This window comes from Telopea speciosissima, chromosome 7 (assembly GCF_018873765.1).
Source record: "Telopea speciosissima isolate NSW1024214 ecotype Mountain lineage chromosome 7, Tspe_v1, whole genome shotgun sequence".
Lineage (NCBI taxonomy): Eukaryota > Viridiplantae > Streptophyta > Magnoliopsida > Proteales > Proteaceae > Telopea > Telopea speciosissima.
The window spans coordinates 28,134,635-28,259,562 of NC_057922.1; the positions used below are offsets into that span (position 1 = coordinate 28,134,635).

The 124,928-nt window shown below is 39.7% G+C and overlaps 4 protein-coding genes across 4 annotated transcripts; 1 reads left to right on the top strand and 3 right to left on the bottom strand.

The window, feature by feature from the left end:
• Positions 1-7,086: 7,086 nt before the first annotated feature.
• Positions 7,087-8,067, bottom strand: LOC122668414. The gene has a single exon (XM_043864981.1). It carries the CDS (start codon positions 8,065-8,067, stop codon positions 7,087-7,089), a length of 981 nt encoding a protein of 326 aa, XP_043720916.1.
• Positions 8,068-22,537: 14,470 nt separating this feature from the next.
• Positions 22,538-37,762, bottom strand: LOC122669392 (histone H3-lysine(4) N-trimethyltransferase ATX1-like). The gene is made up of 9 exons (XM_043866150.1): positions 37,164-37,762; positions 36,960-37,011; positions 36,718-36,792; positions 36,273-36,492; positions 31,670-31,796; positions 31,381-31,488; positions 23,262-23,461; positions 22,941-23,030; positions 22,538-22,786 (listed from the first exon to the last, which is right to left on the bottom strand). The coding sequence occupies exons 1-9, from the start codon at positions 37,760-37,762 to the stop codon at positions 22,635-22,637; spliced, it is 1,623 nt and encodes a 540-aa protein (XP_043722085.1). The 3' UTR covers positions 22,538-22,634.
• Positions 37,763-52,724: 14,962 nt separating this feature from the next.
• LOC122667122 (biotin carboxyl carrier protein of acetyl-CoA carboxylase 1, chloroplastic-like) lies at positions 52,725-65,935 on the top strand. The gene is made up of 6 exons (XM_043863322.1): positions 52,725-52,741; positions 64,196-64,396; positions 64,965-65,018; positions 65,127-65,293; positions 65,391-65,694; positions 65,787-65,935. The coding sequence occupies exons 2-6, from the start codon at positions 64,229-64,231 to the stop codon at positions 65,889-65,891; spliced, it is 798 nt and encodes a 265-aa protein (XP_043719257.1). The 5' UTR covers positions 52,725-52,741; positions 64,196-64,228; the 3' UTR covers positions 65,892-65,935.
• Positions 65,936-69,168: 3,233 nt separating this feature from the next.
• On the bottom strand, positions 69,169-91,088 carry LOC122667121 (cullin-1-like). Its single transcript, XM_043863321.1, has 20 exons — positions 90,908-91,088; positions 90,190-90,359; positions 89,988-90,087; positions 85,955-86,140; positions 85,782-85,829; positions 85,492-85,695; positions 84,489-84,566; positions 84,269-84,358; positions 83,723-83,803; positions 83,553-83,615; positions 71,491-71,526; positions 71,325-71,411; positions 71,097-71,246; positions 70,945-71,000; positions 70,725-70,845; positions 70,469-70,630; positions 70,222-70,365; positions 69,911-70,129; positions 69,641-69,808; positions 69,169-69,523 (listed from the first exon to the last, which is right to left on the bottom strand). The coding sequence occupies exons 2-20, from the start codon at positions 90,327-90,329 to the stop codon at positions 69,422-69,424; spliced, it is 2,235 nt and encodes a 744-aa protein (XP_043719256.1). The 5' UTR covers positions 90,330-90,359; positions 90,908-91,088; the 3' UTR covers positions 69,169-69,421.
• Positions 91,089-124,928: the final 33,840 nt, after the last annotated feature.

Here is a 124,928-nt window from a genome sequence, read left to right on the forward strand (position 1 = left end):
CTAGTCCTCTGCCTTCTGGGAATAGATGAGAGATCATTCCAATAAGGAGCAAGAGCAGGGATGGGGGTGGGAGTCCAGCCATCAGAATCAAGGATGTCTGCCACCAAGGAGAGTCTATGGAGACCTGAGGCGTAAATGGTTCTCGGGGTGACCAAGTGAAGGAGGATACCCCTAGGGTGCCAATTTGTTAAGAATAGGAGTTTTGTTTAAGAGGTATTCTTGTACATAACTCCATCTAGTTTTATGTGTTTTCTGTTATTTGTACAAGGCCAGGGGCCCCTCTGTAATTTATCATTCTTTTCAATATAAGCATGTTTGTCTGTTGTTGAGACATAACAGATTAACACAAATCGATTCTCCTCTCTTCTTCTCCTTTTTCCTTCTTCTCTAAAACTGAACATGGTATCAGAGCTTAATGTTCCCGGAGTTTGAAGGTGTTGGAAGAGAGTTTAGTAGGCTAAGAGTTGGGTTCTCCTCTTGGCTGCTGCTGGAGTTCGAACTCAAACCTAAGCTTCTTCTCAGACCTGGTTCTCCCTTGTTTCTAACCCAAATGGAGAGCAACCAGGGGCTTTAGTTTCGTTTGGAGGTCTCATTTCTTCCCATTGTGTCTTCTCAAGTCATCTGGAAGTATCCAAGGGACGGAGTGAATCTCGGCACAGGCTATTCGCCTGTTTTTCCCTGACGAGTTGATTGGCCTTTTCTCTCAATAGAGCTTTGTTTGGGAGGTTTTTAGGCCACCTGCTAAGGTTTTTTCATAAGGAAGATTGTTTCTTTGTACTCCGCTGCTGTTTGATGCTTGTGTGAAGTTCTACAAGTCATTTCAAGTGTTTTTGGACTGTTTTTTCCCTTGTTTTTTTCTGCTGCTTCTTGGGGGCCTACTATTCTTGCTTGAGGTGCTGTTGGTTACTTTTCCCAAGTGTTTTTTCTGTTCGCATTGAAGCCACAATGGGTGAAAAGTCTGTTGAAGCATCTGAACTCCCCACTGTTGCGGCAGCCTTGCCTATTACCTCTTCATATGACAATCCAAATGTTCTTCCCATTGTCAAGCTTGACAATACTAATTACTTGGACTGGTCACGGTCAATGAAGCTCATTCTTCGGAGTAGGGGGAAGTTGGGATATATATCTGGGAGCTTTAAAGCCCCTTCCTCTGCTGATCCAGGTTACTCCAAATGGGAAACTGAGAACTCCCTTGTGATGACTTGGCTCATTTTTTCAATGAAGCCGGAAATTGGAAGAAGGTTTATGAGCAAGGAGACAGCCAAAGATATTTGGGATAGTGTGGCTCGTATTTATGATAGAGTGGGGGACTCTACAAAGGTTTATCAACTTCTCCAACAAATTGTTAGCCTGCGCCAGGGTGACAAAAGTATCTCTGAGTACTACAGCCTTGTTGTGGGACTTTGGGAGGAGTATGATCACTACAGAGATCTCTAGCTGTGTCCTGTTGATGAGCCTAAAGTGCATCAGTTGTTTGAGAAGGAGAGGGTCCTATTCCTTATTGGAGGTCTTAACTCTGAGTTTGAACCCATAAGGGTACAGATACTTGGCCGACCAAGTCTTCCCTCCCTGGAGGAGGTGTGTGGTTGTTTACAGAGTGAGGAGACCCGCATAAGTGCTATGGAGACACTTCCCACTATTGAGCGTTCTGCTCTTGTTTCATCCACGCCACAGGATCGTCCTCCCTTCACCAAGGGGGCTGGTAAAGGCCGTTTTTCCTGTGACTATTGTGGCAAGTCTGGGCATAAGAAGGAGTTTTGTTGGGATCTTCATGGGAAACCACCCTCTGCTGCATCTGGAGGACAGAGAAGGGCCGAAGAAGAATGGGCCTAAAGCCCATGTTGGGGTTCATGAGTCTGAGTCATCATCCCTCTCTAAAGAAGACATAGCAGCTTTTCGTCGGATTGTAGCACACTTGGATGGATCCCCCTTTGCTGCTCCCACTACATCCACTGCTCTACAGGCCTCTACCTCTTTTGCCCCCACTCCCTGGGTCATTGACTCGGGGGCCACCGATCACATGACTGGTAGGTCTCAGCTCTTTAATTCCTACACTGTTTGTTCGGGAAAAGATAAGGTGAAAATTGTTGATGGTTCTCTTTCTTCCATCTCGGGGAAGGGAGATGTCCAAGTTACTCCACTTATCCCTTTGCAGTCTGTCTTTCATGTTCCTAGCTTTGCTACTAATCTTCTTTCTGTTAGCCAATTGACTAAGTCCTTGAATTGCTTTGTCACCTTTTTTCCTACTCATTGTCTGTTTCAGGATTTGGTGACGAAGAGGGTGATTGGCAGTGGACGTGAGCCTGATGGATTATATGTTCTGGACACTTGTGCTTCCCCTGTGACAACAGCTCAATCTTATGTGTGTGGGCAACATGGCGGACGTACACAGGCGGATATTTTGCTTTGGCATCAGCGTTTGGGACATCCTTCTTTTTCTATTATGCGAAAAATGTTGCCACATTTATTTACATCTTTTCCTGTCAATCATGTTTTTCATTGTGAACCTTGTCTTTTTGCAAAAAGTTGTAAGACAGTCTATCCATCTTCTAGGAATAGATCTGTTTCCCCTTTTCACCTTGTTCATACTGATGTTTGGGGTCCTTCCCCTGTTACTTCTTTACGTGGCTTCCGCTACTTAGTCTCCTTTATTGATGACTTCTCTCGCGTTACTTGGGTTTATCTCTTGAAACAAAAGAGTGATGTTTATGCTGTTTTTCAAAACTTTTATGAGTTGGTGTATACTCAGTTCCAAACTCGTATTCAGATTGTTCGTTCTGATAAAGGTAGAGAGTATATGTATGGGGGTTTGAAGACCTTTTTTTCTGACCATGGCATTATCCATCAGGTGCCTTGTGTTGATACCCCTCAACAAAATGGGGTTACTGAAAGAAAAAACCGCCATCTGCTGGAAGTAGCCCGGTCCCTTTGGTTTACAATGCATGTTCCAAAAACTTTTCGGTCAGATGCCTTACTCACTGCGGTCTTTCTTATCAATCATATGCCCTCCAGTGTCTTGAACTTCAAAGTACCTCTTGAGGTCTTACCCTCACTTTCTTCTTCTTTCTCTCTTCCCCCAAGGGTCTTTGGTTGCATATGCTATGTCCATATTAGCAAATCTGCCCGCACTAAATTGGATCCTAAGTCCTTGAAGTGCCTCTTTCTTGGGTATTCCTCCACCTCCAAGGGATACACCTGTTACCACCCTCCTACCCGTCGGTGGCTTATCTCCAAAGATGTTTCTTTCTTTGAAACCATTCCTTTTTTTCAGCCACCTCTTCAGGGGGAGTGTCGTGGTGGTGAGGTTAAAGAGGCTCCTGAGTTTGTATCCTTTCCATCCTCCTCTTTCATTCCTATTTCCCCATTTCAGCTTGACAAGGGAAAGAAAAGTCCAGAGGATATTGTTGTTGAGGGGGAGTCTCCAAGTGCACAGGTGAACAGAGAATAAGGGGAACTACTTGTTTATACAAAGGACAAGAGAAATCCTCCTTCATGACATCCTATAAAGAAGACCTGCCAAAATCCTTCTTCGTCTCCTCATCCTGAGCCTCCATCCATTGAGACAGGTATACCTTCCTCTACTCCTTCATCCTCAGACTTAGATCTTCCTATTGCTCACCTCAAAGGAACTCGAGCATGTACTAATCCCATTGCCAAGTTTGTCTCCTATGTTTCTATCTCTCCTACAGGTGTTGCCTTTACAATGGCTATCTCCTCCATCTCTATACCTAAGAATGTAGTAGAGGCTATGGCTGATCCGAAATGGAGAGAGGCAATGAATACCGAGATGGTGGCCCTTGAGAAGAACCACACTTGGGATCTTGTTGAACTCCCAAAGGGGAGAGTTCCTGTTGGATGCAAATGGGTATTCACAGTTAAGTTCAAGTCTGATGGTACTGTAGAGAGATATAAGGCAAGGCTGGTTGCTAAAGGCTATACCCAAGTATATGGCATTGATTATCAGGAAACCTTTGCTCCAGTGGCCAAGCATAACTCCATTCGGGTACTCCTCTCAATGGCTGCAAATCTTGATTGGCCATTATACCAGCTTGATGTAAAGAATGCTTTCTTACATGGTGACTTAGAAGAAGAAGTCTACATGCATTCCCCACCTAGGTTCAAGCATCCTAGTGGCAATGGAAAAGTGTGTCGTCTTAGGAAGGCTCTTTATAGACTTAAACAATCTCCTAAGGCTTGGTTTGAGAGGTTTAGACAAGCTATCCTACAGAATGGATATACCCAAAGTCAAGCCGATCACACCTTGTTTATACAAAGGAAGGGCAGCAATATTACAGCCCTAATTGTATATGTTGATGACATTGTAGTCACGGGAAACAGCGAGGCTGAAATCTCAAAGCTTAAACTTTACTTGGCTCAGCAGAGTTGAGATCAAGGATCTTGGTCCATTGAAGTATTTTCTGGGGATTGAAGTTTCAAGATCCAAGCAAGGGATCAATGTTTGTCAGAGAAAGTTTGTCCTTGATCTACTTACAGAGACAGGGTACTTAGGGTGTAAGCCAGTCTCTTCCCCAATTGAATAGAACCACAAACTAGGAGAAGATTGTGGTGAACCTCTTGTAGATGCTAAAAAATATCAGAGATTAGTAGGCAAGCTAATCTATCTTTCCCTTACCCGACCTGACATAGCCTATGCTGTCGTTGTGGTAAGTCAGTTTATGCATGCACAAAAAATGGGTCATCTTGATGCAGTTTATAGAATCCTCAGATATTTAAAATCATGTCCTGGAAAAGGCCTTCTCTTCTCTAGGAATGGTCACTTGACGATTGAAGCATACACTGATGCTGATTGGGCTGGATCTATTTCTGATCGACGATCCACTTCAGGGTACTGTACTTTTGTTGGTGGAAATCTAGTTACTTGGCGAAGTAAGAAGTAACCTGTGGTGGCTAGGTCAAGCGCTGAGGCAGAATTTAGAGCCATGGCTCACGGAGTGTGTGAAATCTTGTGGCTAAAGAGACTTATTCAAGAATTGGGATTTGAGACTATTGAACCTATGAGTTTATATTGTGACAACAAGGCAACCATAAGTATTGCCCACAACCCAGTGCAGCATGACAGGACTAAGCATAAGCATGTTGAGGTTGATAGACATTTTATTAAGGAAAACATCGAGTCAAAGACCATCTGCACCCCGTTTGTGAAGACAAATGAACAAGTGGCTGATATCTTCACCAAAGGACTTAGCACTCATCACTTTGACTGTTTATTGGACAAGCTGGGTATGTATGACATATACCACCTGGCTTGAGGGGGAGTGTTAAGAATAGGAGTTTAGTTTAAGGGGTATTCTTGTACATAACCCCATTTAGTTTTATGTGTTTTCTGTTATTTGTATAAGGCCAGTGGACCCTCTGTAATTTATCATTCTTTTCAATATAAGCATGTTTGTCTCTTCTTGAGACATAACAGATTAACACAAATCGATTCTCCTCTCTTCTTCTCCTTTTTCCTTCTTCTCTAAAACTGAACATTATCCAGCCAAAGGAATGTAGAGCTTCCATCTCCAATCCGAGAGCGGATGGCCTGGTGAACCAGATGGCGGCAGGAGAGAATTTTGCACCAGACCCACGAGGCTTCAGAAGAAAGAGAGGCAGTCCAAATGGAGTTCTGGCGCAGAGGCCCGGAGTAGATCCAATCTACCCAAATACTATTCTTCTTTGAGGCAACCTTCCAAAGAAGCTTAATGATGCCTGCTGTATTAACTTCTTTGATTCTTCTAATGCCTAAACCTCCTTTCTTTGGAAGGCACACTGCAGCCCAGCTGAGAGGATGAAGGAACCGAGAGGAATCTGTACCCTTCCAGAGAAATGAAGCCATGAGAGCTTTTAAGGACTTGATAATGGAGTGGGGAAGGGCGAAAAAACCCGACCAGTAGATGTGGGAAGCCTCCAAAACTGATCTAATAAGAACCAATCTTCCAGCATAGGAGAGAAGCTTGCCTTTCCAAAGTTGAAGCCTTTTCCGGATCAAATCTAACATGGGGCTGCAGTGATGGGTAGTGAGCCTAGCCAGAATGAGAGGGAGCCCTAAGTACTTGACCGGCAGCCTACCTTCAGAGAAGCCAGCAAGACCAAGGAAGGCAGCTTTTTCAGAGTCGGGAACCCCAGCAAAAAAGATCAGAGACTTAGTGGGGTTGATACGGAGACCTGAGAGCTCTTTAAAGTGCTGCAAGCATAAGAGGATAGACTCCAGGGAGGAGATGGAAGCCTTAGAGAAAATCATCAAGTCATCAGCAAAGGCCAGATGAGTAAGCCTGAGAGCTTTAAACTTGGGCATAGGGGCAATAAGTTGCTGATCAGTACTAATCTGAATCTCTCTGGAGAGAATTTCCAAGGCTAAGGTGAACAAGTAGGGGGAGAGAGGGCAGCCTTGTTTGATCCCCACAGAAGCTCCAAAGTAGCCGGCTGGGCTGCCATTCACCAAAACTGAGAATTTTGGAGAGGAGATACAGGCAGTAATCCAGTTGGTGAAGATCGCAGGAAAACCCATCTTAGACATGACCTGAGAAATGAAGTCCCACCTTAGAGAATCGAAAGCCTTGTGGATGTCAATCTTCAGGAGGAGAGCTGGAGAGTAATTTTTCCTATCAAACCCTCGAACAATGTCATGACAAAGTAGAATGTTGTCAGAGATGTTCCTGCCAGGAATGAAGGCTATTTGGTTGTCACTCACCAGAAGGTCAACAACATTTTTGAGCCTACGAGCAAGGATCTTGGCAATAAACTTGTAGAGCAGGTTACAGAGAGCAATAGGCCTGAAGTCGGACATGGCAGTAGCACCTTCTTTTTTAGGGATGAGACATAAAAAGGTGTGATTGGCCCCTTTGTTTTGAGATGGATTGTAGAAGAAGCTTTTAATGGCGTAATGAGGTCATGCTTGATTATGTCCCAGGCAGCTGTGAAGAATCCCATACTAAAGCCATCTGGCCTCGGGGCTCCATTGGCTTTGAGGGAGTGAATAGCTTCGACAATTTCCTCTTCGTTAGAAATGGAGCTCAAAGAAGCATAGCAGGCCGGGTCTATGAACTTGTTGATCAGGTGGTTAGGGATGGGCTCTGCGTCCTCTTAAGATCCGGAGAAGATGGATTTGAAGTGCTGAACAGCCAGGTCTTTAATATCTTTGACAGTGTTGACAGTAGAGCCATCCGGAAGAGTTAGCTGCACAATGGAATTAGCATTGACTTTAGCTTTCACCGACCAGTGGAAATAGGCTGTATTAGAGTCCCCCAAATCAAGCCACTTGATTCTAGATTTTTTTTTTAGGAAGCTTTCTTCTCTAGCCAGCAAAGAGGACAGATGCCTGGAGACCTCTTTCTCTTCCTCAGCAAGAAGATCATTTAGAGAATCAGATTGCAGCTGAACCTGAATTGAAGCAAGATTTTCTTTACACTCAGAGACTTGAATAGAAATGTTGCCAAAGGTGGTGTTGTTCCAAACTTTGAGGGCAGCCTTGACATTCTTAAGCTTTTTGGAGAAGGCTAAAAGAGGAGAGGAGAAAGAAAAAACAGGCTTATTCCAAGCCTCTTGGACAAGAGGCAAAAAGGTTTCATGAGAGGACCACATATCAAAGTACTTGAAAGGTTTGGGGCTAAAGGAGGTGAAGGGCTGAATCTCAAGAGAGATGGGGGAATGATCTGAGATGTCCAGATTGTCAAATATAGCATGAGAGGTGGGGAATGAGGTTAGCCATTCTTCATTGACAAGAACTCTATCCAGCTTGCAAGCAATACGGTTAGAACCTGCCCTTTTATTGCTCCAAGTAAGAGGGAAACCAGACCACCTGAGATCATTGACACCTATATCTTCCAGGCATTCATTAAAATAATTGAAAGCTTCCAAGTCAGGCTGCTCGCCTCCCTGTTTCTCATAGCTGTACCTAATGCTGTTGAAGTCACCACCAAGCCCCCATGGATGGGATCCAACTTGCGGGGCCAAGGACCTGAGGTCAGACCAAAGAGAATTCCTCTGAAGGGGACAGTTCAGAGCATAGACCACAGTGAGGTGGAAAGAAAAATGCCCCAAGCTGTCCGAGAAACTAGAGTGCATAAACTGAGAGGAGGAGGAAGAGAGGGCTATAGAAATTTTTTTCGGGTCCCAAAGGATCCAAATGCGGCCATTGGAGTAATGGGGGTAGTTGGAAAGGAGAGACCAGCCCGGGGCAATGGAAGAACTAATTTTTTGAGAGTTGGGCTCTTTGATATGGGTTTCCAACTAGCAACAAAAACTAGCATGGGAATAGCGAATGCGAGAGCGCACAGCAGAATGCTTCGAGGGAGAGTTAAGCCCTCGGGTGTTCCAAATAAAGCCACGGATCATTTGGGTAGGGGGAGAAGGGGCAACAAAGACTCAAGGAATCAAGTCAGTGCAGTTTGGGATCGAGTTTCACTGTGGTGACGGCGCCTGTAGGAGCTACCAGCGTGAGGAGCAGGGAAAGGGGGAGGAATAATGCTGGGAGCCAGAGAGCAGGATGAAACAGACTTGCTGGGTGTAGATGACGGGTCCATCTGGGTTTCTGTCGGGTGTGGAAGACCCGATCCAAGACCACAACCATTTAAAGTAGCTAATGGGCCAGGGCCAGGCCCAGACAAACGGGGACCAGTAGTAGGCAGGTTTAAAAGGGGCCCTTCAATCACGCCCAAAGGAAGAGGGGGAGAAGGGGGGGACCCACTAGGGGTAAGGGAGTGGGGGCCCCATCGGATGACTCAGCACCAGCAGGACTCCTTAAAAGCAACGATGGAGAGGAGGGAGACGAAAGGGGGGCAGAGCGTTGGAAACCAAAGGTAAAGCTGCTACCTCACCCAGGCTTCTCTGATCCTTCGACGACAGAGTATTGGGAGCAACACCGGAGCTGGGAATGGAAAGATCTGCCGAGGGAGAAGCTGTCATGCAAGATCTACTTCGAGGGAGAACATCAAACTGGAGAGTTGTAGGGCAGGGGATCAAAGTCTTCATCAGTCGACAGGAGACTGAACCGGTTTTGACCATCGGTCCAAGCAGGGAGCTTCGATAGTGACAGGTCCTTAGGGGGAACCTGCGATTTCTTCCACTCTCTCTGATTCCGGTGCCAGGGTCTAGTACGAGACCTCCAACGAGACGTAGGTCTGCCGGCAAGAGGACAGGGAAGAGCAGTCTCCAACACATCGCGAGAAGGAGGCAAGGCATCACCCACCACAGCCACAATAGAAGCCTGACCATCAACACCATTCTCGCCGGGAGACAGAGCCTCAAACGAGGTAATCTGAGTCTTCGAAGAGCATAGGTGGGAGTCGTGGCCAAAGACTGTGCAAACCAGGCAATGCGGTGGTTTCCAATCGTAGTGCACCTCCTGCTTAAACGAATAGTCCTCGCCTTCATTGACGGTGATGAAGGAAGGAAGAGTATCCTCTGCAGAAACCTCGACTCAAATCCTTGTGAAGGCCAGACGATCCTTGAGCATGGTGCGGACATCAGAGAACAACGGCTTTCCCAGGACAGAACCGATGGAGCTGAGGCCAACCGAGCACCAGTAATGTAGAGGCAAGCCAGGAAAAGTAATCCACAGGGGGATCGAGGAAAGGTCCACGCGTCGGAGCTAGAGCTTGGTGTGTCATTGCCGGAGAAAGATCGGTTTCTTACCCACCATCCAGGGGCCACCCTCAAGGGCACGGGTCTTATCCAGAGAGGAGGAGAACTTAAAGATGAAGAATCCATTGTCCATCAATAAGGTATCCAAAGAGCCCGGAGGATGCCATTGTTTGGAGAGTGATAACTTGACGATGTGGAAAGGAGGTCTGGGCCCCAGGAAGTTGCCAACAAGGCAGTCCTCCCACAATTTTGCTTCAAGTTCCAGGAGGTCAGCAAAACAAATAACAATTTTGGAGGAGCCGACAGTGGTAGGGGGGACGAAGTGCAGTGGCAAACCATCGGCGCGAGGGGAGAGACCTGCAGCAAGCCGAGAGCTCCAGGATGCAGGCCGAGAGTCAGCAGGGGGGAGAAGAAGGGAGGGGGGAAGGAAAGGGAGCTGGAGGGGAAGGAAGAGGAGCAGTGGGTGAGGGAGACGACATTTCCCAGCCACCAGGAGACAGAACAGGGAAGATCAGGCCTACCGGTGAAACCGGCAGGGAAGGGAGGTCAGGGGAGACGACATTCTCTGTGATGATAAATGATTCTGACATCAATCTTGCTTCTATATCTGGAGGTAGTCAGCATGTCTTTCCAATACAAGATGAATTAAATCAGTTACTTAATCGCATTCAGCAAATTGAGACATTTGTATGATTGTATCTACATCTATTGCTACTATTGCTCACTCAAGCTCTAGAGCCTTTCTTGCCTCTCCCTCCACACCATGGGTCATTGACTCTGGTGCAACCTCTCATATGATTGGTAAGTCCCATGTATTTTTCTCCCTTCAGAAGATTAATCACCCTTCTAGAGTCATACTTGCTGATGGCTCCCCTACTTGAGTGTCTGCTTCTGGTTGTGTCTCTATACCTTCTCTTTCTACATTAAACTCTGTTTTTCTTGTTTAGAATTTACCATTATATCTTCTATCCGTTAGTCAACTGACTAAATTATTAAATTGTTTAGTCACCTTCAATCGTTGTGTTTTTAAGGATCTCCAAACAAAGAATACGATTGGTGGAGGGCATGAAAAGGATGGACTTAATTATTTTGATGATATCACTCCTATAGTTGCTTCAGTTACTTCCTATGTGTCCTCTCCTCTTCAATGGCATTATCAATTGGGACATCTCTCCCTTTCCAAACTCTGGCATATGGTTCCCAGTTGCAAAGTATCTCTTGACTTGAGTGTGAAGCATGTGAATTTGGAAAGCATCATCATACTTCATTACCATCTTGTGATGCCTCTTGAAGTTCCTCTTTAATTTCATTAATTCATTCTAATGTGTAGGGTTTGTGTCGTGTAAAGAGACAGTTTGATTTTTCAAGTTTATTATTTTTGTAGATGATCATTCTCGAATGGCACAGTTATATTTGTTAAAAGAGAGTTCTAGATTTTTATCTGTTTTCAAGCAATTATCGTGAAATAAAGACGCAGTTTGGTGTGTCCATTAAAGTTTTTTGCTCTGATAATGCTTTATAATTGTTGAATAATGTAAACCAGAATACCGTGGGGGGTATTCTGGTCTTTTGGGGAGTTTATTTTATGTTTTAAGTCTGTTTTATTACTGCCTAGCTAAGTCGGCTCTGGCAGGGGTATTTTAGTCCTGTAATCTTATTGCTAAACATTATAAATAAAGGTGCCTGGGTGATCACATTCTATCATTCAAGCTTTCCCAATTCTGGTTCTGATATTCTAGTTCTGAACATGGTATCAGAGCTAGGGTTTTAAGCCCTTCTCGATTTCCAAAACCCTTCCCCCCTTCCATCGATTCCCCTCTTCTATCCCCTTCATCGATTTCTTCTCTCTCTCTTCTTCCTCTTTCTTTGGTCCCCTCAACCCTTCAAGGGCAGCACCCATGAGGTGATCCCACTATGGTTCGAGTGCTGCCCTCCATCCCACCTCAATTTTAAAACCTAATTTCAGATCGATAGCTGCTGCAATTTTCCATCTCTGTGATTCAGGACTGCTTCAACTCTTGTGAAAATTGATCTCATAACAGTTGGGAGATCGATTGTGTTTTTTTGGAGCATCACTGCAGGCCTACAGACAGCATCTATCCTATCTGAATTTTCATTGATTGAAGACCTCAAAGCTGCAGTCTATTTCCCCTTGTTATCGATCTCAACTGTCAGGGTTTTTGAAAAACCCTGACACCTTATCGATTTGGTTCTTCTAGGCTGCCGTTTGGGAAGATTTTTTGAGGGATTATTCCCTGATTACATTGCTGCAATCGACCCTGTTTCTACACCAAATTACTGCTGTTTTTTGAAGATCTGTATTCTGTCCAATTCAAGATCGATTTCTGCAGAATTTTGGAAAAATCAGTTTTTTCTCAAGGATCGAAATCTGCCTTGCTGACTTATGGGTGACTCAGAGGTTACCTCGGCTGCTTCTAGAGGAGATCAGACCAGGAATGATTTCCTGCCCTATGCTGCTGCCATCAAACTCGATGGTACCAATTATCTGATTTGGGCCAGATCATTATCGCTGACTGTGGCTGGCAGGGGACTCACTGGCCACCTTATTGGTACCACCAAACAACCCACTGAAGAAGGGGCTGCCCGCACTAAATGGGCTGCCAATGATGCAATGGTGATGCCTTTTGTTCTGAATTCCATGACCACTGACCTCTCTAGTCAATACCTTCTCCTTGACACTGCTATTCAGTTATGGACTGTTGTCAAGGGTACTTATGGTTGTTCAGGGAATAGTGCTCAGGTTTATGAGATCAGGAAGACTCTTCAAAACACTACTCAGAAGGAGATGACAGTCACTAAGTACTATGCTGCCCTCAAGTGCTTATGGCAGCAACTGGATCACTATGCTCGATTCCAGCCCACTACTACTGCAGATATTACTGCCTACCATACCTATGTAGATCAGTTTCGGGTATATGACTTTCTGGCTAGACTTAATGATGATTATGACCCTATTCGGGTACAGGTTCTTGGTCGGGTTCCTTTCCCTTCTTTGGAGGAAACCTTTTCATATGTACACAGTGAAGAGACAAGGAGGGCTGCTATGATGATTACTCCTAAGGTTGACAGGTCAGCTTTACAGACTACTGGTTCCATCACGACTGACACTTTTGCTGATAATGTTGCTGCTACTGCTACTACTAAAGAGCCTGTGAAGTGTGATCATTGCCACAAACCATATCACACTAAGGCTCAGTGTTGGAAACTTCATGGGAAGCCTGCTGATTTTGAGAGCAAACGTGGTCGTGCCAAATCTAAAAACAAGGCCAATCACACTGAAAGTGTAGCTCCAGCTCCTACTACTGACATCGGTTTCTCCCAGGACGAACTTCAAGCTCTCCGCCGTCTGTTGCACACATATGCTGCCCCCGCTACATCTGCTGCCAATTTAGGTTCCTTCTTTTCCCGTATAGGTATTTCCTTTACTGGTCATTGTGCATCAGTATTTTCCACTCCTTGGATTATAGACTCTGGAGCTACTGATCACATGACGGGTTCCTCCAGTCTTTTTAACACATACTTTCCTGCTTCTGGTAAGGACAAAGTGAAAATTGCTTATGGGTCCCTCTCTTCCCTCTCTGGGAAAGGATCCATTGGCTATTCCCCTTCTCTAACATTATCTTCTATGTTACATATACCCAAGTTCACCACCAATCTTCTCTCCATTAGCAGTATCACCAAAGCTTTAAACTGTAAAGTGATTTTCTTTCCTACTCATTATGTTTTCAGGAACTGGACTCGGGTAAGACGATTGGATAGGGTAAAGTGCATGGCGGATTGTACCTACTTGATGGAGATCCTGCATCTACACAGGCTATACCTTCTAGACTTTGTTCCCCAGCATCTTTCTCTTCTGAATTACACATATGGCACTCTAGACTAGGACATCCACCTTTAGGTACCTTATCTACTTTATTTCCAGCATTAGGTAAATCTTGTAATAAAGAAGACTTTTTTTGTGAGCCTTGTGTCTTGGCCAAACAGACACGTTCAAATTATCCCATTTCTAATAAAGGATCATCTTCTTTATTTCATGTTGTTCATTCTGATGTGTGGGGTCCTAGTAGAAAAGTTTCACTTTCGGGTCATCGGTGGTATGTCACCTTTATTGATTGCCATTCTAGGTTTACTTGGGTCTATCTTATGCACAATAAAAGTGAGGTTTTCTCATGTTTTCAGCACTTTCACCAGCTGGTTAAAACTCAATTTCAGTCCACTATTCAAATTTTAAGGAGTGATAATGGGCGAGAGTATATGGAAGGTCAGTTCCAAAAATACCTGGCTGCCCATGGGATCCTCCATCAAACCAGCTGTGTTGATACTCTAGCCCAAAATGGTGTGGCTAAGAGGAAGAATCGCCACCTCTTAGAGGTAACTCGTGCCCTTTTGTTTGCCCGGAATGTCCCTTCTATTTATTGGGGGGATGCTGTCCTCACTGCCGCTTATTTAATTAATAGGCTGCCCAGTAGGGTCCTTAGCTCTCGACCCCCTGTTGAGCTATTACTTGGCTCTTCCTCCTTTGTTGTTCCACCCAAAGTGTTTGGCTGCATTTGCTATGCCAGGGATACCAGGTCCCCGGGCAAACTTGATCCCCGTAGTCTTCGGTGCATTTTCTGAGGGTACTCAGCTACCCAGAAGGGGTATAAATGCTATCACCCTCCATCCCGCCGGACTTTTGTCAGCATGGATGTCGTGTTTCATGAGCATGTCTCCTACTATATGTCCCCACCTCTTCAGGGGGAGAGTGTTAGTGAAGATGTGTTGACTGCAGACTCTCCACCTCCTCTCCAGCCTGTTTATCTTGAGTCTGTTCAGCCTACTCCTCCCCCCAAGTCAGGGGGAGAGGTTCCTGTACAGGGGGAGCAGCCCACTCCTGTACAGGGGGAGCAGCACACTCTAGCCCAGACTCCTATCCAGCCCACTCCAGCCCAGACTCCTGTCCAAAGGACCATTAGTGAATTTCAGAGGAAGATTGATGCTAGCAATATAAAGACCTATGGAAGGAAACATAAGCAGGTTCAATCAACCGTTGCTCCCGTACCCATCCAATTGCCAAACCTAGATCCAGAACCTGCCTCTCCACCCGGTAATATTTCTTCTCCTGAGTTGCCTATTGCCCTTCGCAAAGGTGTCAGGACTTGTACTCAGCAACCTATATCTCATGTTGTTTCTTATGACTCCCTTTCCCCATCCTTTCGTGCTTTTATTTCTTCCCTTTCTTCTGTTCGTGTTCCTAATAATTGGCAAGAAGCTCTATCAGATGGAAAGTGGAAGGCAACCATGATGGAAGAAATGGAGGCTTTGAAGAAAAATAACACATGGGAGCTTGTGGTTCTTCCACCTGGGAAGAAAACCGTTGGATGTAAGTGGGTATTTGTGGTGAAACAGAAGGTGGATGGCACCGTGGATAGATATAAGGCACGACTCGTGGCCAAGGGTTTTACTCAGACATACGGCATTGATTATCAGGAGACCTTTGCACCTGTTGCAAAGTTGAATACAGTTCGGGTATTGTTGTCATGTGCAGTCAACCTTGGTTGGGATTTGCAATAGCTAGAAGTTAAAAATGCCTTCCTAAATGGGGCACTGGAGGAAGAGGTATAAATGGACATTCCACCTGCTTTTTCTTGTGACAGAAATAAAGGAAAAGTGTGCAGGCTGAAGCGTGCATTATATGGGCTGAAACAGTCACCCCAGGCTTGGTTTGGTCGATTCCACAAAGCATTATTTCTGTGGGCTATAAGCAGAGTAATGCTGATCACACACTCTTTATCAAGAGGGTTGGTGAAAAACTCACTATTCTTATAGTCTACCTTGATGACATAGTGGTTACTGGCAATGATGGTGATGAGATAAGACAGTTGAAGACCTTCCTTGGCCAGGACTTTGAGATTAAAGATCTAGGTAAATTAGATACTTTCTTGGGATTGAAGTGGCCAGATCTTCAAAAGGCATATTTCTCTCCCAAAGAAAGTATGTCCTAGACTTGTTGGCTGAAACAGGTTTGCTAGGCTGCCACCCTTCGGATACTCCTATGGATCCTACTGTTCGGCTCAAGGAAAATGATGGTGAGCCTTTTGATAAAGGCCAGTACCAAAGACTTGTAGGGAAGTTGATCTACCTTTCTGTTAACAAAATAGGTTTGCGGAATAATGCTTGAATGATCAATGAGATCAGTCAAGCTCTCTATTTATAATAATAATAAAATAGATTACAAGGGGAAACACTGTTCACGTGAACAGTGTCACAGCCCTAATTACATTTCTACCCTTGCTCATAAATACATAAATAAAAAATAAATAAAACACCCAAAAGACCAGAATACCCCCATGGTATTCTGGTGTACATAATTTAACACACCCCCTCAAGTTGGTGCAAATATATCAATCATACCCAACTTGACTAGAATGGGATGGAACAATTTCCCAGATAATCCCTTAGTGAAGATATCAGCAACCTGATCAGCAAACTTCACAAAGGGAACACAAATCAACCCTTCTTCCAGCTTTTCCTTGATGAAATGTCTGTCCACTTCAACATGTTTAGTGCCATCATGCTGTACCGGTTTGTGTGCAATGCTGATTGCAGCTTTGTTATCACAGTACAACATCATGGGAAGATGAATAGGAACACCAAGATCTTGTAGCAAGCCTTTCAACCAAAGTAACTCACAAATGCCTTGTGTCATAGCCCGAAACTCGGCTTCAGCACTAGAACAAGCCACCACATTCTGCTTCTTGCTACACCAAGTGACCAAATTGCCACCTACAAAAGAACTGTACGCAAAGATAGACTTCCGATCTGCAGAACCAGCCCAGTCAGCATCGGTATACACCTCTACCCGTAGGTTACCATTAGGAGACAGAAGAATGCCTTTTCCAGGAGCTGACTTCAAGTAGTGGAGAATCCGAAGAACAGCCTCCATGTGAGAAGAATAGGGATCATGCATGAACTGACTCACAGTACTCACAGCAACAACAATATCTGGACGAGTGTGTGAGAGATAAATCAGCTTTTCCACTAGGCGTTGGTACCGGCCTTTATCAACAGGTTCACCCTCCTTTTCTTTGAGACGAACAGTAGCCTCCATAGGAGTATTTGAAGGGTGACATCCTAACAGACCAGTTTCAGCCAACAAGTCTAGGACATACTTCCTTTGGGAGAGAAGGATGCCTTTAGAAGATCTTGCAACCTCAATCCCAAGAAAGTACCGTAGCGGCCCTAGATCTTTAATCTCGAATTCTTACCTAAGAAACCTCTTCAACCGACTGATCTCATCCCCATCATTGCCTGTAACCACAATGTCATCCACATACACTATAAGAATAGTGAGCTTCTCACCAGCCCTCTTTATAAAGAGAGTATGATCAGCATTATTTTGCTTGTAGCCAACAGATGTCATTGCCTTGTGGAACCGACCAAACCATGCTCGAGGTTACTGCTTCAGCCCATACAATGCTCGCTTCAATTTGCACACCTTGCCTTCATTATTGTCAGAAGAAAAACTTGGTGGAATATCCATGTATACCTCCTCACAAAGTTCCCTATGTAGGAAGGCATTCCTCACATCCAACTGTTGGGGATCCCATCCAAGATTAACTGCACACGATAGTAAAACCCGAACTGTATTCAATTTTGCAACAGGGGCAAAAGTCTCCTGATAGTCAATCCCATATGTTTGGGTGAAGCCCTTTGCAACCAAATGTGCCTTATACCGATCCACAGACCCATCAATCTTTTGTTTGACCACAAACACCCACTTACATCCCACTCGTTTTTTTCCTGGAGGGAGGGTTACAAGATCCCAAGTGTTGTTTTTTTCTAAAGCTCTCATTTCTTCCAACATAGTTGCCTTCCACTTTCCATCTGCATATGCTTCCTGCCAATTTTTAGGAATAGGAACAGAAGAAAGAGAGGACACAAATGCACGAAAAGATGGAGAAAGAGAACTATAAGAAACAAAGCGAGAAATGGGATGCAGGGTGCAAGTCCTAGTACCTTTTCGATGAACAATAGGTAGATCGGAAGGAGAGGTCTCACCACAAGGAGGAGGAGGATCTGACTCCTGGGTTGGCAATTGGATAGGTATTGGTGCCACAGTGGATTGATGCTGCCCTCTGTTGGAGTGTCTCTTGTAGGTGATGATATTAGAGTTGTCAATTTTCTTCTGAAATTCACTGATGGTTCTCTGGACTGGAGTCAACTCCCCCTGACAATGATCATTACTACCATTATTTCCTACATGCTCCCCCTGTAAAGGAGTCCCTACAGATGAAGGGACAGCAGCCAAAGGAGGCTGGGCAGCAGCCAAAGAAGGCTGGACAGCAGCGGTAGGAGGTTGGGCAGCAGCCAAAGGAGGAATTTCAAGGGGAGGAAACACAAGCACATCTTCACTGGAACCAGAATTCTCCCCCTGAAGATGTGTAGACTGATAATAGGCAAGACTTTCATGAAAGACCACATCCATACTGACCAAAGTATGACGAGAAGGAGGGTGATAACACTTATAACCTTTCTGGGTTGGAGAATAACCCAAAAAAATACACCTTAACCCACGAGGATCAAATTTTCCATGAGGTTTAGTGTCTCTGGCATAACACACACAACCGAAAACTTTGGGAGGAACCACAAAGGTGGAATTCCCATGTAAAATATCGGCCGGACTGCGAGAGTCAAGAACACGGGAAGGCAACCGATTAATAAGATAGGTTGTAGTAAGAATAGCATCCCCCCAATATTGGGAGGGAACATGGCGCGAAAACATCAACGCCCTGGCCACTTCCAACAAGTGTCGGTTCTTCCTTTCAGCCACACCATTTTGGGCTGGGGTATCAACACTACTTGTCTGATGAACAATCCCATTATCAGCAAGGTATTTCTGAAATTGAGTCTCTGTATCCTCAATCCCATTATCACTTCTCAAGACTTTGAGAGTAGCATTGAACTGAGTTTTGACCATGTTATGGAAATGCTGAAAACAATAAAAAACTTGACTTTTGGTGTGTAAAAGATAAACCCATGTGTGTCTAGAATGACAATCAATAAAAGAGACAAACCAACGGTGACCAGAAACCAGAAACCGAAGTCTTACGACTGGGGCCCCAAACATCAGAACGTACTAAGAGAAAAAGTGAAGAACTCCTTTTATTAGAAATAGAATAAGTTGAACGTGTCTGTTTGGCCAAAACACAAGTCTCACAAAAGAAATCGATCTTATCACAATGTTTGACCAAAGTAGGAAATAAAGATGTTAAGATGCTTAAGGGGGGGTGACCTAATCTAGAGTGCCACTGATAAATTTCAGAAGATACTAAGGAATTCTGATGTAGTGGTAGTAATGGAGGGGGAGTGAGACGTCCATCGTCAAGCAGCAATCGAACCAAATAAATTATCTCATAAAGGGGAAAAACAGAGGTAGGAATAGGGCAGCAACTAGATCATATGATCACCTCTCTAGTGCTGCCCTTAGGAAGGGAGGAGAAGCAAAGGGGAAAAAAGGAGAGAAAAGAAATCGAGAGAAGGGGAGGAAAGAAAAAACGAAAGGAAGGGGGTGGGTTTTGAAAACTTAGATCAGAGAAATTTTGACTCTGATGCCATGTTAACAAAACAGGTTTGTGGAATAATGCTTGAATGATCAATGAGATCAGTCAAGCTCTCTATTTATAATAATAATAAAAGAGATTACAAGGGGAAATACTATTCACGACACTGTTTACGATACTGTTCACGTGAACAGTATCACAGCCCTAATTACATTTCTACCCTTGCTCATAAATACATAAATAAAAAATAAATAAAACACCCAAAAGACCAGAATACCCCCATGGTATTCTGGTGTACATAATTTAACACTTTCACACACTCGTCTAGACATTGCTGTTGCTGTGAGTGCAGTGAGTCAATTTATGCATGATCCCTACACTTCTCATATGGAGGCTGTTCTTCGTATTCTACACTATTTGAAGTCGGCTCCTGGAAAGGCATCCTTTTGTCTTCACATGATCACCTACGGATAGAAGCATACACCGATGTTGATTGGGTTGGTTCTGCAGATCGGAAGTCTATTTCTGGGTATTGCTCCTTTGTAGGTGGAAATCTTGTCACCTGGCGTAGCAAGAAACAAAATGTAGTTGCTCGTTCTAGTGCCGAAGCTGAATTTCGAGCTATGGCACAAGGAATTTGTGAGTTACTTTGGTTTAAAGGGCTGCTACAAGATCTGGGTATTCCTATTCGCCTTCCTATGATGTTGTATTGTGATACTAAGGCTGCAATCAGCATAGCACACAACCCGGTACAGCATGACCATACCAAGCATGTTGAGGTGGATAGGCATTTTATCAAGGAGATTTGTATTCCCTTTGTGACTTCTTCGGATTAGCTTGCTGATATCTTCACCAAGGGATTGCCTAGAAAGTTATTTCATCCTAATCTAGTCAAGTTGGGCATGATCAACATCTTTGCTCCAACTTGAGGGGGAGTGTTGAATAATGTAAACCAGAATACCGTGGGGGGTATTCTGGTCTTTTGGGGAGTATATTTTATGTTTTAAGTCTGTTTTATTACTGCCTAGCTAAGTCGGCTATGGCAGGGGTATTTTAGTCCTGTAATCTTATTGTTAAACATTATAAATAAAGGTGCCTGGGTGATCACATTCGATCATTCAAGCTTTCCCAATTCTGGTTCTGATATTCTAGTTCTGAACAATAATAATACTCAATGTGAGATATCTACTTCCTGTTCTGATTATGGCATGATACATCAACCTAGTTGTACTTATCCTCCCCAGTATAATGGTGTTGCTGAGCGGAAAAACTGGCATTTGCTTGAAGTCAGTCGCTTGTCGCTCATTAATGTTTCATATGCATGTTTCAACTTTTACTGGAGTGATGTTGTTCTAACTGCTTGCTATTTGATAAATCGCATGCCATCTACTATTTTCAACAACCAATCTCCATTCTCCATGGTCTTTTCTCAATCTTCTATGTTTGGTCTACCATCATGGGTGTTTGGTTGTAAACATTTTGTTCACAACCTTCGACCTGGTCTTGAAATATTTGTTGGACATATTGGCAGTGTATGGAGATGTTGTCATTGTTGGCAACACTGTCCTGGTGTTTGAGGACATTTAGGCATCCAGGATCCTTGGTCGCCTTGGGCGCCTAGGCGGACGCCTTGTTGGTGTCGCCTTGATTTTGGACCCTCTCCAATGCCTTGGTCGGCTTCCCACCTTGATAACTAAGGTCCCACATGCCAGCTATGTTGATGATGTGATATGGATGATGTGGCAAGGTTTAAAGTATCGGTATCGGGTATTGTATCGAAAGGGTGATTTCAAGAGATGTATCGTATCGGAGAGACGCAAGATACGCTAAATACATATGGAAATGGTCAAGAAACATATGGTAGTGCTTAGGATGTATGCAAAATACAGTTTTGAAGCATAAAACACAATAAATGAGTAATATGTAAAATATATAATGTATGAAAAGGAAAACAAAGTACGACGAGACAAGTGCAGTTAATTGATTAGATATAAAGGATGCAGTTTCTTACATGTACTAATACCAAAATTTTTTGGGTATTGTATCAGTACCTTAAAAAATAAGATTCGTATCGGTTAGTATCGGTAGATACGGAAGGATACTTTAAACCTTGGATGAGGCATGTGAAGCTGAGAAGAGTCTTTCCCAGGTCTGGGCCTCCCTCCCCCCCAACCCCTCATTATCTGACAAGGTCTCTTGGCTTCCCTCCCCAAATGGCCTCTTTAGCTCCCGATCTGCTTGGGACTTTGTTAGACTTCATAACCCCACCGCCCCTTGTCATAACCTTGTATGGTTTTAGGTCATATACCCCATCATAGCTTCACTATCTGGAGAGCCCTCAACCATTGCCTCCCGATCAATCCTTTCTCCTCTACCGCCAGCTGCCTGTTTCCCCCTCCTGTATCCTTTGTTGGAATGGTCTTGAGGGCATCAACCACCTATTCTTATCTTGCCTCTTTGCCTCTTCTATTTGGAAATAAATAAATAAATAAAACTTTGGAAACCTGTTGGCCCCATAGTAGAAGACCCTTACCCTCCTCTAAGGAGTGGCTTTGGATGGATATGTACTTCTCTCGCAGCACTATTTGTGATATTGCAGGTAAGCTTGTGTTTGGTGTTGTAATCTCTCACATCTGGATGGAGCGGAATCTTCGTAGATGGACCACCAACTCTCGTTCTCTTGATATGATTTGGAAAGCTATCTTCTTTGATGTTAACTCCAGGCTTCACATGCTACCTCATGGTTCTCTTGTTGATTCCCAAGGAACAGGCGTATTGTGGTCTCCTGGGGTTTACCTGTCTCGCTTTTTCAGCCTCCTGGCCCTTCTTCCTAGGGCCCGAGTTTTGTATAGTTCCCTCCCCCCCTTCTCTTCGCCTGTGTATTCCTCCCTCCCCATTTTTCCCTTCCCCGTTTTGGGGTTTCAATAATGAATTATTTATTCACCCAAAAAAAAAAGTTTTGGTGGGCCCATAGAGAGGGTTCTCTCTCTCTCTCAGTGCATCTGTGTATTTAGGGTTTAATGGAGAGCGTTAATTATTTTATATCTGCTTGGATTTAGCTTTAATGAAGAGCTTTAATTATTATGTATCTGCTAGCTTGTTTACTAGTTCAATTCTGCAGAAAGCTTACATCACCTAATTTTAGGGAATCTGGAAGTTCTCAGCTTGCAAATGTGACATTGAAGGATTCGCAGGGAGCATACAGCATTTCAGGACCCATACAGGTTTCTGTTTCTTTTTAGTTACACAAACATTTTTATTTCAGTGGTTACCATACAGCATTTCAGGACCCAGAAACACTCAAAAAACACAGAAACACAAAAAACTGTGCGGGACCCAGAATCAGTTTTTTTAAACAGAAATGTTGCCATACAGAGCCTAAGAAACCACAAAACTACCCTTCAGAAAAATTGGTAAGTTAAGCAACAAAACCACAGTTCCTTAAAAATCATGAAAGAAACGCAATAATATGTCAGAGCCTCAGCATCAAGTGCCAAACTCTGAAAGAAAGAAAAAGGAAACACATATGAAACAACTAACCTGTTCTCCAGTATCTGCTGTAACTCTAAACAGAGGTTGAAACTTTGTTTCAGGGTCTCTTAGCACTTCCATCTTGTAGAAGGTACTTACAAGTGGATCTGATTTTAGGAGAAAAAACAATGTGATACAATTCAAACCTCCTCACATAATTAAAAAAATGAAGATGAAACCAAGAATGAAATAACACATGGGAAATGCTAGCCAGTAAATACAAATGGAAACTTAAACAAAGGTCTTAGAAAAATGCTTCACCTGACATGGAAGTAAACTTCCTCTCAGCTATATAGCCTTCAGGCCAGATGTACTGCTCATTTTGAAAATCAGAGTCCCTGACAATCTTTCCTGCAAGATAATTATGTGCAGACAAAAACACAATGAGCTAGCTCATTTTGAAAATCAGAGTCTCTCTCAATTACTTTCAAGAAGCATAACACAGTTAACTACTTATTCATCAACAATGGCATGATAGTCAGTGTACAGCACTTGAGACAGAAAGTTTGCAGCAGAATGGTCTACTGCACAAATTAAAATCTTAATCAATAGATAGTGGACAACTGAAATATTGAGAATCACCTAAACTTATTACACGGAGATCTCCAAATTCAAGTGGGTCACTTTGTATGCCTTCCAGTGTTCCATGTGACCCTTCATCTATTACATCAACATTAGAATCTCTATTTCCCTCCTCAGGACTGGCATTTCGACAATCATCAGTGTTGATGTTATTTTGCAGCCTCAACATTCCTTTTGGGAGCTTTTCTTCACTTAGGTACCTGGTAAAAAAAAATAGTTTTACGATGCTGCATCACATCCGTTAATAAGAAGGCCTAGCGTTCACTTGTACATTACCATGAGCTCTCACTTTTCAATAGTCAATTATTCATTAAAAGAAATTAGACAAGAAGCTTTGGAAATCCAAATTTTAACAGATAGAAGAAAACGCAAGAAAAACAAAGTAATTCTCGAAATCTGGTGTACTAAGAAAACACCTCCAACTATAAAGAAGCACCTAACAGTGCTGCTATAAGAGGTGTTATTCATTCACAAATTGCAAGTTAGAAGTGTTTTATGTACCTAGATTTTATGTATATAACTTACATTAGAAACTAGTACCATTTTTCCACACAGAGCATATGAGTAATTTCTTCTCTCCGGTTTTTTTTTTTTTTTTTTTTTGTGGGGTTTGTGGGGAGGGGGAGACAGTTGGAACTTAAAGGTAGGTCGAATCTGGTAAGAGAAGAGGTTTACAGCAAGAAGAAGAGGGAGAGAAGAGGAAAGAAGAGAAGAAGAGAAGAGAATGGGAGAATCGATTATGTGTGTTGAGTGATTCTCAACACACATATTAGCTTCATTAATTAACTCTTCCAAATTACACAAGCCTCCCTAGGGAGGTAAAGGGAAATAAGACAAGAAAGTAAAAATACAACTTAGTCATGTCATATAACTAGACAATGACAGAACTACCACTATACAAGATATTCTAACAACTCTAACACTCTCCCTCAAGCAGGAGAATAAATGTCATACATTCCCAGCTTGCACAATAGAGTACTAAATAGACTAGGAGGGAGACCCTTGGTGAAGATATCTGCTACTTGATCACCTGTCTTCACAAAGGGAGTACAAATGCACCCAGAATCCAGCTTCTCTTTGATGAAGTGACGATCAACCTCAATATGCTTGGTTCGATCATGTTGAACCGGATTATGGGCAATGCTTATGGCAGCTTTGTTGTCACAATAAAGTCTCATTGGCCCTTCAGTTTCAAAGCTCAAGTCTTGAAGAAGCCTTTTCAGCCATATAAGCTCACATACTCCATGGGCCATGGCCCTAAACTCGGCCTCAGCACTGGATCGAGCAACAACTGGTTGTTTCTTGCTCCTCCAGGTAACTAGATTACCACCCACAATGGTACAGTACCCAGAAGTAGATCTCCTATCAGAGACTGAACCAACCCAATCAGCATCTGTGTAGCCTTCAATCTGCAAATGGTCATGCCTAGCAAATACAAGACCTTTTCCTGGACAGGATTTCAAGTATCTAATGATGCGATACACTGCATCCAGATGTCCACTCCTGGGAGCATGCATGAACTAACTCACCACTCCAACTGCATAAGAGATGTCTGGTCGAGTCAAGGAGAGATAGATTAGTTTCCCAACTAAGCTTTGGTACTTGCTTGCATCTATAAGAGAAGAACCACATTTATCACCAAGTTTATGATTCGGATCAATGGGGGAAGTGGCTTGTTTGCACCCCATCATCCCTGTCTCTTTCAGAAGATCCAAGACAAATTTCCTTTGGCAAATGTTGATCCCTTTCCTTGATCTAGATACCTCAATACCCAAGAAGTATTTCAAGAGTCCAAGGTCTTTGATCTCAAACTGTTTAGCCAGATAAGACTTCAATCTATTTATCTCAACAACATCATTCCCAGTCACCACAATGTCATCAACATAGACAATGAGAGCTGTAACTGTACCATTACCTCTCCTGATAAACAAGGTGTGGTCAGCTTGACTCTGATAATACCCATTCTTCAGAATGGCTTGTCGAAATCTCTCAAACCAGGCCTTAGGAGACTGCTTTAGGCCATAGAGAGCTTTCTTCAATAAACACACTTTCCCTTCAGTTGAGGGACACTTAAAACCAGGTGGAGGCTGCATGTACACTACTTCTGCTAAATCTCTATGAAGAAATGCATTCTTCACATCTAATTGGTACATTGGCCAATCTTTATTGGCTGCTACTGAAAGAAGAACCCTGATGGAGTTATGCTTGGCTACAGGGGCAAAAGTCTCCTGGTAGTCAATGCCATACACCTGACTGTACCCTTTTGCAACCAGCCGAGCTTTGTACCTTGCTACTGTACCATCGGATCTATACTTGATTGTATAAACCCATCTGCATCCCACTGGAGTTCTCCCCCTGGGAAGATCAACAAGTGTCCAAGTATTGTTCTTCTCTAGAGCCACCATTTCCTCAATCATTGCTTGCATCCATTTTGGATTGGATAAGGCCTCTGTGACATTTTTGGGAATGGAAGAAGACTCAAGAGCAGTGGAAAAAGCAATACCTGTAGGAGAAATGGAGTCATAGGAAACAAACTTGGCTATGGGGTTGGTACATGCTCTCTTCCCCTTTCTCATAGCAATGGGAAGATCTAATTCAGAAGGAGAGGAATTACCTGAGTGAGGAGGATGAGACTGAGGATGTGGATCCAAAGAGGGATTTTGGCAGGGTTACTTATACCATAGTTGCTTCCCTTTTCCATTCAATAAGGATTCACCTCTTGTGAATACACCACCTTCTTTGAATCTTATACCCTTGTATTCTGTTTCCCTGCTAGCATCACCACCACTACTAGCATCAATATCAACAACAACATCATCAACAACATCCACTTCTTTGTACTTTCCAATATCAAATAGGAATGGGGAAGTGGAGGTAGGCAAGGGAGATAGGAAGGGAATGACATTAGCATTCTGTTCACTGCTAGTACTCTCCCCCTGAACAAAATGGTGAGGGGAAGAAGAAAAAAAAGGAATAGACTCAAAGAAGGTGACATCTTTGGAGAGAAGTCGCCTTCGGGAAGGAGGATGGTAGCACTTATACCCTTTGGTGGAGTCAGAGTAGCCCAAGAAGATGCACTTGAGAGCTTTGGGATCAAGCTTGGTACGGGCTGATTTGTTGACATGTACATAACAAACACAACCAAAGACTCGTAGAGACAAGGGAAAAACTGAGGATTGAGGAGAAAGAAGAGCCAGGGGGATTTGGAGCCAAGGAGTGGAGTTGGCATCCGGTTAATAAGAAAGGCAGTGGTAAGAAGTGCATCAGACCAGAAGGTCTTAGGCACATGCATACCAAAGAGAAGACCCCTGGTGATTTCCAACAAATGGCGGTTTTTGCGCTCAGCCACCCCATTTTGCTGTGGGGTGTCAACACAAGCCAGTTGATGGATGATGCCATTATCAAAAAAGAACTGTTGGAGCCCCCCATAAATGTACTCACCCCCCTTATCAGATCTAACAATTTTGATGTGAGTACCAAACTGAGTGCTAATAAATTGATAAAAATCCTTAAAAGCATCACAAACATCACTCTTTTGTTTCAACAAAACAGTCCAAGTACACCGAGAATAGTCATCCACAAATGAAACAAAATAACGAAATCCAGATAAAGAAGTAGTAGGAGAAGGCCCCCAAACATCAGTATGAACAAGGGAAAAAGGTGCAGTAGATCTATTACCACGATAAGGATAAGATGTGCGACAATGTTTAGCGAAAATACAAGATTCACACTGAAAAACATAAGATGCAGGGAAAGAAGTAAACAAGTGGGGTAACTGTCTCCTCATAACAACAAAAGAGGGATGACCCAAACGTTGATGCCAAAGCATAACAGACTCCAAAGTACTATAGTCATTCCGACCACAAACATAAGTCCGCAGAGATTGAAGGTAACGTGGCTCAAGAAGATAGAGTCCTCCTTTCCGGCCCACGCCAATAACCCTCTTTGTCTCCAAATCCTGAAAGACACAATAACAAGGAAAGAAAGTAACACAATAATGTAAGGATTTGGTTAGGCGACTCATTGATAATAGGTTAGTAGCAAAGTCGGGAACATGAAGGACAGACTCAAGGGAAATAGAAGGAGTAACTCGCACATTACCCTTACCAGAGACAGAAGAAAGAGAACCATCAGCAACCCTTACCTTGTCCCGGCCAGAGCAAATGGAGTAGGAATCATAGTACTGTGACATACCAGTCATGTAATCAGAGGCTCCAGAGTCAATAATCCAGGTGGGTGCAGTAGGAGGAGCAAACGAGACCTGCAGAGCTGAGGCATAAGTAGTAGACCCTCCAGAGGTAGAACCAGTAGCTGACCCTCCAAGGTGAGACATCAACCGACGGAGGGCTGCAATATCATCTTGTGAGAGGGAATTACGAGCCGGTTGGGGTCTAGGTGGCTCAGACTCAGATGTCACAGAGTGAGCCCTAACTCCCCCTCGTTTGCCTCCACGGGCACTAGATGAACCACCACGCATACCAGGGGGCTGTCCATGAAGATCCCAACACCGGTCCTTGGTGTGTCCAAGCTTGCCATAATGATCGCATTTGTATCTCTCACGGTGATCGCCACGAGGTGGCCCTTGGCCTTTCCCCCTACTTTTCCAATCCCTGTGGGAACTAGAAACAAGAGCAGACCTCTCTGTTGATGGTGCAATATCCATAGTGGTCCTCCTGGTTTCCTCACTTTGCAAATAGCTGCACACGCCATCCAGAGATGGAAAGGGAGATCTCCCTAAGATTTGCAGGCGAAGAGGCTCATATTCAGGGTTAAGACCACCAAGCAAAATAAGGATCCTTTCCTTTTCTTGGCTCCTGTAGACCTTTGCCTAATCATCAGAATTGGACAACTGGAGATTGTTATAATGATCATATTCCTCCCACAAGCTAATAACAGAGTTATAGTACTCAGATATATTCCTATCACCCTGTTTCATATGAATGATCTTTTGGAGGATTTGATACACTTTCGTTGAATCTCCAACTCTATCAAAAACTCTAGATACAATGTCCCAAATATCTTTCACAGTCTCCTTACTCATAAACCTCTGACCTATCTCGGGTTTCATGGAGAATATCAGCCAAGTCATAACAATGGAGTTCTTAGTCTCCCACTTGAGATAGCCTGTATCGGTTGTAGCAGGAGCTGTGATAGACCCAGTAATGTACCCCAACTTTCCCCTACTGCGTAGAGACAACTTCACAGAACGGGACCAATCCAAATAGTTGGTATTGTCCAACTTCACAACCGAGATCTAGGTGTTGGGGTTATCAAAGGAAGCCATGGTTGGGAAACCACTACTTGGGCTGCCGGCTGTAATTGGTCCACTGACCTCAAAATCTTGTCCAGACACAATGGACTTAATGGGCAAACACTTCAACAATCAATATAAGTTGTTTGCGCAAGTGGGGAGTATACTCAACCCAAACAGGGAGGCAAACCAATACACAAATGGTACTCAATCAACCAAACCACTAGGCTGAGACCAAGCCTAAAATACAGCAAGCATATAGAGAGCAAAAAATTGCATAACTCAAACCAAATACTTCTAGCAGCCAAGAACCTTTAGTCCATAACACCCAATAAGTGTATCAAGATGCAATGCATTCCATTCTCAATCACATTCAGTCATCCAATACAGCAAGCTTCAAAGAAGGCAAAAAAACAGAGCAGCCGATACCTGTATAGCAGCAAGGAAAAATCAGTAGCAGTCCTCTTATCCTCCACCTTCAAGAGCAGGCCCTTAGGGCTTCAAGAAGGCACTCCCATATGACGTAAATGGGACAAGTTCCAAGGCCAGCCAAACTGCCAAAGGCAGAATCAAATCTGAGACAGTCCAAGGCTGGCGGAAAAAACAGGGTTTGCTTCCAAGATTTCAAAACATCTGGAAGCTAAGTAGCATTCCTTTCAAAAAACAAGAGATTAGGGGTCTGAAACAACACCCCTAGGCGATGCAAATCCAATAGGTCTCATGCCAAGAGATGGAGAAGAGAAGGAGAACCAAGAAAAATCTTCACAGGCTGGCAGTAACTTGGCAGTCATCTTCCATAGCTTCAAATCACCCTCAGCAGCTCCTAAACTCTCTCCATATGGACTTAACTTGGAGAATACCACTCCCAAGACTGTAAGAAGTATAGTATCTCACATATACAGCCTCTAATGGAACCCCCTTTACATTTATAGGGTTTCAAAGAGAGGAGAAGATAACCACTGAGCTCAGCCGACTCTCAAACCAGAGATGTTGGCTCTGATACCAAGTTGGAACTTAAAGGTAGGTCGAATCTGGTAAGAGAAGAGGTTTACAGCAAGAAGAAGAGGGAGAGAAGAGGAAAGAAAAAGAAGAAGAGAAGAGAATGGGAGAATCGATTATGTGTGTTGAGTGATTCTTAACACACATATTAGCTTCATTAATTAACTCTTCCAAATTACACAAGCCTCCCTAGGGAGGTAAAGGGAAATAAGACAAGAAAGTAAAAATACAACTTAGTCATGTCTTATAACTAGACAATGACAGAACTACCCCTATACAAGATATTCTAACAACTCTAACAGAGACATGAACAAACCAAACCTATTTCCCATTCAAAGTGAATTTGCTCTATCCATTGCTTAACAGTATAAAATCACAATCAAAGAGGTATAAGAAGAATCATAATACAGTACAAGGCTAAAGCATGGAATTCACTACAACATCTCAAGAATGATTGAATGAAACATATTCCATTACTTTTATGTTTACTGAGCAAATGATAATAAAATGATCTCATAAACTCAAGACCCAGTCTCAAATCAACTCAACGAAGCCTTATACCAACTACTTGGGATCACTACATGAATCCTGCTTGTAGAATGTTTAGTACCCTTTTTTTTTTTTTATATAGGTTGTTTATGGTACAAAATTTCATCCCAAGTTTCCAAAAATGAGAATGGCAGAAATAATAATCCAATCAAATACTTGGAAGTTGGAACATTAACAAGAAATTTTAGCTCTTGAATCCTGCAATTGTTGTACTACTCATAATTTAGACAGAATTCAACAATCACAGAAACCACTGTTTCTGTTAAAATTTAAACTCAAAAACAAAGGACAATCAGAAAGCAAGAATACTGTAGCACAAGGCATACATACAGTAATCGGAGTAAAAAAAATTAAATTTATAGCCTTGACATTTTGAATCTTAACAACAAGACATTGCCATTCTAGGCATGAGGGATCTTTACAGCCTTGATTTTTGATAGGGATAATGATAACATAGATGATCTCAGATGGAATATTTGATGTTTTTGCTTGGAGGTCTTGGGGTCCTTTCAAACATAGAGGGAGACGCTAAGGCGTCCCTCTCTAATGCTTCCGAAATGAAATACAGAAGTAAGCAAAGAAGAAGAATTATCACAAATGAATTCTTCTCATAGCTGAAGCTATGTAACTCAATATGAATGCTGTACGGAATTTTGCTCCATATCTTGCTAAAATCTGGGATGCGATACTTGTAAGGTCCACTTTCCATCTGGAACATTTATCATTTTGAGAGGCTAAATCAATTATACCTCCAAAGCCTCCTGGAAGGACCCAAAGGAAGATTGATGAAAAACTACCGTCAATAAGAGTGCAATTTGATATCTGAGCCAAGCCAGAAATTTTTTGAGGGGAGAGGGATCTACAAATGATCAAAAGGAGAAGTTGATTTTAGTTCCAATTGGGGCAAAAAAATACTAGATTAAGCAGATACCAAAATTTCCCTCCAAAGTCTCAAACGATAAGTGTTGGGTAACCAAGAGGTGGAAAGAGATCTAATAGATGCCATTTGAAAGATGGACCAGAATTTAGAAGGAAATCCTCAGAGACTCACAAATATTGTCAACTGCTGACAGAGCATAGGGTTCAGATGGTACCATCACTCCTATTGATGCAAAAGTGATCTCTGATCATTCTAAAAAAATGTAATGAAGACGCTCCAAACATAGAGAAATCTTTTCACTCTATAGCATTGAAATATTTGGGCTATGCTGTATGGTTAAAACAGAAAATTAAGGACTTTTTTCACAAATGCAACAACCTACAGTTAAACACAATGCCATAAGCTACTGAAATAAAATAGATTCTCGTAGACAGCCTTACAATTTTGCCTCTTCTAAGCTTCGACGGAAGCGTGTCTGCTTGCACTTCAGATGGAAAGAAGAAGAAAGAAGGCCTCTAATAAATGGGATGACCTGCTTCCTACTAATCCTGGCAATCACTAATAGTAAGGTCGATTTAGAACAATTTTAGTAAAAGCAAATCATTTTCTTGTGAAGGACTTCAGCAATGTTAGTGTATAGGAAACAGAATTTTTACACCACAAAGATGTAAAATTGCAAGCTCAGAGTCGAGTTATACAATCTCTTCAGACATCAAAGTACTTACAAACCTGGCAAAATCGTGAGTTCCAAAAAACTGAACTGTAATTGATCTCTCCACTGAAGTTGGCTTTAAACCTTCACGAGCACTAATATGTGCTTCTTCATTCAAAACTATTGCTGGCCACATAGAATGACCTGCACAAAAATGGCAAGCATTGATGTGCTTCTATGAATAAAAATAATGGTGGACATGTGCTTTGTGTAAGTAACAAATAGTAGCAGAAAGTAGGGGGTCTTTTTTTGTGATAAATAACAAATTTTAATGATGGTGTTGTTATTGTATTCTAGGCTGGTAGTTTCTTTTATTTTATTTTCTGTTCTTTTTTTTAAAATTTGTTTTTTTTTTTTTTATGGGGGTGGAATTGGTGTTATTTGAGTATTTTCTCACCATTGTTCCAATTTGATTTTGTTACTTTGAAAATTGTCAGATACTTAGTAATGAATCGAGCTAAATCAATACTTCTAGGTACTACTTTATTCTCACACATGGAACACTCTTAGGACAGACTGAGAGAGTTGGCTTAAGTGGCAACTCAATTCAACTGAGTAAAACTCATCCCAAATATTTGGAGTTGGCTAAGCCAGAAAAAATATATCAAGGAAAACTGAAATGTTCCACGTATCCACTAGTTTTTGCTTGAACAAGGTTCACAGCTTAAGGCAAGAAAAAGACAACAAACCTTACTGAACAAAATGAAGACATGTAAGAAAACCTTCGAAGTCAATTGCACAAATACCTACTTCAAGACTCTCAAAATCATGAATTGGAGGGTATATGGGAAATTAAATATATGAATGGGCTGTTTGATTATCCAAGATCAAATAGAGTTTATAGACACCTGCAAGTTAACTGATTTCAATTAGCTAACCCTGAATCTGAAAAGAATAGGATAACAGTATATACTCAATGTACACTCTCTCACTGCCACAGGCCCGCAGCCCAATTATGCCTCATATATGAAAGCACTCATGGGAAGAAACAGGCACTGAATGATGCTGAAGTATGTGCATGTAAAGAGACAAAAATACATCACACACCACAAACCATAGAAGATACTAGTTGTCCACCAAATATAATAGCAGCTATGTATTACCTCAAGCCCCAGAGTGTTAAGGAATTAATCAGTTATCACCATCAGATTCACCCTAGACACAAAACACATTTAGATTGGAAAAAATGAACCTCACAATACAGTGATACACTAATCCCCGGAGTCGAGCATAGATCAACCACTTCTCTCTTCTCAAATCTGGTATTGGTGACCTACCAAGTACCAATCTCTTCCAACACTAGTATGTTCACAACAATATAAAAATCCCTTCACTCTTTTAAATTAGTTCTTCATTGTTCAAGAATTCAGTTTAAGAACTCTAATTAGAAAACAATAATAAAGCAATTTTTATTACAAGTAGTTTATGACAGGTCCAGCCATCCTCGCCTTGCTGTTATCATGTGTTTGTAATCCTTAATTCCAAAATCATTCACAATCCCAAACATAACATGAACGGATAACTATTTCCCATGGTTCTTGAGGCTGCTGATCGAAGACAGCTGAAAAGCGGCGAATTATCCACTGCATATAGATTATCATATCGAGGATAGTTCTTGACCGCAATCAGAAGAGCTCAACTGAGGGAGGTCGAGATCCTCCAATTGATACTCTAGACAAAAGAGCCATGTAGGACGTGTTACAACCACTTATCTCAAAGCTCGAGCTGTTAAGGGCAACAACAATGAATATCAACAGACCCCCACACGTGTAGGTCTGTACACACACAGCCTGCATGTGACAGGCATTTAAGAGGAAACATTATCACGTGGCACCGAGGAAAGAAAATATCATAGAACCCCGTTGCACTTCCCAGGGCTCGAACATTCACCTCCCTGCTCTGATACCATGTTACAACCAACAACAACAATAGCCTTATCCCAACTAAATGGAGTCAGTTACATGGATCCTAGCCCTCCAATCTGCTCTATTCGAGATCATACTTGATACAAGACCTAAGCTATGCATTTCTATCCTCACCACTTCTCCTAGGGTTATTTTAGGCCTGCCCCTAGTGATGCAGGTTTATCACCAAACTGGGCTTCTTTCCTTAGAAATAAGTCTAGGATTGGGTTATAGACCTATTGGACCTTTGATCCCATGAGTTTTCTATGTAATAGGCCACTTTAAAGTAGGGATACATAGGTTGCATATGAGATTAGCTCTATACTTAGATTAGTTTCATGTTTTAGTGTTTTAAATTGAACCAGTCCAAAACTAGATGGAACCAGCAGTTCAATTTAAGTGACTTGAGTCACCTTTCTTTTATTTTATGTAATTTTCTTGGTGCACACTACATTCTCGCGAATTTAGAAAGGGAGATGGACTAGTAGAGTCGGCTACAAATATTCACACTCCTAGGCTGAATAGGTGTAAGGCCCTTAGGCCCCTATTTAAGTAATGAAAACCAAGGAGCTCTTCACTCTCCACTCTTGAAAAGTAATTCTGCTTTGCAAGCTGCTTCAACTTGTCTTCTTCGAAGATTGTCTTGTGTTTGATCAAGGCTGGTCAGTTTGGTGTTTGATCCAATCGACACCTTGCGGAGTTGCGGTGTGAAGCCCGGGTGGTTCTCTTCAAGTTCTACTTTCTAGTTTCAGTCAAAGATTCAATTTTTATTCAAGTTCCTTCATCAACAAGCTGCTGCCGATTACATTCTGCCATTACAAGTCTGAAACATTCCCCATCCCCTAATTCTATTTCTAATCCTCTACAGCCCCAAACCCTAGTTTTCTATTTTTAATTTCCCATAACCTAAGATCTCCACAGATCTAACCAGCCTGCCAAAAACTGTCATATTTGGATCGTTTACTCCCCTGCCATATTGGGAAACTCAATCCAAAGATTAGCCCCATCCCCCTACTCAAACCCTAGAAAACCCCACTTCTATTAAAACCCCATAAATCCTAATTTCTGCCCAGCAAAAACCAACCGTCAGAACAGTCTACAAATCTGACCAAGTATCCCTCATATCCTCCTAAGAAAACCATTCAAGTTTGGTTAACACCTGTCCAGCAAACCCTAGATTGGTTAACACCTGTCCAGCAAACCCTAGAAATCCATATTTTCCTCTTTTCCAAAACCCAAAACCCTAACCCTAACTTGCTGCCTATTCAAGTTTACACGCTTTCATTCATTAAAACATCTCAGGACCTTCACCGATAGACTCCCCTACACCTGCCTAGCATAACCAACACCTCAAACCCTAACCCTAATTTTGACCTAAAACCATCAGTTCATATCAAATCCTGGTTTACTAGCTCCTAGTTGGTCTCCTACCAATCTAGGACTACATTACCTACCTCTTTTAGTACATTCAATCTAAATCAAGTCACTCCTTCGAACTAGAGCATCTCAAGACCTCCGTAGAACATGGCCATGCCACCTCAAAAAACTTGCTCGCAACTTATCTTGAATCGGAGCTACTCCTAAATCAACTATAATATGGTCATTCCTTATTTTATTATTCCTAGTTTTTCCACACATCCATCTCAACATCCTCATCTCCGCTACATTTAGCTTATCTATATGATGCTTCTTAACTGCCCAACATTCCACACCGTACATCATAACCGGACGTATGACTGTCCTATAATATTTTCCTTTAAGCTTTAAAGGAATCCATCGATCACACCACTTCGGATGCACCTCTCCACTTCATCCATTCTACTTTAATTTTCTGTAAAACATCATCCTCTATATGACCTTTAATTATGATTGGTCTTAGATACCTAAAATAATTACTTTGTGGAAACTCCCTTTTATCAATTTTTACCCCCTCATGTTCCATCCTGGAGTTAATAGAGTTACACACCATACTCCGTCTGCGTTCTACCTATCTTAATACCTTTTGACTCCAAGGTTGATACCATATTACAACCGCTTATCCTAAAATTTCAAGTTGGGAAGTAAGAGCAACACCAATGTTTATCAAGAGGGAGACAATGTAAGGATGACTCATTTTTCCATTTTATCCTCTCTGTTTTTGTTTTTTTTTTTTTTTTGGGAGGGGGGGGGGGGGGGATAAGTTTTGTTCTGTATTTGTTACCTTTCTCTTACATACATTGATCTGCATAAAATATTGTATTACTAATTGCGAAAAAGGATACCATTCTATCTAAATTTAGTAGAAATTAGATGTATTATAAGAACAAGGAAAGATCCTATAAGGTATTCTCATCCCTCACAATCAAATGAACTCATTTGTCAGAAAGAAAATAAAATGAGCCCATACAATTTCGAGGACACTGCATTTTCAAACTAACAGTAGGCAGCAACAACTATGTGATAGAAAGAACAGCAGCAGAGAGGAATTCTCATATGCAGTTATGACAAACAACTTTTACCCATCCTAAAATGAAAATGGGAAACAACAACTGTGTGTGATAGGAACCACAGAGCACAGAGGAAATCTTATATGCGGTTTTAACTTTTAAGAGATACTTTATTCAGGAATCTATGACAATCAACTTTTAACTGCCCTGAAATGAAAATTGGGAGCATAATGTACACTTCAAATATAAGTAATTTATCCAACAAAAAAAACACCAAACAGCTGACAAACCTATAAGTTTTGCCCATATGACATCTCCAGGTTCAAGCTCTTGACAGTCATCAAAACTAGCAGCCAGCACAGCCAGCTCACCATAATCCAGGCCTTCAATATCCACATTCTTAATGCTACATCTCAATTTCAATTGCTGCATTTCCTCCTGAGAGAGATAAAATCTAACCTTCTCTTCAGAGAGAATCAACCTTTCGGCATCACCATCTGCATATTCAACCTGCACTTTTGTTCAGCACGCATCACAAACTGGCTTGCATAGATGTATGCAAAGACACATTTTTCACAATATACACAACAGCATAGTTTGACAACATAACCTAGCAATTCTGTGGTTGCTACAAGATTCAGACAACCAAATTGAAATTTTTTGCACATTAGTGTCAAAATATGCGAAACAACTGATATGAAGAATAAATTTAGATGATGATGGTGAGAACCGTACTTGATGCAGGTTGGTCTCTGAATTATACCCAACAATACAACCAGAATACCATGCATCATCCAATGGCCAGTAGACCTGCATTCAACCAGCTCATAAGTTAGAAGTTAGGTTCATATATTATCAAATCCAATTAAAAACAACATTAGACTCTTAACAGTTGTATTCTGTCTACATGGTTGCACTAAAAGCATGGAGCTGAAAATAAACAACGCACAGCACCCAAGGCCAAGACAACCACTTGCCTTGCATTGTAAGCCAACGAATGTATTTGGTTTAAAATCTTTTATACTCAACCTGCAACCAGAACATGTAAGTATTACTTCCACAATATCGGTATTTGTTAATGGTTAAGAGTCACCTGTGGAGTGGAAGACTCCATTTTCATGTGAAGAAGAAATTCAAGCTCACAGCATTTACCTTAAATAATATAAAGAGAATAAACTTACTCAATCCATTTCTTTTTGCTACACGAACCAGAAGAGACCTTCTGCCTATCAGTTTTTTGTCCACCCATTGACAATTTCAGTCTGCTTGTACCATCTGGATCGCTCTTATCACAAGACCCAGGCCCATCAAGACCGTGAAAAAGAGTCGACTCTACTCCCAATTTGATCAGCTCGTACTTGTCCGCTTTCTTATTCTTCTTAACTATTCTCTTGGTCTCAACTGAACCCAACCCAACCTTCAATTCATCAGCTCGATTCTTACCCGAATTATCATCCCCATTAGGGCTCTTCGATTCTGATTCAACCCGCTTCTCCATGCAATGCCGATGCCTCTTAGCCCTCCTGGTGTAGACATTTACGATAAGGGACGACTGCGACTGTGACCCTTTTTCGTCCGAATCATTTGGAGGGTCACCGTTAGGTTCGTCGATGAGCTCTCGAGCTCGAGCTTTCACTTTCTCAGACATGACGTTTGAGGATCCACTAGCGCCGTCACAAGGAGAAGTAGCACAGTAGACGTGATGTAGGGGTAAGTACCTTATAGGACTTCCGTATTCGGTTTCTTCTGCTTCATGCATGAACTTCGGCGACGTCGCCATGGATGAGGAGAAACTTGTGAATCTATAATTTGTTTTGTACTGATTTTAGATTAAATTTTTCTTGTTCCTCTCTTAGGGTTTCGAAGAAAAGGGCTTTTGGAGGTACGTTCCACAACCCCCCCCCCCCACCTTCCCAAAATTAGCCGTTTCCCGCCTTTTCTGGGTTCTTTATCTCTTCTTTATTATTCTGAGAGTACATTTATTAGATTCTTTAACCCCTCTTCTAAAAGTGAGGGAATGCAAAAACGGGAAAGAAGGGGTTTCAAAAGGTGCCCTTAAAACAAGGAGAGGTTTCACACATTACTCACCTCAACAGGGATCCAAAGCTATCATGCATGTCTTTTGTACAGATGGTGTCTGGATGTGCTTCTGTTTCTGTTTTCCTTTTCAATGCCAGAACATACTATTGAGGTTGGCTGGTATGGTTGGGCTTCTACCTCACTGAACGGAAGGAATTAGTGGATGTTTTTGCATTATTTTTTTTATTTTTTTTTTAATGTTGGATGTGATGCATTTTTTTACTAAAATTGTGGTGGGGTTATGGCTACTTTTCTTTTATTTTATATTTCTTTATTTATATTTATTTTTCCTGATTGAGAGAGTTTTCCATTTTAAGGATATAGAGGTTCCTTTGCATGAACTGTTTCATTGAAAATGTAGGTCTGAACTCCCATAACTGACATTGACATTTGAGAGGCAATGCATACTTGATTTGAAAACTATGGTGAGTACAGAAAAAAAAATCGAAAGATGATTATGGATCCAATTAAGTAAATTACATAAAAGCGGAAGTAGATGATCTATGAGCTGATCCGCGTGAAGCAAATTACATTAAAGCGGAACTATCTTTAAACATTTGTTGTCGTTCTCTAATGACTAAGAGCCTTTATCCGAAGTCAGTTGAGTTGAGCTGGTTAGTCCGTGACATAGATTTCCTTTTACATTACCTTTTCTCTTCTTGAAATTGTTTTCTGTTCAATTTGCATTTCAGCTTGTCTGAACAATTAATTAATCTTCAACTAAAGATATCAGTTTTTTTTAGGGAAAGTGAACATGTAATGCTTGATGGTGTTTCAACTTTCAAATGATAGTGAAACTCAATTATTCAAAGACTTTGGCATATTGGGTTAGATTTTTTGTTTTTGTGAGATGAAAAATCTGGGATAGATAGTAATTTAATTGTCTATAACAAGCCAGCTTGCAGCTTATGGCATTGGATATTGTTGATTTTTGTTAGTCTCTATTGAATCTTGTCATAAACATCATCTCATCTGGTGGATTTCTTCTCGCTACAAGGCGGTGGCTGGGGTTGGTTCTCAAAGAGTCAGCCAATGGTTAGTCTACATTGAGAGAATCTATATGGTATGTGAAGGTTCCTATTGCAAATGTTATCTTGTGAACTATTAATTATTGATCGACATGTGAAAATAAAAGGAACTTTGCCTAAAAGAATATCTATGTTTGTTGGATTGCTAAGTTCTAGGAAACGATATATAATACATGGTAAAGCTGTATCAGTAAATGAAGTAAATCATGCATTGGAGCCATCGATCTTCAACAAGATAATTCAAATCTTATGGTATTCATCTGGACATGCAATGAACATACTTAGCTTTCCAGATCATATTGCTTAGACCTTACAAGATGACTAATGTACTGCTCATTTGATTAATTGAAAAACATATCTAGTTTTCTGTTTTTGAATGCACTTTGGGTGGGGGGGAGCGATTAATAATCAAAAGCCAAGCATCAAACCATAGTTTCCAAGGCTTCCAGACGCCGTCTTGGGTCCAAGGTTGTTTAATGCAAGAAAGGAGACCGCCTTGGAGGCCTAGGTGTCACCTTGGACGCCTAAGCGTGCTCTTGTGACAGCACGCCTTATATTATACCATTTTTTGACACTTCACGAGTTTATGTGGATTTATATTATACCCTATGCTTTGTTTTTCATATGTTGATTTTCTTATATTAGGTCATTACTAGCATAACTATATCATATTACATTGATATGGCTTCAATATTGCATATAAATATAATTGTATAAAGGGAGTGTCTGAATGACAACTCTATAGGTGTCTTTAGAATTTGACACCTTCATTCAATTGCCCCTTGTCTAATTTCCAAAAGTATTTAATGTAATATTTTTTTTTTCAATGAGGGTAAATCTGTCATTTCACATAAGAACTGAATTAAATGTTGCATTAAATGACTTTCAGCTTTTTGAAAAACTTCTTTTTTACCCGTGCATTAAATGCTACATTAAATAACTTTTGGGAAAAACAAGGGGGCAAAAAAGTAAGGTTGCAAAATTATATGGGTGTCAATAAGAAAATTCCTTATATAAAATTACCATTACTATATTATATATACTGGATGCCTAGGACACCTAGGAGAGCGCTTATCGCCTAGGCATCTAGGCGCCCCTCCAATGCCTTGGGTCACCTAGTTGCGTTGACAGCTATGCATCAAACAAAGTAGATGTGATTCTGCAATCTTTAAATGCCATATATTTGGGATTATAGATGTCAAGTAAGCAAAAAAGTAAGGTTGCAAAATTATTGACACCTTAAGGGTGTCAATAAGGAAATCCCTTATATAAAATTAGCATTACTATATTATATATACTGGATGCCTAGGACACCTAGGAGAGCACTTATCACCTAGGCATCTAAGTGCCCCTCCAATGCCTTGGGTCCCCTAGTTGTCTTGACAGCTATGCATCAAACAAAGCAGATGTGATTCTGCAATCTTTACATGCCATATATTTGGGATTATAGATGTCAAGTAAGCTGTCTACATTACCTATCAAGACACCTTGGTTTATAGATGTCAAGTAAGAAAAGTACTAATAAAGGATGAGGACATTAAGGAGAGATGGAAAGATTATTTCTACAGCCGACTAATGAAGACATTTCAAGTAACTGTCTCGGAAGGCTGCATTAACCATCAAGACACCACAAAAGTGGTAGATATATTATATATACGAAAAATTATGGTGCCTAATAAAAGAAGCTCTAAGGAGTATGAAAGTAGGCAAGACACCAAAAATCTAGATGGGGTCTCAATATTAGTGTGGAAGAGCTTAAGAATCTATGGTTTATCTTGGCTAATCAAGCTGTTTAATAAGGTTATGAGTACAAGGAAAATCTCAGATGAATGGAGGAGAAGAATTGTGGACCGATATATAAAATAAGGGTGATATTCAATACTACAATGAGTATAGAGGCATAAAACTAATGAGCATAGTACTAAATCTCGTCTCGTAAGGCCATTTCGGCTAGACCAGAATTTCCGAGATACCGAAATTTCGCCGAAACATTGCATTTCTTCTATAAATTTTGCTTGGCCATTTTGGGGTGCAATATACCAAAATGAGCAAAATACCGAAACGAATGACCGAAATTTTGATGAAACGGTGCATTTTTTAGACCAAAATTTTCGAAATGTTTGAAATTTCTGAAATGAGATGACCGATCCGAAATATTGCATTTTTTTTCATTTCAACCTACCATCTCGTCTTGGACCCCACCGAAATATCCAAAATTTCGGCGAGATTTTGAACTATGCTAATGAGTCATATTATGAAATTATGGGAGAGAGTTATTGAAACTCACCTGAGAGTCTGAGACAAGAAACTACTATTACAGAGAACCAATTTGGTTTAATGCCAGGACAATCCATGATAGAAGCTATTTACATACTTAGGAGCATCATGGAAAGATTTAGAGATTGCAAGAAGGATCTCCATGTAGTCTTTATTGACCTAGAAAAAGCTTATGACAGAATCCCTAAAGAGTAAATCTGGCAAATACTAGAGAATAGAGTGTTTCAAGTAAATATGTGGACATAGTTAAAGATGTGTATAATGGTTTACTGACTAGTGTAAGAACTGTGGGGTTCACGGTAGTGAATTCCTATTTAAAATGGGGTTACATAAAGGATCAGCTTTAAGCCCTTATTTTTTTCGCTCATCATAGATGATATAACCAAAGACATTCAAGATCAGATTCCTTGATATATGCTTTTTGCTGATGATATTGTTTTGGTACATGAGAGAAAAGCATAGATTAGCGCCAAGGGCCCAAGTTGGAGCTATGGAGATCAACCTTGTAATAAAAAAAAATTACGATAAGTAAACGAAAATAGAGTATATAGTGTGTAATATTAGTTATACTTGGACAGATAATGAGGTGGTGAAAATTGAGGAGAGGGAAATTCCGTAAAGTGATTATTTTAGGTATCTGGGCTCAATCATAAATAAAAAAAGGTGATATAGAGGATGATGTTTAACAGAAAATTAAAATAGGATGGATGAAGTGGAGAGGTGCATCCGGAGAGTTGTGTGATCGATTTATTCCTTTAAAACTTGAAAGAAAAGTTTATAAGACACTAATAGGACCGGCTATGATGTATGGTACGGAATTGTGGGCAGTTAAGAAGCATCATATAGATAAACTCAATGTAGTTGAGATGAGGATATTGAGATGGATGTGTGGCAAAACAACGAAGGATATAGTAAGTAATGATTGGATTAGAGCTGATTTGTGAGTAGCTTCAATACATGATAAGCTACAAGAAAGTTGTTTGAGGTGGCATGGCCAAGTTCAACGGAGGCCTTTAGTATGCTCCAATACGGAGGAGTTATTTGATTCAGATTGAAGGGCTAAAAGAGTCAGGGGCAGACCTAAATTGACTCTGGGAGAAGTGGCAAGGATAGACATGCAGAGCTTAGGACTTATATCAAGTATGATCTCGAAGAGAGCTTATTGGAGGGTAAGGATGATGTAGATCGAAGCATGAAGAAGAGAAGGATCAAAATCAAATTCAAAACAATGTTACCGTTCATGTGAACACTACCCGAGTTACTGTTCACGTGACCAGTGTCACAGCCACATTGGGAATCCTTCTAGAAGACCCAAGTTGAAGACCAGATCTGCCCCTTATTTTGTCTTATTAAGAAACCAAGTCAGCAACTAGCAAGGGAGATCAGCTACAGCTTCTAGAAGACTGATTTACTTCTATTTTTATTTCCTATGTTGATTGTTCAACAAGCAAGCAAGTTGGCTTTTAGTAAGCCTTTGTTTTTGTAAGTCCTTGTTGGATAAGTAGTTTCCTATTTTGCGTAGTTTCCCTTTTAAGTACCTTCTAATTTTATGTTCTGTCCATTTTGGTTGTAAGTTTCTGTTTTCTTAACTTTCTAAATTTCAAACTTCTATTGTTGAGAAGTCTGGCCAATCTATACAAAGGGGCCATCAGTTGTAATGTTGAACAGTTAAAGAATCAATGAAAATTGCAGTTGCTTGCTTGAAAGACCCAAGGCTGAGATAGCCTACCCCCTCCTATCCCTATCCTCTATCTAATTTTTCCCTTCTTCGTCCCCTACAATCCTTTGTTATTATTTTTATTGTTCTGCAACAATCTCGTTTCTGAGAAAATCCATCATTACTGCCGGCTCACCTGCTCTGCGAGTTATTGCTGCTGCAACTTTGTGAGACTATATCTCAGCAACCTCTGGGTGACTTGGACCCAAGATTGGAGGAATATCTCAACACCATAAGGACTTCGTTCGATCCCATTTTGGTCCACTTCTGATGTCTGGGTTTGGTAATTTTCACTAAGCTTCTATTTCAGTCCTTAGTTTCTAATTTTGTCACTGTGATATCTCTGAATCTAGTTGCCACCTTGACCTGAGAATTTCAGGGCTTATTCAACTCTTTGAAACCTCAACTTGATGTGTGATTGAGCCCTTCAGGTGGCTACTGATTGGGGTTCTGATTACCTTCATTTTCTATGTTTAAATCCTTGTTGCACCCTGCGATAGAGGGCAGTAAGCTACTGATTGTACTACTTTTGGGCTGGGGTTATTTTATCCTATTTTGGGACATTGTTGGAAGTTCAAAAGACTTCTTAACCTACTGTTTATAAGCTACAGTTTGGTTTTCTATTAATGATTGTAATTCTGAAACCAGTACCATTGTTTGATGTCACTGTGATCCTGCTTGGAGCTAGGTAGTGATACTTAGTCTTACATTAAAGGATCCATGTAGCCGACCCCATTTGGTTGGAATAGGGCTGAGTTGTTGTTCTTGTTTTTGTTGTTTCGATATATGATAAGTTGCGAGAAAGTCGTTTGATGTGGCATGGACATGTGCAACAGAGGACATTGAATGCTCCAATACTGAGGGTGATCTGATTCAGTATGAAGGAGCTAAAAGAGCCAAGGGTAGGCCTAAAATGATTCTAGGAGAAATGGTAAAGGAAGACATGCATAGCTTAGGACTAGTAACATTATGACTTTGAATAGGGCTGATTGGAGAAAAAAGATCAATGTAGCCGACTCTATTTAACTAGGATAAGGCTGAGTTGAGTTGAGTTGTAAATGTCAAGTAAGCTTTCTATAGCTACTTCAGGTATATAAGTTAGAATGTGGAAATTTATGTACCATTTTCCTTAAAAATTAGGTTTTGAGCCACCAGGAAAAAACAATGTAAATGCAAGACTAGTATTTCCCTTTCCAAAAAGTTTGTTTTCACTTCCTTACAGTGTTTCATCTAGATTGGATTATTCCCAATGATGCAGTGGGGTTTATATAGTTATGTCATATAGCCCCATTTTAGGTTGAAGGTGGAGGTTTATATGGAGAGCTAGCCTCTTACTCGGATCCAAAAAGGGTATGAAATCTATAATACTGAATTGATATCTTCTGTCTGGGTTTGGAATATGCTGTCCGAAAAGGGTTCAGTAACATCATGGTTGAAGGAGAACTGGCAACAATTATTGCTTGGTTGATTCCCAATAGAGAGCCCTTGGAGAACTTCTCATATCATTATGCATGAATTTCTCATTCCAATGGAAACCAAGGACCATAAATGACATGTTTGATTTGATAGCAATGCAAAGAGTCTAACAAATTAAGCTGGGTTTCCAGTCATTCTCTTCCTTGCTTGACCAGTTCCTACGGTTTTATTTTCCCATTTTTTTCTAGGGGATGGCTATGACCTCATTTTGTGGAGAGCTCTGTGACTTTCTATTCAAATTTGTGGAGATGCGTTTTCCACTTGTTATTGCTACCAACTCACAAGTCTTAATTAGGTATAATAGTTCAATCTGCATTTTTTGTTCTGATGACATTACCTTGTGTGATGCACGTGGTGTTACCTGGAAAACAAGAGTAATCATCAGAGAGAGAGAGAGAGAGAGAGAAAGAGTTTAAGGGGGTGGAGGAGGGACGTAGGTAAGAAGATAGGAAGAAAAAGGTTGTGGGTGGGGGAGAAAGAAATAGGAAGCCTTAGTAAGGGTTGATGTGAGAGAGGAGGTGAGGAAAGAAGATAAGCTTTCTACGAGGTTAAGAATCTTTGTTTTTTTGAATAGAAGGACAATGTAAATCCATTTGTTTTCAAGGGAAAAAAGAGAAAAGCTAGACCTTTTGAACTGCAAACAATGAGAAGGCACAATTTCAAATGTTTTATATATTTGAGGATTAGGGGAACTTAATCCCTTTCAAATAGTAGATAAGGTTATGTGATGGAATATGATGGAGGAAGAGTCACTTATTTCCCACTACCATTAATTGTTCTTGCATCCCTTTCCAAGCAAAAACTGGACTTATATACCAAGGGTATGATTGGAGAAGTGTTGTGATGCTCAACGTGAGGATGGAAGAAGTCATAGGCAGTTTTTTTTTTTTTTTTTTTTTGGGTAGTGAAAAAAAATGCATCAACTCATCTCAATTCAACTCAACTAAGTCTTTTCCAAATTAAATGGGGTTGTCTACATGAATCCTTTTTCACAATTTCACTCTATTTAAAAGCCATTCATGTCTCTTGTTCACCACTTCCTCCCAAGTAATATTTTTCTTCTACTTATTTTTTTTAACTCCTCAGATCCGCATCATATGAGTCCTCCTTACTAGTGCACTCAAAGGCCTCCATTGCAAATACCCCTATTATTGTACCACATCAAACTTCCCTCCAACTTATCTTCTACTAGAGACACCTTAATCATCTCAATGTTTTTCATTTATTATCTTTCCCTTCCTTTTTTTTACCCCACTCATCCATCTCAGCTCCACTTTTTTTTACTTGGTCTCTTCTCCTCGTCACCCAACATTGTTGGCCTTATAGCCATCCCATGGAATTTTCCTTTGAGAATTAGTGGGATATGCCTATAGTATAACACTCCATAGGCACCTCTATTATTCATCCAACCCCCTAATTCTATGAGTTACATCTTCTATTCCTCTTTTGTGGAAAAAGAAAGGGGGAAGGGGGGGGAGGGACTTGTAGTCACCATGCATGGTGATAAATGTATTGCAACTCTAATGATTAATGAATCATGACCACTCATTCTACCACGTGGAAGAATGATGCGGCGAATCTGACCATTGGATATCTAGATAATGGTCTAGATTGACCATGGCTCACATTTCAGTCTCAAAATCCATCAATTACCCTTCTATGTAATGTCATACCCTCCTATGTAATTCCCCCTTCCTAGTCCCGTGCACCCTCTTCATACTCTGTATTTTTTAATAGGTTGTTTTGCCATGCAGCTAACTCTGATTGGGTTGAAACTTGACATGTGAGCAGGGGACCTTGGGTGCACCTGAGCTGTCATGTGGCAGAACAAGTGGACTTGGTTACAATTTATTTGACACCAAAGTGGTGACAACAAGATTAACCCCCCCCCCTTAGAAAATTCAAATTTTAACTGATAAAATAAGGTACACCAACCTTTCGGATCACCAAGCTAAGAGAAGATTTATCAAACATGTAAAACAAACTAATTAACTGACATTAATACTTCATCAGATCATGGACCATTTATTTAACTTCAAAATTCAAATTAAATAAAATTAAGAAAATTACAAAAAGTGTTTGGTTCTTCAGGAATGTATCCTGTCATTCGATTGTGCTCTCAACCATTTTATCCAATTTAGTATAATTCCCAGACTTCTAGTACATTATTGACATATGTAATATCTAACAAAATTTCAATCTTCCCAATAGTTTGCTTTTTTGCTTTCCTTGTTTGAGGAGGATTGCAATTGATTTGGATTCCTTATCATCTTTGCCTCCAATCCTTCATGAGCCACCTACATCATAAACATTCAAGTCATTATAAATAATACATAGATAACCCCAAGAATCTTGGGTTTGGAAGTAAATGCAGGTCAGACTATTAGTTACTTGCCCTTTTGGTGCTTCATCAATTTATAAGGGAGAAATGTTAACAAATATGTTAGAGCACCTGAATGGAACATTCTCATACTTTGAGATTGAATTGGAAAATATTTAAACATACATATTTGCAGCAAAAACCCTCTGAACATAAGCAGTTCTTTTATTGTTGTAAAGAAGAATATGTTAAAAATTTAAGGGATGGAAGGCTAGAATACTGTCACAAGCACAGACAGTGGTCCTTATCAAGTCTTGACTCAGCTCCCTTTATGACAAGATAATGTAATGTAGTTCTAGATTGGTAGGAGACTAACTAGAAGCCAATAACCAGGATCTGCTATGAACTGGATAATTTGGCCAGGTCAAAAAAGGTGACAGATGTAGGGGAGTCTATCAGTGAAGGTTACGTTAAGTTTTAATGGTTGGAAGTGTGCTGGAATGAATTAGCAGCAGGTTAGGTTTAGGGTTTTAGGTTTTTGATAAGTGGAAGATGATGGAATCTAGGGTTTAAGTGGTCAGATGAGGGAACCACTTGGATCGAGTTTTCCTTAATTTGATCAAAGTTTGGTATGATTTGGCTGGCTGGTTTGGTCTGGGCAGAATTTGGGTCTTGGAAAAATTGAAAACAAAAGGGGGAATCTTAGAGTTTGGGTGTATGGATAATTAGAAGAAGATTGGTAGGGGTTGAGAATGATTCAAACTTACTTTAGTTGCAGAATTTCCTTGGCAGCAGTTTGCTTGATTTTAAAACTTGAACTAAAACTTGAATGAGATCTTCAAAGAACCACCTCAGCTTCATACCGCAAGGTGTTGATTGGATCAAACACCAATCCCATCAGCCTTGGTCAAACACATGACAAAAATCTTCAATGAAGAAGAAGAGCAGCAAACAGCTTTTCATCAATCAAAATTCAATACTTGCCCCCCTTACAACCTTATATAAAAGACTCAAAAATAGACTCCTACACTAAAAAGGAAAGACCTAACCCAATCCTTAACCTAGTAAGTAACTTAAACTGACTAGGAAACTGAAATAGACTCAAAACAGAGTCCTAGTTCAGCCCCACTAAACACTTAAAAGAAAACTACTAAAATCACTTAAATTGAACCATTGGTTGAACCGGTTCAATTTATGAACAAAAACATCAAAATAAAACAATGGAACTAAAACAACTAATCCTGTATGCAACCCTATTACCTATACTTTAGGTCCATAAAAATGACCCATTTACATAGAAAACCCATGGGATCAAAGGCCCCACATGTATAGAACCCAATCCTGGACTTATTCCTAACAAAACAAGCCTATTTCGTTGATGAATCTGCATCATAACTAGAAACCTCAGCAAATTATGAAGGGATTTCCCATAGGGATATTTCAATAGTGGAAAACACTTATATATGAGAGCATGGACAGTTTGTCAAAGACCAAAATGTTGGACTGAATTCTAGCAATATGGAGCTAGTGAATAAGGCCTTGATATCATAAATATTGCCTTTTTGTTGAAATATTAAAATATTCTGGTCTGTTGTCCATGAATCATTGGCCATCTAGGTTCAAGTACCCAAACTCTACATAATTAGAACATAGACATTTGGACCATCCATCAAATCATGTAACTTGCTCACAGCTAGTTTTATTTGATGTAATGCTATGCTATTAAAAGGTGCTTTCTGGTTCATTTGGAATGACAATAACAAAAACATGTGGGATGAACTATGGTGCCAACAATTTAAGCAAACTTCTCTGATAATAGAACTGAGGAATTAAGTCAAGTCTCTGATCTCAGAAACAAACACACAAGTACTTGAAAAAAAATCACTAATCCTGCTGTGGTCACCAATCACCACTCCACCCTCAGGACCAAGCTGAGTTCCTCTAGAGACTTGTTGACGAATTGACATAAACCAAAGGTGTAGATGATAATATCTCCATAAAATCAATGCAGGGTTGCCTAATTTAGGAAAATTCATGGCTTGTTCTTCAGTGGAAAAATGCTTTGAAATATCAGGCATGGAATCTCAACATAATGCTTGTTACTCCTCAAATCCTGGTGATGTCCATTAATACCATTTCAATAATATCTGAATTGGCCAAGACAATTATAAACATATAGGGCTTCTATCACAAGAGAAAAGTGAAAATAAAATTCTTGTAGCATTTACTCTTCTAGGGTTCATTCTAAAGAGCTGCATCATTTGGTTCTAGAATGTCATTTTGACTATAGGATCATTATAGATCTTTTGAGAAGTGGATCAAGTCCTAGTTTTCCCCCTTCTTTCATTGCTAATACTAAGGAGAGGTCCAAGTCTGTTTTGGATATTGTTGTTGTTTCTCAGGCACATATAGGAAGACATAGAGGGTTTTTAATAAGGTTGTAATATGTACAATCACAACAATTCGACTTGGACTTTGACAGGAAATGACAGAAATAGAGGGTTTTTCAAGGAACCTTTTGATGCAATAAATTCCTCTTCTAAAAATGTTTCAAAATTATCTTGACGGTGCTATTTGGACTCTATTGTATGTTCAATGATAGTTCCATATAGTATAGGTTATTTCCTAGTTTCAAAATGATCATTATTCCAGTAGCACAGTATTAGTTGGGGAGGCTATTGCTTTCAAAGGACTGCATATCAAACAAGATGCTCATCAAGTTTACAAGTATTTTCCAACTTCAATGCTCATGTACCATGGTGGACAATAATTTTATATCTGATTTTAGATAATTATCTGGTACAGATCTACAGTTTATTGTGCTTAAACATTTGAAATGCAAATATTTCTGCACAGGAAATTGGAAAAGTATGTTTCAACAGAAAGGTTTCAGCTGTGAGGTTTGAGAAACCATCCTACTTACATGGTTCCAGTTCATTGACGCAAGGATTCTGATGTAACTACTGTTTAACTATCCTTTCTTCTATCTAATGATTCTTTATTAACCAAAAAAAAAGCATGACATAATCATAGTAAGCCAAAAGCGTGATGGGATTTAGCAAACTTTTGTGCTTTCTACTCTCCCTTGATTTAAAACTAAATAACCATAGTTATTTCTTTGAAGTTGCTGACTGGGTTGTTTCTTCTTCTCCTGGTTTCTTTGTTGGTCTAAACTCTATGAATAAATCCAATAGTGATATTGAACATTTTCTCAGTGAGATCATGTAAAGTTCTCAAATAATAGACAATAGATTCATCTTGCATTATATTGAACATGGTTTTTGGTTTCCAGTCTAAAACCGCACTTATCTTTGGGAAAGTCTATATTGAATGAAGCTTGTTCCCTAAAACTCTACCTTATATAGCTTTTTTATTTGATTAGGTATTTAAATTAAAAAAGTGATCTCATTCTAACTTAATTGTCATAGTATGATGATTATCTTGTTTGCTTATGTGTGTCAACTTATATCTCAAATCAACACTGGTATTTTTCAGATGCGATGCTACAGATGAAAATCTTTGGCAAATAGGACAATAAAGCAAGAGATCTGTCTATGGTTAATATTGGAGCTTCATTGCTGCCCAATTCTATGCGTCCTTTGCCCTTTCTGGAATTTGATTAGGGGGAGTGATCTGGGCAGGCCTCAACCTTTACCCTTTAGCTGGCAGTTCAACCTCATTGAAATCAAACTAAAGTTATTCTAGGTGACAACACTACCCTCATTCATAGCCATGGGCTTGGCCTTTTTAACCACTTATGAACTTATTTAGCTTTCAATTGAGGAACTATTTTTTATCTCTGTTTCTCCTATCATTCCTTATGACTCTATCGCTAGTACGTCTCATTATTAATTGAAGCCCATTTAGAAATCAACTGTTTTATCATGCAGGGAAACTTAGATTAAGGTTGATGGTCATCAATCTCGGTATAAGCTCAACCCTGGGACAAGTTTTTGGTAGCTTCTCCTTGAGATAGACCAAGAACAATCAATCAACCCTGATGGTTTTCGGATGGATGAAGTGAGACATGAATATTCTTCTTACCACCATCATTTACTTACTGTCCTCCTTTATCATTACAATTGGAAAGAATAGAGAAACAGTTTAATCTATTCACATTTGCCATAGGCTATTAACTTCATCATGGAGCTGGATAAAGGTGTGAAACTGAATACTCAGACCTACAAGACATATCTTAAATGACAGCCTCACATATAATGACAAGTAGCTGAGGTAATAGGTTAAGTTGGGGCAGGATGCTAAAGGCTGTTCATGTCATTATAAGAGAACAGTGTGACTTAAATGGTATGAAAGTGTCATCTAGGAGGCCAATGTTGGGGGACAAGTGGACAACCCCCTGATCAGTCCCTGATTTTCCCAGTGCTGCTTTGTTTAATCTTAGTGTCATGCTGCATTTGGTTGTGACTAAAATGGGTGAGAAGAGAAACTAAAAAATTAGGTGGAAACATGCTTGTGATAGTTTATTGAGAAGAATGAAATAAAAAAGAAGCTGCGAGAGAAATTTAGCCTGAAAGTTTCTCTATTGCCTTAATTCTATTCTCCCTAATTATATGAAAAAATGTGAAAATTTTCAAATTATCTTATTGTAGAGAAAACCTACTAGAACAATCTTTCTTTGTATTTGCTCCAATACCAGAAAGACTATGATGATTAGAAGGAAACTGTGGTTGGATTGTACAACTCAAAGAGAGGTTGGATTGAACAACTAAGAAAATATTAGGGAAGATTACACTACACTCCCCTGATTTATACCATATATTTACCATATATTTAAGACCCACCCCTGTGTTATTTGCAATTACAACCGTACCTGTTTGTCTGACAGTGTTAGATATGAAATGCAAATGAATCTTTTACCCCCCCCCCCCAAACTAAACCTCAACCACTTGACCTATATTTGAAATATAACGGGTAAAAAACTTCCATTTTGAAACCTTCTTCCCTTTTCTCTACTGCCTCCTGCCTACGACTTACATCAAGACTTGAGTAAATGCAATTTTCTGGCGACCTGAGAACCTGCAACTCTGCTTTGAAGCTTCCCATTTTAGCTTTTAAAAAAGGACCAAGTTTCCCTCCACCCACGGTGAATGGGATCCCATTCGCCGAGGGACAGGAGCGGGTGGCAATGGGTATCGAGAGGGTACTTTGGAACATACTAAAACCCTAGGAGAGGTTTGTGAACCCCCCTCTATGGGTGGAGAAAACTTTGCCCTTTAAAAAATATGGAAAATTATCTATTACTTGTTGACCGTTCAGCTTAGAGCTTGGCATCTGTACAGTAAGTGCTTGCATCTCTTCAATTGTTAATGCCTGTAAAATGTAGGCCAGTTTTTGGTATGCATTCTTGTATGCATGCTTGAATGCATTCTTGTTGGTGGAAAAATATCCAACACTCACAAGATGACGCGGGTTGTGGTGGATGCAGGGCATGCCAGAACCTTTGACGCAGGTTCAAACGGATTAGGATTGCGGCCTATTTGACTGCCAACCAAGGAATGTAGGGTTCCCTCGTGCCTGAGTTACCTCCAAGGACCTTTGGGTTAGACTGTATAGGCAACGGTCTCAATGGGATCTACCAAAAGTTTATAAAACTGACCAGGGAAAGAGATTGACTCTTGTGCGAAATGAAATGACTAAATTAATACTGAGAAAAGTACACTAACCAATTACAATCGAAACCAAACCTGTAGGGATGAACGCTCTTCCTGATTCTCCCTCCCAATGATTGGCCCGTTGGGATTGTAAGTACACCCTCTCAAGAAGAAGTACACTAAAGCAAGGAACTAGTAAACAAATAAAAGAACAATAAAGATAATGCCAAGAGCTGGATTGTGTGTGTGTGTCCTCTTTTCTGTGACAACCCCTGCCCCTTTTATAGCAATCCCTATCTGGATGGTGGCAGCTGCATCTCTTGGCTTCAAACCCTATTTCCTATCTCCACGTGGCCCCTTCCTGTGGCTGATTCCGTTATGCTCTCCTGGGCCCACCGTTGTGGTGGTAGTGACCCCCTTCTCTCCCTCCTTAGAAGCAGGAGACGCCTCCTTTGTGGGGAGTGACCTTCTCAACCAATCTTTGACGGGGTCCACCCTTCTCCCTTCAAAACTGCTGACGTGGCTTATCACCCAACAACCTCCTTGATGGCGCATGACCCCACTGATGATGTGGGACCCATCCAAAAGCGGCCCTAACAATTCCAAGTCGATTTCACATTCTCGGATGATAAATATAGTTGTTTTTATCTCGTGATAATGCGAAATCGACCTAGAATGCATTCCAAGAATGAATACCAAACACAGCCTAACTGTTGGTTTTGTAACATTGTTTAGTGCTAGTTTTTCTGTAGATGTCTATGTGGCAATGCATTGCCGACCAAATTGATTGATTTTTAGTGTGGTGTTAGTAATAAATACCTAGATACACTTCCTATCTTCTGTAATTTTGTAAACGATCTTTATTTGTCGAGAGTGTCTGATTGGCTTTATCTTATGGTGATTTCAAGCTTTCTAATCATATTTCTTTGTAGATTGTTTTTACGTTGGCTCAATGCTTGACAGGAATCCTTTTTATATTGGTTTAATTTATGTTGCTTATCTATTGCACAAAGCAGTGTGGGTCCAGCCGTCCAGCTAGACATATGTGGTGAATTCCACTGTTGGAATTTTTATTTGTCTTTAAAATGAAAGATTCAAAATACTTAGAGGATTATGTTGTTTCCTAATAAGCACCAATAGACACCTAAATGATCAATAAGTGTGACTATTGGATGACTTATTTGAATGGTCAACAAATAAGTATTTTGGGAAAAGACATGATGTTAGGGCATATCTCTTGGAGATTCCCTTAGTGGTGTCACTATTTCTGGTTTTCCAGCGACATTAAAATCATTTTTTTCCTAAACCTTCTAATGAGCCTATCCTTGCTCTGCCTTATAACTGAAGTCTTTGTGCATAAGACCAAGGTTTGGTGGTTGCTTTAACTTGGAGGTAAAATGCAAGGAATCTCGGTTGCACTTCCACAGGGGGCGTTTCAAACCTTAAGGAAAGTGTCTTCACTTATGAGTCAGTGATTGGTATGACTATCAACAATAGCGAATTCGTGACATCTCAGTCTTATTTTCTCAAACCGGGTACTTGTTTACAACAATCCACAATAGTGTTGTAAGTACCCTAAAAGATATATTGAGAGTTTTAAATTATTTTTGGTACAATGCCTGATAGGTTGAACCTAATCAACACTATATTCTAACTAGAAGTGAATGCCATATTCTCCCCCAGGGGGAATGAAAATCTTGAAAAGTGATGATGATGATGATCTTATCCTTGAGAATTTCCTTTGTGCAGCTTCCAAGGGTGGGCCAAAAGCTTGAATCACGGATTCGCAGGTCGTTTACGGCTTTGCTGGTCGTCAGAGTGAGAAGCAGGTCGTAGATTGCGGGTACTAATATAGTTTCAGTGATATGGAATTAGGGATGTAAATGGATAACCAAAATCCGAATCCGAATCCGAATCCACATCCGTATCCGTTTAGCAACATTCGTATTCATTTAGAGATATTCGGAAAATAATTTGAATACTCCGATTAAAATCCATCCGAAAATAATCCGAATACTCAATAATAAAAATTTAAATAAATAAAGATTTTGAGGGTTTTTGAAGATTCAACAGGTTCTAGAATATGATGAACAGAGAATCATGATCTAAGAGATATGGATTGAGAGTAAATTGTATCCGCTAGGAGGAGGAAGGTCCGAGTTACACATGGCAAAAATATAAACGGATAGTTGAAAATCCGAATCCGATTTGCATCCGAATCCATTTAGAGGTATCCGTATTCGGCCATGGAATATCCGGCTCCGATCACATCCGATTCGTATCCGATCCAAATCCGATCCGTTTACATCCCTATATGGAATCAACTAAGGCAAGCTTGGCTGGCTGGCTAACCCTATTTATTTGGTTGGGATAGCTCGTTAGTTGTTCGCCTGGGGAAAAGACGTGGGTTTAGATAGGGTTTTGTCTCAAGGGTAGAAATGTAAGTTCAATACGAAAAAGCGCATTATCGTCAATTTAATTTTTGCCCCACAGGATGGCATCAGTTAACAGAAAATGACTAACGGACTGGGTCAAGTTGCAAACTTGTAATTAAAGGTAAGCGTGTAATTACTGATAACACAAGGGTGGATCTTAAATATATGGTATAAATCAGAGGGGGTTAGTGTAATTTTCCCATTGTCTTCCTAAAGCCACCGTATATGGAAATCCATCCAGGGAGACTTCAAATGCACGCGGGAGGGTATTTTGGATCTAACGCTAAAACCCCATAGGGTTTGTGAACCACTGGACGGTGTGGTGACTAGTGAAGGGAAATTTTCTCTAATAACTTAAGGCAGGGGATTGCTCCTATGCTATGTGTCTCTTACAACAGTGTGGGGGTCAATGACAACACATACAAGGCCACCTATCAAGGGTGGGATTTTTCATTTCACCGGGGGTGGGGTGATCATTTTGCCCTTCTTGGATGCAGGCACAACTCAGCCTGGGAGCCTTCTTTTGCCTATAATTTTATATCAACAAAGACTCTATGGTCCAATGGATATGGTGATGGTCTATGTTTTACCATTCACCATGCACAAATTTTGTAGGTGATTTTTTTTATTTTATATATTGTAGTTGGAAAACCAGGTTTCGAATCAAGTAAAAAAACATGAAACCTGGTCAAAAGTCATGAAGTCTTACTCAATTTAAGAAATGATCAAAACAAATCCGAGTCAGTCCGTTTTTATTGATTTAGTGTTGTTGCCCGAGTCATGTGAAACTCATTGAGTTGGTTTTTTCTTTATTTGGCCATATATTATACATAGACCATAAGTTTGGTTTACAGCTAAACAAAAACCTGATTTCTTTGCCTCTTTTTTTCTTTTCAGGTATGAGGCAATTAAAACCTTAGTCCCTCCTTACTTAAGAAAGAGAAGAAGGAAGATATTAAAAATAAGGGAAAGAGATTGCTACCTAGGCCTCTAGAACCTACACGTGTGCACTGGCCAATGGGAGCATGCACGCAAACATCGTCGGGTGGGATTTTTGCCTTTCCATGGGAGCAACGCAGTATTTCCGTGCACGTCTATGTCTAGGCACAAGAGCCACACGACCAAGTAGCGTTCTTTTACCCTAAAAATAAATAAGAAAAAAAAAACATGATTTTCCCTGACTTGGTTTGACTCGCTCAACTCATCAGGTTTTGAAAAGGGCGAGTAAGTCCAAAAGCCTGATTTTCCCACTATGTTGTATACACACGAACACACCCATTAACATGTATTTATCAAAGCAGACTTATGAATAACTTGTGTAATATTCTTTATTATTAACAGAAATCAAAGTGTGGGCTAATAGAGGCATTGTATAAACGTCAACTGAAGCTAATTTTTTTGATAAAGGCAATCGTCGTGAGGTGGGAACTAGAGAGAACTTGGTTATGGAGATTAAAAGTCTTGTTCACCTTACCATGGTGAAGAGTTTGTATTTGTATTTAGGGAAATTTATGAAACACCCCTTGAAAATGGGTCGAAACTCGAATCACCCCTTGAAATTTGAAAATACTCAGATCACCGCCTGGAATAGAGCCCAATACTCAGATTCAACCCCACCGTTAGTCAACTAATGAAGTCAGCTAGTTAAAATTTTTGAAAACCCTAAACTACTCTTAGAAGAGTATAATTTCTATTTTACCCTTAGATCTAAAAACCCAATATGTACTTTTTTTTTTCTTAAGTAAAATAAGGAATTGGAGAGGGAGAGGGAATATCCCCTCTCCTTCTTCCCCAAATGACCTGCAACTTAATCTCTGCAACTTATAGGGTTTCAAAATTGCAGGTAGAAACCTATAAATCGCGGTTAACCGGAGTGGCCACTTGCTCTACAACTCTCGACGAAGGGATAAACTCATATGGCGACCAGTATGCCGGCGAAGGTTATCGGAAAAAAACCCTTGCGATTTAGCAGAATGGCCATCTACTCTCCATCTCCATCTCTCTCAGAGACCACAGCGGCGGTGGCGGTGGTTCAAGTCTTATTAATCGCAACACCTATGCTGCCTCTATTTGGTTTACAAATCCATCAACAAATAAAACCCTAAAATCAAAACATGGGTAAAAAAACAAAATCAGTTAAATAATGATGAATTGCTAATCCGCTTATACGTGGCCCTTCACTTGCTTTTGGAGCTCCAAAACAGAATTAGTAAAACAAAATCAAACGATTTTTAACAATCCAAGCACATCCAGATCAAAGCTTTGACATAATAACCTGCGCACAAGCTTGGTGAAAGAAACCTTTGGTTTACAATCCATCTGAAAAATTGGGGGAAGAAACATTTGGTTTACAAATCCATCTAAAAATTGGGGAAATAAAAATCCGGTTTACAAATCCATCTGAAAAATTTGGGAAAGAAACTTTCCGTTTACAAATCCATCTGAAAAATTAGGGAAAGAAACATCCGGTTTACAAATCCATCTAAAGATTTCAGAAATGAGAATCGAAGAATGGTCGTGACTTAGCCTGAGAAACCCACCTCTAGGAGTTACAAGAGAGAGATGGAGAGGATAGAACATAACCACTGAAGATGTAGGTTGGTTGGAGATGGAGAAGGAGAAGATATGGCTCCGGTGCCGGTGCCGGAGAAGGTGAAACGCTTTAGTCCTTCATCCCACTTGATTTTGGGGTTAAAATTGTCTTTTCAATGTACAAGGGTAAAATAGTCTTTTTACATCAATAACTAACAACAGACTAACACCGTTAGTGTAGAGGGGGTGATTTGAGTATTTTCAAATTTCAGGAGGTGATCCGAGTTTCGACCCATTTTCAGGGGGTGTTTCGTAAATTTCCCTTGTATTTATAATAGAGCAAAAATATCAACTCATCAGGGAGATCATAATGCATTTGATAGAAATGTAGAGAACATGGGTATTAAATGGGTAGGTCATTAGCTTTGATGTACAAGTGAGAGGTTGTTGGATATATGTGTTCATCAAAACCAATTTAAAGTGTTTAAGTTAATTAAATTAAGGGACAATTTTTAAGATCTATTAGATAATTAAGAACAGAAATTACAAGATTTACATCCACTACTTTCCATTTTGAAAAGATTTACTCAATCCCCAAAGTTGGTTAATACTCATGCCACGTAAGAATAAAATAAAAATAAACTTTCAAAATTGCCCCAAAATTTTGTTTTAAACTTTTATACCATTATGGGGAGAATAGGAGGGAAGGGGCGCACAATTTTCTCTACTTGTTTTATTATTATTATTATTATTATTATTATTGTTTCTTTCACTTTTGTTTTTTGTTTTTTTGTTTTTTTGTTTTTTTAAGTTTTTGGCCGAATTTTCTTTCAACAACTGTGAATGAGATCCCATTCACCGTAGGGCTGGAGAGGGCGGGAATAGGTATTGGGAAGGTATTTTGGAACATACTAAAACCCTAGGAGGGGTTAGTGAACCATTCTCTTTTTTTATTTAATTTTTTTTTAATATGTTTCTATTGTTTTCTATTCCAACAATTAAGATGTACTTCCCTTTGGATTCAATGCTATAGCTTTATTTTTATTTTTTTGGGAGATAATAACCATTTTTATTTCTACTCCTACAATTAAGGTGCAATTTCATCAAATTTTGCAGTTTTTTAAAACAGTTAAATGATGTTGGGGCAATTTTGAAAGTTTTTTTTTATTGTATTCTAACGTGGCATGAGTACTAAGTACTAACCCACTTTGGGGATTAAGTAAATCTCTTTAAAATAGAAAATAGTGGATGTAAAACAAATTTGAAACCTACTTATTTTGTAATTATCTAGTGGATCGAAGTAATTTTCCCTTAAATTAAATTGCATTATCACGATATATTGTCCCAAGGTTATATACCTTAAAATGTTCGCAACTAGGGACAAAATTCGGTATTCTCTTCATATGGTTGTCATGTTTTATATTTTCGGAATTTGATTCAAGAATATAAACATAAATATTCATATTGTTTGTGTATCGAACTATATCATCTTAGAATCTTGCATGGAATACCATATGAAGTAACAAGATCCCATGTGATAGTTGTTGGTCCCTATACTTGAGAGGTCTTTACCGTTGCAGTTGCACCTTGAGCTTTTTGGTGTATCAAAGGTTATGCCAACACTATTATATATCGTGTACGGGATTCACAATATTTATATATGAATGGAAGATATATTTAACAAGGAATCCATTTCCCTTATATGGTGAATGTCCTAAGAGAATTATAGGATTGCAATTAGACCGAATTTTGAGCTCGGTAGCAGTTTTTTAAAGAGTTTAGAAATGCATTTAAATTATAATTATTTATTTAATAATTATATTTGAAAAAGATTTTCTAAAAGTTTTATATCCAATCATTGTGGTCTAGATTCTCTGACTTATCCATTTCAACGATTTAGGGGTTTTGACACTGTACAGATTCTATACCCATAAGCCCGGTATGTGATATTGTTAAGTGGAGGAACATTAATGCAATTATATTTATCACATTAATGGGGTTTGGTTATTACCGATTTAAGACTTTACTTGTTGGTAAATAATTTTGCAACTACTTAAAAGTGAAACTTTTAGGTAATTACTTGTATTTACATATATTGAGTCTGACTCATAAAAAGTAACCCCAAGTGGTTTACCCAATAAGATCTTGACACTTAGCCTGTGATCCCTTTAGCAGATTATAAGGCTCCCTGTTTTGGTAGGGGGTAGGGTATGCTCGTAGTAGCCTCCCTCTCTCCTCCTCCTACACTTTGTCTTCTTTGTGATATTCTGGTTTTGAACCCTAGCGTGTGAGGATTGATTCCATTACTCGAGTTCTTTGTCAAATGTTAAACCTGCTTGTTTGAAAAAGGACACCTGTTCAAGTGCCATATTCCTTTGGAGGTACTATACTTATGATACAAAGTGGTAACCCCAAAACCCTAGTTTTTTATTGTTGTTTGAATACCCTAATGCATGCGAGGAACGGATTATGGTGGTAATTTTGGTATACATGGAGCATGAGCAGGAGAAGAGTTGCAAACATAGCTAGCAGGTGAATGAGAATTCGATACATGTCTAAACTTCACCCTTTATATGTTTCCTTGTATATTCTTAGATGCAAGGTTTAAAATTTTGGAATATATTGAACATAAGATCAGCCCCCATTGATTTTGATTCGAATTGGATCGTCTAGATCGACAAAAACAAAGATTTTCAAATTTTTTCACCTGATGGTTGGGTAGTTCTAGCCTAGACAGACCATAAACAACTTGGCCTAGAAGGGCTTGCCAGCATTAGAACAATATTTACCAAGGCATTTGGACCACTTGGACTAGATGTCTTTTTTTTTTCTGGGAAAATTACATATATCTCCCCTGCACTTTGCCCTAATTACACGTTCTTCCCCTTGATTTCCCTACCTTACATACGATTCCCCTATAATTTTTAAATAATTACTAATTCCTCCCCTGCCGTTAGCATCCGTATGTTAAGTGCTGACATGGCATAGTTAGATTTTTCATAATCCCTAAACTAACCTTAGATCCTTGTGAGATGACCTTTTTACCCTCCTTCATCTTCCTCCTCCTTCTCTGCATTGCCATGGTCAACAGTCAAGCCCCGACGGCAACGCTAACTACCACACCACCAACTACTCCGGTCACGCCAGTTTCATCACCACCCGCTGCTGCAACCATGGCGAGCACGCCTAAAACCCCAGCCCTAGTAGCAACACCAAGAATGACACCACCGACGGTAGTTTCAGCTCCGCCAGTGCAAGCTCCCAAGGCTGCTCCACCAACACCGACGGTTCTAGCTTCAGTTGGAGGGATTCATTGTTGAATTAAAAAAAGGGAAAAACATAATTACAATTCGGTGATAGAAAACCACACATTTTGCCAATTTGAAAAATTTTCAATTCCAAGTTCCAACCTCGCTGTTGGATGAGTCACGTTAGATTACAGCCCAGTCATCACAGTGTGATTATAATTGGTTGGGTTTGCTTTGAGAAGAACAAGAAACAACAGAAGCAGCTCGAGAAACCCAAAATTCATACAAAAATGGATTTGAAGACGAATATGGTCTATTCGTTGCTGCTACTGCTGTAAGATATTGGGTTTTGTTTGATCAGAAAAACAAAAATCAGATTGGGTTTAAGTAAATCTTGGGAAATCCAATTTTGAGCTTCACCCGAGAGCCCTACCAAGAACTTTTAAGAGATTCAAGGGTCCAAAACAGAGGCTAGCATGGCTTCGGAGACGTCATCTTGTGTGGAATCGTTTCATCTCAAGATTAAGAAGCTTCATCCCATTGGCATCTTCCAATGATGTAATGGAAGAGATGAAAGTTGCAGAAACAACAGAGTTCAACAGATTTTATTATCACATATTCAAGTTAGAAAGATGAAAGCTTTTATGGTTTCGGAGATCAGTTTTCTCATAGAGTTTAATGGCAATAGAGTACCCATTTTTGTTCAAGAGCAGGGCATTGGAAGGGGAGAACAACCCATCTCCCACTTCATTCAGAGGTTTTGCTCATCAGGAAACCAATCCAAACCCTAACCCTCCTCCCAATCCAGCTCTTGTGTCAGTGGTGAAGAAGAAGATGAATCTCCTAGGAACTCCAGGTGAACTATAGCTAGCTATGCCCTTTGGCTTCTTTTTCTCTTTTTTTGGGGGTGGGGAGTTACGTTATGCAGCTTTCTACTGATGGGTCACTTTTAATTATTGGGGTCATTTGATGCGTCAAAAACATATCCAAACGCCGAGGTGATATCTCTATCTCCTAAAACGCTCATGGCCACAAACCGATTTTTCTGCGAAATCTGCGATAAAGGGTTTCAGAGAGATCAGAACCTCCAGCTTCATCGGCGAGGGCACAACCTGCCATGAAAGCTCCAGCAAAGGAGGAGCAAGGAGGTTCAGAAGAGGGTATAACAGAGCAGAAACGATAGGAGCTATCCTCTTTCTTTTTCTTTTTTCTGTATAGGTTTTGGGGTTGGGGGTTTTGGTGTTTAGGGTTCTCTGTGGTTTTCGATCTTCCACCTGCTTGGTATATACTACTCAGGTGAACAATCAATCTTCCACTCGATCTATTATCAAATCCAAGTTTGATTCTTCTATTTCACCCCTTAACACTTTTTTTGAATTGTAATTTACTAACATTTAATTGAAACATAATCTACAGATAGAAGGGTCAACATTTAGTGCGTAAATTTAAAGTTTTAGGGAATAAGAGTCCGAGGAGGAGGAGGCGGCGGCGACAGTGGTGGCGGTGGAGGAGGAGGCAGTGGCAGTAGTGATGGCGGTGGTGGTGGCGGCGGTGGAGGAGGAAAGAAATGGGTGTTTTAAGGTTGAAGATGATGAAAAGGGTATCATTGTAATTCTACTTGTGGTGTTTTAGAACAAGGGTAATATTGTCTTTTCAAACCACTAACTAACAATACCCTAACACCGTCAGCCATAAGGGGTCAAAATGTAAGGTAAAAAAATCAAAGGGAGGAACGTGTAATTAGGGCAAAATACAGTGGAGATATATGTAATTTTTTCTTTTTTTTTTGATCAAAGTGTAATCACACAAACCACACACCAATCCCAAAAGGTAAACCGACTTTTAGGACCGTAGATGTCCTTTAATCTTAACACAAAGTCATTTGTTGAATCATTGTTGCCATGACACAGTCAGACTCAGATCATTAATTCATGATGGACCTGATTTGTCCAACCTTCCATATATGGTTCTAAAACTTTCTAATTCCAAATAAATCAATATGATCTTATATGAATATTCTTAAAACCCTTCAAACACCTTTTTCTGAGACATTAGGGCAGTGTCCAAGTCATTTCGCATTCTCAAATGATAGAGAATGCGAAACCGACCTAGAATGCATTCCAAGAATGCATACCAAACACAACCTACATTTCCATTCTTAATAATTGTATAGTAATCTAATAAATTTCAAGAAATGATCAAAGGCCAAGTGTTTGAGTGAGATGGTGTACTGCAATCCTTCGGGGTGGATAATAACATTGGGGGAGGCTCAGGTATTTCAAGCTTGGAAGTGCACCATATTCAATCTCAGTCCATTCAATTAGAAATAATGAAGAAAATTTAAGTGCCTCAAGCTTTGGAAAGCCACCTGCTCTACAAAATTCCACACCAAGTTGCTTTACATATTAGGTCCAAAAAATTTGAGATGTTTCAAGCTGGAAAGTAACTGAAGAACTGAAGTTGGGTTCTCTGATAGTTGAGAGTTGTATAGGTCTAGTTTGGTAAAGTTCTCCATTGAACCAATCCAATTTGGCAACTCTACCAGGCGCCCAGTAAGGTTTAGCTTTCGAATAAGAGGTGGAGGTGAGAGTAGTTCTAATGAGTTAATCTATACTGTGAGTGTCAAGGACGTACAGAAGGCCCTTCATTTTCATGATAGAGGCTAATATCTCAGTTTCATCAGCTTCTCTAAGATCAACTGCAAGTTCTCTCTGTTGGGTCAAACTACTCAACTAACTATCAGTGGCAATTCTGTAATGGAACCCACTGAAAGTCTGAAGATTTGTTAATTTTCCCATACCAGTTGGGACCTCAATGCCATCACACCCGCGGCTGGACATCTTAAGGTGCCTACCTCAATTGTAGAAGATTTAGAACTCCACTTGGTAGTGTTACCATACATGATACTGCTTTACAATAATATAGAAGGCGCTTGTTTCGATAGGGAGAAGAAGTTTGGTTCTGCGAAGAATCTTACGTCTCTGCAAATGATGAAACCATTGAAATGAAAGTTGTAAAGAGGTTTCCATGGTGAATTTGGGACAGGGAAAAGTCAAGAATGGACTAAATTCCATTATCCTTATCTCTTATTACGGAGAAACTAAGCACGCTGCACTTGTAATCTGGGCAGTAGAGAGAGAAAAGGAGGGCAGGGCAGGGCCAGGCCAGACAAAGTCTACATTGACAAACTAGCACAAGTGCACAACCCCAACTACCCTGATCCATCCGCCAACGCAACATTGCCAAGTGCCAACGCATATCAGCAACGAATAGCGAAGTGAAAGGAGAGTGAGAGAGGCTCTCGTTTTCGTTTCCTTCATTTTCTAAGCAACTCTCACTCACTCACACTCATTCTCTCTCCTCTTCCCTCGGTTTCATCGACGTGACGGACGTCTGTCTTCCGTCAAATCTTCGTCAAAACAAACCCTCAAAAAGAAAAAAACATTCTCAAAACCCTCCCTGGCTCCCTCTCGCCCTCTCTTTCACACGGTGTGATTCAATTTCTTTCAATTCCGAAGAGAAATGGCGTCGTTGGTTCCAGCTGCCTCTGCAATAACTGCAGCAGCGGCAGCTTCTGCATCCAAATCGACGACTTCATCGTCATGTTTGCCCTTTGAACCACGCCATTGCTGCCATTCGATGGTCTTGTTTCACCTTACGTCGAAGCCGAAGCTTAGATTTTCGACCAAGGTAGAGACTGCCTCCTTTTTATTCCTCTTGGTTTTCCGTCCAATTGGGTTTTCAATATGTGGGCCATTTGGTTGATCGATCTGATCTGAGTTTTCTTTTCAATTTGGTTCGTTTCGGCTTTGAGTTGTGGTGGTTTCTGTGAGATCCGAACTGAAATTCCTGTTAAATTGATATAACCTTGCTTGATTCAATAGAATAAGAAATTAATGAAATCGTTAAGTTTACGATTCTGGGTTAGAAGGCTCTCAACTTCGGATGGTTGATTTGGTAGTTTCATAATTTATGCATAATCGATGTCACATTCCTATTTCTCATGAAAAGAAGTTCTGTAACTGCTGATTTTTCTCTTCTTTGGTTCCATTAGATGCTCTTCTCTCTTAGCTGAAAGAGCTTGTTGTAGACCTTCCAAAATTTCATAGTATTATTCAAGATGTTCTGTTCTGGACTCGGATCGATCTTTTTAAGTGGAAATTAGCACCCGTAATTCAATCTTCTAACTGAAAATTTGGCATCGAAGGATCGATAACTCTTCTCCTGAAATGTGTTTAGTAATTGGTTCCAATTGTAGGGTCAACTATCTACTTGGAATCATTCCACGGTGGTCAAGGCCCAATCAAATGAGGTAAGATTCTGCCCTTTTATTTATTTATTTTTTTTACCATTTGATGATCTGATTTCTGTTCTGTACTCTTTCTGGGACTTCCTTTTGGCACCATCTGTTTTGTTCAAGGTTTCTGTCGATGGATCCCCAAATGACACCGCAACTTCAGCAACCAAATTGGAAGTACCGGCATCAGAGGAAAAGAATGCTAAGCCAGTGAAGGAGCCGTCTCATGCAGCTTTGGCCACAGAAGAATCACTCTCTGAGTTTATAAAACAAGTTTCAAGCCTTGTGAAGTAAGAAATTAACTCATTTTGTTATAGTTAGTGCTTTCTATCAAGCAATTCCTTCCTTAAGAGGATTGGTTTTGCATCACTTGCGTCTGTCTGGTAGGCTAGTCGACTCTAGGGATATTCAGGAGCTGCAGATGAAGCAACTCGACTGTGAGTTAATTATTCGTAAAAAGGAGTCCTTGCCTCAGCCACCATCTCCTGCTCCTATGGTCATTATGCATCCTTCCTCTCCACCACCTGCAGCTGCACCTACACCTTCTGCCCCTGCTCCTTCTTCAACCTTAGCCCCTGCACCCTCTCCACCTCCTGCTAAGTCACCCAAGTCATCGCTTCCTCCCCTTAAATGCCCCATGGCAGGAACATTCTATCGGAGCCCAGCACCTAGTGAGCCTCCATTTGTGAAGGTAATTCTTCTCCAGTTGTGTATAATGTAATTCTATCACTAGGCCTTTATGCTAAAAGATGATTTAGCACTGGAATTTTATTTTCCTCGTAGGTTGGGGACAAAGTTCAGAAGGGACAAGTCGTGTGCATCATCGAAGCCATGAAATTGATGAATGAAATTGAAGTAAGGCTGATCTCATTGCTACCATTTAGCTAAACACTTGACATAAACAACTTTTTTTAGCAAATTGCTTTCCCTTTCTCTTTATTTTACTATTATTATTTTCCCCAATAACGTATGCTTATTCGGACACAATAATTCCTCACACTAGGTGATAAAATCTGTTTTCTATCCTGACCATAAATTGCTTAATATGGTATATTAAACTATAGATGTATGCACTGTACTTCTTTTAATTTATGGCCTATGAATTATTTGCATTTTGATACCATTAATAGTTTAAGCTTTCAATCTCTTGAGGTAAATCAACTGCCTTGAGCAATATTCTTGAAAATGGATCAGGACCAGATGTTGGATCCATCAGGTGCATCCGACTATCTAGATGATCTGATTGCCAATGCCCATCCTGAAGGTCTGACCTGGACTATTCGCTCAAAACCATTAAATGTTGGGTCAGTGGTCAGATCCCAATTCAGTTGCCCGATCCAGAGGTCTTTTAAGACACTGGCCTTTAGTCGACACAAATTGGTTGGCTGACCTAAATGTTAGGGGAGAAAAGATCAAAAGATGGTAATAATGCTAACTGGCACATGTTAGAAGGTATAGGCTCATTTTAGAAGGTATAGATATATATTGGAACCTAGATACGGATCAAGCAAGGTTTTAGGTCTCGGTTTCGCCAGGCCACGAAACCGAGATCTCGGCGAGATCATGTATTTTTTTTTTTTCAACTCGATGGTAGGTTTCGGTGGCCATATGGCCAAGATAGGGGCTGAAACTTGGCATTCCCTCTATTTTAGGCCTTCTAAACACAGTGGAACCATTAGTTTTTACATATTCAAACCCAAAATGGTACTTTGACTATGGACCCTAAGTTGGTAGTCTACGGCGTGTGTGAGGTCTACCCTAGGCTATTCCACACAAACAAGGTTAGATCATGTTTCTATGAAAAATATAGTTTTTGAGATGAATAGTTACCTTAGGTTCTTGAGATGCAGCTTGGAGGAGATTAGCAGCTTCAATCTTCAATGAATCAAGCTTTGATGAGGTGTTAGAGGTGTGATTTGCCAAAAGAAATGAAAAAAATCACCCAAAGATGGAGTTTCCCCTTCACAGAGGCGAGACAGGCGAGAGAGAGGCGAGATCTCGTCGAGTTATGGTGTTTTATAAGCTTTAATAAGGTCAAAACTGAGAAATAGCTTGAGATCTCGGCGAGATATCGAGATCTGGAGCGAGATATTGTATTATTTTTGTATCGCATGTAATCTCGTCTCGAGATGCTATGAAACTGAGATTAGAGCGAGATCTCGCGCCGAGATCTTGAACTATGTAATGTAGTCCTAGGTAGGGGTAGTCCCACTAGGAGCCAGGGTAATGGGGTCACAAACAAGGGCTGACCGATTGGGTTAGGGTTTACTAATTTAGGTCAAAACTAGGGTTAGGGTTGGACAATGGCAATGGGGTTTATGGGGGTTTTAATATGCAGGTCTAGGGTGCTTTTATGGCATATAAATAATAGGATTTGGGAAGGTTTTCAAATTCTGCAATTTGGACAGAATTGAGTTGCAGGTTTTGGGTTTAATGGAGTGGAGGAATGGAGGGGATAGAGTGGGAATTATGTGCTGGGTTTAGGATCGAGTGTAGGGAGAAGTGTGGGGGTTGTGTACTGGCAGTGTGGTTCAAAATTGATGGTCAGATCTGTAGTTATAAGGGAGTCCTAGTTAAGGTAGGAGTTGCAGGTTTAATGGAGATTAGAAATTTGATGGATGGAGGGGGGGTGTGTGGATTAGGTCTAATGAAAGGGGAATGGCTGGGCAGATTAAAAGGAGAAGGTTTAAAATCAAAGTGCAGGTTCAAACTTACTGAATTGCAGAAACAATGGCAGCAGCTTGATATCTTGAAGAGACCTCCCGATCTTCACGATGCAAGGAGTCGTAGGAGTCCACCCACCCTGTACCACCTTGAGATCCACAAGGATATACACTCACAAAGAGCAGCAGCAATAGCAGCAAGGCTAAGAAGCATAAATTTTTAATAATGAACTGTGGGGGAGCCTCCCACGAATTGCTTTATTTATAATGGGGGCTGATCCATCAATCAGCCAATCAGTCCTATTCAGAGTAGGAGTTGTAGTCCTAGCTCTGAGTCCTAATTACAATATGACCAGAGTAGGAATTGTAGTCCTAGCTCTGAATCCTAATTACAATATGATCAGATCTTATAATCTGATTTAAAAAAAACAAATCCTCCTTTAGAAATCGTGGAGGGGAGAAATAAAACAATAGCTAATTAAAAAGGTCAAATGACCATTATACCCTTAACTAAAGTACTGAAAAAAAACTAAGTATGGAAAAAGAAAAAGGCTCCAATGAAAAACACAACAGCAGCCATATCATGGCTTCTTCTTCCTAGTGCTTGGACCTGCATCACTATGGGATCAAGATGTTAGAAATTTTTGAACATCAAATGTTAGGGAACTGTTTCTTCGCTATATAGTTTATGTCCATATCATGTGCCAATGAGTGATGGTTGGGTGACTCAGAATCAAACATTAATACACATGGAGAAGTAGTATTCTATGTAGTAGGGACTAACTTCAAATAAACAATGGCTTGAAAGGGTTACAAAAGTGAGATTAGTGTTGGTGGCTGACAGTAAAGACTGGAAAAAGTGATGCTGGTGCATCTAGGGTTTCTAACTCTCCAGTGCTATTGGGTTCTTCTTGAAGAATTAAAATAAGGTCCTTACCCCAGTTTTTCAACACTCAACCTTGGTATAATTTATCAATATTTATCAACAATTAGAGCTTTATTGAGCATAGTTATCAAGGCGGATAGGCGACCATGGCGTTCTAGAGATTCAAAAATCAAGGCGACACCGCCATGGTGGCAAGGGGCCTGCCATGGCGCCCAAGGCGTCCAAGGCGTCCAAGGCGACCAAGGAGCCTGGACGCCATGGCGACGCCTTGATAATTATGTTATTGAGTTGAGAATTTCTAAGAGTTTATTACAAGACAAACAATTGATGGTTTAGTATGAACACCAGGCAAAGAACAATAAAGTCGTCATTCCGAACAGACAAGCACTCGTGATTGATTGCTAAATACCACTAAATATTGCAAGCAAATCAATCTGACTAATAAAAATAGATTACAATTGGAGCGAGCCCAGGAGAGGGGGGTAAAACAAAAAAAAAGATTTAAAAAAAAAACAAGACGCAACAGAACAGGAAAAGAAAGGGAAGGAAACAAGTAGCTTAGTCATGGAGAAAGGATTGGCATGAGACAGGCTGATGCAGCACCCAATGGCCTCTGTCACCTTCCCCAACAAGGGTAAGGATGAACGGTAGTTTACCTAAAGTTGACATCGACTTTCATACGAAAAACATGTACAAGACTCCTCACACCAGGTTACACATCAGACCATTAGAGGCTATGCAGCAGAAATGGCTATTCAGGGTGAGTTGTGCTCTACTGCCTCTACATCCACCAAACCCAAACTCTCGTCGTATTGCCAGCAAATTTCGTACTTGATATGGCCTGTCTAAGGTAACATCAACATATTGAATTAGGCCAAGTACCTGAACATGTTTGGATTTTCTTTGTCTCTCTCCAGATAATCCCGAGTGATTAGGTCTTCAATCCGCTTCTTGATTGCTTTGAAATCAGGCTGCACATTACCCCTTCACCGTCAATCATCTTCTACTAAAGAAAATGATTCTTGTGTATTTAATAATTTTGTGGGTGCGTGCTTGTGTTGGGAGGAGGGAGGGGGAGGAACACAGACCTTGAACATGCGCCCTAGCTGCTCAACGCACTCCATCACCAACTGTTGGTGACCCAAAACCTTTCGACTCTTCATGATGCGCACAATTGAGGCATCAATTGCATATCGCCTATCCTTGTCAACATCCTCAATCACCTTCTTCTTCTCATCCACAGGAGGGAGTGGAATCTGCAGAAACAAAATATTCCACCTTCAGCTTCAACTAGAAAACAGCAACAACAAAGAAAACACCGCAGGTTCAGTGGTTCAAGAGTTCACAAGGAACCAGACCTTAATCCTTCTCATTTTGTCGGTAAACTTAGAATTGAACTCAAAATAGTCAGTTGGAGAGATGGTTTTGGTGTTTGGCTCCTTATTAAGGATTTTGTATTTTGCACAAGATAGGGAATGAAGTAGTCGAACTACATCATCATCAGTTAAGTTCAACTGAGACATGATTTCTGAATAACTCAATCTGTCCGAAGCATTGAATAGTAGCAAGGCAGAGGCCTGTAAATAAGGAAAACAAATTGTGTTAAGACCTTAGTCACAATTGAGCACCTCATCCATGTCGAAGATGGAAAATAAAATAAGATGATCACCTGATAAGTCGTAACAATTAGCTCCATAGTTTTCGGTTCAAATTTTCCGTTGATATTACAAGTACCCAATGAGTATATCCATGTAAGTTTTCTATGCTTTGTTTTTGTCTGATAGAAGTCCCTAAAAACCTCAACACATTTAACCTGAAACAGTAATGTTCAAAGAAAGCATTACAAGGAATTTTATTTCTTCAGCACTTCAGAACAGAAAAGTTGTTATCCAAGAAGAAGAGATAGTGAATGATACCATCTCTACAGGAAGGTTGAGATCAAATGATTTATAACTTGGCCAGAATCCAGTAGTTAAGACAGTTACTGTCAAATCAATTCCAGGACTTGCAGATGGATTACTATTCAGATATTCCTCAAAGTTTGCCTGATTTTCCCTTGCTAATGTTAAATCTGTGACCTGGCAGCAGAAAAAGCAAGTATCAGTCACCATCTCAATTACTAGTCCCAGCTCAATTACATTTTAACAAGGTCTAATATTTAAATTCACTAACCATTCCTTCCATCTTAGAAGTGAACTGTCCACCACATTGCTGCTTCAGCTTGGTAAGAATACTCCTCTCATGATCGTCATTAGCACTTTTGTCAAAAAGCAGCCTGCGAGCAAGTTTTTTCCTGCCAATGAACAGAAAGGACAGTAAGCTCCACAGAAGTAATGCTTTTAAAAACATTGATGACTTGATTATGAGCAGAAGCCATAGAAGAAAGTTTCACCTGTAAAATTCCGCAAAGAGGTCCTTGTCACTGATGTAAGCAAGCAGCTTTACTACCTGAAGAAGATAACAAAATTAAGTGGAAGTTAATGAGGGCCAGAAGTAGTTGAATTGAACTTGACAACAGTTACCAGTAAAGAGAAGCAAGGCTACCTTCTCAAGAGTTTCCTCAATCGCTTCATCACTCAGCTTCTCACTTCCACCCTTCTTTAGGATATTATCACAGAAAGTCGCCAGTAATTCTGCACTCGAGCTGCCAGCAACACCCTTGTTGCAGAAAACCTCGAAAGCCTCTTTGAGTGCCTAGAACAACAGGCATTTTAGTGGACAATAATAGGTTGCAAAAAGCTACTAACCAGGACAATATTATTTGACATAAACCTTGTGAAATAGAGAGTGGTTCAAGAAGCAGTCATTAACATATGCCAAGTACTTGTCGTGCAGATCAATCACTTTTCTCACAAAAACCTGCAAATCAAATAAACAAATTAATTTCCATGTTTCAGCATCCATTGAATTGTGAAATATAAAAAGTTGTGTCATTAACCTGTTCTTGCAAACCAACCACATCTTTCTTCTCCGCCTGCATAATATGCAAATGTTAGCACTGCAGCTTCAATAATGATATCTGCATCTAAATCTATTTTAAAAAAAAAAAAAATTAACAATCATCTCTTGAGCTTGAGCCTGTATCATAAGTCGATGACACGAGGACCTAACTAGACGAAGACACGTTCATCTCTAAAATAACTAACCCAACACTGCCAATCCCTAAAGCCCAAACCCCAACCAAAAAAATAAGGATATGGGATTGAAGGACAACGGAATGATGTATTCGTTCAAATGATTCACAGTTAAACTTTTATAGCATTAACAAAAGCAGGACAGAAATTATGTTGGTTTTCACAGACGAATATGTCATGTTGCCCCCCCCCCCCAAGCCATACTATTTCTATGATTCACTCTCAACAGAGTTGGAGACAGTTACTAAAGGCTTAGAAAGGGTGTACCCAGTGCACCGTGCACGAGGCTCCCGCCACTGCGGGGTCTAGGGAGGGTCATAATGTACGCAGGCTTACCCCTGCTTTCGCGAAGAGGCTGTTTCCAGACTCGAACGCATGACCACTTGGTCACAATGATCAAATCAATATCCAATAACAAGATCTTTTACTCAATGAAGGTTCAGATTAGGGAGATTTTAAATAGCATAAAAGCAAGTGGTTGAATAGGGCTGGAATTAAAGTCGAGTATAGGGAATAGGGATGGTTAAGGTATGCTGAAAGTTTGGGTTGAATCAGGTAGTTGGATTAGGAGTTGAGGCCAAGTCCTAGGTTCCTTGTAGCAAAAGGACTAAGGGTAAAATAGTAATTATACCACTGTAATTAGGGTTCAGAGGTTGAAGATGAAGTGCAGGTTCCAGATATGAATATAACCTATAAACAGTAGCTTAACAGGTTTAAAAATCAGAATCAGAACCAAGGACTAAAAACAGGGTTTAACAGGGTGAGGGACAAAACAGAGATTTCACTCCAGCAGACAATCGGCTGACCAGAAAGGGGTGAAATTTGGATCGAGTTCCCCTTATAGGGTTCTTAATCTTCGATTATAATTTCAACCTAATCCAACAGCTTGTTTGCTTAATCTCAAAAATAATGTTGTATATGATCTTCTAGAATGATAGGTTCTAGTTGCAGAATTTTCAGATTAAGAACTCACCTGTTAATGGCTGTGAACTGAGAATAGATGATATAAAACCAATACATGGCAGGCCTTCGTGCAACAGTAAGGTTGCTCCATTGTGACCAAGTGGTCCAGGTTCGAGTCTAAAAACAGCCTCTCTGCAAAAGCAGGGGCAAGCCTGCCCTAGAGAGGCGGGAACCTTATATACTGGGTATGCCCTCTTTTAGAGCAGTAGTAGCAATAGGACACGAACAGCAGAAAATAACACCCGGGCTTCACACCGCAAGGTGGTTCAATCAAGGTTCTAAAACTCGGATCTCAGAACCAACTCGGTTCTGGGAAAAACCGAGTTGAGTCGAGATCTCGACAAGTTGGTGTATTTTTTTTTTCCGACTCGAAGCCTCATCTCGAAGGGTTTTAGACCTAGTTTGGGTTTGAAACTTGGTATTCAGCCTATTATAGGCCATTTAAACACAACAACACTATCAGATTTTGCAAAAACAAAGTCCAAATATGAGTTTCACTTCGGACCATAGGTTGGTAGGCGATGATGTACTAAAATATCCTACTCTACACATAATTTAGTAATAGAAAGCAAGCAAAACATTCAATTAATAGCTAAACAACTTAAATAAGAATCATAAATGTTAAAGTGATATATCAAACTGTTTAACAGTGTTACAACTATAATCACATAAAATGACTTTAAATCAAGTATTCAGTCCCCACTAGTGTCACATAGTCTTCCCATGACATAGTGTTGTTGTAATGTTGCACATAGTGCTCCACAGCAAGCATATAAGAGTTCTGTCGAGTTAAGTAAATACATAGTAGATGGGTCATTTCCATGGGTAAACCCGAGATCCGAAATCTCGGCGAGATCTCACACTTTTGGGACTCGCCTAAGGTCTCGTCTCCTTTTTTTCCAAAAACAGAGAAACTCGGCGAGGTCTCGCGAGTTCTCAAACTATGGGTTCAATTGGATCAAACACAAGGGCTTTCTTGATCAAACATGAGATTCTTCAATGAAGAAAAAGAGCAGCAACAGCAGCTTTTTAATTAAATCAAATTCGTGTACAATGTTGGCCTCCCTAACAAATTTATATAGAAGACTCGAAAACAGAATGCTACACTTAAAAGGAAAGGCCTAAACTCAATCATTAACTAATAAGAACCTAAATTGACTAGGTTAGTGAAATAATAAAGGAAACATACTCAAAACAGGACTGGACTTAAGAATCCTAATCCGGGTCAACTAGAACTTTTAATAACAATTACTTGAACCTTAAATTGAACAACATAGAACCGGTTCAATTGAACTCACCTAAAACAACTTAAGAATAAACTAAATCCTAATAAAGGAAATCCCGTATGCAATCTAACTGCCCATGTTTTGGCCCAACATATATAGTACCCAACCTTAGATTTATTCCTAATAAAACAAGTCCGTTTCGGTGATGAAACAGCATCACCCCCATAGAGGGAAGTACAAAATAATGATTGGATGCCATTCATATCACTTTACTTTCTAACCTTTTCTTCTTTTCTTTGTTTTTTGAGGGGGGTAGGGGGGGTGGGGGGCTAATTGCCTTCTTTCCCTGATTTTGGTGCCGTGAAGTGTTCTCTCAATTGCATAACAAACATTTATAATAACTTGCAATTCCAATGTGGTGTGAAAGAATACTAGCCAAAAGAGACAGTGTTATCAAGGAGTGGCAGGATTTTATTAAGTCAAAACTAAATTTTTTTTCCAACATGTAGTTATAGTTTGTCTACATAAATGCCTATTTACTCCATTTTATACCGTAAGTAAATATGGAGTTTCTGCGACTATGATGACCACAATGCTGGATTTGTATTTCAATCGGATCTTCTAGGCAGTGGGATCAAACTATGTTATTTGACTTATTTCAGTAAAAATTGCTCTTCTTTGTTTCTCTTCCAATTTGTCTCCGTAAAGTTTCTCTACCACCATCCATAACCATATCATCCTCCATAACCCACCTCAAATTCCATATACCACTTACCAATTACTCTACACACCCCTAACCATCAACCAACCCTTGAAAAATGATGTCCCTACCCTATCCAACCAATCAGCCATAGCCCATAGGGCACACAAGGTGACTCACTGCAGGATTCCAATGTCAGCTTTGACAAATCCATTGATTATTCAATGACCAACATGCTTCAAGAAGGTAGAAACTTGATTAGTAGACGGTGATACAGAAGTTTCAAATAAAAGAGTCTAGGAATTTAAGAGCATAGCAAATGAGATGCCTAAGCTCAAAGAAATCCTGCATCATAATTAAAAGTAGAGGGTACTCGTTCTCTTTTTCAGAACCTGCAAAAGCAAAACACTGCCCCAGCTCCAACCAAATCCCTAATGACAATGTCAACAGCCCTCTACCCTTCAATTCGTAGGGTAGAGTCTCTCTGTAATTAAGCAACGAGGTATCCCCTAATTCAAGCTCAATCTAGTCTCAAAATGTCACTTGTTTTCTCTCCTATAATTCTTTTGAACAAAAGGAAACAGCATACTCTTAATATCACAGTGAACCCAATCAACATCACACACTAGTTCAGCTCTCCTTTGAACGTTGACCATATGGGGCCTTCCACCTTCCCAAGTTCTTGTACAGCTGCCTCCTCAGCCATTAGAGACTTCAGCTTCCATCATAAGTTTAGCTTCTTCATGCAGGTCTTGGTTTCACCAAAACACATCCTCTATGTAAAAACCAAATCTCATTTAATTTAAGTTCTCATCTGGCAAAGCCATGTCAGCTGGCATCCAGCTGGGATTATACCATTACCATCATCTATCATCAGAAACAAAATATCACTTTTGGATCCATGGATTCTAAATGAGATGCAAAAGGATAAAACTTCTTAGTTGTCAACGTGACTAAGCACTCCAAGGTGTTGGAGGGGTGCCTACACAACAAGGCAATCGCGAACCATTGCCTAGGCGCCCTGGGCATGCAATATATGATAATAGTAATATAGCAATGATAATTTTATATAATTATGCTTATGTGCAACATGCCAACATAGAAGACATATCAATGCAATGTGCTATAATTATGCTAATAATGACCTAATGTGAAAAAAATCAACATATAAGAAACTAAGTATAGGATATAAGAAACATATTAATCAAAAACAAAGCAATCAACATAAATCATCGTAAACTCGAGAAGAGTCAACATTGAGTTGTCGCCTTGGACCAAAGAAAGAGCATGGACGCCTAGACAACTATATAAAACACATGGCGAAGTAATCTGAGTTTAACATACTGATGCAGGTCCAAGCACTAGGAAGAAGAAGAAGCCATGACTAGGCTGTTTTTGTGTTTTCGTTGGAGCCTTTCTTTTTTCCCATACTTGTTTTTTTTAGTGTTTTAGTTATTAGGGGTAAAACAGTCTTTTTCCCCTTTTAATTATTTAAGTGCTGCTTAGTTTATTTCCCCTCCACGATTTTATTAGAAGGATGAGTTGTTATTTGTTTTGTTTAAACTTGTACTCCTATTTAGAGTACGAGCCTGCTGTTTTGTAATTAGGATTCAGGTTAGGAACCACCAGTCCTAATCTGACTAGGATTGTAACTAGGACTCAGATCTGGGATTCCTTATCCAGATCTGAATATCTGTAAGGCCTTTTGGCCCTTTTTTAAAAGCTATAAATACTAGTAATCGTGGGCAGGCTTCCCCACTATTTTCTGCATTAAAAATTTCCTGCTTTCAAGCTGTGCTTGCTGCCATCGTGCTGCTGCTTCTGCTCCTCTGTGAGCTCTTACATCCTTGTGGATCTCAAGGTGGTGAAGGGTAGGTGGACTCCTGCGGCTCCTTGCAATGTGACGATCGGGAGGTCCTTTCAAATAATTCAAGCTGCTGCCATTGTTCCTACAATACAGTGAGTTTGAATCTGTTTTATTTTAACCACCTTCTACTTAGACCTAATCCACAGTCCCCTTCCATCCATGAAACCCTAGTTCTCCATTAAACCTGCACTCCTACCTCCACTAGGATTCCCGCATAACTCCAGATTTAGCTTTCACTTTCAAACCCTACTTCCAGCCTACATTCCCCACATCACTCCCCACACTCGACCTTAACCCTAGCCTTTAATTTCCTCTATAACCCCTCCATTCCCTCACCCCATTAAACCTAAAAACCTGCAACTCGATTCTACCCAACTGCAGAATTTTAAAACCCTTCCAAACCCTAACATTCTTATATCATTAAGGCCTCCTAAACCTGCATATTAAAACCCTATAAACCCCCTTCCCATTAGTCAACCCTAACCCTAATTTCTGAACTAATTAGCCTAATCTGTCCCAATCGGCCAGCCTTGTTAGTTAACCCTATTCCCCTGGCTCCTAGTGGGATTTCTCCTACCTAGGACTACATCAAGTCGTATCAGAGACATGGCACCCCTGTTGTGGACCCCACACAACCACCCCCACCCAATTCCCTTGCTGCAATTATGACTATGCTGCAGAAGATTTCAACAAACCAGCAAGCCCTTGGTGATCGAATGACAGCAATGGAACAAAGGCAAGCTGTGCCTCTTGTAAACAACCCTCTATATGTAGAGGACAGATTCCAAGTTCATTCTGAAGTACATGGAACTCTGGGAAGGGATGAATATCATAGAGATCATCCCAGACGTCACAAGGACCACAGAGATCATTCCAGACACGACAGAGATTACAGGGACTTACGTAGACCTGACAGAGATGACTACAGAGAAGACAGGGACAGAACTACAGAAGCACCTCGAAGACCTAACTTTGAGGAATACATGAGATCCTACTACACTGGAGATGAAGCTATTAATAAGAGGTACGATACACAGAAAGTCAAACTAGAGCTAAAGGAGTATAATGGGCATGGTGATCCACAGGTGTTCTATGACTGGCTTGCTGCCCTAGATGATTATTTTGACTGGTATGACTTGCCTGAAGATCGAAAGATGAGATTGGCACGTACCAAACTGATTGGCCCTGCCCGAGAATGGTGGCGAAAGACAGAGAGAGACATGGAACGCGTAAGTGATGCACCTACTAACTGGGAGGACATGAAGTATGACTTGAAGGAGAAATATTTGCCTAGACATTACAGAGCTCAGATGCAAGCTCAACTCAATTCCCTTCGGCAAGGGACTGACTATATCCGAGTACATGTAGAAGTTCGATTCTCTTTCTTCTCGTACTGATACCAGAGAGAGTGCTACTCAGATGTTATCTCGATTTCGGCTGGGATTGAGATCTAATATCATTAGAACTATTGGAGTTGCTGATGTTCTGGACATCAAAGATTGCTTTGAGAAAGCCCTGAAGGCTGAAGACCTATTGAACACCACTAGAAGGTTTGGCTCCATTGCTGTCGACACCAAGAAATCGGAAATGGTTACAATAAAGGTAACAACATCACTACTGGTTCTACACGGACAGCCCCCTCTACTGGCAACTTTTCTCGTATGGACAAGGGCAAAGCCCCAATAACCAACAGTGAATCAAACACATGTTATCGCTGCAATGAAAAGGGACATTATGCTAAGGATTGCCCACAAAAACAGAGGCCGATTCATGTAGCTGAAAAGGAAGAAGCCCTGATGATGATGATGATGATGATGGGACTGCCTACTTTGATGACCTGGGTGATGACTTTGAAGATACCCGAGGTGTTCATGTGGTAGCACGTATATTGAGTGCTGAAACTAAGGGTGAAGATTGGCGATGTAGTTGCATCTGCTATACTCGTTTGCGAGCAGGCGAGCGCACTGCCCAGATAAGTGTTGATAGTGGGAGCTGTGTTAATGTTATTTCTGAAGACCTTGTAAAGAAGGCAAATCTGAAGTTTGAAAAGCATCCAATGCCATACACAATCTCCTTATTGAATGGGAATAAGCTTGATGTGAACAAGAGATGCTATGTTCCCTTACAGGCCCACAAATATTCAGAGGAAATTTGGTGTGATATCATCCCGATTAGGATGACTGATGTTCTATTGGCAAGACCATGGCTATACGACAACGATGTTGCCCTCCTGGGAAGGAAAAACCAGTGTGTTTCAACATAAAGGAGAGCAGATCAAGTGGTACCCTCTTAATTTGCTTGAAGAGATACGTAAACGTCGTGTCATGCGCACCAATCAAAGGGGACAGAATCTGGAAGTAATTTGTTAGCTGTCCCACAGAGAGAGTTTGAACAAACCAACCATGATACAGGCTTGGTTCTTGCTGCGGTGACTCAAGAGGTTGCTGCCCAATCCGAAGTGAAACTTACACAACCCATCAAGGAGTTATTACAAGATTTCTCGGATGTGGTACCAGAAGAACTGCCCAACGAGCTACCCCCACTGAGAGACATTCAACATGCCATCGACTTGGTACCCGGTGCTATGTTACCAAATCTGCCCGCCTACAGGATGAGTCCTACTGAGCATGAAGAGCTTAATAAACAAGTTGGAGAGCTGCTCAAAAAGGGGTTCATTAAAGAAAGCATAAGTCCTTGTGCTGTTCCAGCCTTGTTGACACCAAAGAAAGATGGTTCGTGGCGCATGTGTGTGGACAGCAGAGCTATCAACAAAATTACCATCAAGTAAAGGTTCCCAATTCCTAGACTTGATGACATGCTAGACATGCTGACCGGTTCTAAGATCTTCTCCAAGATCGATCTTCGAAGTGGGTACCATTAGATTCGCATCCGGCCTGGAGACAAATGGAAGACAGCCTTCAAGACCAAAGATGGATTGTTCGAGTGGAAGGTCATGCCCTTTGGCCTAACGAATGCACTTAGCACATTCATGAGAGTCATGACACAGGTACTTCGTCCTTTCATCGATAAATTTCTCATTGTTTATTTTGATGACATTTTGGTGTACAGCAAGCATCCAGATGAACATATAGACCACCTGAAACAAGTTCTACGAGTACTCCGGCAAGAGAAGTTGTTTATCAACTTAAAGAAGTGCTCATTCATGCTGCCCAAGGTTGTTTTCCTTGGTTTTATAATCTCTTCAAAGGGTGTTGAGGCTGATCCGGAAAAGGTCCGAAGCATTGTTGAATGGCCTACTCCGACAACATTCACCAAAGTACGAAGCTTCCACGGCTTGGCTTACTTTTACAGGCGATTCATTCGCAATTTTAGTGCCATCATGGCACCCATAACTGAATGCACCAAGCAAAGTATGGGCAAGTTCGAATGGACAGCAGCAGCTCACAAGGCTTTCCAGGTGATGACTGAAGCTCCAGTGCTACGCCTGCCCAATTTTGACCATATTTTCGAAGTTGCTAATGATGCTTCCCATGTTGGTCTAGGCGGAGTTCTTATGCAGAATGGGCATCCCATTGCCTTCTACAATGAAAAAGTTAATGATGCCAAGACTCGGTACTCTACCTATGACACAGAGCTTTATGCTGTTGTTCAGGTCTTGCGACATTGGAGACACTATCTTATTGGCAAAGAATTCGTCCTGTACACTAATCATGAGGCACTCGAGCACCTCCACTCACAGAAGTCCATTAGCACCAGGCATGCCAAATGGGTTTCATATCTACAGGATTTCAATTTTGCCCTCACATACAAGTCAGGAAAGGAGAACACAGTGGCTGATGCATTAAGTAGAAAAGTCCTAACTTTGAACACTTTTTCAGCCCATGCACTTAGCATCGAGCAGATCAGAGAAGAGTATGCTAGTGACAAGGACTTTCAAGCCCTATATGCTGATTTGAAGCAGGGTGGACAACACCCTAAGTATTCATTACATGATGGTTACCTGTTCTTAGGAACCCGGCTTTGTATTCCCGACTCATCCTTACGACACCATATTATCAGGGAGTTACATGGAGGCGGCTTAGGACACTTCTGGAAAGATAAAACCATCTTGCAGGTGACTGATCGGTACTATTGGCCTCACTTGGCCAAAGATGTAGAGCATGTAATCCGGAGACGTCGAGTTTGCCAGCTAGCTAAAGGTACCAAGCAAAATACGGGTCTCTATTCACCACTGCCGATCCCTCACCAGCCCTGGGTTGATCTCAGTATGGATTTCGTACTTGGACTGCCCCCTACCAAAGAAAGATTTGACTCCATCATGGTGGTGGTTGATAGATTCACCAAGATGGCTCACTTTATCCCCTGTCGAAGGACACTTGATGCTTCCCACATCGCCAAGCTGTTTTTCAAGGAGATTGTTCGCATCCATGGGTTACCCTGTACCATCGTTTCTGATCGTGATGTGAAGTTTATGAGTTACTTTTGGAAGACTCTTTGCTGAAGACAAACACCAAGCTTTTGTTCTCTACCGCATTCCATCCCCAGACTGATGGGCAAACAGAAGTAGTAAACAGGAGCCTTGGTAACTTGCTACGATGTTTGGTCCGAGATTATGAGAAGACATGGCCCTCTATCCTTGACATTGCTGAGTTCGCATACAACAGTTCCGTGAATAGGACCACCGGTAGTACCCCTTTCGAGATTCTCCTTGGGATACAACCCCGCCGTCCTATTGATCTCATTCCCTTACCCCCTCAAGCTCGGGTAAGTGTAGAAGCGAATGAATTCCTCCGCCATATCACCGAAGTGCACGTTGATGTTTGCCGCAAGATAGCACTCAATACTGATCACTACAAGTCCATTGCTGACAAGCATTGCCGGTCCGTCGAGTTCAAGCCTGGAGACATAGTCATGGTACGGGTGAATCCAGAGAGACACTAGCCGGGCGTCAACAGTAAACTCCATCCAAAGAAGATGGGTCCATACAAGGTGCTGAAACGTATTGGGCCCAATGCTTATGTTCTAGAGTTGCCTGCTGATATGGGCATTAGCAATGTTTTCAACGTGACTGATCTTTACTTGTACACGGGGCATCATTCAGATGATGGTGATTCGGAGCACATGTTGCGGCTGCCCCAACTGAGACCACCTACTGAAGATGTGATTGAGGAGGTTCTGGACGACATGCACAAGACGACTCGACAAGGCGCCGGTTACCACTCTTTCCTTGTCAAATGGAAAGGTCGCCCCCACCAGGATAGTACTTGGATCCATGCCGATGACTTCAAGAAGCTTGATCCAGAGTTGTATGATCGCTATATGCCCTTCACCCATTCATCGAAGATGAATGTTTCTAAGCCGGAGAGAGCTGATGCAGGTCCGAGCACTAGAAAGAAGAAGAAGCCATGACTTGGCTGTTTTTGTGTTTTCGTTGGAGCCTTTCTATTTTCCCGTAGTTTTTTTTTAGTGTTTTAGTTATTAGGGGTAAAACAGTCTTTTTCCCCTTTTAATTATTTAAGTGTTGCTTAGTTTATTTCCCCTCCACGATTTTATTAGAGGGACGAGTTGTTATTTGTTTTGTTTAAACTTGTACTCCTATTTAGAGTACAAGCCTACTGTTTTGTAATTAGGATTCAAGTTAGGAACCACCAGTCCTAATCTGACTAGGATTGTAACTAGGACTCAGATCTGGGATTCCTTATCCAGATCTGAATATCTGTAAGGCCTTTTGGCCCTTTTTTAAAAGCTATAAATACTAGTAATCGTGGGCAGGCTCCCCCACTATTTTCTGCATTAAAAATTTCCTGCTTTCAAGCTGTGCTTGCTGCCATCGTGCTGCTGCTTCTGCTCCTCTGTGAGCTCTTACATCCTTGTGGATCTCAAGGTGGTGAAGGGTAGGTGGACTCCTGCGACTCCTTGCAATGTGACGATCGGGAGGTCCTTTCAAATAATTCAAGCTGCTGCCATTGTTCCTACAATACAGTGAGTTTGAATCTGTTTTATTTTAACCACCTTCTACTTGGACCTAATCCACAGTCCCCTTCCATCCATGAAACCCTAGTTCTCCATTAAACCTGCACTCCTACCTCCACTAGGATTCCCGCATAACTCCAGATTTAGCTCTCACTTTCAAACCCTACTTCCAGCCTACATTCCCCACATCACTCCCCACACTCGACCTTAACCCTAGCCTTTAATTTCCTCTATAACCCCTCCATTCCCTCACCCCATTAAACCTAAAAACCTGCAACTCGATTCTACCCAACTGCAGAATTTTAAAACCCTTCCAAACCCTAACATTCTTATATCATTAAGGCCTCCCAAACCTGCATATTAAAACCCTATAAACCCCCTTCCCATTAGTCAACCCTAATCCTAATTTCTGCCCTAAGTAGCCTAATCTGTCCCAATCGGCCAGCCTTGTTAGGTAACCCTATTCCCCTGGCTCCTAGTGGGATTTCTCCTACCTAGGACTACATCACATACATGGCAAATTGATCCCTTAACCAAGTCTGACTAGAAGAATACATGCCACAACAACCCCCATGGTGCAATAATGCAATGGAGATACAAAGAGGAAATGCAAAAGAGAGAAACAATTAACTAGAGAGATCTTCATTACCTAAGGCTAATTAAATACCCACTTTAAAGAAAAAATATATACAATAACTCTTTTCCCCGTAAAGATCAGTAAAAAATTAACCCAATCAGCCAAGATGAGTAACTAGTGAAATATTGTGACTAAAGACCAGAATAACGCATGTGCGACTGTTCGTAACTATAACCAGATTAGTGGTTCAGGATCACAACCGAATGCACTAGTGTACATAAAAGTATAAAACCAATACTCTGAAGTTTAAAGCAGTCAATACTAATTGATCAAATATCAAGAATCTCACTGGACTAAGTTATTGTAAATTAAAAAAGGTATAAGAGCATCGGTTGCAAATTATATCAGTGCATTGAAGATGAATTTTCCATTCATTGCTTCAAAAGCTATTCATAACTTATGGTATATCATTTCCCCGTAGTCATAACTTTGAATCAAGTTGAAGCAATTTATACTTAACGAGCTTCTACATAGATTGTAGGAGCTATTATAACCAAATAATAGATAACAAGAGGGGGTGGAGGACTAAAATAGCCAACCTTCTTGTTACTTGCTGCATCTTCTGCTTGTTTGACCAAGGCTGTACCTTCAGCAGTAACATGCTGCATTATGGAAGAGTCAGTGAGGACGAGATCTGAGATAGATAACATGTTCAGAAGTCAACTATTTATTTTTTTCAAAAGTAATGTTGAGCAAAGAACTACCTCACCTGTTTAAATATATTGGAAACAGGGTCTAGTCCACGAGTAATTCTACAGAAGAGTCTATACATCCGAGACAAATCCTCCACCTAAAATGCATAACAATATAGAGTAAATATGATCTTGCTAAATGTATTAAAATGTTTCTTTACACACACACACACACACACACACACACACACACACACACACACACACACATATATATATATATATATATGTGTGTGTGTGTGTGTGTGTGTGTGCAACTTCTTGTCACCAAAGTGGTGAACTAAGAATTTGTAACATTCTTTTGACTGCCCCTTGTCTTATTCCCAAAAGTTTAATGCAGGGGTAAAAAAGGGTTTTGAAAAAAATTGAAAGTAATTAAATGCAGTATTTATGTGAAATGACAGTATTACCCTCATTTGGAAAAAAATATGTTATCTTAAAAGGGCAAAAAAGTAAGGTTACAACTACTTAGTTCACCACTTTGGTTACACACATCATCCTGCAAATGGCAAAAAGATAAGAAGTTTGAATTATCATGTAATACATTCCATTCCAATATATACCTTGTCATCTCTAAGCAAAGCATGGCATCCAGAGTGTTCCTTTTCAAGCAACTGGTTTGTATACACGGACAACAACTCATTTTGCACTTTCTACATCAATAATTTGATAATAAGTTAGGCTGACATAGAAAAGTTAAGATTCCTCCTATAACATAGAAGCTCACCAATATTCCCCGTTTAAAGCCTAAAGGGGGGGGGGGGGGGGAATTCACGAACAAACCTCTAATAATTTCGGCTCGCTGTTAGAATGCAAGTAATGAGAAACCCGATCCTTCTCCCGTTTTAAGCACTCCTCAGCCTGAACAATGCCAGAAAAATGTAAGACAATTTTGAATATACAAAATAACATATTTACATTCAGCAGATTAAGAGAGGGTGATGCAGATCCATGGCGGTTGAGAGAAGAGAACAGCAACATGTCCAGGTTCATCCCCCTTCAATCCAGCTTATTTGGGAAAGATATTAGTCAGCGAGATTGCGGATCTAAGAGAGGATTACTTATAGTTCATGTGGGCTCCATGGCCAGCTGGATGAGATCAGTTTGAAGACTAATCGGCAACTGATTTGGATTAACTTATTTGCTTTTGTATTCAGTTATTTCCTATTTTCATGTAATAGCTAATAGGCTTGTTTCCAATTAGGAATAGGAGTTTTATTTTGATTTGGATTTGTAATGGGAACGTTCTAGTTCAATCAATTTGTGTGTTTGGTCATCTGCTGCAACCTATAATCGACAACGTAATCTGCTGCTGCTGAGGTCACAATCGATTGGTGATAAACTGGCTGAGATCATGCTGCTACATTGCCGTAACCTTAATCCATGCAATCTCACACCTGAGCATTAACTGCTGCTGATATTTTTGGAGATAAACTCAGGGATTGAGTTTGGGTTATTTTAGTAGTTCTCTAATCTGAAACCCTAGATTAAAGAATCTAATATTTCAGCATTATAGTGATCAGATCCATCTGAGATTTTCAGATTATATTCTTCCTTCCAGAAGCTCCACTTGATGGCTATTTGAAGGCCATCCCAGGTTGTTCAATTGCGTTCTTGAGATCTGACTTCCAATTCCTGTAATCTGATATATTAGATTTGGGGTTATTGCTTTGTTTATATAATTAAGTACTTAAACCTGAGTTTTATTAACTGTATTTTTATTTTTGAGATCCGGCTGGGGTTAGATCAGCTGTGACCCAACCTTACATCAGAGGGTAGTGGTTACCTTCAACATGTAATCGGGACAAGAATCTTCCAGAATCCAATTTGAAGCCTTGCGAGAATAATAAGCACCAGTATCTTCAAGCATGGCTGCTTCGAAGTCATTATTATAATAATCCATGTGTCCCATTCCAATTTCAACAAAGATATCTAGAACATTCTTCAACAATGCTCGGTCAATCTGTTCTCCCTCTCGCTCTTGATCAATCTGACACAAACAAACAATCGTAACTAACTTTGCAAGGAATTAAGAAAGAAAAAAATATACAGGTTTAAACCGTAAAATCAACATACCAAAGAAATTACAGCATCTCTGACCTTCCCATTTATCTCCTTGTACACCTGAAATCAAAGATAACAAGGAAATAGAATACTTCAGCGCAATACGGCAGTAAGCTCTACTCAATGACTACGAGAAAATGTTAATGATTTGGAAAAAACATATGCTTAGCTTTTTTTATTTTTACCAGATCACGGAAGCAAGTAAGTCCAACTTCATTAAGTGCAGGAAGTGACCTCCGAGCAATGAAGTATCGATCAAGATAATGGAAGAAGCGTGAAAGCCACCTGACCATAACCTTATGGTTTGACCATCTTTTCACAAGCTCTCTCAACATAAATTCATCATGCTTCTCCCTTAAAGAAGGCAATACCTAAAATAGCAAAAATGATTAGAACGCAAATGAAGCACAGTTTGATTACATGATTTATACCATGATATCCAATATGGATAACTACTGAACTTTAAAAAAAAAATCCTGTCAAATTTGGGCTCCCCAAATAAGATACTGCCTTAATCATCCTAATGATAGTCAGGTACCACATATAAACTTCATTCTCCTCCCAAATGAATGGTCGTGCTGTCACTAAATTCTACACCAGCCAAAAAATGTTACGATGTTAATGAAACTTCGCTGGAACTCATTTTCCCACTATTCAAGAACAAATCATTGATATCTAATTTTTTTAATAAATAACCAACATTTAATTCAGCAAAAAAAGGAAGAACAAACACTGCCTTTATGTTGAATTACAGGCTCCCAGATTATAAATTGCCCTAGTCAAAATAATGATAGTTGGAGGCGAAGTTTTAACTCTCCAGCCACTGGACAGTTAGTGCTACCACTAACTGTCCAACAAAAGAAGAAGTCAGATTTGGTCAATAAAAGTTCATGTTAAGGAAGCCACACAATCCAGAAGATCTGAATTTTCCTCCAACTATCTCCATCACATCCCATAATGCAAACGAGGGTTCCAAAACCCTGATGTAGGTTGCTATGGGCCCACTAAAGTGATGAAAATCCAAATATAAAGAAGCGGCAATCTTGTAAGAAATAGAATTGGGACAAATCAGTAAATTAATTTGAAGGGGAGTATATTTCTGGGATTTCAGAACAAAAGAGGGATAAGGTGGTAGTTTTGGGAATAACAGCAATAATATGCCTTTATTTGCAATTTCTGGGCCAGTTCATCTCCTTCTTAAGAAGTTGCTGAAACAGAATCTAAAGGTAGAGTAAAACTTAGCAAGTTTTCATATTTCATCCTCTCAGCATAGGGAGTTTTGGGAGACAAAGACCAAAGGTTTAGATCGCCCTACAGTAACAATTCTAACCCAAAGTTTCAGGTCAATCGAGCTTTTACAATCAGTGAGTTCTATTGATTCCCACATCAGAAACAAAGCACAGTAATAATTTGAAATAACCCAAACAGGAAGAATAATAAAGAGGAACAAGAATATAGGAAGAATAAAATAATAACAAAATTAACAGAGGTTTATTAGAGGAAATCAGACCTGGAGAATGAAATATTAGAAGAAGAAAACCCAACATGGGAGAGAGGAAATAACACACGTCGAAATCTGACCATGTGCTCTCACAGAAACCAACTTAACCCAAATCAAATTTTCATTCCAATCTGAAATCTAATGGGTACATGATTGTAATAAAAATAACTCAAACTAACCCCTAATCATACGTAAGCTGAAATAGACTTTGAAACTAACTCAATCTCCTACTAAGACACCACCATATTGTAATAAAAATAAAATAAAATTCAAATTACAGAAATAACCCCCAAATTAAAAAGGTAAATCCCATAGCAATCCCTACTGGACCACAACTAGGTTTGGCCCTGGATCTTCTCGGCCTGGGTTTCCAGCCTTGCAACTGAATCAGCCCATCCAGATTCAACTCATTTCCTAGATAACTACTGAAATTCCATAGAGAAATAAGCTAAAAGACACTTAAGAATAGAGCTATAATTAATATGGGCCATCTTTTGGGAGCCAAAGCTGAGTGGTCAATGATTCCACTGTCAGAATAACCTTGCTACAGTTTCTGCTAAGCAATGAATAATAGCACATTCCAAGTTGGACCAAACTATACAAGTATTTCACTGTTATATATAGATGTTTTAACTGAACAATACTTGGTTTATGCTTTAATACAGAGAAATGTATACATGGTGTGGTTAGATCCATACTACATACAACATGAGGATATGCAAGCATAATAAACAGAATATCTAAGCTTCCTCCCTTTAGAATACCAGCCTTCCGTAACAGCCACCCCCCCCCCACATACTCTAGAGCACTGAAACACAAATAGCAGTAGAGCAACAAAATGCACAAAGGGCCATCTCCAAGCATTCAATCAGCCAAACAGCAATCTTATACCACCAGAATCCTAACTATTTCCTCCAAAAACACTGCTTATATACCAACAATATTGCTCCTTTTAAACCCACTAACGACCTCAGAATGACACATCCGCATAAAAAATCTCAACTTCCCATATTGAACCTTGCAAAAGAGTAGATTGTAATTTGCTTATTATAGGGGATGGAGGAGGTCCCTAGTCAATGTCTCTTGATCCTAAAAAGAGACAATTTAGAGTACCACCCCTCGAAACTGAGAATAATATCCAGGTAACAAAAACTTCCATCAAATTCCTCAACTTGACTCCAAAACCCAATAGAGGACGTAAAAGAGAAACAGGCCTGAAAACTGTTCTCTTGCTCCCTTGCAGTCAATCCATGACACAAGTACCCCCGTTTCAGGTATAAGACCAACCAGAAAATGATAGATTTAATCTCCCAGACCATATGTTGTGGATCAAATGAGAACCATACCATGATAAGAAAAATGGATGCCTATCTTTTATGTCCCTTACTTCTTCATAAAAGAGAGCAGGGATTCTACCTTGGACAATTTCCATTACTACTTGATGCAGGAGCTATCCCTTGGACCGGCCCAAACCCGTTGGGGGACCCATATGAAGACGAATCGGGTCCACCAGGGCTTTTGGGTTTAGTAGGATATTTGGTTATTTATTTATTTAGATTTATAGATTTATTTATTGGGATTTATCTTGTAATTTTCTATTTTGATTTTAATAAGTTAATTAGTGATAGAGTTGCATTAGGATTTTTATTTCAGTTCCAGATTACAATTAAGTGTTCTTTATTACCTCTTTAAATGGAAGCTTGTAGGCAACATAAGAGGCAGATTTGAATGAATGAGAGTTGAATTCGTTTGTTGTTGCCAAGAATTGGTGAGTTTGTGCTCTCCCCTCCCTCTCTCCTCTCTCCTCTCTCCCTCTTCCCTATGATCCGTTCCCTTCCCCCTTTTCTCTGATTCTTCTTCTTCTCTTCCTCCATTAATTCCATGAAATTTTCCTCCATTAAATATAACCTATCCTGGTGGGAACAAATCCATCTGCAAGGTTGTGTAGATCTCTATAGTCCCCCTCTCTTTCCTTCTCAGATAGGTGTTATAAGCTACCCTCTTTCAGGCGACCCAAACCCTTGAAAATCAGACCCCAAAACCTTCCAAATCCTGTGAACCAAGTGGGAGAAAAAACCTGCAACCAAGAGGTCATGAATTCAACTCTCCTTAAAGCCTTCCCTCTCCCCCCCCCCCCTCCCCAAAAAAAAAAAAAAAAAAAAGACTTCACGTCTTCACCTGATTGTGCTAGGAAATGAACAAGGGCTAGGCAGGACATCCTAGAAGTAAACACTAACGACATCAACTTGTTATGGCAAGAAGTAAGCATGCTATTGCCGTTTTGGATAATTATAGATAATTTGGAAAACAACAACGACAACAAGTACAGAATTCATACAGCCACTTTGGAAGGAAGAAGCTTTGAACGAGAAGAGCACAACGCTAATGAACACAATTAACGGTCAACAAACGCTGATAGAGGAGTCAATAAGTGTAAAGCTCTTGTGGTCACTGGGTACAAACTATATTTGAACATATTAACACACTATCCCAAAGTGTTACAGCAATAAAGTTACAACACATGTGCACAACAGAAAAAATACAATCAATCAAAGTATCATGTACGGCAATCCATACCATATTAGATTACTGCTAAGTATCATGTACGGCAATCCATACCATATTAGATTACTGCTAAGTATCATGTACGGCAATCCATACCATATTAGATTATTGCTAATTAGAATTACGAAAACATGGGTTCACAACTTCCTCACCGTTGAAGTAATATAATCTTCAAAGGACTCTCTGTACTTGTCATATAGCTGTTGAGAATAATCATGAGGGGGCTTCTGAGTGCACATGTTGTATATGGTTCTGTTTTCAGTTAAGGAAAAATAATAAACTCATTAAACAACAGCCCCACTTAAAACTAATAGCAAATACGATGGAAGGAAACAAAAGGAATCAAATAGCTACGTGTAGAGCATCATGTAATCCTCAGAGCTGAATTGAGGCTCAGGAAGTCCTTCTAGAATGTTCTTGAGCTTCGTAATACCCTTCTGCATGAACTCCCATCCTTGCTCTAAGTCAATCGTTTTGCGTTCAGGCATCGCCATGTTGCCAGGCTTTAGACTTGCAATTATATTCTGCAACATATTGAATTCATACATTATAACCTCGTAAATTGGCAACTATACGACCATTATAACATATATCCTACAAGTTATCAAACGGCATAAAAGCAAGACAAACAGTAACATCCCTAAATTAAGCATCTCTTTAAACTCGCAACTGATGCCACGCAAACAAACCCTAGGTTTTTTATCCAGGAACGAAATAAAAAGAAGAAAAAAACAAAGAACAAAACCATGTGTTGTACAGAACCCGCCCGCAACTGTTATGATACCCTAATCCAGCTTTAGGTCGACGAGAGCAGACGTATTTACCTTTTTCGTTTTCTAAAATCACCTAAGAATGAGCATACATCGCCGATCAAGTGAGATGCGATCAAAATTTCAGAAGTAAGATAATAGCAAAATCGATAAATACACATACAAACTGACGAATGAACAATTAGATCGAACAGGCAACATATACAAAACACACCAAAAAAAAAGGAAAAATTATGGAAACATTAAACGAAACTAAGAGAAAGAAAGAGAGGAGTATGGAGCAGGAGCAATGGGAAGAATACCTGTTTTCAGTACGAACACGAACCCTAACCCTAGAAAGCAAACAAAAACCGAGAGGGAAGAAGGCGGTGGAGTAGCATTAAACGGAAGTAATAGAAACGCTTTTAAACTAACTAATAAGATAGCGAGAGAATTCCGACAAAGCGCATTGATGGGAAGGGAAAGAAGCCTTCGGTGAATGGATTTGGGTCTCTCCCTATCCCTTCCCTCCTCTCCAATTCGATCTATGACTCTATCTCTCCTAATTTAGATGTCTCCTTCTTCGATCATGTATTCATAGGACTTCATGACTCATGACTCATGACTCATGACTCACGACTCACGACTCACGACTCACGACTCACGACTTCAGCTTAATCAAAAACAGGTTTTCTTCTGATTAATCATTCAACTAATTAATTTAATATTAACTAATCTTAAGAAGAAAAAAAAAATATGATAATGAACTTTCATGTACCTTTGATACATGAAAATGTCACGCTCTTGATTCTATTAGCCTTAGGTTTTGGAATGGAGATTATAAGGGAATTCTATAAAGTTACATTTAGGCTGTGTTTGGTAAACATTAAAGATTGGGAATGCATTATGAGACGACAAAAATGTCATTTGGTATATGTCTCCATTCTTAGATTCCATAATGAGTCTGAGAATATGGCTCCGTCCAGAAGGGGAATTATATAAAGTTACATTTAGGCTGTGTTTGGTGTACAGTATAGGTTGGGGACGCATTCTTGGAGACAACAAAAATGTCATTTGGTATACATCTCCGTTCTTAGATTCCAGAATGAGTCTAAGAATGTGGCCCAGTCTAGAAGGGGAATACTATAAAGTTACATTTAGGATGTGTTTGGTATACATTCTAGGTTGGGAACACGTTCTGAGACAACAAAAATGTCATTTGGTCAGTGTAGGACTTCCAACCAAGGATATGTTATCGAAATGGATCCAAATTGACTCTACCTGTGCTCTTTGTGGAAATGGTGTTGAATATCTATAGCACCTTTTCCTTTCTTGTGATTGGGTCAAACAAATCTGGGCTGCGGGACCACTTGGCTTAAGGCCCGATTGTCTGGGGTTTGCTAGTTTCAATTGTTTCTGCCAGTTTTTCTACCATCAGTTTTGCTCTGATACTGTTATATTGTCCTGGTTTTTTAGTGTCTTTATAATTACTTGCTACTTTATTTGGACTTTTAGAAACAAGGTTGTGGTCGGTTCTGATAAACCTGATCCCTCTGGGGTTTTGAAGGCAGTTCAAAGATGGATTGTGGACTTGAATCTATATCCTTCGTCCTTCTGTGCATTGGATTCCATGACCAATAATTTGCAATTCGGATTAAGTCCATTGTCATTTCATATACCTTTTTATGATTATCCTATTTTAATTTGTGCAGGTTGCAGTTCCTTTGGACTAACTGTGGCTGGGTGGGGCCTTTCTCATCTTGATTCAGGGACAGTTTAGGTTTTTTGATGCAGGGATGTTAATGCTAACGATGGAACTGAATAATTACATTTTTGCGATCCGTCAAGGATTGACCCATGCTGCCTACATTGGGTTGCAGATAAAAGAAATTTGGTGTGGTAATCTGTGCATCACTCAATCTCTTCCATCTCCAACCAAATGTCTATGGCTGTGGTATTTATTTGATAGTTTTCTATATATAGCGAATTTAACATAGGATGTAGAGTTTAGACTTATTACTAATGGTTTCTGTATGACTTTTGCCAAAAACCTGGCAAAAAATGCTTGTATACCTCCCCCACCCTCCTTGTAATTTCTAATATATTGTCTTTCCTTCCATCAAAAAAACAAAAAAATGTCATTTGGTATACATCTTCGTTCTTAGATTCTAAAATGAGTCTGAGAATATGTCCCAGTCTAGAACGGGCTTTTTCCTATTCAACATTCGCGTTATTGCTTTTGATTTTCATCCCCGTCAACCGTGCTCTTCTTCCTTCCTCTCCCTTTTCTTGTTCTTCTTCTTCCTCTTCTTCTTCATGGTCGTGGCTCAACACGTCCGCCTCCAACCCTGTCACCCATGGACATGGGGGGTCAAACCATTGGTGGACATGAGGTTTTCAGGCTACAATAAATGTAAGATTGATGTGACTGGAGCTAAGATCAAGGGTGAGATTGGGGGCAAAGGTTCGAGAAAGGCAGTTGTTGCAGAATGTGGTGTATATCAATTGTGAGATGATCTTCTTGACTCAGGCAAAGTGGGGGGGACAAGAAAGAGGAGTTTAAGGTCCTAACCTCTAAAAACAGGGAAGAGAGTGATCCTGAGGTGTGATCTGTTTGATTAACCCCTTCTCAAATATCATGTTGCACTCATGAGGCCTTAAATTTAGTTCTATGAGGATCACTCATAGATTCCAATAATTCTTCTCAACAATCGTGTTGAACTCACCTAAAAACAGGGGTTCCTTGTTTTGTTTTTCATTCTTCTCTCCTCCAAAACCAGACGAAATATAATGACATATCCCCTACGCTGCTCCGCTTCACCCCATCTGTGCCATCTCATAAGTTTAAAATGGTTAATTACATTGATTGACCCATTAGTTGATCTGCAACAATGGCCATCCAAAGTCCAAACCATTTTTTTGCCTCTGAATCTTTCTTCTGACTCTGTGCCTGTATGTTGTTTGGATTGTTCTTCTCATGATGAGAGGGGTCAAGTTTATGAGCCTATAGCGGTAGTGGCAGCCGGCAGCGGCAGCGGCAGTGGCAGCATCAACATCAGAATTCTAGCCAGAGGAATCCATGGGGGATATCTCCACCGTATAAATTTTACTTTACGTTAGAGGGTGAATACGGAGGGAAAAAATTGGGGAACCGTGAAGGTAAAAATGTTTGGCCCGTTTGTTTGTCAAACAGGAAGAAAGGCAAAGTTGTAGATCCACATTTTTTTTAATCACATGCTATAAACGTGAAAAAAAAAGCAAAATATCGCAAACCAATACACAGCCCAATGCGAAAAGGCTGGCGCACCCCCTGGAAAGGTGGAAAGGAAAGGATGCGATTGCCTTTTCGCATTGCGTTGTGTCTGAGCACAACTGTACAAGTACACACCGAGTCACAACACCGATTACCTGTAAATAAAATAATCAAGGTAAAATTACAAGATTACCTGTAATTGGACTTTACATTATAAAATTAACACTCAATATTTCATTTTACCTTTATTTTTGTGAGAAATCCTCGCTCAAGGCATCTGAATTACATAAAGTAGATAGCCAAGGAGTGGATAGAGGCCAACGTGTCTCGCACGCACAAGACAAGGCCTTCCTAGAGAGGGAGTCAATTGTGATGTTAATCTCCCTTGAAATATAAGTGAAGTTATATTATCTAAAATGGGAAGCTAGATCATGGATGTCCTGGACAATTTTTAACACTTCAATTAGAGGAGGAGTCCTAAGGTCATTAATATAATTGATAAGTTGCTTAGAGTTTGACTCACCCTCGATGTCATATATTCCTTTTAAACTGCCGTGGAGCAAACCAAGCTTAAGAGCCAAAGCTTCCCCTTGAAGTGCAGTTGATAGAATTGCTGACACAGTCATTGCGACCATTAGAGTCCCTCTGTCATTTATGATAATAGCACCCAGACCTCTAGCCATTTCATTGAAGGTAGCATTGGTATTGAGTTTAAAAAAGCCATGCCGAGGACATTTGCATTTCTGGGATTGATGAGGAGCGATTTGAGCATTTCGGGCAAAGATAGACTTCCTAGCAATGTTAGAATTGTGAAATTCTTCGAACTGGGATTCCGCCTGTTGAATCACTTCACCTGGGGATCGGCGAATGCCTTTGAAGAGTAACTCATTCCTGGCCTTCCAAAGCGCTCAGCAAACAAAGAATGCCAAACCTGTGATCTCCTTACCAATCTGCTTCCCAACTGAAAAAAGAGAACTCCATTTATTAATAAATTGAAATAGGTTGGGGTTCTCGATCTGCTGGAGGAGTGAAGGATAGCCCACATCCAAACCAAACCGCTCTGGCAAAACTGCAATCCAAGAGGAGATGGTCGATTGATTCTGAAGCTTCTCCACATCTTTGGCAATAGGGTCAATGGGGATATTTCTTCGTTTGAGTCTAGTCCTTGTAGCTAAACCTCCAACACACGCCTTCCACAAGACGTTTCAAATCTTAGGCAATGTGAAGCCTGACCAGATCCACCCATAACCAACCCTTGGTGATCTCACTAGGGGTGCAGGATTTTGAAAGCGGGACTCGAAGGAAGCCAGCAATCCACCCAATATTTCATTTTAACATGTTACCCAAAATAAAGATGGGCATTACACACCCACCCAAGACATTGTTCCTCTTCTACCTCACTATGTTTTTATGATATTTTTACTCCCAATTTCTTCTGCCACGTCTTTTCGACTCATCACTTCAATCGTTCAAAAGAGCAGTCAATCCTACCGGCAAACCTACTCCCATCTTCTTTAGATTCTTCCTCACCGCCACAACCATGAAGAGTAACAAAACAAATTTTCGGCCACCCCAACAACATTTTCTGTCTTGGACCCACCAACACCAAAGCCTCACAATTCATACCTCAAACACTACTTCTCTTCTACAATCATGAAGGTGGGTTGCACCTTCCAATCAAAACCTGGTAGGCAACACGTCTCCTCCGGCGATGACGACCTCGATTCACAAGTGGCATGTAGTTGTGAGGGTCCACGACGATTGTAGACACCTCATTTTGTCATTTTCCCCGAAGGCTTCCTACGACGATGATGAACATCCTCCAAGGTGTAGAATCGTTGTATCTATAAATGTCGTGCAAATGTGTACTTCCCGAGAGGAACTTTATCCTTAAACCCAATGGGCTTGTAACCCATATTCTTTTAGAGAATTCACAAGAAAAAAAACACATGCCAAATTGATTCCCTGTTATTACTACAAAATACGCAAGATGTATCTAAAGAAAGCCATTTAGCCAATTTATCCTGAATAGGAATACCATTATGAAGAACCCAACAAACATGGATCTTAAATTTTAGGTGAATCCTGAGTTTCCTGAGTTTCGAGAAGAAACTTCATCACCTAAATAAATTTCTGTTACCAGTCAGTGTGGGCCTGTGGAGGTAGAAACAATATGAGTCTGAGTACCTTCAGTCTGTAAGCTTAGTGGTTAAAATACCTTGCTTAGAGAGAGAACACCAACAACGGTCATCATGTGAGGAATTACGAGCCTTACTAATAGCTCAAACCAAAGACAAAGGTAAATAAGAAGATGATAACCCAACATTCCATTCATTCGCATAAATAAAACCAGGAACCTTAGAAAGTGAAACATGATGATTCACCATCAGAAGGTGATATAAATGAAACAACGATACCCATGAATCAGACCAAAACATAGTATTCCTACCATTACCTATTCATCAAAAATCAAAATTTTCTAAGTAGGAAGGATACCAACATTGCGATTCCAAGTCCAAGATCTTCTCTTGGTCGTAACAACATTATAAAAAATTGGTTTATTAAAAATATTGGCTTTGAGGATTTGATCCCATAGAGCATTCTCAACATTGAGAAGCCACCACCCTAATCTAAGCATTAAGGTTTTGTTCTGGGTTAGGGAATCCCTTAAACCCAACCCTCCTACCCTTTTGAGAGAGCAAACAGTACACCAAGAGATTAAGGTTATGTTTGATATGAATTCCCATTCTAAGAATTCATATTCCCAATCTTAAAATACATAATATTCTTGGCTGAGAATGAGAACATTGTTTGAATGCATGTTTAGCTAAATGTGTGTTTTTAAGAATCCTCATGCATTTTATCGAACATCTAATAGGAAACATCTATTTTGAGCCTCCAAGCTCCTTTGTCGAGTTGGTGAGGATTGGAATTTCTGACGTTGGCGCTATTTCCCATTCCAATTACTAATCGGAGGTCCACTCGCCGAAGAAATGCTAACCGGATAACTCTCTCCCATTCCAGCTCCATAGAGGAAGCGACTCGCTATCAAGGAATTGAATCTCCTATTAAGGCAAGCAAACGATATGATGCATATTCAGATCGGCGTGCCCAGGTCAGGTAGGCCAGAGCAATGTCATCAAGTAGACCAAGAAGAAGAGAATTGCATGACTTGGTAGGATGATAGGGATGGATCTCGAGCAATCCTTCCCTGGAATTCGAGTTTGATATTTATTTTGACAGCAATTTCTTGAGTCCAGGCGCAATTCTGTTTACTTTTTTTCTTCATAATGTTCTAGTTTGTTCATTTAGTTTCATTTACACAGTTTATTATTTTAACTGGGGTTCTGGTCGTTTCTGAGATTGAATTTTGTGACAAGATGTTTTCTTTTGTTGATTTTTAGTTAAAAATATGTTCTATTTTTTTTTGTTTGGAAATGTGTGGATGTAGCATTTGGTAGGTTCCACCGACTATGGAGAAAACCAAAACGACTGAGAGGCATCGGTCCTCAACTACTGCTTTTGGGGAAGGGAAAATTCAGGAAGTCTTCGATGATGATTGCAGCATATGCCTTGAGGTCACCAGATCAACATTAGCCTCTGCAACCTCAGTCTGCTACTCAACCTAGGGCTGCAATATGGTCGGGTTGCGCAGGGCTTTTTAAATCCCCAGCCTAACCCTAAGTCCCCTTGGCTGGCCCCAGGCTCGACCCGACCCTAACCCCTTAGGGTCGGGCAGGGCTGACCCTGATTGGTCCTGATCATGGAGTGGGGGAAGGTAGAGATGCATGGATTGGACTGAGTTGGCTGGGCGAGGAGAAACTCTCAATTTTATCACTTATTATCTTCATATATTATATATGATATAACAAAATATGCGTGACATTTAAAGTTTATGACATATATAGTATATCAATATATATTTTATAGCATAACTTAAAACAGGGTTGAGTTGGGCCGGGCCGGGCTCAGTCTGAGGCCTCAAACCTTGCCCGACTCGACCCTGACTCAGGGCCAGAAATTTCCAGCCCTGACCCGCCCTTAGGGCTAGGTATATTAGCCCAAGCCCTGTTCGGGCTCAGGGCGGGCCAGTGCGGGTTTGGGCCGACATGGCCAAACTTGTACCCCTAACTCAACCTTGACCTCATGTTTATTCTGTGTATGCCCCATGAATTCATTTCAGTAGTACTTGTTGCTTGGTGTCAATCAATTTGGTTTGCAGAAGTTATTGGTTCCCTAAATTTGTTAGAACTATGTAGCAATGTGGGTGTGTGCATGTGAGTTTCGGGTGGAGGAAGAGGCAGTGAGTATTGTGTAGTCCCTTATGAAACTTAAGGTGCCTCACAACTGATATTGGCCCCCTCTACCAAAAAAAAAAATTTGATATTGGCCCTAACATGGTGAGTCTAAGGAACTAATTAGGTTCCTTCTTGTTAAATGTAAACTTTTGTTGCAAAAGATAAGAATAAAAAAGGTTAACATTTTTAAATATTTCAGAATTTACACTTTGTGATCTTCTTATTTTTTTCAATAATTTTCTCTACATTTTCATGATTTATCATATTTTTTTATATCTTTGAAAAAAAAAAAAGACTTGCTTCACTCAACAGGTTTTGAAGAAGGCAAGTGCACAATATCATAATTAGTGAATCCGCCATGAGAGTATCTTTGAGGTCCAATGAAGATGTAGCAATCGCCAGCTTGAGAGATGTTGAATCTCTCTTCCAAACAAAGCCGATCTCTGAAATCTGTAATGTGGAGAAAGACACTAAGAAATGGAGAAAGACACTAAGAAAGAGATCGAAGAGAAGAGGAGAGAGAAAGGAAAGGGTAGGATTTAGGAGGACTCTGAGAGGGTTGAATAGTCAGATTTTTTAGGAAAGAACTGAGAGGATTCAGGTTTGCTGCTGGACGGAGGGGATTGCATGGGGGTAAGGAGGTACTGGTCGTAGTAACCGTTGTGGTAGGAGCTGGTGGAAGGTAAGGTTGAAATGGAGGGGGCCTTTGTCGCTGAGGGGATCAAGAGTGGTGGCTGTGTGGCCTTGCTTTAGCCTTAGCCTTAGACTAGGCCAAACTTCGTTGTTGTTGTTGAAGTTCCTTTAGCATCTCTGTGGGAAATGTGTGGGGTCCATCTGATGTAGGAGAGACTGGAATCTGAATAGTTCCTGGAAAATCTGGAAAGAATGGGGTGTAGGTGGTCATGGCTGGTGCCTGTGTTGGGGGAGGCTTGGAATTGGAGCTTGCAAGGTTTGAAGCTGGTTTTCAAGCTGTTTCTTTTCTTTTTCTCGGACAGAGATAAGAAGAGAAGCATGTGCCATATCCTTCACAGTAGTAGCAATGTGCATTAATTCATGATGGAGGACTTCAATCCTTTGCTTGAGATAGCTGATGTTCAAGCTCTGCTCTTGGAATTGCAAAGTCGCATGCTCCTGGTATGAAGCAATCTTTTGCAAGTATTGGTTCTGGACAATAGCATTCTTAGCCTGCCAATTGAGTGCTGCTTCATGGGGATGTGTTGCCTGGTCTGTTCCCATTTTGATCAATAGTGTTGGGAGGTGTGATCTTCCACTTATGTAATCTCTGATCGTGATCAAGATAATCAGCAACTAGTGGAAAGTTCTTGCTGACTGAGAAGGAAGAACTGGATCGTGAAGAAGAGGACGATTGGTTCATCATATAGCATTAATGGGTTTGTATTCTTGTCTTTGACAACTTGTTGGCAATAGATACCGTGATCTCATCGAGTCTGCTGACTCCATTGTCTAGATGAAATGCTCCTGCGAGTCTACCTTCGCCAACATTACAATAATCAATGAAGGAATCCACTCACTCTCTGCTGCCACCATTGCCGGATCTCCCAAATTGACACCTGATCCTTCGAGGATTCAGATTTACAGGATCGCTAGTCGTGTGAAGTACCCCATTGATATGCCGAAGAACATTTGGGGTTGCCTTGATGAGTCAATGTTTTTAGAGGCCTCAAATAGGTATCTCAGGGCCAGAGAGGTTCATGAACTGTTGGTGAGCAGCTGTGCTAACAAAGATTTCCTGTCCAATTTCCCTCTGCTTCAACACCAGTGGCAGATTGTTGAGAGCATCAAAGGCCAGATTTTACAGAAACTAGGTACATACGGATCTGGAGCTTGTGATTCTGGATCTGTTGATTCAGTCTTTTGTGATGTACCGAGGATAATTTAGCTTAGTCTAGGACAAGCAGGAGAATTGTTTCTATAGGTCTAGAATGACATGCCTTTCTTCTACAAAACTACAATGAGTTCCCCTCCAAGTTCCCAACTGTTTGGAGGGATTTTGAACCCTGAAGATGAGTTTAAGTTATGGAAACAATTCAAGGAGCGATTAGAGTCTATTATGGTTATGCTTGATCGGGAATTCATTACTGAAACTTGTTTGAATTGGTTGAAGAATTGTGGTGAAGAGATTGTTAGTAAGATCAATGGTAGGTATTTGATTGATGTATTTATGTGTGGCAAAGAGCTTACTTCGACTGAGAGGCTAATCCGAGAGACTTTGGATGGTCGGGAAGCATTGAAGGGAGTTTAGAATGGCTCAGGAGTGTTTTTGGTTCTGAGATTGAGTTGCCTTGGAACAGGATTCGGGAGCTTCTTTTGGAAAGTGATGGGGACCTCTGGGATGGAATTTTCGAGGATGCTTTTGTTAGGAGGATGGAAAGGATTGTTGACTTGGGCTTTGAGGAGCTGAGCAGAGTTGTCAATGTGATTGATTCGCTTGGGGAGGTTGTGGCAAGTAATGGAAACCAGATTGATTTTTAGGCATACTTGACCAGACCTTCCACAGGTGATGGGATGTGGTTCTCAGAGCCTAATGTTAAAAAGATGGGCCTAGGATCTGTCTTCAAGGCCACAAAGGAAGATAATAATTTCCAAAGTTATTTAAATGCCTATTTTGGACCTAAAGTTAGCCGAATTAGAGATACCATTGACAATATATGCCAGAGTGTTCTGGAAGACCTGTTGTGCTTCTTAGAATCTCTAGAGGCATCTTTGAGATTGAAGGAACTAGCACCATATCTACAAAATAAGTGTTATAAAAGTATATTGACCATACTAAGGGGACTTAAAAATAAGCTTGAATACTTATCTACTACTCTGGACAATGACGGAAAGGAGAAAGACATTGAGCCTCTAGCCATAGTTGTTGAGAGATCTCTGTTCATTGTTTAACTTTTATTTGCGTTGTAAAATCACTCAAGTCTCATACCATTAGTATTGGGTTCTCCAAGGTTATGAATGAAGGATGCTACAGTTATGGAATTTGAAAAGTTACCATCAATGTTGAGGCGCACCAATTTGTCCCTTGATTCCTTAGTGCGTGACAACAGTAGAAGATAAATTCTTGACAACCCTAATAGAAAAACTCCATTGAATGCTTTGGCTTTGTTTGGAGTGAATGATAACAACAGTCAAGGACTTGAATAACTTAGCAGAGTTTCACGAGATCTTTGCATTAGAGCTCACTGCTTGTAGATATCTTGGCTATCCAATGACTATCAGTTATTCTATCCAGGGATCTTAAAAGAGATGATGCATTATTGGCAACAACATTTGATGCAGATCCTAGCCTCCTCGAATTGAAGAAGCCACCCTAAGCCTAGGGTTTTAGTAGGAGCCTTAGTTTAGTTATTTCTATACTTAGTTTTTATTTTGTGTTTTTAATTGAACCGGCTTAAATTGGTTGCATCCAATTGGTTCAATTGATCTAATTTATGTGAAGTGCTCCATGGCTAAGAGGTTCTTATATCCTATTGGCTAGTAGGGAATCTTCTTTTATTTCAAGTAGTTTTAAGTTGTTTTAAGTTACTAAGGGTAGATAGGTCTTTTGACTTTAAGTTTTAAGTTATTTTTAATTTGGTCCACCTCTCCACGATTTTAAGTGAGAGATTTGAATTGTAATAGATTTAGGAATAAGGCCTTTGGCCTCTTATTTAATATAAACCGTGGGAGAGGCTCCCCCACCTAATTATGTTTAAAAAAATCGTGCTTTGTTGTTGGCCTTTGCTGCTGCTGCTTCTCTTTTCTGAGAATTGCCTTGTGAGTAATATTAAGCTGAGGGCTGGTGGATTCCGGGGACTTCTTGCATCTTGTAGATCGGGAGGTCCTTCTTCTTCTTCAATCAAGTTTCTCCAAGCTGCTGTTGTTGCAGATCTGCAAATCCAGTAAGTGTTTACAGTTTTTGCAAGTTATCCTTCTCTTCTTCTTCCATCCAACCTAACCCTGATCGATTCCCCTTTAAACCTATTGTTTTAAACCCTAAGTATTTTGTCCAGCCCCTTCCCACCATCAGATCTATTCCAATTTTACACCATAGTTCTAACAGGCCATCTCTTTCACTCGATCCCCATTCTGCCCCCCATTCCAACAACTAAACCCTAATCCCCTCCATCACCATTACAAACCCAAAACCCTAAAACTTACCTAGACCTATCCAACCACCCAAATCCTTCAATATTACAACCGAACCACCCCTACACTGCCCTTAACACTCGACCTTAAGCTCCAGCCCAAATTCTAGCTCTAAACGCTAAATCTCATCTCCCCCTTCATTCCCAAAACCCGAAACCCAAAACCTAAAATTTCTGAAATTTAAAACTTATTTCATTAAGACCTTTAAAACCTGCATATTAAAACCCTATAAACCCCATTACCATTAGTTAACCCTAACCCTAATTCTTGCCCTATTTAGCCTAAGCTGTCCCAATCGGCCAGCCTTGTTAGGTGATCCCATTCTCCTGGCTCCTAGTGGGACTTCTCCTACCTAGGACTATATCAACATTCTTCAGAGTAAGTGGTTTGGGATCTAAATAAACCCTTTACCTTTCTATTCATAAAGTAACCTTTACAAGTTTGCGACCTTCTTTACTTCTTGGTTCTACCTTCTTTGGCTTGTTGTGAATTTATTCATTCACCATGGATGAGGTTAACTAAATTGAGTAAAAACGACCATATGGATGTTCTTGACTTTGCAGAAATGACATTATGTCCTACATTGGGTTTAAAGAAAGTAATTAGGTCCATAACATAATTTTTGTTAGGTTAATTGCTGTGTTTACATAACTAGTTTAGTAAAGGGCCAAGTGGTGCTAGTCCTACTTCCGAAGGTCTTGGGGAGGGTGGACTGGAGTTGGTCCCAAGTCCTAAACTTCAACATCTTTGTGCAATGTGAGTGCCCTCAAGCTTGAACTCTCATCTTCACATTGTGCACTCTAACTCGTTATGCAATCTAATCTTCAAGTTTTCTTTATGGCCATATATATTCTTCTGTGTCAAAAAACATCCGACTGCTTCACATCTTGTTCTGTTTGAAAGACTTTGTCAAGTTTTCTAATGTAGATCGAATACTTAACTAAAAGGGACCTTTTCTAGACGAATAACTTACTTAGCAACACATGGGACCCCACAATCTTACCTATATATTATACTTAATCCCATGTATAACAGTAAGACCCGAAAACACAAGCTTATAAAAGAGGCCCATTACCATAGTTGTCACGGCATCCATGGTTCGAGAACTCAGTTTCGATACTGGTTTTGCCCAGCCAAAAAACTAAGTTGGGCTGAGATCTCAGCAAGTTGGTGCATTTTGTTTTTGAACTCGTTTGATGGTTTCGGTGGATTTTTGACCTAGTTTGGTCATGAAACTTGGTATACAGCCTATTTTGGGCCATTTAAACACAATGACACTATCAGATTGTAATCAAAGTCCAAATAGTAGTTGGACTTCTGACCCTAGTTTGACTAATAAAGATGGTTTAATAAGACAAAGGAGAATAGAATACCAGACAAGTAGAAAATCCAAAGAAAAATGTTGAATAGTAGAGGATGGGTATACCACCCGGAAACTTGTAGTTGTTCTTTCGTAAGTTGTTCAGTCTTTCCTTCTTATGCAATATGGCTAGAGCAGTTGTTACTGAACCCTTGTCAAATTCAAAGGCAGTAACTTCTCTATAGTAACTAAACTTGTATGACCGACCAAAAAGCAAGGAAAGCAATGTACTCTCAGCTCCGGGTAGGCAGGACAGCCTACCTAATAACTGCTAACCAAGGGAGGAGGAAGTTGGGGGGGCCATAGTTGACAAGGTTAGGTCCCTCTCTGTATAAATTTCAATATTTTCTTCCTTGTTCAATGATTGGTTCTCCTTTCAAGAATGGAGGCTGAACAGGCTAAGGCTTCCAGTGTCCAAAAGGCTAAAACAGAATGCGTTATTAATATATTGTAAGACTTGCTAACAAGGACTATATTCGAAAGTCAGTAACAAAGGCCATACCTAGTAGTTAAGGCTAAAGCAAATTTCAGAGAGGCGAAGGATGAACCCTTGTTGGCAAGTTTTAATGCTCAAGATAGCAGGCAGTCCTTTCTTGAGAATAAGGGTAGCTAAGCACAGGGTAAGGTAGAAGTGTTGAAGGCGAGCAATAGGACAGAAACAAAAGAGATAAGTTACTCTAGAGCGGCCAGTAAGCTAATAGACCACTTGGAGGAATGTTGGGGATTTCTAACAGTGTCCCCACACAACAATTCAAATCGAGTGAGATGCACAACTCAAAATAGAGGTTATCATGTGCTAAGACAGCGTCAAGTGTAGAAGAGAAAGTGAGTCGGAGGTGATCCAAGGCTGCTATCTGCTAGTGGATCAGTTCATTGATTGCCTCTATCAACTTCTACTCACGATGGCCTTTGCCTCCTGTCAACCATCTAATGTAGTCCTAGATTTGAATTGCTCAAACTAGAAACCAAACATGAACTATTCTCAAAGGGTGACTCAATTTAGGGTTTAAAATCAAGGAAAAAAATGGCTAAATTAGGGTTAGGGTTTGAATTTAGAGTCAATGATAGGTTTCCAATTTTCTAACTTCAGTGATGTAATGGACTGAAATTAGCAAACCAGTGGGTCATAAATAAAATAGGCAGCAAGGATTTAGAAGGAATTAGGTTATTTTGGGGTTAGGATTTAAGAGAAGGAAAAAGAGGAGTTTTAGGGTTCGGGCTGTTTGGCTGGTCAGAACCAGCCAATATTTGGGCTGAGTTCTCCAATGGTGCAAGGGAGTACTCAATCTAAATATGGGAGGATTCTCATAGCTGGGATGAATGTAGAACTTGGAAAAGAAAGAGGGGAAAAGGGGAATCTAGGGTTTGGGGCTTTGAACTTACTTGTTGATGATGAATAAACCTTGAGATCAGATTGCTCGATTGTAGAACAATAATAGAGATGCAAAGAGAACCAAAATAAACCACCTGGGTTACCACCGCAAGGTATCAATCGGATCGAACACCAATTCCTTCAGCCTTGATCGTACACAAGACAAATCTTCAATGGAGAAGAAGAAAAAAGCTGCAAAAAGCTTTTCATTAATAAAAAATTTGTGTCCAATGGTTACCCCCCTTACAATCTTATATAAAAGACTAAAAAATAGACTCCTACACTAAAAAGGAAAGGCCTCACCCAATCCTTAACCTATTAGTTAACCTAAACTGACTAGAAAACTAAAATACTGAAGAAAATAAACTCAAAACATGGCTAGACTTATGGAGTCCTAATCCAGCCCAACTTTTATTGCTTAAAAGAAAATGAAAGAAAACCACTAAAATCACTTAAATTGAACCACTGATTGGACCAGCTTGGACCCGGTTCAATTTAAAAACAAAAGACTTCAAAAATAAAACCAAGTGTGGAAACTAAACTAACTAATCCTGCATGCAACCTTATTATCCATAGTTTTTGTTACACTTGTGCTCACATTAAGTATAATTTGAACTTGGTGTATAGGTACTGCTCCTGCAGCTGACAACATCAATGACTTATGGGCAGTAACATATATGGAGTTATATGAAGTTACTGAACTTTCTCCATGCTTGTGCACATGGTGCGAGGGAAGTAGAAGGAGACATCCGAATCCACTCCAGGATGTGTGGTCATAGGTAACTTAACTATGCTACTTTAAACTCCTCATGCATGGTAGAATATTCCCATATTAATGTGCACAAACTTCCCCTACATACCCTTGAGAATGGGAGTGAAAACTTGTGAAATCCCAGCCTATGCAAGGCTGGAATTGGTCGACCGACCAATCATCACAGGCATATCCTGACTGTCAGTTGGATCAACTGGTGGGCCTTGCTGTCAAAAAATGGACTGCTGGCTGTGAGACCCTAGTGTGCCGCGTTAAACCCTCTCCCGTGTATCTCAACTCATTATGAGATCCACCTTTACCTTCGTACCCAATATGAAGTCAAGGTGGTGGGCCCATGTGGTCCAACTGGAGAAATAAACAGTTTGGCTGAAATAAGTCGTGTAGGCAAATGAGCCTTAGTGGCTTAAAACTATAAAGGGTTTTTGAGTTTTTAAAGCTCATTTCTCACTTAACAAAACCGTGGAAGGGAGAGAAGGGAGAGAAGGGAGAGGAAAGAAAGGAAAAGAAGAAGAAGAAGAAAGGGAAGAAGTGCGAGCTTGGACCTGCAACAAGCTGTTGTCTGCACCCAGACCAGGTAGGCCTTTGGTCACCTCCTCCTCTCTATTTATGTTGTTTTAAGCTTAGGTTTTGGATTTTTCACTGGGTTTCATTGTGCATTGATGCTAGCTGGAGTGTGGTTGTGTGAGGGTACAACACCCTCTTGCACACTCCCAGTCCTATTCAAAATCAGTTTCTATATGGTTTGGGTGAAAATAGCCCAAACCCTAACTTTAGGGTTTCAATCGGAGATTTGATCATATCTCCAATTTTACCCTATGAAACATGATGCCATTAGACTCAAAGTGTAGGTGGAGTGATCCCCTACGATCTTTATGGAACAGAAATGACCTTGGCACGGTGTGGAATGGAACCCGAATTGAAACCCAGTTCTCGGACTGTCCAGCAGTTGATCACCACCGGCAAATTTGGATCAACCGGTGGGGTTCTGTGGGTTGATAACTTAGAGATCAGATCAGAAGCTTCTGCCTATCACCGGCTAATCATTACTGATCCATCGGTTAATCAACTGATCAACCAGTGCCTTTTATTAGAGGGTTCCCAGAGTTGATTCATACTCTATCCTTTTGGGAATTTTTTGGGCATTGTTCTAACGCTTGATCTAACATTGTTGAAATTATTTATCCACCCGTGCCCCCCTTTGGATAGTCTATCGTGTTAGAGCTCCTGTTTGATATACATATTGTTTCCTCCCTTTCCTACAAAATCGGCCTTTTTAGAGGAAGCGGTTCCAACATGGTATCAGAGCAGGCAGAGGTCACGGTATCGAATCCCCTTGGGAGCGGGCAGGTGTTGAAATTATTTATCTGCCCATATCCCCCTTTAGATAGTCCGCCGTGTTAAAGCTCTCGTTTGATATACATATTGTTTCCTCTCTTTCCTACAAGGTCGGCCTTTTAGAGGAAGCGGTTCCAACAAACACTCTATAAACATAATTAGGTCAAAGATAATTTACCCGGTAAGGTCTATTAGGGAGTCACTTGAGCTTTAATTTTGGGATTGAATTGCTAAATCTTTAAGATAAGGTGAGTGGGTTGGATTGACTTTGTTTTAAGGAGTATTTTGAAGCTTGTATAATTGTATGTTGCACTCTATGTATGCCTGGCTGTTGTATACTTAAAACTCACTATGTATATTTTAAATTATGTACACTATGATGAATGTGTGCGTTATGTGGAAATGGGATCCGAGAGCCGAGGGGAAAGTCAGGCCCATGATCACCATACCATTAGCTATGAAAAGTTGCTTGGTGCATTTCATTCTTGAACTGTATGTGTGCGTAACCTTTACTTTATATGCTTTAAAATTGTTTAATTGATGAATACTGTGTTGTGTGTGAAAATGGGATCCGGTGAGGCCGAGGTGTTTTCGGTACCATAATTGCCTTACTAATTACTGTCATGCTGCATTGAGGAATCATGCATGGTGTGTGATTGTGAACCGGACTTGATGTATGAGTTAACCTGGTGGTATGGGACACTGTGGGATTCGTTTATCATGTTTGGTTTGCCTTCGCTTGAACCGGTCGAATGTCTGATTATTTGTGCTAGTATGGGATGCCCTAGATGTCTGTACATCAGATTGGTTTACCTGGTGTAACTACGTGTGGCCCATGTATGATCCCGATCCTCAAATTTATATCACATCTATATTGCATTAGATCTAAGCTTGGAAATGGGTTGCGGTGTAGCTGATGGTAATTCCGGTACTGTATTTGCCATACGAACTATATTTACTTTCCTTAACTATTGTACTAGAAATATATGTTGCATTAGGCTTGGAAATGGGTTGCGATGTGGCCAATGGTAATTCCGATACCGTATTCACCGTACTTTTTGTATATATACTAAAATGCTTAAGGAGACGAGAGGATGGTGTGGCCGAGGGTAATTCCGGCACTGTGATCTGAACCTCATGTATATATTTGTGTATGCAAAATATCATGTCGTTAGGTATGTTAGAATAATTGAACTCATATATGCATCATTATTGTTGTGCATCAGGGGCTATGTGTGTATGCTTGTGTGTTCCAATTCTGCTCATTGGGCTTAGTAAAGCTAGTGCTCATGGAAACCCCCTTTTAGATTGTGATGAAGGTCGCATTGTGCCAATGGGTAGCGATGCTACTTCTTTTGCTGCTGAGTTTGGTAGTAACTGGTGGACACCAAAGTCTGGCGAGCAGGATCTAGGATGTGCCCGAGATGGTTGTGCACATTATGTATAGTGATTATGGATGCGGTGTCTTCCATCGTTTTTGTTTTTGAGATATACTTAATGATGTAAAACTTTTGAGGTTATTATTATTGTCTTGTTTAATATTGAGGAAATTGCATAAACCTATTTATGTATTAAACTATCATTGTAGTTCCCAGTTATGAGGATCTGTAGTATTATATGTCTACATCTCCCGCTGTCTCTGATTTATAATGATTTTCAATGGGTGATTGTGAGATTAAGTTACTGCATTTGGGATCCTGGTGGCCGAATAGGATGGGAGTAAGCATTCTAGTCACATTACCGAGGAATTAGGAAGCGGGATGTGACAGTTTTAGGCCCATAAAAGTGGTCTATTACATTGCAAACCCATGAGATCAAAGGTCCAACGTGTATATAACCCAACCCTCTACTTATTCCAATTAAAATAAGCTTGTTTTGGTGATGTGTTTGCATCACCTTCTCTTTAGGCATGATGTCTCTTTCCCGATTCCAAAGCACTTGCTTTCGGTGATACCTAGACCACTGGAGTGGGCCAGCAGCCTATACACCAAGCAAGACCGCCCTTGTCCCATTCCTTTCGCCATTCAGCCTCCTGCCTGCTACACGCTCTTATAAGCAAATTTCTTTGATTGGGGAGTAAGCAGGAAGTCAAGTTAGAGAAGTTAAGATTTAAATCCGGAGGGACAGAGGATGGCTTCCAACCAATGGAATCATACCCAAAATCACATTTCTTTCTAACAAGGATCAGTTTGGATATAGAAAAAAAAATTTAAGGTAGAAGCGAACCAACTGATCCGTCTCACCATCTCTTCTCATTATCTTCTCTTCAGATCGACTCAGAAACGGCCTCTCTTTCAGTTCACAAAGAAGAGGTTCTCCATGGATGCAGAACCACCCTTTACGTATGGGAATGTGGGAGGAAATGATTGGTTTAGTGTAATGTGAGATGTCATTACCACCATATTCTGTCCTATTTTCTCAGTTTTAATTCACTGTGGTTCTGGTTTTCTAACTAGTTTTCTAGTCCTTGTTAATTCAGCCTAGTTATCCTCATCACTATATGTTAAGTCAGTGTGTGAGTGATAAAGAGTCGGTTCAAGAAATTGTTAGAGATGATTTGAAGAATAGAATTAAAGTTTTTTTTTAGAGCTTTTGAGTTGTTGAGCTCTGTAAACCTGGGTGAAGGCTCTTCTTCTGGTTTATTCCAATGCAGTTGCAAGGTTGGGCGGACCTAACCTAGTCTGAAGAGCCAGACTGAGAAGAACCTGATCCAAACCTTTCTTTTAGTCTACTAGGGTCGTTTAGAAATTTATTTCTTTACTTGGGTTAATTTTGTAATTTAGTCATAGTTATTCTCTTTTTGTCAGCAGTTGATTAGTTGTGGAGTTGGAGTTTGAGTTAAATTTGTGTTCCAATTTTAAGATATGATTAGGAGATTAGGATTCCTTTTTTCTTTATATACATGTTTCTAACCAACGATTAAGCAGATTGGAATGACAATATTGAGTTTACTTCATGAGTGTGTGCTGATGTGCATATCGTGTATTGTATGAACCTGATCTATCGATGGTTCTTGTAACGCCCCTAAAACCACCCTAGCAGTTTAGTGATATTTACAGTCCATAAGATCTCAAGTTAAAGGTTATGAACCGGAGCAGAACCAAAGACAGATACCTTAATGTAAAATATTTAAACTAAAGATGTTCCATTAATATAAATGTTTTAAAGTTGCTGAAATAAAAATTACATCCTTGACAATTCAAACCATAATTAAAAGTCTAATTCCAAATTATATAAAACCTCAAGAATAACTTAAGTCTTAAAACATAAAAGTCTTAATCCAAATTCTAAAGCCAAAGATAGCTAATATAAAGGTTCATCCTCCTCATCGTGAATAAAGTCCTCAACGCCCTCATATGCATAGTCATCTCCAAACTCCGTCATATGTGAAATATGATGAGGGTAAGCTTCAGGAAAAGCTTAGCAAGTACAATACATGATTCCACAGGTTTAAAAATAATCATGTAAACAAGTCCGAAAGACATACATACAATGAAAGATATCTAGTATCCTATCAGGAAAAACGTACATCACCATAATCATAGCGTATCATCAAACAGATAAGCCACTATGGTAATGCTCATTGAAACTGTGATAAAGACAGTAAATAAATAAATGTTGAAAGTAAGGCAGAAGATAATTACGTCAATCATACACCGATAATGGCCCTTGTGATAGCAGCATATGCAACAGTCATGAACTACATCATCATACCGTTCCACTCAGTCAAACAAAAACGATTGACACTACCAGTGACCTATAGTAATAGTAGCTCTGCAATGCCCCCAAAGGTTTTACCGACACGGTTCTCAAACTCGAATACTATGGTATGGAAGCACAATGTTCCAACAAGGAAAATCGTCTTATCTTGTCCTCACACGTAAGCCCATGCAGGTAAGGCAAAACAAATCAATAAAAATATCCTATAACATACATATAATTTTCGGGATAAAGGCTACCTATACCTCAACTTTACCCTATGATGTGCTAATTGTAAAATGAACTACACATATGAAAACAGAATTTTTATGTGAAAACAGAATTTTTAAAGAATGAAATAAATATATGAAAACATAATTTTTAAAGCACCAATAAGTATCTAAGATATGCACTCATAATCGTGAAGATCAAACAATAATCTCCAATCAAATGGTAAGCGAATTCTCCAATTCTCTTAGAACATAACTATAAGCTTTAAATCAAAATAACAAAACATAATTTTTTTATGCACAACAAAATGCATGAATTTATCAATTAGGAAGCACCATTCATATCTATCTTGTCTTAATCAAAGAAAATTTTAAAAGGTTAATATTTCACTAGTGATAACCTATTTATCCCCCTCTAGGTTATCTCACGTTTGGTATCTGAGCGGGAGCTCATTTCTTGAGACTTAAAATCCATGGGATCACACCATCCTAATGCAATTGAAGGACTGAATGTCTCTATACCTCCATTGTTTAATGGTAATAATTTTGCTTACTGGAGAATTAGATTAAAAAACTTCACCTGTGCTCACAACCTTGATGTGTGACATGTTATTGAATATGGATCATATGTCTTTACCAAGAAAGTCGATGAAGAGGATGTACCCAAGACCACAGATGAATTAACCCTTACTGAAAAAGAGAATGTTCAACAAAACTTTAAAGCTATAACATTTTTACAATATGCATTGAGTGAATTAGAGTTTGATAAGATAGCTATGTGTGAATCTGCCAAAGAAATTTGGGTCACACTTATTGTTTCCTATGAAGGAACCACACGAGTAAAAGAATAAAAAACTGATAAACTTGTTACTGAATATGAACTATTTAGAATATTAGAAAATAAAAATATTGCTAGCATGTTTTTTAGGTTTACTAACATTATAAATAAGTTGAAGGGATTAGGGAAGATATATACCAAATCCGAAAATGTTCGAAAGATTCTTAGATCATTACTCCCTAAATGGAGACCGAAGGTAACAACTATAAAGGAATCAAAGAATCTCAACATAGTCAGCATGGATGAGCTTATGGGATCCCTTCCAACTCATGAAGTTGAGTTAAATGAAGATGATAAATGGATAGAGACAAAAGAGTCTAAGAGGAAGATCATCGCTCTCAAAACTACAAACATTTCTGATGAGGAAAGCGATAAAGATGAAAACATCAGTATCTTAGAAAAGGAGATGTCTCTAATCACTAAGAAGTTTAAGACATTCCTAAAAAAGAAAGGAGGAAGATACTTCAACAAGGAACAAACGTCAAAGGAGAACAAAGGTAAAAATGTCTCTAAAGATAAACCTCAATTTTCTAATAAAAAGATATAATATGCTATGAATGACAGTAAAACCAGGTCACTTTAGAACCGAGTGCCCAAAAGGACAAGACAAAAGAAAGCATGTGTCACTGAGATCATATGGGACTCGGATGAGGAACAAGAAGAAGAAGAATGCGATGAAGAGATCACCAAACACACCAACTATTTGGCATTGATGACACACATTGAAAATCAAGTACATTTGTGAAAGTACAAAAAAAAGACATGGAGGTACCAAGCTCTTAACTCTCCACTCTCCAACTCATGCCATATCTTAGTTCTAATTCTCAAAGGGAAGTAGTGACTCTTTTGATGATAATAGACCGTACTTAGATTAGTACAAGGACCCTCTCATCTTAGAGATATGGAATAAGATGAAGGATCCTCTTATATTGAAAAGAGTTGTAAATGTGTCATTTTCCACCTATTGTATTGAAAGGAAAATACTACTGAGGCTCTCTACGAGGCAAGTCGTAAACTAGAAACTTTAAACTCTATACTAGAGAAGGAAGTTATAGGCTTTCATGACAAAGTAGATAATTTACATGCCTATATTATCATACTTGAAGAGGAAAAAGAAAAATTGACGTCGGCTTTGCTCACATTCACAAAACGACAAAAATCCTTAGATGCTCTTCTTGGTACACCACAAAAGACACCACAAGACAAAGAAGGACTTGGCTATAATGGGAGAATCCCATACCATGCCAAAGAAAAAGAAAAAGTAGTGTACATAGAAGAGGAAAGAACAAAACAAGGTCAAACGTCAACATTTCATGCACCACCTCCAAGAAACAAATGACGAAACAATCAAAGGTAAAGAACCCAAAATTATCATGCTTTTCAATACACCTCCCAAAGAAAGAACAGATCTTAAAGGGAGTATGTACCTCAAAGACCACAAAGACAATTTTATCAGAATCAAGTTCCATACATGATGAAAAGAAAGGACCCCAACAGGCTCATAGGCCATATTTGGACTATTATGCAAGGCAATATATCTCCTATAGACCCTATGTATCTCAAAGACCCCAAAGAGGTAGAAAACCTCAAAATTCCTTTGACCATCAAATATCTCAAAAAATGGTACCATCTCTATTTTATATCTGTGATCCTAGGTATCAACGACCTAAAAATTATGTTCCAAACAAGAACAATAATTATAAGAAGGTTTGGATGCCTAAGGGAACTTTTGATCCTAACAATGATGGACCCATGAGATTATGGGGACCAATGTATGTGTGAAACTCTATTTTGTAGGTATGCTTGAAGAGCAAAGGTCAAACTGAATGGTACATTGATAGTGGCTGCTCTAAGCATATGACAGCGAATGCAAAGATTTTTACAAAACTGAGAAAATATGATGGAGGATGGGTAACATTTGGAGACAATGGTAAAAGAAAGATTGTTGGCATTGAAAACATCGATATCGGAGGTACTACTATCTCAAATGTTTGTTTAGTTAATAAACTCGTTTACAATCTTCTAAGTGTTAGTCAACTATGTAGTGTCGGCTACAAGGTAAACTTTGATGTTACTCATTGTTTAGTTGTAAATGCTAATAACAAAGTTATATTGAAAGGATCTAGAAGAAACAACTTATACACTTATTTTATTGATGAAGCTAGCTCTAGCAACACATGCTTAGTCTCACATGGTGAATCTAATATATGGCATAGAAAACTAGGTCATATAAATGTCAAATTAATTGAATCTATTGCATCTAAAGAATTAGTTCGAAATTTACCAAAATTGAAATTTGACAAAAATTATTTTTGTGATACATGTCAAAAGGGTAAGCAAGTGAGAGTGTCTCATAAATCAAAAAAAATTAATTTTACAAATAGACCTCTTGAATTGCTTCACTTAGATCTCTTTGGTCCCATACCTACTGATGAGCACATTTATGTGTGAAATCTTAGGGCATAAAACTTATATTTTATCACATTGGACAGAGTTACTCGGTGCTTTCTTGTGCTTTTCAGGTTTTAGATGAATTCTTATGAAAATGGAGGAGATGATACTAAGAAAATGTTTTTAAGCTATTTAGAGGTGTTAATGGCATGGATGCGTCGTCCATCGAGTCAGCTTCTTAACGGTTCAAACGGCACTTGATTCCGAGTTGAAACGAAGAAGTTACGGTCATTTCCGTAACGAAGCGCGAAAATGGTCTACAGAGGTTTATTTGTAATTATTGACAGTCGGCCGGGGACAAAGTGAAGCAAGAGTTTGGATTCCAAGGGCCTTAATGAAATAATCAGAAGTTATATTTTCTGTACCCGAAAGATTCTATTTGGAGGGCTCTGGAGAGTCCAACTTCAACTTGAGATATCTTGGGCTCCTCAACTCCAAATTGGACGAAATTTGGGTCTATTTTGGGTGATTTTTTGCAAGGAACACAATGGTGAGGCCTATATAAGCACCCCATGCTCCACGTTTTTTGAAGGACAGAATGGGTATTTTATTTATTCTTGAAGGAATCCTAGTCATCACCCTTACTCTCTCTCTCCACCAACTTCTCAAGGGCACTTCTGAAATTCTACTTGGGATAGATTTATTTTGAAAGATTTTCTCTCACCTATGGAAAGTTGAAAAGTCAAAGATGCTTTGATTTTATTGCTTGGAGAAGATATCTACAAAGAAAAGGAAGCACTTGTTAGAATTGGAAGTTTACTTTTCTAGAAATAGAAGATCTATGTAAACAATCTTCTCTTCTTCTTCTTTCTATTTTTTTTCTTTTTTTCTTAGGATTCAAGGCATTGTAAAAGAGGAAGGAGAAGAGAATATTCTCTTTTCTTAGGGAATATTTCTCCTACACTTCCCTCTTCTCTCTTCTCTTCTCTTCCCCCTATAAATACCCCTTGCCCTTTGGGTTGTAACAAGTTAGTTTTTTAGTTAAGTTTTTAGTTAGTTTCTAGTTCAATTTTAATTCAGTTTTTTTAGTGTAATTTTTATTTCATTCACTTAGTGAAATTTTCTCTTCTTTTCCTATTTTTGGCTTAAGTTCTTAGTTTTGATTTCAAGTTCTTAGTTTTGATTTCATAAGTCTAGTTTAATGGTTGTGATAGTTTTAGTTTAAAGCTTCCTAATCTAAGTTTCTATGTTGATGACAAGACATGGAGATTTAGAAGAGGAAGCCATGGTGAGTTTATTCAAGTATTCAAGCACATCAAGGTATCTCATTCTCTAAACCCTTAATCTCATTCTCCCTCTCCTCTATCTCTCTCTATCTTCTTCTTCTTCTCCCTCTATTTCTTTTATTTTTTTTATATGGTTGTGGTATGTGGATGTACTTTTATTCCCTTATTTATTTTTATGTGATTATGAAGTGTGGCTACGTTTTTGTTATTCCTTCGAATTTACGTTAGTTTGATAGGTTAGATGCTCATGTGTTAGGACGCCAACTTAATCCCTTAATTTTGTTAGATGCTTATGAGTTAGGATGCATTAATTTTCATTAGTTTCATTAGTTTAATTTAACACTTTAATTTGGTTTACTTTGCACTACTTTTAAGTTAATTAAATAGAGTGGCATATATCTCCTCGTGTTCGACCCAGAGCTATGATTGACCCGTACGCTTGTGGTATAATTTTTAAACTCAAACAAGTTTTTGGCGCCGTTGCCGGGAAGATTATTGACCACTTTATTTTTTTTATTTTTAAGTAATTCGAAGTGCTTTAGTTTCTTCTCTTTCTCCTCTTTCTTTAAAAATAAAAAAAAAAAGTTTTTGAAAACCTCTTCTTGTTTCTCTTCTATTTCAAATAATGTGCGCACCCAATCTAAAGTCCTTCATATGCCCAAACCCAGCCAATCTTGGTGCCCCTTGATTCATTGGGTGGTTTGGATTGGCATATGACTTATCTTTGGAGGTGACCACTCTTGATAACAGGAAAGCGACATAGTGAGAGCGTTGGAAATATAAACGTATAGTAGTCCTCCACCCTATATCAGAATCCATTTGAAGTCGTCCGTAGGTGGCTCATGAAGACTATATGGGTTCCCTTGCTGTCAACCTATATGGCAACCTAACAGCTTTGGAACCATTGTTTCAATTTCTGAGAGATAGATGCACTATCTACCTTGGGCTCCCTCCTGTTTTTAGTATTTTTTTTTTTCCTAGTCTTTTATTTTTCTTTAAACTTTTTTTTTTTATGGGAGACCTCAATTTGGGATAGGTGGTTAATTTAGAATAATGGGAGATACACTTCCATATAAGACTTTGGGGGAAAGATGGACCTATGCTAAGGCAACCATGATTTTGGAGGAAATGTTTAAACAGGTTAGGGAAAGTAGTCAAAGAGAGAACAATTTTGCACCACCCCAGTACAATTTTGCTCCCCAACCCAACTATGGGCTTTCGAAAAATTTTGATTAGTCACATCCCCAGACAATCCATGTTATGGAAGGATGCCCTAATCTTTATGGGGGTAGCTATGGTAATGAGAATGTGAGTCCTCAATTTCAATACAATTCTTTTGGCACTTACAATCAGGGGTGGAATGATCATCCCGATTTCTTGTGGGATCAATGGAATAACCAAGCTGGATCACCCAATTTCCAATATCATGGTCAGTTTGGTCCTCCAATGCCCAACCCTCCATTGAATCTCAATGAGCCACCTCTCCTTGAACTATACCACCAACCCCCTAAATTTCAAAACATGGGTAAGGAGGCCAGACTGAGTGAGCTTGAAAAATACGTAGACCTTCTCATAACAAGCCAAAATACCATGGAGAAGCAACTCTCTCAATTGATAACTATGATGCAAGAGGAGGAAACGGGTACATTACCTAGTCAGCCTGAACCGCCCCATCCCCAGTTTAATGATATTGAAAGTCCACCACCCCAATTTGAGGTTAATGAGAGTTACTCCCAACAAGATGCTTTTTATGATAATTTATTTGTTGAGATTGAGTCTCCTAAAGATATTAGTGAAGCGAGGTTTGATGAGCTACCTGGGGAAGTCAACATTTTGCCTGAAATTTTTTATTTTAGTGAGCCTAGTGAATTTATTGATTTAGAATCAAATTTTCATGATAACATAGAAAGCCAGGAAATTCGATCTCCCCCTCTCTCTTTGGAAAACTTAGATATTTGCCATTTTGAGGATTTCATTGTCTCACATGTTGATTTGTCCAAACCTCCTAGGTTTGACGATTTTATTGAGGAGGACAATGTTAGTCATAATGCCTTTCAAGCATATTTCCATGATCCTTATTTGGCAAACCAACTTATGCAAAGAGCAGATAGTTGTATTGCTAGGATTGATTTGAGTAAACCTCCAATTTTTTATGATTATTTAGATGAGGTTATTCATAATCCTTTTTATGCTTATTGTGATCCATTTTTGGTTGGTTTTTCAAAGAATGATAGGTGTTTTACATTGCAAATGGGAGAGGAGGGACGGATTTATGGCCTGAGTTTTAATGCCTTCATTTTCCACTGTCCCATGAGGATAGATTTTTCTATTGGATATTTCTCAGTTGTGCTTAACTTCCATATTATTTCTCGCTTTACTAAAATTCATGGTCGAGTATTTTCTGGGTCTGAAGCTATTTCTCCGTTTACTGGCCATGGATTGAGATTTCTGCTGCTGCTCCTAGCACTTTTTGTAGAGCTCATCATTCTTCATGACCCTCTTTTTTTATTATATTTGGTAAGCGCCTTCATCTCCTCCTTTGTCCTTATTTTTTTCTTCTTTTATGCATGCATTGAGGACATTGCATGAATTAAGTGTGGGGGGGGGGATGTTGGGCTTAATTGATGAATTTTGATTGTGACAATAGTTTGGTTTTGTGCATATGTCTCTTTGATTGCAAAACGAGAGAGAGAGGGAATTAGGTGTCCTAGCATGTGAAATAATAAAAAATCCCTTTTCAAGGACGGTAGTTGGTTTGTATCCGGTGATGGGGATTGAGTTTGAAAATATGAGCATTATTTCATTTGATGGCTAGATTCCTCTACGTGTTTTATGGACTCTTTGATCTTTTGGCTAGTAGTTGAGACCAATTTGTTTGTGGCAAGGCAAGGCAAGAAAGTGGAAGTGAATGAAAAAAAAAAGAAAAAAAAAAAAAAGGGAACAGAAAAGAAAGTGGAATTCCTTGGGACTAGACAGGGCACTGTGCCTCATGAAGCAGGGTGACTTGATCGAAATTCCTTGGAAGGAAACTCAAAAAAAAAAACTCTTGCATCAATATCTCAATGTCTTATGGATATATGCAAAAAACGAAGCTACCAAGTATTTGGGGGTCTGATGTATGCTCCACCATGTCATTCAGAGAGCAGTAGTGGAGTAGAAATAGAGTTTGTGGTTGAGAAAAAAAAAAACTTTTGCCTTAATGCCTAAAAAAAAAAAAAAAAAGTATGGTTAACAATACTCAATGCCTAAGTCTTTGGTTCCATCGATGCTATGGGGGGGTTTACTTGAAGGTGGGTAGTGTTCAGAAAATATGAGGAGATCCCTTGAACTTGATGCATGCTTGTTACTTGAATTGATGTGGGGTGATAAAATTCAAGTGTGGGGGAACCTTTGGCTCCTTGATCTTTAGTTGAACACTTTTTGGGATTATGTGCCTTTGTCCTACTTATGCCATGATTAAAATTTCTGCATTCATTTACAATTGAATTTTGGGAGTATATTCACTGCAAACACCCACGAGACACAACTTGTCCACTAGGGGTAACCTAGGGGTTCAAAGGCTTGTTGCACATGCTAAGTGCAACAAGTGATTCCTACGAAAGTGAGTTAGGATTTTACGCATTCTAGGTTAGTTTTTCTTTTGCTTTACTTGAGGACAAGTAACGTTCAAGTGTGGGGGAATCTGATGAGCACATTTATGTGTGAAATCTTAGGGCATAAAACATATATTTTATCACATTGGACAGAGTTACTCGGTGCTTTCTTGTGCTTTTCAGGTTTTAGGTGAATTCTTATGAAAATGGAGGAGATGATGCTAAGAAAATGTTTTTAAGCTATTTAGAGGTGTTAATGGCATGGATGTGTAGCCCATCGAGTCAGCTTCTTAACGGTTCAAACGACACTTGATTCCGAGTTGAAACGAAGAAGTTACGGTCGTTTCCGTAACGAAGCGCGAAAATGGTCTACAAGGGTTTATTTATAATTATTAACAGTCGACTGGGGACAAAGTGAAGCAAAAGTTCGGATTCCAAGGGCCTTAATGAAATAATCAGAAGTTATATTTTCTGTACCCGAAAGATTCCATTTGGAGGGCTCTGGATAATCCAACTTCAACTTGAGATATCTTGGGCTCCTCAACTCCAAATTGGACGAAATTTGGGTCTATTTTGGGTGATTTTTCGCAAGGAACACAATGGTGAGGCCTCTATAAGCACCCCATTCTCCACGTTTTTTGCAGGACAGAATGGTAATTTATTTATTCTTGAAGGAATCCTAGTCATCACCCTTACTCTCTCTCTCCACCAACTTCTCAAGGGCACTTCTGAAATTCTACTTGGGATAGATTTATTTTGAAAGATATTCTCTCACCTATGGAAAGTTGAAAAGTCAACGATGCTTTGATTTTATTGCTTGGAGAAGATATCTACAAAGAAAAGGAAGCACTTGTTAGAATTGGAAGTTTACTTTTCTAGAAATAGAAGGTCTATGTAAACAATCTTCTCTTCTTCTTCTTTCTATTTTTTTTCTTTTTTTCTTAGGATTCAAGGCATTGTAAAAGAAGAAGGAGAAGAGAATATTTCTCCTACACTTCCCTCTTCTCTCTTCTCCTCTCTTCCCCCTATAAATACCCCTTGCCCTTTGGGTTGTAACAAGTTAGTTTTTTAGTTAAGTTTTTAATTAGTTTCTAGTTCAATTTTAATTCAGTTTTTTTAGTGTAATTTTTATTTTATTCACTTAGTGAAATTTTCTCTTCTTTTCCTATTTTTGGCTTAAGTTCTTAGTTTTGATTGAAGTTCTTAGTTTTGATTTCATAAGTCTAGTTTAATGGTTGTGATAGTTTTAGTTTAAAGCTTCCTAATCTAAGTTTCTATGTTGATGACAAGACATGGAGATTTAGAAGAGGAAGCCATGGTGAGTTTATTCAAGTATTCAAGCACATCAAGGTATCTCATTCTCTAAACCCTTAATCTCATTCTCCCTCTCCTCTATCTCTCTCTATCTTCTTCTTCTTCTCCCTCTATTTCTTTTATTTTTTTTATATGGTTGTGGTATGCGGATGCACTTTTATTCCCTTATTTATTTTTATGTGATTATGAAGTGTGGCTGCGTTTTTGTTATTCCTTCCAATTTACGTTAGTTTGATAGGTTAGATGCTCATGTGTTAGGACGCCAACTTAATCCCTTAATTTTGTTAGATGCTTATGAGTTAGGATGCATTAATTTTCATTAGTTTCATTAGTTTAATTTAACACTTTAATTTGGTTCACTTTGCACTACTTTTAAGTTAGTTAAATAGAGTGGCGTATATGTCCTCGTGTTCGACCCGTAGGTACGATTGACCCGTACGCTTGCGGTATAATTTTTAAACTCAAACACCTACCCCAAGTTTGAGTAGTAAAGTATATATTTTTGTTATTGTTGATGACTATTCTAGATATACGTGGACCCTATTTCTTAGACATAAAAATTATGCATTTAATGAGTTTATGACCTTATGCAAGAAAATTCAAAACCAAAAAGGTTACTTGGTAGCTACCATAAGAAGTGATCATGGTGGTGAGTTTGATAACTCAAACTAATTTGAAAAATTCTGTGATGATGAAGGTATCACTCACAATTTCTCAGCTCCTTGAACTCCTCAATCTAATGGGGTTGTTGAGAGGAAAAATAGATCTCTTCAAGAGACTGTCCGAACCATGCTTATTGAGTATTCCTTACCAAAATACCTTTGGACTGAAGCTGTAAATACAGCTTGCTATATTTTGAATTGTGTTTTGATCAGAAAATTTTTGTGAAAAACATCCTATGAATTATATTTTGAAGAAACCAAAAGTTGATTATTTTCAGATTTTTCGGGTGTAAATGTTCTATTTTAAATATAAAAAATGTTTTAAGTAAATTTGATGAAAAATCAGATGAAGGCATTTTTCTTAGGTACTCTAGCAACAGTCGTGCTTATAGAGTATTCAACAAAAAGACCTTGGCTGTGGAGGAATCTATGAATATCATATTTGATGTTTCTCCTCCCAAGGAAAAATACAGACCATTGATTGATGATGATGAGGATGTTGTATCCGAAATCATGAAAAGACTTGAGACCTCTTCCTTAGAAGAAAATGATAATTCACCCCTCGAAGTATCTCAGGAAAACTCAATTGAACTACCTAAGGGAATCAGACCTATAAGAGACCATCCCTTAGAATATATCATTGGAGACTTTAAGACTGGTGTTCAAACAAGATCTAGACTCCAAAACATTTGTAATTATGCTGCATTCCTATCAATTGAACCTAAAAGTACTAAAGAAGCATTATCTGATAATGATTGGATTTTGGCCATGCAAGAGGAATTGCATCAATTCGAAAGAAACGATGTATGAGAACTTGTGACAAAACCCAAGAATAAATCTATCATTGGTACTAAGTGGGTTTTCAGAAATAAGCTTAATGAAAATGAAACTGTAGTTAGAAACAAGGCAAGACTAGTTGTCCAGGGCTATAATTAGCAAGAGGGAATCGACTTCGACGAAACATATGCCCCTATTGCTCGATTAGAAGCTATAAGGATGCTACTAGCCTTCTCTTATCATAGAAACTTCAAACACTATCAAATGGATGTGAAGAGTGCTTTCTTAAACGGCTTTATTGCTGAAGAAGTTTTTGTTTCTCAACCCCTAAGTTTTGAAAATCCTTCTTTTCCGTCTCATGTTTTCAAATTAAAGAAAGCTGATGAGCATATTTATGTGTGAAATCTTAGGGCGTAAAGCATACATTTTACCACATTGGACAAAGTTACTCGGTGCTTTTTTGTGCTTTTCAGGGTTTAGGTGAATTATTGTGAAAATGGAGGAGATGATGCTAAGGATATGTTTATAAGATTTTTAGAGGTGTTAATAGTATGGATGCATAGCCCAACGAGTCAGCTTTGCAACGGTTCAAACGGCACTTGATTCTGAGTTGAAACGAAGAAGTTATGGCCGTTTCCGTAACGACGTGCAAAAATAGTCTGCAGGGGTTTATTTATAATTATTGACAGTCGGACGGAGACAAAGTGAAGCAGAAGTTAGGATTCTAGTGACTTTAACGCAATTATCAGAAGTTACTTTACTGTAACCGAAAGATTCCATTTGGAAGGTTCTGGACAGTCCAACTTCAACTTGAGATATCTTGGGCTCCCCAACTCCGAATTGAACGAAATTTGGGTCTATTTTGGGTGATTTTTCGCAAGGAACACAATGGTGAGGCCTATATAAGCACCCCATGCTCCATATTTTCTAAAGGATAGAATGTATAATTTATTTATTCTTGAAGGAATCCTAGTCATCACCCTTACTCTCTCTCTCCTCCAACTTCTCAAGGGCACTTTTGAAATTCTACTTGGGATAGATTTATATTTTTTTATCTATGGAAGGTTGAAAAATCAAAGATGCTTTGATTTTATTGCTTGGAGAAGATATCTACAAAGAAAAGGAAGCACTTGTTAGAATTGAAAGTTTACTTTTCTAGAAATAGAAGGTCTGTAAACAATCTTCTCTTCTTCTTCTTTCTATGTTTTTTTCTTTTTTTTCTTAGGATTCAAGGCATTGTAAACGAGGAAAGAGAAGAGAATATTCTCTTTTCTTAGGGAATATTTCTCCTACACTTCCATGTTCTCTCGTCTCCTCTCTTCCACCTATAAATACCCCCTACCTCTCTTGTAAAAATTACTCATTCACTTAGTGAAATTTCTTCTCTTATTCTCCTTCTAATTTGTGATTTTTGGCTTTTTTAAGTTCTAGTTTGCTTTTATGATTTTTAGTTAATGGTTATAATAGGTTTAGTTTATGCTTTAATTTCAATTTAAGTCTTCAATTGGGTTGTAATTTCTTAATTCTAGTTTAGGTTTTAAGCCTTCTAGTCTAAGTTCTTAAGTTGATGACAAGACTTGAAGATTTAGAAAAGGAGGCCATGGTAAGTTTATGCAAGTATTCAAGCTTTTCAATTACATTCATGCAAGCACATCCAGGTTTTACTATCTAAACTCTCAATCTCATTCTCCATCTCCTCTGTCTCTCTCTATCTTCTTCTTCTTCACCCTCTATTTCTTTTATTTTAATTTTATATGGTTGTGGTTTATGGATGCATTTTTATTCCCTTATTTCCTTTTATGTGGTTAGTATGCGTGGCTACATTTTTATTCCTTTCAATTTTTATTCCTTTCAATTCGCTTTAGTTTGATAGGTTAGATGCTCATGTGTTAGGACGTCGATTTAATCCCTTAATTTTGTTAGATGCTTATGAGTTAGGATCCATTGATTTTTGTTAGTTTAATTAGTTTAATTTAACACTTTAATTTGGTTCACTTTGCATTACTTTTAAGTTAGTTAAATAGAGTGGCGTATATCTCCTCGTGTTCGACCCGTAGCTACGATTGACCCGTACGCTTGTGGTTTTATTTTAACTCAAATAAATTTTTGGCGCCATTGCCGGGGAGATTATTGTCCATTTTATTTATCTGATTTTTAAGTAGTTCTAAGTGTTTTAGTTTATTATTTTCTCTTCTTTTTTTTGAAAAAAATAAAAAATCAGTTTTTGAAAACCTCTTCTTGTTTATCTTCTGTTTCAAATAGTGTGCGCTCAATCTAAAGTCCTTCATATGCTTCAACACTCCATCTTTTGGTGTCCCTCACAGGATTAAGTTTACTTATGACGCTATATCTTGACTTGGTTGGGTGGATTGACATGTGACTTATCTTTGGAGGTGACCACTCTTGATAACAGGAAAGCGACATAGTGAGAGTGTTGGAAACATAAACGTATAGTAGACCTCCATTCTACATCAGAATCCATATTGGAGTCGCACGTAGGTGGCTATAGAAGACTATACAGGTTCCTTTGCTGTCAACCTATATGACATCCTTACAGCTTTTGAACCATTATTTCGCTTTTTGAGGGATATAGATGCACTATCTACCTTGGGCTCCCTCTTGTTTCTATTTTTTTTTTTAAGTGTTTTATTTTTCTTTAATTTTTCTAAAAGAGACCTCATATCTTTTTAGGTGGCTAAGGTGTGGACTCGTGATTCAAGTAATCGTCTTATTAAAAGACCACCTTTTCTATCACCTTTGACCATGGGTGACCAACAACCCAAGACTCATAAGGATAGGTTTTACCCCACCAGGGCTGCACAACCCTCATGCATTAGTCTGCACTTTGTTGTTACAGGAATAACTATGAACTCAAGACCAACTTCATCGAGTATGCTACCCCATTTCCATGGGATGGCTAATGAGGATGCATATCTCTTTCTTAGGGAATTTGAGGAAGTCTGTGTTCTAATTAAGGTCCAGAATTTGACTGATGATGCAGTTAGGCTTAGGTTTATACCC

Coding starts and splice junctions, on each gene's coding strand:
- LOC122668414 (XM_043864981.1), bottom strand. CDS start 8,067: ATGCACTCTAGTTTCTCGGACAGCTTGGGGCATTTTTCTTTCCACCTC.
- LOC122669392 (XM_043866150.1), bottom strand. CDS start 37,762: ATGGCGACGTCGCCGAAGTTCATGCATGAAGCAGAAGAAACCGAATAC. Junction 36,793..36,959: donor TCGTTGGCTTACAATGCAAG/GCAAGTGGTTGT, acceptor GGTTGAATGCAG/GTCTACTGGCCATTGGATGA. Junction 23,031..23,261: donor TCTCCGTGTAATAAGTTTAG/GTGATTCTCAAT, acceptor ATTATCTTGCAG/GAAAGATTGTCAGGGACTCT.
- LOC122667122 (XM_043863322.1), top strand. CDS start 64,229: ATGGCGTCGTTGGTTCCAGCTGCCTCTGCAATAACTGCAGCAGCGGCA. Junction 65,019..65,126: donor TCAAGGCCCAATCAAATGAG/GTAAGATTCTGC, acceptor GTTTTGTTCAAG/GTTTCTGTCGATGGATCCCC. Junction 65,695..65,786: donor GTGAGCCTCCATTTGTGAAG/GTAATTCTTCTC, acceptor TTTTCCTCGTAG/GTTGGGGACAAAGTTCAGAA.
- LOC122667121 (XM_043863321.1), bottom strand. CDS start 90,329: ATGGCGATGCCTGAACGCAAAACGATTGACTTAGAGCAAGGATGGGAG. Junction 71,001..71,096: donor TTGAGGAAACTCTTGAGAAG/GTAGCCTTGCTT, acceptor TATCTTCTTCAG/GTAGTAAAGCTGCTTGCTTA. Junction 70,846..70,944: donor CTCTTTGCGGAATTTTACAG/GTGAAACTTTCT, acceptor GTTCATTGGCAG/GAAAAAACTTGCTCGCAGGC.